Below are 139,964 nucleotides of genomic sequence, written 5' to 3'. Positions count from 1 at the left end.
TGGTCACATCTGGAGTGGTGTGTCCCAGTGTGAGGTTCCCCATTCTGGAGGAACGGGGAGGAGCTGTCGTGTGGCCAGAGAAAGTCTGGGTCATGTGTGGAGATGCTGAGAGACCCAAACTTCTTCAGCCTGGTGAAGAGGAGGCTGAGGAAATGTGCTGTTTTTACTGAAACTGAGTTAATATTATTAATGCATTTTCCTTCACATCCAGTACAGTCTTTTGTTTAGATTTACTATGAGAATAGTGAGATAATGCTGTTTCTTCCCTGGGATAGAGTTCATTTTTCATTTTAGCAGCTTCACAGTGTTTGCCATTTGCTATGAAAGGAATGTCAGAACTCACTGATGTCTTGGCTGTTGTCAGGGAAACCAAGGACTTCTTTGGCCATCCAGCTGCAGATGCAGATTGGCAGGAGGGGACACAGACAGGACAGCACCTGGACTGACATGCAGGCTTAACGATTAAATATTACCTATGATTAGCGTCATGCTCAGTCTAAAGCTGGAGTCGGCTTTTAGGGCTTGTTACATCTATTACTCTGGGTTTTCCAGCTGGTTTGGTTGTTCCATTCTGAAGTTTCATTCTGTCAGGAGTTCGATGTCAGTTCGGCCTTTTGCGGTTCTACCGTTCTGCAGTTGGCCTTTGGGCCTTTCTGTCTGTTGCCCTTTTGCTCTCTCTTGCTGGGATGGGCTGCTCAGGACCAAGGTGCTCCCTTCTGCAGGACTGGCTGTTCTGTGTGACCGAAGTTACACGGGGGATAGCACTGAGTATATTTTCTTAATTTAATTTACCTATTTCGATTTAATTTACCTGGACTATTGTCAGTGAAACCAAGGACTTCTCTGGAGTCCAGCTGCAGGTGCAAATTGGCAGGAGGGGGCACAGACAGGACAGCACCTTGACTGACATCCAGGTCAATAACGAGCTATTCTTTACCATTGGTGTCATGCTCACTATAAAGCTGGAGATGCCTTTTCCAGCCAGTTAGTTTTGGTTTGCCGGCTACTTTGGTTGGCTCTGTTTGGAAGTTCCATTCTATTGGGAGTTCAGTGTTAGTTCCGCTTTATGATGTTTTTCTGCTTTTCAGTTGGCCCTTGGGCCTCTCTGCCTTTTGCACTTGTACTTTCTCTTGCTGGGATCAGCTGTTCAGGACCAGGGTGCTCTCTTCTTTTGGGCTGTCTGTTCAGCACAACTGGAGTTATGTGGGGGATTGCACTGAGAATCATATATTTTACTTTATGTATATTTTAGTATATTATTATTTGTAGTGTATAATTTTCACTGTTTTCTTTCTTTTTTTTTTTTTTTTTTTCCTAAACCCACAAGTTTCTCCCTTCCCTTTCAGTTCTCTCCCTTATCCCACCTGGGGACTGGGAGCAGGATATGAGCAGCTCTCATGGTCTTGGTTGGTGGTTGTGGTAAAACCATGACAAGAAAGGGTAGTAGTAGCTTCAGGAATCTTGAAAATCTCTTTACAAGACGGTAGAGGAAAACAGCATGAGAAAGGAAAACCATCAGAAACTGCAGCTCTGGAGGTCCAGAGTGGAGCTCAGGATAAAGAAATGTCATTCTGAGCACAGTGCTGTGGTCATTCAGAAGAACTCTGGATCAGCCATGACTTTGTGTTTCCAGGAACAGCTGGTGAGGATGGACAGACAGCAGCACAGGTGGGGACACACTGGGGTGAGAACAAGGTGGGGAAGCACATGGGGTGTCTGCAGCCTGTGGGGAAACAGCCACAGGCCTGGGACAGTGTAGGATGGACTGTGGTGGAGATGGCCAAGGGCATTGACAAGGCTGGATGTCCCTGAAAGAGCCAAGGTCTTTGTCCCCTTGGCTGTGGCTGATGTCCCTGCAAGAGCCAAGGTCTTTGTCCCCTTGGCTGTGACTGATGTCCCTGACAGAGAGGCCTAAGAGGAGACACATGGTTGTCATGGCCATGGCACCCATTGCCTCCTTGCACCCCCAGGGAGTGCCACACCATTGTCCTGCACTGGGCATCGCACTCCCCACATCCCCACCAAGAGCCCTGAGCCACACGTGAGGGACAGGATCTCCCTTCCTAGGGGCAGGGGCTCAAGGCTTGGCCATTGTCCTTCATCAAACAAACCAAGGGTTTTCTCAGCATCAGAGCTGCTGCACTGTGCCTTTGCCTGATGCAATCACAGCCTCCAATTATCTGCTCTAACGAGTCCCTGGGGAGGCTTTGTCAGTAACAGCCCTCAGTGGGGCCCATTAATGCTTCAAGGTACTTTGGAGTTTGCTTCTGACTTGGACTTCTTGAGTAGATTCTTCAGTCTGTGCTTGGTATCTGAGGTTCATGGACTCAGCACCAAATACGCCATGGGGCTCATTAAAACACAGAAAGCCCTAACGAGCCGTGTTTCTTTCGGTAATTTCATTCAAATCTTCAAGACTTGTAGAACTAACTGGAGAGGTTTCAATGGGACACTTGCTGATGAAGATTTCAAAGATTTCATAAAGGAGGGTTTTTTTCTTTCCAGGGTATTTTCTGTCATTGTTCATTGTATAGAAGAAATGACAGCAGCATTCTACACTGGACATTGATCCCGAGGGTCTCCTGAAGACATCTGGACAGGCAGGAGAACAGTGCCTTGAGGCTGGACACTGTATGGACAACCTTGCTCCTCACCCCCACCCCCAGTCTGCCGGTTCCCTCATTGGCCACCAGAGACTGCATCACTTTTCCTCACATCAGACTTCTCCACTGAGCTCTGCAGGAGATGCTGCAGCTCCTGTGCACCAGCTCCACCTGCTCTGCTGTGTAAACACTGCACAGTTTAACAAACAGTAAAACACTTTCCTCAGCTGTGTGTGTAAGCTGGATCTGATGAGGTCCACCATCCACAAGGGACATCCACACAAGAACTGGTTTAGACAGAGAGACAGGAGAGGATAGAAATAAACACAATGAACGTGTTGATCGCCATGTTAATTAGAGCTCTGAAGAATGGGGCAAGTTTGTAACTCCCTGAAGCTTGAAGCAGAAACCAGACAGTTGAGAGAAACTGAATGACCAAAGAGCAAGTGGAGGAGAATCTTGAGAGCACTGGGAAGGGAAATGTCCAGACAGTGCTGGAAAGTTGTCCTTTGACATGGACATTTAATCAGGAGAGGTGGAAACTCCCGAATGATGAGGGAGATGAAATAATAGAGTACTGGTAATAGAAGTACAGGGGAAGACCAGTATATCTTCTCCTATCCTTAGTACACTTCCCGGTAATTCACTTTTGTGGCTTTTCTTTTTTCCTTTGTTTGTTTTAAGAAGTAAAAAAAAAAACCAAAAACAAACAAAATAAAACAAGACCAGAAATCACACCAAAAAAACACACACCAAAAAAACCAAAGAACCACAGCAAACACAAAAAACACACACAGAAAAACAAACAAACAAACAAAGCCCCACAAAAAACCCACAAATCCAAAAAACAACAACAAAGAAGTGCACCTTTCCAGGCAGACATCAGTCATCTGTTGTGTCACCATGAACAGCCAGTGCCATTTTAGGGCCCCACTGTACCTGAGGTGCTGGCCTGGGATTGGCATCTAGCACAGAGGACCTGGGGAGACCAGAGCACCTTGCAATGCAGGTGGAGCCTGGGCAGGGGTACCCAGGGCATCTACACTGGCCCCAGGTGTTTGTGTCCCTGGAGCTGAAGACATTTGTGTCCTAAATCCATGCCCAGTTCTGCAAAACTCTTTCCTTTTCAAAGAACAGAACCTCCCCACAAAGAAAAATAAAGAAAAATGTGTTGACACCTTCCTTTGTTTTGGATCTTTGTCTTCAGTTCTTCTTATTTTAATTTTCATTGACATTAACTGACATCGGATGGGCCTGCAGGCATGAAGCCAAGATCATTTTGTGTCTTGCATAGCGCCCCATGCCCTCTAAACCTTCCCTGCCCAGGACTCCTCACACTTTCCCCAGAGCGAGTCACACTGAGGTGTTGGCTGGTTCCCTGGCTGAGATGTTGGTTTAGATGGTCACCTACAGCACAGGTGGATCCTGCCCCATCATCATCTGCTCTGCTCCAGTTAGAAACAGAGCCCAACATCACAATGGGATCATAGGAGAACTGAGGTTGAAGGGACCTCAGGAGTCTGCAGTCCAACCTGTCACCAACTGGGTCACACCAAGATGTTCAAGCCTTGATCCAATTAGAGCTTTAGCAGCACTAGAGGAGTGATCATCCCTTTGTACTCGGCACTGGTGAAACTGCACCTTCAATCCTGGGGTCAGTTTTAGGCCCCTCATGGCAAGGAAGACATTGAGGTGCTGGAGAGAGTTCAGAGGAGGGCGACAAGGGTGGTGAAGGGTCTGGAGCACCAGTGTTATGAGGAGCGGTTGAGGGAGCTGGGGTTGTTCAGCCTTGACAAAAGGAGGCTGAGGGGAGACCTTGTCACTGTCCACAACTGCCTGAAAGGAGGTTTGATCATGGTGGGTGTTGGTCTCTTCTCCCAAGTAGCAAGTGATAGGACAAGAGGAAATGGCCTCAAGTTTCACATGGGGAGATTTAGATTGGATATTAGGAAAAAATTCTTTCGGGAAAGGGTTTAGAAGCAACAGAACAGACTGCCCAGCAAGGTTGTGGAGTCACCATCACTGAAGATGTTTAAAAGACATATAGATGATGCACTTAGGGATATGTTTTAGTGCCAGATTTAGGTTATGGTTGGACTTAATGATCTTAAGGGCCCCTTCCAACCACAATTATTCTCTGATTCTATGATAAGTCATTTTTGGTATTTTCTTCCTCAGAGGACCATGCAACCTCCCTGAGAGCCAGGACTTTTCTGAGGTGTTGGAGAGATGTCTCACGGTCACACCAGCCAGTTCCACCAGCACCTGTCTGTTCCTTCCCAGACCAAACCTTTTCTCCATATCCCAACCTTCCAGGTGAATTTCTGGGACACAGCAAATCCTGTCCAGGTCTTCTGGGCCTGTTCAGAAGAGAGCAGCAGGCCAACATGTTGATGGGCTCTCTGTGCACCTCAAAGCCTTCCTGACCATTTTTGTCAATGCTCCACTTACACCCAACCTTTCTGGTCCTTAAGCTGTGGATGAGGGGATTGAGCAGGGATGTGGGGATGGTGTTGAAAAAAGGCTTTGTCAAACTGTCTCGGGAGGGCTGTTCTGGGCATCCCACAGTCAAGGATGAAGGTGCTGTAGAAAACAGTGGCATTGGTGAGAGGTTCAGGTGGAGAAGACCTTGTGCTTGTCCACACTGGGGTAGAGAGCAGTGATGCATTCATGGGATGCCCATATGAACAGGAAGTGAACAAATGGCTCCAGGGGGACAAAATGCCTTCCAACCAGTTCTTTACCCATCACAGATGCACCATCCAGGCCATGAGCTGCAGCTTCTCCAGGAGATGCTGTGGGATACGGTGTCAAAGGCTTTACTGCAGTCTAAGGACACAACACCCACAGCTTGTGTGGCGGATTCACTCCCCACGACAGACTTTCCCTCATCTGCTCAGCCGGTCACCTTGTCATAGAAGGATATCAGGGTGGTCAAGCAGGACCTGCCTTTCACAAAGCCATGCTGATTGGGCCCGATTGCTGGTCTGGTATGTGTGACCTCACAGTCCTTTCCCAGCCATGTTCCTGCTGCTGGTCTGTCCCCTGCAGAGGCAGAAGTGACCTCACAGTCCCCTCCACAGCCATTGGTTTCCTACTGGACCATGAGTTCCTGAGACACAAGTGACCACATGGCATCGTACCCAGCCATCACCCTCCTTGTGGTCCAGTGTGTGAGCAGATCAAACTGAGCTGCTTTCATCAAATTTATCCAATAGATTTCCTATCAAGGGTTTGAGTGGAGAAACGTTCCTCAGAGGAGCTGCTGTATTTACTCTGGGGCATTTTATATCTCTGCTTCTGCCTCTTCATTGTTTTATTTCTTCTTTCTCTGTTTATTCTGACATGAAAGAGCTCTCCAAGGAAAAAGATTCATTGAATCCTACAATAACGCAGGTTGGAAGAGACCGCTGAACACCATCTTTGTCCCACTGACATTTATGGCACCCCAAGGAATAGCTGACAGCATTTGTGCTCCCTTGGGTTCATCTCACCACATGCACACAGAGGACATGCACATGATGTGTATGGTTACAACCCATCTGTACAATGAAAACCTGGACTTTTGACCTAGTGTTTCATAGAATCATAGAATATCCTAGGTTGGAAGGGACCCACAGGATCATGGAGTCCAACTCCTGTCCCTGCACAGGACACCCCACAGTTCACACCGTGTGTCTGAGGACATTGCCCAGTCTCTCCTTGAACACTGTCAGGCTGGGGCTGTGACACCTCCCTGGGAGCCTGTTCAGTGTCCAGCACCTCTGGGTGAAGAACCTTTTCCTCATGTCCAACTGACCCTCCCCTGGCACATCTTCCTGCCATTCCCTTGAGTTCTGTCATTGGTCACCAGAGAGAAGAGATCAGTACCTTCCCTTCCTTCTCCCATTGTGAGGAAGCTGTAGCCACCATGAGGTCTCCTTTTAGTCTTCTCTTCAGCTCTGATGCTGAGAAACCCCTTGGTTTGCTTTCTGAAGCAGAAAGGAGGAGCCATGATCTGCAGGCAATGGGAAGGGGGATCCTGTCCCTCACACACGGCTCAGGGCTCTTCCTGTGACCATGGGATATGGATGTGCAAGGCCCAGGGAAGGACAACACTGGTACAACAACTTCCCCACGGGGTTGCAAGGAGGCAGAGAGGCCCCAGTGCCATGAGGACAACATGGCTTCTCCTGGGCCTCAGTGGCAGAGACAACTGCCATGGCCAAGGGGACAGAGACCTGGGTTCTGTGGGTCCCTTCCAGCCTTGCCAGCGCCCTTTGCCATCTCCACCACAGGCTGTTCTACATGGTCCTACCCCTGCCCCTCTTTCCCTGCAGGCTGCAGACACCCATCTCGCTTCCCCACCTGCTCTCACCCCAGCATTTCTGCACCTTCACTGCTGTGTCTGCACCCTCACTGGCTGCTCTTTGGAACACAAACCATGGGCTGATCCAGCTCCCTCTGGGTGACCTCTTGCACCATAGCACTGCCCTTCCACTGACATTTCTTCCTCTGATATCCAGTCCTCACTTTTCAAACTGCACTATGTGATATTTGTTTCCCTCTTCTGCTTTTTCCCACTACAAAGGAATACTCAGCCACCTCAGGAACTGCCCTTCATGCAGGGAACCCAACCCATTAGGCTTCTTGTGGTCTTTTACCTGACAGAAGACAAGTAACCTCACCATGATCTTATAAATCCCAGGACTGCTGCTGTTCTTTCAGCTTCTCTGACAGACACGACCATGTTCCTGCTGCTGTCCCATCATGTTCTCAGGTAGAATGGACATGACAACCCATCTCCAAGGCCTCTTCCCGGGTAGGGCCTTTGGGCACTTTGATAGAGGTTCTTTCCCAGCCATGTCCCTGCTGCTGGGCTGTCACCTCCAGAGACAGAACTGACCTCACTGCCCCTTCACAACCACACGCTTCTGACTGGATTTTGAGTGTCTGAGACACAACTGACCTCATAATACCATAACCAGCCATCACCGTTTGGTCCAGGACCCTATCAGATAACAGTATGATTGTTTTATCAAATTTATCAAATATATTCTCTACTGGTGATTTGAGTGGAAAAACACTCTTCTGAGGCACTGCTGTATTTATGTTGACACCTTTAGAACTCCTTTTCTGTCTCTTATTCTTTTTGATTTTCCTCTGCCTATTCTGTCTTCAAAATCCTCTTCAAGGGAAAGATTCATTGAATCGCAGAATAACTTGAGGTTTGAAGAGAGCCCTTGCCTCACTTGTCTCGCTGTCCTGCTCAGGCAGGGTGAACCAGGTGAGGTTGTTCAAGGGTTCAAAGTGCACTCGTCACATCATACAGAGGGAGAATAAAGACATTGAGCAGTGTTGGCCCAAGTGCTGGTCCCTGAGGGATTGCACTGGTAACCGGCTACACTGAGGGCTTTGTACCACTGATGACATTTGGCTTGATTGTCCAACCAACCTCCCACCCAGCTCCCAGTTCTCCAGCCCAGAGATCACTGATCTGGCTACTAGGACACCTTGGAACACCATGTCTGTGACCTTGCAAAATTCCAGGCGTGGAGGCAGGCTGACCAGCCATTAATTCTCCTTCATGCTTTTCTTGCAGATGGGTTTGACATTTGCTTTTCCCGAGGGCCTCGGAACCCTTCTGACTGTTTTGTCACTTTTGAGAGCACAATCCAGAATCACAGGCAAGGGTGACAGAGCAGACTGGAGCACTTGCAATGATCCTGTCCAGGGCAGCTGAGACGAATCTCACTGGGGCAGTGAGGTTTGTTCCTGGAGTCACACACAGAAATGTCAGGTTCTGTCAAGCATCCATGTCTGACCTGGACTCGTGAACTCCTTCTGTACCCAGGGATGCTCAGAGACAGAGTCTGTCCCTTTTACACACAGAGGTTGTAGTCTCAGTTTCTCTCTGGCCTCCTGTGGCCACTCCCAAAGAAGGGGAGGCACCTCAGCCCTGTGGTGTGTCAGCTGCTCTGCACTCATCTGAGATGTCCCGTGTCATGAGGAATGGACACGGGGATCACAGCTGGAGGATACACAACCCAGTGCTGCATTCAGGTGGTTTCCCAAAAGATGTTTATTCCAATATGAAGTGACCTCAAGAGCTTGTTAGTGCCACAGGCCTTCACGGAATCCCCAGGAACAGCTGATGACGTTTGTCCTCACTTGGGTTCATCACACCTCACATACATGATGTGCGTGCTCACATCTCATCTGTACAATGCAAACATGGATTGCTGACCTGCTCATTCAGTGTCCATCCATGGAGGGAAGAGCTGTGAGCTGGGGAGAGAGGCCAGGGCTGGAAATGGTGGTTATGAGGGGCGTGACGATGCCCTGGGACAGCTTCTGAGGGGTGTCCAGTGCACAGGGGCACAGCCCAGCCCCTGCTCTGCTGGTCCTGCAGGTCTCTGGCAGGAGGCCTGGCTGTGAGAGGACACTGCTGTGTGCCAGCCCTGCACACACACACTGTTCAGATGTACACTGGGGTTTGCATCTGTGGCCACTTTTGTGGGTATGTTCTTGAGATAACCTTTAGAAGAAGACCTAAACCTTCTGGCCCTTCCCATAGGAGATCACCTTTCTATCCGGAAAGGCTGTTGTGAGGCCAGCTCTGTCACAGCAGTGCCATTGCCTGTCCCTGCCTGCACTCACAGCACTGACACACAGCAGGATGGTGACCAAGCTGCCAGAGCACTCAGGCCTTGCACCAACACAAGGGATGAGAAGGAGAGTGGGGGAGTGGAACCAGAACAGCTCTGGAAGAACAAGCGCTGGTGCTCCCTGGCAGGGCTGCCAGGCTGGACTCTTTTCCCCTCCTCCGATGCACAGGAACTGTCCCTGCAGCTCCAAACAGGTCTTGGAGAAAGGATCCCATGAAAAAGAGTCACTACAGGGCTCTTTAATTTGTTTAAATACACAAAGGGCACAGTCAGTGGTTATAAAAGAACAGCAGACAGTGAATTTGAAAGGAGATGACAACATTATCACAACAGAAACACCACCACCAACAACAAATAGAGATGACAGGGCAGGCCTGAAATTAGTTACATTAAAACTGCTATGCAGAAGGAGATGGGCAGTTTGCTGCTTCAGGAATTAATCCAGTCATCAGTTTCCACAGGGCATCCTTGAGCTCCTGGTTCCTCATGCTGTAGATGAGGGGGTTCACTGCTGGAGGCACAACCGAGTACAAAACTGCCATCGTCAGGTCCAGGGATAGGGAGGAGAATGAGGGGGGCTTCAGGTAGGCAAACATGGCAGTGCTGACATACAGGGAGACCACAGCCAGGTGAGGGAGGCAGGTGGAAAAGGCTTTGTGCCGTCCCTGCTCAGAGGGGATCCTCAGCACGGCCCTGAAGATCTGCACATAGGACACCACAATGAACACAAAACATCCAAAAACAATTAACAGACTAAACACAAGAAGCCAAACTTCTCTGAGGTAGGAGTGTGAGCAGGAGAGCTTGAGGATCTGGGGGATTTCACAGAAGAACTGGTCCACAACATTGCCCTTGCACAGGGGCAGTGAAAATGCATTGACCGTGTGCAGCAGGGCATTGAGAAACCCAGTGGCCCAGGCAGCTGCTGCCATGTGGACACAAGCTCTGCTGCCCAGGAGGGTCCCGTAGTGCAGGGGTTTGCAGATGGCAACGTAGCGGTCGTAGGACATGATGGTGAGGAGAGAACATTCTCCTGTAGCATAGAAAAAAAAAAAAAAGACCTGTGCAGCACATCCCATATAAGAAATGGCCCTGGTGTCGCAGAGGGAAATGGCCATGGACTTGGGGACAGTGGTGGAGATGAAGCCAAGGTCCAGGAGGGCGAGGTTGAGCAGGAAGAAGTACATGGGGGTGTGGAGGTGCTGGTCACAGGCTATGGTGGTGATGATGAGGCCGTTGCCCAGGAGGGCAGCCAGGTAGATGCCCAGGAAGAGCCAGAAGTGCAAGAGCTGCAGCTCCCGTGTGTCTGCGAATGGCAGGAGGAGGAACTGGGTGATGGAGCTGCTGTTGGACATTTGCTGCCTCTCGACATAGGACACTGACCAAAGAAGAAAAGGCAGTGACAAGTTAGGGGAGATTTCTCTGAGCAAAGTCAAAGCCATTTCTCATACACCCTCCCCTCCTCCACACCCCCTTGTCCTTTTCCAGACCTTCCTCCAGCTCCGTGTCTGAGCCCTGGGTGGTGCTGGCTGGAGGTGCCGTGAGGAGCAGGGCCTGTGCCCGCTGGCTGCCGAGGAGTCAGCCCTGCTCTGCAGCAGGGGGCATGGGAACGGGGGGCAGGGGACAGTCCTGGGGTTCAGCTTTGTTGGATGGAACCGAAACAAGTCTCATCCTTTCCTAAAAAGCATTTTCTTGGTTGCAGCATCTCTGCACTTCTCCATGGAGCTTTCAGAAAACACACAGATGCTATAGGACAGGTTTCCATCCTGGAGGGAAGCTCGCAGCTGGGAAGAAAACCTCAACGAGACACACAAGAGTTCTAATGATGGAATTTGATTCAGGGAGACTCAGATCATTCCACAGCGCCACAGCCTTCATTGCCCACACGCCACAGGTCAGAGCAAAGCTGGACACGTGTTCCCATGGACACACCTGCAGGAAAGGACCCACAAGATCAGGCTGTGACTCTGCAGCTGAAACTGCCGTCCCCAGAGAGCCTGAGAGCAAGAACAAGATCCCAACAGCAGTGACCCAGAGCAGGGGAGCAAGAAGGACAATGCGGTGAGGGTGGGTGTGAGAGAGGCCGGGGCAGAGGCAGCCGGGCACTCAGACAGCGTCACCCTTCCCCAGCTGTGCAGCCACCTCCCAGACACCAACATTGCCGGGCAGCTGCTCTCAGCCCCTGTGCTCTGCAGAGGAACTGGAGCTCTGGCTGCACAGGAGCTGCTCCATGCCTTGGAGCCCCCGGCCCTGAGGGCAGAGGCTTTGCTGGGTGGGAGAGGAGGCCAGGGGGCTGCTCACAGAGGGATCTGCACTGCAGGGGATCACAGGGACTTTTCTCTGTGCTCCCTCCCATAACAATTCCGGGTTTAGTTTCCTCCCATTTCTGATCATTTCCCTGCTGCCTGGAGATTCTCCTCCTAGGAGGTGTTTCCCTGTCCATGTCTCTTCCCTGTCAGTGCTCACAGACCCCATCCCACCCTCTGTGCCCTCCCCCTGGCCCCACAGATCCTGCCTGTTCACAGGGCACTGCCTGGGGGCATCTCCCTGTTTGCAGGTTGAAAACAGGACAGGTCAGACTGAGGCTGATGGGTCCAGCAAAGGTGATGGAGGTGCTGTGCACAGGCAGAGGGGTGGTGAAGGGATGTTATGAGACTTCTGGCAAATATACTGATCACTCGAAGTTGCAGTTCAGGAGTCTCAGTGACTTGTTTAAGCATGAGAGCTCATTTTCACTTTTATCCTTTCCTGCACCCCCCACCCCGTGGGATAGGAAACTGAAAGACAGGCTCAGGAAAGCTCCTTATCTGTCTGCTAATCCTTGCATTGATCTTGTCCTTGAGGCATCCCCATGGAAAAATGCTGGGGGTGATCTGGAGCAGTGAGAAGCTCTGACCCACACAGCACCCTCTCCACAGCAGTAACACCTTTCCTGCCCTTATGAAAGATGCTCCTTTCCCCAGCAGCTTCTCCCCACAGCACCGTGCGGAGCTACCTGGGCAGGCTGAGCGCTGACCCTGGCAGGCGGCAGAGTCCCTGTCCCGGCACAGCCCTGGGGTGCAGGGACCCTGCTCTGCAGGACAGCCCTGGGCACCCCTGGGGGCTCACCCGACTTCACAGCTGTTCAACGTTGCCTGACAAGAGCCCCCTCCTTACAGATCCCACCAGCTGTGCCTGTGCCAGTTTTAGGAGATGCCTCCAGGAGCTACAGCTGCATTGCCCTGCACCCAGAGGCTTACCATGGCAAGGGCTGCAAAGGTTTCTCCTCCAGTGAGCTCTCAGTCATCCTCCCAGTCCTGACCACCTTTAATCTCTCTCTGCCTTGCTCGTCTCCCTGAGATCCCCAGGCAGAGCCCTCAGCCCTGCTGCGTGTGCAGAGGAGCTGCTCCTGGGCAGAGCTGTCTCTCTGCAGCGCTGCCGCTTGCCAGGAGCTCCCTGTGTCCCAGGAGCCCAGCCCAGCTCAGCAGCACAGGAGCAGCCCAAGGCGCATTAATGACCCCTCTGGTGGGTTTGGTGCTGAGTCCGTGAACTTTAGACCCTGAGGAGAAGCTGAAGAAACCTCTCAAGAAGTCAAAGTCAAATTCAAACTCCAAAGTTTCTTGTAAAGCTAATGGATCCCATTGGGGAACACTACTGAGGAACTGTCCCCAGGGTTGGTTAGAGCAGAAAACTGGAGGCAGAGATGACAGGTCAGGTAGAGCAAAGCAAAGGTCTGTTGGAAAGTAAAATGTGGGAAAGCAAGATGTGCGGTTCCAACCACCTGGATGATAAAGGAAGATCAATACTAACATGATCATCCAGATCGTCGAAGACATAATAGTAACATAGTAAAATATAAAGGTCCTTGGACAGATTACTTTGAAGTACGTTTCTCGTAACTGTAAAAAGTTATAGCCCAGACTCGTGAGAATGGTATCTCGGGCCGGATAACCGCCCCCAAGTGCATGGGATGTGTGAATGTCCTTGGGCCTGGTCTGTGAATGAGTGGAAAAACAAGTGAGACAAATATCACTTGAGTTTAGTGTGTTCTTAATAACAATTAGGGGAAAAACACCTTTTTGTAAACATCTTAGTCCATGCCTGTATCTGTAAATCCTATAAATTGTCAATGGTGAATAAAGCAAGCAGCCTAAGCCTAGGCCTAGGTCAGCTCTCTGCTTGGCCAGGCTCTGCGCTCCTTCCTGAACAAGATCTCTGCCTCTGCATGAATTTCTGTCTGCGTCCCGGTATGTGTCGATCCTAATTGCCGCAAAGGTCTCTCTGATGCTGAGTAAACCTGGATGTGTTTCATTAACCAAGGAGCCAAGCCCAGACCTCCAGCCCCTGGGAAGTCAGATCTGTCCCTCACATGTTGCCCAGGGCCCTTCCTGGGACAGTGTGATGTGGGGCTGTGCAGGGCCAAGGGCAGGACTATGGTCCTACACATCCCAGGTTCCTGGCTGGGGACAAGGAGACCATGAGGCCCCTGTGCTGGAAGGACAAGGTGTCTCCTCACAGGCATCAGAGGTGCAGACAACAGCCATAGCCAAGGGGAGAAGGAGCTCATGTCTGGTGGGGCTTTCAGCCTCTTTACATCCCTTGATCACCTCCACCACAGCCTGTCCTGTGCTGTGGCATCCCCTGCACCTCTTTCCCTGCAGGCTGCAGACATCCCCCCTGCTGCCCCACCTTGCTCTTGTCTGAGCATCTTCCTTCCTTTGCTGAGATCTCTGCATCCTCCCCAGCTGTTCCTTGAAGCACAAAGCCTTGGGCTGATGCAGACTCCCTCTGCTGACCTGCTCCACCACAGCACTGCCCTTCCAGTCACATTCCTTTCTGCTCATGTCCAGCCTGGACCTCCCCAGCTGCTCTTTGTGCCATTATTTCTTTCTCAAGCTCTTTCCCACTATGAAGAAAACCCCCACCACCTCTGAAACCACCCTTCAAGCACTCTCAGGCTACTCCTGCACTGCTGCAGCCTCCCCAGCGCTGCTGGGCCAAAGCAGCAGAGTAATGTTACAGTGCTTGGCAGATGGAAAGGTAGGGCTGAAACTGGGCAGCACGAGAGTGAGTAAGCCCTGCTGTCCCCAAGGACAGAGAGAAACAGGCTGGGAATGACAGACCCGTAAGGAAATGTGTGTTTAGTCAGTGGTGTCTCTGCTGCCCCTGAGGTACTTGGGCAGACGTGTCACTGATCTGTGGGAATGACAGAGTGCTGCTGACAGGCCCAGTGTGACAATGGTTTGTCTGCGCCTTGATCGTGTTATCAAGACAGTGAGAACAGGGTTGTGAAAAGAATGAAAGGAAATTTGGAAATGTAGCTATACCCAAGGACACCCCGGTGTGATGCGCTTCCTATTCATGGGCTGCCCTACATCTACTGGACAGAGAAGGGGCAGATCTTGTGATGCTTCAGAGGTGGGAACGAGTTTCTCGCACAAAGGCACTGAATCTGTCTGCAGTGCTGTCTGTGTGTCTGTCCCACACTCACTGTGAATGGGGATGGCTACCCTGGACAGGACCATCGCTGTCCCTGCCTAATGCATGTAGGGGTGTGTGAGAGCCTTGGCAACTCATGTAACACTGCAGGCCTATAACTCACATTAAAGGGAATAACTGTCCTGAATTCCATTTGTCAATAGAATTATAGAATAATTTCAGCTCTAAGAGACTTTCAGGATCACGGAGTCCAACAATAACCCAACTCTAGCACTAACCCATGTCCCTAATAAATCCATCTAAACATCCTTTAAACCCCTCCAGGGATGGTGACTCCACCACTTCCCTGGGCAGCCTGTTCCACTGCTTCACAACCTTTTCCATGAACAAATGTCTCCTAATATCCAATCTGAACCTTCCCTGGCACAACTTGAGGCCATTTCCTCTTGTCCTATCACTTGCTACTTGGGAGAAGAGACCAACTCCCACCATGCTACCACCTCCTTTCATGTAGTTGTACAGACTGATAAGGACTCCCCTCAGTCACCTGGGCACACGTTGCCTCATGTTCAGTTGCTGTCAACCAACATCCCCAGATCGCTCTCTGCCAGGCAGCTTTCCAGCCACTCTTCTTGAGCCTGTAGCGGTTGTTGTGACGCAAGTGAAGGACCTGGCACTTGGCCTTGTTAAACCTCAGACAACTGGCCTCAGCCCAACAATCCAGCTCATCTGGATCCCTCTGCATGACCTTCTCCCCTCCAGTGGATCAACACTCACACCCAACTCAGTGTCATCTGCAAAAGGTAAGTGCACTCAATCACCTCATCCAGATCATTGATAAACAGATTAAACAAAATTGACCCCAATACTGAGCCCTGGGGACACCACTCATGACCGGTCACCAACTGGATTTGGCTCCGTTCACCGCAACTCCTTGGACCCGGCCCTCCAGCCAGTTCTTTATCCATCGCAGATGCAGCATCCAGGCCATGAGCTGCAGCTTCTCCAGGAGATGCTGTGGGATACGGTGTCAAAGGCTTTACTGAAGTCTAAGGACACAACATCCCCGTCCTTTCCCTCATCTGCCAGGGGGTCACCTTGTCATAGAAGGAGATCAGGTTGGTCAATCAGGACCTGCCTTTCATAAACCCACGTTGACTTGGCCTGATGTCTTGGTTGTCTTGTATGCGCTGCCTGATGTCACTTGGGATGATCTGTCAGACTGACAATTCTGTAGTTCCCTGGATTGTCCTTCTGGCCCTTCTCGTAGACGGGTGTCACATTTTCCAACTTCCAGTCAACTGGGGCCTCCCCACTTAGCCAGGGCTGCAGCTGAATAATTTAAAGTGGCTCAGTGATCACCTCCGCCAGCTCCCTCAGCACCCTTGGGTGTATCCCATCTGGCCCCATAGACTTGTGGGTATCCAAGTGGTGTAGCAGGTCGCCAACCATTGTCCCTTGCACTATTGGGGCTTCATTCTGCTCCTTGTCCCTGTCTCCTGTCTCAGGGGGCTGGGTACCTGGAGCACAGCTGCTCTGACTCTTAAAGACTGAGCCAGAGAAGGCATTTAGCATCTCAGCCTTTCCCTCATAGCTGTCACTGTGTTTTTCCCCACACACCAGAGGATGGAGATGCTCTTAAATTATCCTTTTGTTGCTGATGGATTTATAGAAGTATTTTGTGTTGTCTTTTACCGTGGTAGCTGGGCTCAGGTCTGGTTGGGCTTCAGACCTCGTTTTGTTCCTGCATAACTTCACAGCATCCTTGCAGTCCCCTTGAGTTGTCTCCCAAAGGACTCGGCCAACCAGCCCCTTGAACAGGTCCAAGTCTGCCCTTGAAGGCCAAAGTACCAGTTCTGCTGAGCACCCTTCTAACTTCTCCAAGGATAATCAGCTCAATTATTTCATGATCACTACACCCAAGGTGACCTCCAATGAGTTCTTCTCTATTGACAAACAACAGATCCAGTGGGGCTCCTTCCCTGGTAGTCTCACTGACCAGCTGTGTCAGGAATTGTCTTCCGTACACTCCAGGAGCATCCTGGACTGTTTCCTCTCTGCTGGTTTGTACTTCCAGCAGACACCTTGTAGGGTGAAGTCCGCCATAAGAACAAGGGCTGGTGATCGGGAGACTTCTCCCAGCTTTCTGTAGAATATTTCATCTGCCTGTTCATCCTGGTTGGGTGGTCTGTAACAGTCTCCCACCAGGATATCTGCCTTGTTGCCCTTTGCCTTGATTCTTGCCCATAGACACTCAACCCTATCATCACCCTCATAAAGTTTCAATCAAAACCCCCTCTAACATACATGGCTACCCCACCTCCTCTCCTTCCTCGTCCGTCCTTCTGAACAGTTTATCACCATCCATTGCAGCGCTCCAGTTCTGAGAGTCATCCACCATGTTTCTGTGAAGACAATTAAATCACAGCTTTTGTACCTCACAAGGGCTTCCAGCTCCTCCTGTTTGTTGCCCGTGCTGCGTGCATTCGTACAGATGCACTTCAGCTGTACCATTGATTGCACTGGGTTGGCAGACCGAAGGCCCTCAGATGCCAGCATGTCGCCCTTGGCTGTGTCTCTGCCACATCTGGTTTTGTCTCCTCCCCCTTCAAATCTTGTTTAAAGCCCTCTCAATAAGTCCTGCTAACTTAATATAGGGGGTCAATGGGGGTCAACGTGAGTCAACGGGGGTCAATTGGGGGCAAAGGGGATCAATGGGGGTCAATGGGAGTCAATAGGGATCAATGGGGGCTGATGGGGGTAAATGAGGGTCAATGGGGATCAATGGGAGTCAATGGGAGACAAAGGGAGTCAACGGGAATCAATGGGGGTCAATGGGGTCAATTGGGGGCAATGGGAGTCAATAGGGGTTAATGGGGGTCAATGGTAGTCAATGGCGGGCAATGGGGGGCAATGGGGATCAATGGGAGTCAACGGGGATCAACGGGAGTCAACGGGAGTCAATGGGGATCAAGAGAAGTCAATGGGGGTCAATGGGGGGCAATGGGGATCAATGGGAGTCAACGGGGATCAACGGGAGTCAACGGGAGTCAACGGGGATCAAGGGAAGTCAGTGGGGGTCAATGGGGTTCAATGGGAGTCAATGGGAGTCAATGGCGGTCAATGAGTGTCAATGGGAGTCAATGGTGGTCAATGGGAGTCAATGGGGCGGACAATGGTCCATAAAATAAGACTAAGAATCACTTTTTTGTGGTAGTTTTGTAACACCATCTGAATTTTGGTCAACAAGAGGAAGCGTGGTTGACAGAGTCTGTTTTCTGAGAGCAACGTGTTCCTGCACCTTTCCCGTCTTTCTGTGGTGAAGGATTCCTTCCCTTGCAGAGAGGACTGCGAGACCCGCTCCTGTCAGGTGGGACTTTGCCTCCAGACGTGGCGCAGCCTCTTCCATTGTGACATCACCCACTGCCGCTGATGTCACAAAGCAGCGTCAGCGCTGAGGTCGGCACAGCAGGGTATAAGACCAGGGGTCTCCCTGCGCCTTGGTCACTCTCGATCTTGAGGGAATCGAGATCGCAGAGTTTTTGGCTCACTCCTGAGCGAGCGAGATGCTTGTTATCTGCACCTCAGCAGGTACCAAGGGACACCCAGAGAAGGCTGAATTTCTGAACGGGTATGTTTGAAAAATCCTCCTCCCCTTTCCCCAGGTGTGTTTTCCACTTCGTCAGCTGGGGTGGGTGGAGGGTGGACAGGAGAGGAACACGAGGGCAGCCTGAGAGCTGGGTCTGGAGCTGCTGGAAGGCAGCAGCCGCCTTTCAGTCTCTTCATGAACGTAAGGGCTGGGCCCAGAAAGGCTTTGATCTCTGCAGAATGAGGGACAGGTCCATTTTGAATCGCACGGAGAGAGTCCCAGGGGGTGGCCCAAATATAGTCTGCCGTAGTATCACACACCCCCCGCCTGGCAGCTGTTGAAATGTAGGGGCACAGGATGAACCTTCTCTTGAGAGGGTGGAGAACAGGATCAGCACAAGTGCCAATTGGATGGTGGGCAGGAGAAGCAGGCGTTCATTGTGTCCCTTCCATTTCCAAAGGATCCCTCTCCATCCCCACAGATGTGAAGTGTGGCCAAAGCCCTTGTTGCAACTCCTGCCCTTAATCTGGACAGGTACCGCCAGCTTCACCAGCCTTTTCTTTATCTGCTCTGCAGGAAAATGAAGACGCTGAAGGCAATGATCCTGGTGCTTTTTCTCGGTCTATTCTCTTTCGGTGAGTCTCTGCAGAGCTCCCACCTGAGGATGGTGCTTTAGGAGGTACTCGGGGCTCCATCCTGCCCTGTTCCACTTCCCCCGCTGGAGCAGAGGAGCTCAGCTGAGAGCAGAAAGTCCCTGGCAGAGCTGTGCCAGTCCCTGCTCCAGCGGGACGGGTGTGGGTGAGGAAGGGCTGAGTTGCCTTCCCCAGGTTGGCTGAGCCAGGTCTCTTCAGCCCAGGGAGAGGCCGTGGCTGAGCTCTCCTGCCTCAGGGGCTGAGAATCTTCTGCAGGACAAGGAGCACAGTCCAGGGCAGGGAACGTCCATCTATTCTGGAGCCCGTATGCCATGATGGCCCCTGTCAAAGGCAACAAGAGGAGAGACAACTATGGCACTTGGGAGAGACACAGAAAGGGGAGTGGGCAGCCCGAGGCATAACCCAACGTTAGACCAGGTTCTAAGCTCTGGTGTGTGTCTGACAGGTGTTTACCACGTGGGACAACTTGGTGCAAAAAGACTCTGGAGCACCGCAGGAGAGTTAGAAGTGCTGAGAGAAACCCTGCCCCTGCCAGACCAGCTCCGTAAGCTCCAGGAACAGCTTTATCATCTGCGCTGGAGCACAAAGGATGTGGCTGAGCAGGCTCTGCAGGAAGGCGTGAAGCACGCAAAGGTCCCAGGCTTTACCGGATGGGTAAGGGCACAAGGCAGAAGGATCTGCTCAAGGGTTTTATCCTCCCTCCGGCACGTATCCTGCTCCATTCCCTGTCACAGCCAGCAGGCTGGTGCTGCTGGAACAAATGCTGTCATGGCCACACTTCCTTTTGGGGAAGAGAGAGCGTGACGGGAATGACAGCTGTCTGAGTCGAACCTTCCTCTGCGCCCAGATCTCAGGTCCTCCTCAAGGGAGGGTTGGAAAGAAGGAATGGTCTCAGAGGTCCAGAGTTAAGCCAGGCCTATCTCATGCCCAGAAGGCTTGTCTGTCCGTGCTGCCTGGCCTGGGGCCTCTCCACAGGAAAAGCCCCTTCCCACAGCTCCAGCACTCAGAGCAGTGGAGTGAGCAGCCCCCCCTTTCTGATCCCATCAATCACAGCAGAGCAAACCTGGGAGGCTTCCAGGCAATGTGGGCGTTCCTTCCATCTGAGATGGGCCTTGTCCCCTTCACCTTGGCCGGCCTTGCAGGGGAGCTGCTTGCCCCGTTCCTTTCCCTTCTAACAGGTGCTCTTCTTTGTGTTCCTTCCCAGGCTGTTCAGGAGATCATCAATCAAGCCCTGGAGAAGCTGGAGGAAATCCAGGTCCCGATGCCGGATTACGCCCTGAAATCAGCAGGTACAGTGGCACTGTACAAACAAACCAGTTCCAAAGCGCTTCCTGTCCAGATTGACAAGATGGGCATTGGAATGTGCCCAGGGGTAGGAGAGAAGGGGCGAGAAGTCAAGGGTCACCTCATGCCCTAAAAGTGTCCCCACTGACAGAGCCTGTAACGGGCCAGACCCCATGGGAAGAACAGAAAGGCTGGTTCATAGTCTTGCCTATTTCCACGGCCAGATATGACAGCTTGATGACTCACTACTGTGTGTTCCAGAGGGGTCGTGCAAAGGGGAACCCACTGTAGGACATGGATGACAACTGAGAAACCTTTTCCAAGTCAACAGTGCAATATTCCTCCTGACACTGCCTGGTGATCATGCTCATGTTTGAATTTCCAGGGGCAGCCGTCATTTGGTCCAAGACTTCTCCATCCCTCCGGGATGCTAAAGCAAAGGTGTTCTTGTACTCCCTGCCGGTGATGGATTACATGAGGTCCCCTGAGCTGATTCTGGAGGTAGGAGCACCAAGAAGCAGTAAAACAAAGGTCGGGAGAATGAACCACACACGCTGCTCAGAGTTGCCTTTCTCCCTGTCTTTGCTCCTGGAAGCTTCTTCTCCTGTCCCCTTCTCACATGGACCTGCTCTCCTCCTGTGTCTCCCTGCTGAGTATTTCTTGTCCTTTCAGGCAGAAAATCATCCTGGCAACTGCTGGCCCTTCCCAGGGAGTCAGGGACACGTGTTCATCAAGCTGTCCGTGCCAGTCGTTCCCAGAGCCGTCACCATGGACCATGTCTCAGGGACAGCGTTCCATGGAGAAAGTCTCTCCGGAGCTCCCAAGGACTTCGCTGTCTATGTAAGTGATTTCTCTAGAGTCAGGGGCAGGGGGTTGCACAGCATTTCTAAGCAGAGGATGAAGATGGGTCAAAGATTCTGGTGGCCCGAAGCTTCCTCCTGGCTCTCAGAACAAACAGGCTCCTTGGTGTTGCTTCCTTCCCATTGTATTCCTCTTTTATTCAACGTACCACTCGAAGTTTCTGGGGCAAGATGCTACTCCAGGAGCCACAGGGAAAAGGAGCTGGACAGTGCATGGTCCTAAACCACCTTGGCTTCCAACCCCAGTGGCATTTGTGATCCTCAGGTCACCTCCCTCTCACTGGGAGCATCTGCTCCTTTTCTGACTGCCAGCTTGGACTCGTCGAGTGGGCAAGTGTGACATGCTGCCCACCTGCAGCTTCTCATCTTGTCCTTGCCCTCATCATCCTTGGACTACGTAGCTGAAATAACCCTGTACTTCACCGGCTGAAGTTCAGTATTCCATGGTGCACCAGACGCTCTTGTTTTCTCCACCCATCTTTCTGTAGGGCTTCAAGGAAGAACACGAGGAGCAGGGAACGTTCCTGGGACAGTTCACTTTCCTGGCGGCGCTGAATCCCAGTCAGACCTTCCAGCTGAAGGTATGGGGACACAGAGGGAGGGGAACTGTAGGAGAGGAGGAGAAATGCAGCTGGATGGGGAGAGGCTTCCCTGCCAAAGGGAACAGGCAGCCCTGTCCTTGAGCGTGTGCCACGCTGGCCTTTCTTCTGCTCTAACTTCCTGGTGGTGGATGCCTGCGCTGCCACTCTTCTCTTTCATTTTGGGTTTAAACTTCAGTACTTAGGAGCATTACAGTTGAAGCTGGAATCAGAAGGCAACAAGACATGTTGGGGCTGCCCATTGGGATAAAAGCCATTTTTGGAGCTCCGCATTGGGATTAAAAGGCATTTTGGGGCTCCCCATTGGGATTAAAGGCAGTTTTAAGGTTCTCCATTGATCCCCATTGAACCCCATTGACTCCAATTGACTCTCATTGACTCCCATTGATTCCCATTGACTCCCATTGACCCCCATTGACTCCCATTGACTACCACAGAACCCCATTGACCCCCATTGAGAAATTTGTTGGTTTCAAGTCTCCCCAGAGCAAAATTTGTCAAATGCGAGGTGAAATTTGTCAGTTTTGAGTCTCCCCAGAGAAAAAAAAATGTCAGTTTTGAGGTGAAATTGTACACCAGCACTGGGTCTTCTGACTGTGGAAGCCTGTGCCCCAAAGCAGGCGAGAACTTTCCAGCGTATTTGCTGAGGCATCTGGTCGCTGCTTCTTCCTGTGCTGTTCTCATGGCCCAATGGGATAGAGCAGGATAAGAACGTCTGCACCACGACAGGTCAAAAGCCCCCGCGGGGCAGCAGGAAGGAAACTGTTGATGGAGCCCATCGCCGCAGTGCTTCTGTCAGTGCTCACGGGCCAGAGAGGAAAAGGTGACTCATTTCTTCTTGTCATTGCAGAACGAGCTCCCTGGGGTCGTGAATTACATCAGGCTGGAAGTGCTGAGCAACTGGGGCCACCCGGACTACACCTGCCTGTATCGGTTCAGGGTGCACGGGGATCCGCCCAAAGACGGGGGAGACACCGCAGTTTCATCTGTCAATAAATTCCATTAATGTTCACCCAGTCGAGTTCCTGTCTGCTTTGCCTGTGATGCTGCCTGGTCCTCCCTGAGCTCACTGGAGCTCCCCATCCTTCTCTAAATCCACCAGCTTATGGGAGACTTCAGGAGTCCACAGCAAGATTGTCCTTGTTAGGGAAAACAGGAAAACTCAGTCACAAATCTGCAGAAAGCCTGACATCCACACACTTGCTGCGACACAGGAACATCAGCAAGGCCCTGCCTGTACACCAAAGATTAAATTAATGGACAGGTTTCCTGTGCAGGAAGCAACTAAGGATGAGCTGAGTGTCACCATCTTTTGTTACCTGTTTTCACAAGAGGCAGATGCTGCTTCAGCTGCCATCTTCCAGTCTGTTGCCAATAAGAAAATGGAAGTGTGGGTTTTTGTAAGAAGGAATCCTTAATTGGAAAGTTGGTTCATGGATTTATTTGCCTCTCTGGGCATATATAGAGTTAATACCCAGGAGCTGTTACAGAGTGATTAGCAAAGCAATCCCAGGACACTTAAGAGATCCCATACCCACACCAGTCTGTCTTTCCTTTTCACCCGAGTTCCCCAAGCCCCAAGGCCATAGAGACTCATAGGGACCCATAGAGACCCATGGAGACCATAGAGACCCCTAGAGACCCACAGAGATCATAGATGAATGAGACAGGTAAACTGAGGCAGTCTGTAAACCTTCCAGTACCCAACCACACGATCCAACACGTCCTCACCAACCACCGCTCCCCTTCCCGCCCGTTGATGTCACACACAGACAGTTCCCCTCAGTCCATGCGCAGCCCCTGTGAAACGTCCATGAAATGTCACAACAGCCCGTTGAGCTCCCGGTGTCCGTGGCTTTGGGCTCCGTCTGTTCCGTGGCCGCTCTGGACAGCACAGGTGTCGTTCTGTGGGGTCACAGGCACCAAACCCAGCTCGGGTGGGAGCCAAGAGGGTCCCCTCATGTGCAGGGCCCAAAGCGCCATCTGTAGCATCTGCCCGTCCTTTGAGTGCCCAGAGCCTCCTCCTTGGGGCCAAATCCTCATGTTTAGGGTCCCAACGTGTCTTTCACCACCCACGGCCTCTGTTCAGAGCCCACAGATTCATTTTTAGGTGGAGCTCGTTGCCTGGCAACAACCACCCAGAAGTCTATGGGGAGTCAGTGGACCCAGGACAGCCAATCACATTTGAGGAGGCGGGGCAAGTCAAGTGATTGATATGTAACCAGCCAATCAAGCTTTGAGGTCTGCAGGAAAGGTAGGAAGAGGTGAATGAACTGGGCAGCGTTTAGGGGCGGGTTGTGCTAGCTGCGCCAATCACGCGTGGCGGGAGTGAAGCACACGGATGATTGACAAGTGGCCTGACCAATCACTGGATGGGAGGAGCTGGGGGAAATCCTGGACAGCCAATCAGAGGAAACATCACCTCAGGGCAGCGTGGGCCCCAAACCAGGGCAGAGTGACAGCCCAGGCAGCCAATCCCAGGCAGTATCACCTCAGGGCAGGAGACTGACAGCCCTCCCAACCAATGGTGGTGAGGAGTGATGAGAGCAGAAGGTGGCTCCGCGGGCGCCCAGGCCGAGCTCTGACATGGCGCACGTCAGGCTGCCCCGAGCTCCAGCAGCCCCGGCCCAGCCCCGGGGCCCCTTCCTCTCTGCCACCCTCCCCGTCCCTCCCGTCCCCCCAGCCGCCCCCATGTTCCAGACCCCGCGTCTCCGTGGCACCACCCGCTCACACAGTCAGGATCCCGGGCCGTGCCGCTGGAACGCAGCCAGGGGCCATCCGGCTAATTGCCACCGCCGCCAACCACGTCCAACCATCGTGGCCCTGCTGTACCGTGGGCCACAGCCCCCGCCGTGGGGCAGAGGCCCCGCCAGACCCAGCACCTGCCATCCTGACAGGGCCTGAAGAGGGCCCAGCATCTAAGAAGCTCCATCTCTGCTCTCTCACGGATGGTGGGAAATGCCCCGTGGCGCTGGTTCCGGCAGTGGAAGCGGAGCCGCTGGCAGCGCAGAGCCCAACCCATCTGGGCTGCTGAATCATGGAGATATTGCTGCCCGCTGGAGAACCTGCCTGTGAGAGTTTGCCACGGAGAACCCATGTGCCCGAGAGTCCGTCCAGTGAAGAACCCGATCGAACAACCAGCAGGGGGATCGAGCTGCCCAGGTTAAAGTGGCTGAGATAGATTTGCATGGGCAAGATGAAGGTGAATTATTGGTGGCCCATTGGGCCCACGATGCCCCATGTCATCGAGGAAGGGATGCAACATATACATGGGCTCATGGTTGAGGGGTGGACTCGACCACAGATGCTGCTGTTCATGTTATTCACCACTGTGAAACATGCGCTACGATCAAGCAAGACAAGCGGTCAAAGCCTGTGTGGTATGGGGGCGACGACTGGAGTGTCTGTATCACAGCGCCACAAACCCGCCACGGCAAGCGCTCTGTGCTTACAATGGTGGAAGCCACCACTTGATGGCTGGAAACATGCACTGTGCCCCACGGCACCGCCCGCAGCACTGTCCTGGGCCTTGAACAGCAAGTTCTGTGGCGATGCGGTGTCGCTGGGGAGTAATTTAGGGTTCTGCTCAGTGCAGAACAACACTTGGATTTCTTAAAGACAAGTGAAACTTCAAGAATTCAGTGGCAGGTTCACTCTATTATTTACTGCATGGGGGAAATACGCCAAGCCAAATGCTGCTGGCCTTCTCTGCAGGTGCCTGTACCCGGTCACGGAGCAAACTGCCAGGATTCTTGCCTCCCTGAAAACCGTTCGCACTGGGGTCCATGCTTAAAGCTCCAGTGGCAAACTTCTCTGATTCCACGTGGGCTTTGTTGTGTTGAGCTGTAGACATCGTTTATTGTCCATAACCTTGCAGGTGCTGTTTTGCCTGGACGCAAATTCCTTTCTTCTCAGCAAAGTGCAATATAGGCCTTATCTTGAAAGTGTTCAGTGTAGTTTGTAGTTGCTTTTGGTAGATATGAGCAGAAGTTTCCAGCTTAAAATTTTAGCAAATCCAGCCTACCAAGTAACATGAAGCAAAGAGTATATTAAAAATCATACAACCTTATGTCCCTAAATAATTCATTATATTTAGTGTGCATCTACTTAAGGTAAATGATTACTATTAAACTTAAATTGGGCTCATCCATTGACCTCTGAGTAGTAAAACCCTTGCCACACAGCTCACTTATTTAGCTGGGAGAGCTCAAAGCGGGCTCCTCCAGGCTGTCGCATTTATGGAGTGAAGTGGTTGATTCGTAGTCAAATTGCACACAGCAGGAAAAGTCTGCATGAGACTCCCTGTGCTCACAAGTTCCCGGCGTTCAGTTGCCGTTCTGCTTCCTTGTGGGTCTCCTGGCAGGAGTTCTTGGCCTGGTTACAGCTCAGGCCCTTCCCTCCTCTGCAGCCTGGACCAAACTGCTGCGGGTTTGGCTGGGGGTGATTGGGGGGTCGAGTGCATCTGCCACACATGGCAACCCAGAGAGAACTGAGCCAGCCAACGGGATCCTTTCCGCAACATCCTCATAGGCATCTGGAGCAAGGAGCGTGGCATTGAGTGTGTCTGTGACACCCCCATCGTGCACCAGCCGCTGGGAACATGGAGCGGTGCAGCAGACTGTTCAAGACTCTGCTCAGAGTGGGATGGGTGGTGAACTTTTAGAAACCGGGATGGAAATTTAGCAGCCAGGTGCCCAGGGCTGAGCTGGCCTGTGCCTCCCGAGGGACATCCTGACCCTCCCCACCCAGGTACAGGGTCACAGTGGGGCCCTTTGTGACCTCACTTGGTGACACCCACTGCCCCGCATGTGATCAGCGCAGCTGTGGCCCCAGCCCACACTGTCCGACAGGACGGTGACGGGACAGGGTGCGAGCACGGAGCTGGCGAGAGCCCCGAGCATAGCCCACGTCTGTCAGAGAATCAGAGAATTTTTTGGGTTGGAAGAGACACTTGAGATCATCGAGTCCAACCACAACCCAGCTCTAGCTGCCCCGGCAGACTCTCTGCTGCCACTGGCAGACTCGGAGCAAGGAGCTCCTGAGCTCAGCTCACGTCTTTCCCCAACGAGGAGCACACGAGCGCAGCCCACACCTTTCACCGCTGCCTCTGGCAGAGCTGCAGCACCGAGGAGTTTTGAGGAAGCGTCCGCCTTCCCCATCCTTAGTCCTTCCGTTTGTCTGCAAAATGGCGGAGAGGCCCCCCATCCAACCTAGGCTGGCCTGGCAGGAGGAGGTTGGGGCTCCCCAGGAGGTCAGATCTCCACCAGAGCCCAACCAGGTGGATGTGGTCCAGCCACTGCAGATCGGTGAGTGAGGGGCCCTGATTGTCTGGGCGGGGTGGGGCCCAGCGATCGCTCTCTGCTCCACACCAGGATCACGCTTCCCCTCACGCTGGCAGGGGGTTCCATGGCTGGTGGGCATGATGCTGCCTGAAATCCAGGGCTGCTCCGAGCTGGGAGCCGGCCCCAGCACAGCTTCTGCGGGCAGAGGGGACACAGCTCCTGCTGCAGGGCACGGGCAGCGAGAGGCAGCTGGGCAGGCAGGAGGCACCGTGCTGCGGGACAGGGACCTTTCCTGCCCGTCTGAAGCGAGTTCCTCACCCACTGCACTGGGGGCTTTCCCCATCCTGCCTGGCTCCAGCATCTCAGCCCGTCTGCCGGGCACCCTCCAGCCCCACACGCACGGGGAGACTGTGCCGGGGCAGCGGGCACCGGGATGGACGTGGGGCAGAGCTCCTTCCTCTGCTCTCTCCTGCCTGCAAACCCTCTCTGCAGCCCTCCCTGCTCTCCTCCTTTATTAGATGCTGGCTGGTTACCTGTCTACCAATTCGAAAGGAGACGCGTGGACTCCATCGTGTCCTTCGTCAGCAGCCCAGAAAAGGTAACCGTGGCCGTTTGGAGGGCGGCTGAGCCGGTGTCTGCTGACAGGGGCTCTGCTGCGGGGCTGCTGGAGGGAGCTGGCTGGGCAGAGCTGCTGCTCCCAGGTCTCCAGTTGTCACTGGATCCCCGTGCTGTGGTGCCACTGGCTCTGTGTCCCCATCTCACACTCCCTGTTTGTCTCTCTGTCCCCTGGCTGCCAGGAGGAGAGTCAGAAGATTCCATTTCTTCAGAACATTTGTGACCTGTGCTACAAAAGCAAGCGCCACGGCCTCCCACAGGGCCTAGATCTCTTCTGCCAGAGATACGAGCTGGCAGAGAATATCAAGGTGAGGGGACACCTGGCGTCTCTGGGGAAGGGGGCGATGCCCCCGGCACCCTGTGAGGACAGCGTTGGGCAGGGCCGGGGGCTGGTGGCACTGGGTGCTGGTGGCACTGGGCGCTGGTGGCGCTGGGTGCTGGTGGCACTGGGTGCTGGCAGCTGCCAGGTCCCATCCCGGCTGTGTTCTGCAGGTGCTGCTGGAAGAGGAGCCCAGAAACAAAGTGCGCACGGCGGTGCGGTGGAACGCCATGCTTGCCATTGCCGAATTGAGGTACCTGCCCATCCCTCCCGCGGACCCCTGCACAAGATCTCAAGGCACTGCTCCAAATACCAAAGTGTGACTGGCTCCCCTCTCTCTGCAGCGCGGTGGAGAGGGCGCTGGAGGGCAAGGAGGCAAGCCTCCTCCAAGCCTGCTTCTCTAGTGTCTTCTTGCTTCCTCCAGAAGAGAAAATGCAGGATATGGGCCGTTATCTCTTCTTAAAAGTAAGTGCTTGGTGAACTACGGGAGCCCACAGTCCCTCTGGCTGCTCCCTGTTCACCCCGTGCTGATATATAACCAGAGATACAAGGCAGGGTTGGTCTCAGCTCTGCTTTCACACCCTCGTGCCTTCGTCCGCTGCCAGTTGTCCTGGCCACATCCAGTGCCAATTGCTGCTCTGCCTGTAGCACATTATTTGCCCCTGAGTCTCTCCCAGGCACAGCAAATCAGCACAGGAGTTGCCTCTTGGCACTGGGAGTTCAGATCAGTCCCCCGTGTGTGAAACAGATGGCAGGAAACACGGCCAAAACTCGTTGTCTTCTTGCAGGCCATGGAAGCCATGGACAACATGCTGCAGGCATTGGTGCTCGGCTCTTCAGCCTCCAGAGTCAGCGAGCTGCTCCAGAATATCTTCCAGGTCTGGCGTGTGCAAAGAGTGCGCTTCACAAGGGCTGTTCCTCACTCTGGAGGTGACAGTGCCACCCGTGCCGTGCAGAGAGCGCTGCCGGGAGGGTGCCCACCTCCCCGGGGAGCCAGGGGCTGCCCGCCAGGCTCTTCCGCAGCGCAGTGGCCACGGAGGGTGGCATCTGCCTTCCTGCCTGGCCACGGGGCTGGCCCGGGGCGTTTGTCCCAAGCCTGCGAGGGGTTCGAGGGCAGGAACCCCACTACAGGCTTTGCTCGAGAACAGAGTCCAGCCCAGGAGTTGGGCGGTGCTGCTTCTGCTGAGTGCTGGCTGCTCCCAGGGCTCACCAGCAGCTTCTCTCTTCCCAGATGCTCTTGACATACACCAGCTCTGAGAGAGAATGTGTGCAGGAGAGGGCTGTGGGGAGGATAGAGAAGATGAGCTCTGCGCTATTCAGACATCCCACGCTGGCGGTAAGGAGCCAGGCACCCTCCAGCCGGGCCGTCTCCCCATCCCTGCAGCCCAGAGCGGCCTGCAGCTCTCCCCACGCGGGGCTGCTGCCCAGGCAGCTGCTTTGGGAGCTGTGGCCGGCACGGGCCTGCAGAGCCCTGACGGCCCACAGAGCCAGCCCTGGACACGCGCTTGGGTTCAGGGCTTTGGCACCAGTATCCCAGCAGCAGCCCCAGTCCCGCTGGCCGCCAGCAAGCCCTGGTTCACGGCAGGGCCAGCACCCTGTGCCCATGAGTCCAACCCTCCTCCCTCACCCCGGGCCTCTCTTCTCACCCTCCCCGTGCAGCCACTGCCGCCCCTGCTGCCAGTTTTGCTGCGGGCTCTGCCACCAGCACCGTCGGGCATCTCTGCAGGGCTGCTGGCACTGCCTGGCTAAGCAGCAGCACCAGGGCACTCGGTGTGACTTGGCTTCACTTCCTTCCTTCCTTTCCTTTCTCCCATAGTCCTGCGCAAGACACCTCAGAACTTCTGAGAGGACAGACATCGTCCTTGTGTTCATCGAGGCGATGAGAGATGCCAGCATCTTTGACAAGAAGCGGGCAACAGACTTGCTGGACATGGTCATGGAATTCCCTGACTTCTGGCTGGTGGATGTAAGTGGCCTGTGGCTGGATTGCCCTGCCAGGCTGGATTGCCCTGCCCTTCAGCCCTGTCAGGCCTTGTTCCTCCCTCCATCCCTCCCCCGCAAGCCCTGGTGTCTCAGGAATCTGAAGCCACACGAAGGTGGCAGAGAGGGATGGAAGGGGCAGCTGAGGAAGTGGCTGCACTCCAGTGGCAGTGCCATCCTCACCTGTGTCTCCTCCAGCTGCCAAAGATCATGAGATGCATCCACATAAACCTGGACAGCATCAGCACAGCACCAGCCCGGCAGAGCGTGGCGTCCCTGCTTCTCCTCATGGCTGACAGGAGACCCGGGGAGGTGCTCACAACGCTGCTGAGGATCGCTCCACCAGGAGACAGGTACTGGCCCCAGAAGCCATGAGGGCTTGTTCACTGTGGGGACAGGGGCACAGAGCCAAGGAATCCTGCAGGACACCCCCAAGGAGCAGGACCCTCCATCCCACCACGCTTTCCAGCGCTGGGGGTCAACCAGGCCCGCAGCAGCCACAGCTGAGCGAGCCAGCCCTGAGCCCCCCACGCTCTGCCAGCCCCACGGGAGCACCAGCTCAGCCTCTGCTGCTGCCCAGGGCATCCAACCATCCTGCAGCGCTGAGCCCGGACACGCTGCTGTGGCCCAGGCTGCCCTGCTGACAGCGCTCTCCTGCAGGACTGCCCTGGACATGTGGGACATGATGATCTCCACACCCCAGCCTCTGAAGAAGATCTTAAAGAACTTGCGCGAAAGACTCCTGGTCATAGACTCCACGTTTCCCGGAGGCGTCATCAGTGGGTCAGAAAGAGCTGACATGGTGAGCAGGGCAGCATCAAGAGGAGCAATGTTGGCAGCTGGGGCTGGGGCATTGGGGGAGGCGGTGGCTTGGCCTTGGCTGGGGGTCAGGCAGTGGCTGACAGCTCCAAATGCCCTCCCTGCCGTGCTGGGGCCTGATGGCTGCCTGGGGAGCTTTCCAGGCACGGAGTCTCTCCAAGACATCTGCCCACGGGGGCCTGTGGGAAAAGGGGCGGCTGAGCAGGGCACAGGGAGTCACTGCTTTTCTTCCCTCCCTGCCCTGGCCCTGCTCTCCTGTATCTCCGTGGCTGTGCCCATGGCCACCACCTGCCAGGAGGCTGCCACAGAGATTCCTGTGCCACCACCTGCCACGGAGCTGGACAGGAGGCTGGTGCTCAGTGACCGGCTTTTTTTGCCAGGGTGGTCTTTGACCCTTTCACAAAAATGAAACTGTTTTTCATACAGGCAAGAAAAATACAGTCCCTCCTGCCACAAGTTGTGGGGTTGCTCGACTACGGCAACACAGAAATGAAAAGGAAAGTCCTGGCGTTCTTCCGCAGCGTGATGGGACATCTGAAGAGGGAAGAGGCCAGACCCGCTGTCGAGCAGCTGGAGGAAAAGCTCCTGCCCCTCTTCGATGATGTAAGGCTGATGACGGAGCCTGAGCCCTGCGGGTGGGCAGCCTGCAGTGCCAGCTGCCCTTCGGCCCAGCCCCGTGGGCAGCACTGGGAGCAGGCTCTGCTCCCCGGGGCTCTCGTGGGATGGCTTCTGGGCTTTGCAGCCCAGCACAGCTCCCTGCTGCACAACCTGACCATGGAGCATCTCCCCTCATGTCAGCCCCGATACTGCCCCTGCTCACCATGGGCAGAGAGCTGCTGGGATTGAAGTCCGCCTTTCTTCCTTCCTCCCAGGAGTCCAGCCAGCTGCGAGAGCTCTCCATCCGCCTCTTCCGAGAGCGGGTGCAGTCCGTGATGGCGCACGACAAGAAGAGGATGAAGAGCTACGTGCACCGTGCGCTGCTCCCCCTCTTCTTTCGTTTGAGCGACCAGAGCAACAACGTGGCCAAGGTACAGATCTCCACGCTGAGCACTGAGGCACAGAAGGGTGTGCTGGCAGCACACGGGTGGCCTGGGCACCAGGGGACAGGGCTGCTGGCAACTGGCAGCTTCCTCCAGCCCATAGGAAGGGTCCCTACAGACCCAGCACGAGTAGCAGTAGAGAAGCTGCCATGGCCATTTCCACCACCTGCCATACCTGGTCCCACAGGGCTCAGCAGCAGCCCGTGGCCACCGAGGCCTAAACAGGCGCATCCCTACGGGCTCCTCAGCTGTCCCTGCAGGCGCTGGGTCTCGAGCTTTGAGCCTCAGTCCCTGTCCCCCAGGGCTGTGCACAAGAGAGCCCCAGATGTTTGGGCCAGGGCAAGTCGCTGGCCCCAAAGGGCAGGTGTTCCAGGAACAAAGCCAAGAACAGGGGGACACCAGGTCTCCTTCCGCAGATGGTGGGTGCCATGTCCCATCTTCTGCTGTCCCGCAGGCCGCCAGGGAAGCCCTCCTTGGCGCAGCAGAGCTCCTGGAATGGAAACAGCTCCAACACCTGGTGCGGACTCGGCAGACATGGAGGACTGGAGAGAGCTTGGTGAGAACAGCTAAGGCCCAGGCTGGCTGAGGGCTGCCCCACATGTCTGTGCTGTGGGCTCTGCAGATGTGCGTCGCCCGCCCTGCTGCAGCCCCGAGCTGCACCCTTGTTCCCTGTCCTCAAGAACAGAGCCCCCAAGGGCTCTCCCCTCTGCCCCATGCCCGGCGGGAAGGAGGGCGCTCAGCACCCCTGGGACCACTCTGCCTGTGTCTGTCTCTCAGCCTCAGCCCCACAGGGCTCCTGGCTGGGGGGCAGGAGAGGCCTGCGGGGAAAGGGGAACCTGGGTTACTGGGAGGAGGGACTGGTCCAGCCAGCTTGGGGTGGGGTGCAGACAATGACATGCTCACACCTTTGTGCCCTCTCCAGGTGGAGCAGGACAGGAGCAGGGCTCAAGAATTCTTGAGTCAGAGCCTGCCATACTTGAGGGATGCTCAGGCCAGCTTGCGAGAGGCGGCCGTGAGGTTCATCGGTGAGTCACAGCCCCCGGGTCCCTCTTTCAGCAGCCTGACCCCAGTCCCCGCCGCTGCCCTGGCGCAAGGAGCAGCCCTGTGGCTGCCAGAGCCCCGGCCTCCCCGTGCATGGCCTTGGCCTCCCCTCCCAGCCCTGCCCACATGGGTGGCCTTGGTGGCCGCCTTGCTCGGTCCCGCTATGTCAGCTCTGGGCTATCCCCTGGGGCCAGCTCTGGTGAGGGGGAGGCAACAGGGGTCTGACGGAACTCTGTGCCCAGGGCTGGCTGCGCGGCCCCTGAGGGACCGAAGGGAGGAGGAGAAGCTGGCTGAGATCTGCAGTGGTGAGTAGGGAGCTTGCTCAGGAGGGGATGCCTGGGGGTCTCTGCAGATGCGGGAGATCATCTGGGCTCTGCTCCTTTCTGTTGCAGCCCTTCAGCCCTTGGAGAAGGACAGTAAACCCTCCACCCGCTCCCTCGCTACTCAGACCATCCTCATCCTGAGCAGCCCAAGGGAGCAGCCACGATCGCGATGGTCCCTGCAGGCCCTGTGCTGCTGGCGTCGCTGACCCAGGTGGAGGAGCAGCTCTCCTTGGGGAAAAACAGCTGCATTTTAATAAAGAGCCCTTCTTGAAGCTGGGTTGGATGTCTGCCTTTCCCAAGGACCCCAGAACCTCTCTGATTGCTGTGGCACTTTTGAGAGCACAGCCCGGCATCATGGGCAAGGGTGACAGAGCAGACAGGAGCACTTGCAATGAGGGCAGCTGAGACGAATCTCACTGGGCCAGTGGGGTTTATTCCTGGAGTCACACACAGAAATGTCAGGGTCTGCCAGGCACCCACATCTGAGCTGGCATCCTGCACTCCTTCTGCACCCAGAGATGTGCAGAGACAGTCTGTCCCTTTTACACACGGAGGCACGAGTCGCAGTGTCCGTCTGGCCTCCTGTTGCCACTCCCAAGGGACGGGCGGCACCTCAGCCCTGTGGTGCGTCAACCCTGCTCTGCACCCATCTGACATGTCCCACATCATGAGGAGTGGACACGCAGACACTGCTTAAAGGAACCACAACCCAGCGCTGATTTTAGGCAGTTTGCATGGGATGTTACTCCCAGCGCCAAGCGACAGTCACCTTCCTTGTCTGGCTGGCAATGCTGTGCTGGATGCACCCAGGATACGGGTCCCTCTCTGCTGCCAGGACACACTGTTGGTTCATTGTCAAGGTTTAAGGCAAGGTGACAATAAACCATGGCAGACGCTCCCTGTTATCCCCTCGTTTCCCGCGACCCCTTCCTTTAGATCAGAAAGATGATTGGGAAGAGGAAAGGAAGAGAGACTTAGACTTCAAGTTGGAGAGTTTTAAAGGGTTAATACATACAAAATATACAAACCCAATGTCAAGTGCTGGATGTGGAGCTGGGTCACTCAGCAGAGCTGGGTGTGCGGGGCTGGCGGCTCCAGCAGCTGCAGGCCAGGTGCCCGGAAGTCATGGGTGGGACTGCACAGTAACCAGAACCTGGGTGCAGGGTGCCTGTAGATCTCAGGCAGACAGACAGACAGGGTCCTCTCCAGATGCCGGCCATGGCCGAAGAGAGCGTGACCCTCGTGATCACCCTCTGATATAGGGGGTATGACGATTACGGGATGGAATACTTCCATTGGTCAGTTCTAGTAAGCTGTTCATCCACCCCTCCTCAAACACACCCCTCTCACAACAGAACGTGGGAAAACTTATCAGTCTTTTCTAGCTACCACAGTAATAAATCTAAACACGAGCTTCTTCAGCATTCTGTTGCTCTCTTATCAGCACTGAGTGCAGCATCCTAGGAAAAATACGCAGGCTAAAACTCATAAAAGTGCAGCCACCTAGAAGAAGTGAGCTGAAAGAAAAAATCACTGAGAGAGAACCGGTCTGGTTTTTAATGAAACGAGGACACCTCCCTATCTGGTTATAGTCATCAATGTCCCATTGTCATAGCAGCCAAAACCCTTAGGACACCACCAGCCACAAAGCGTGGAGTTTATGTGCATTATACATCTATTTCACGGAATCACAGAATCCCAGAATGTCAGAGGTTGAAGGGACCTGGAAAGCTCATCCAGTGCAATCCCCCCATGGAGCAGGAACACCCAGCTGAGGTTCCACAGGAAGGGGTCCAGGCGGGTTTGAATGGCTGCAGAGAAGGAGACTCCACAACCTCCCTGGGCAGCCTGGGCCAGGCTCTGACACCCTCACTGGGAAGAAGTTTCTTCTCAAATTCAAGTGGAACCTCCTGTGTTCCAGTTTGCACCCACTGCCCCTTGTCCTGTCACTGGGTGTCACCCAGAAGAGCCTGGCTCCATCCTCCTGGCACTGCCCCTTTCCATATTGATCCCCAGGAATGAGTCCCCCCTCAGTCTCCTCTTCTCCACCTCCAGAGCCCCAGCTCCCTCAGCCTTTCCTCACACGGGAGATGTTCCACTCCCTTCAGCATCTTGGTGGCTGCGCTGGACTCTCTCCAGCAGTTCCCTGTCCTTCTGGAGCTGAGGGGCCACAACTGGACACAATATTCCAGGTGTGGTCTCACCAGGGCAGAGCAGAGGGGCAGGAGAACCTCTCTGACCTACTGACCACCCCCTTCTAACCCACCTCAGGTACCATTGGCCTTCCTGGCCACAAGGGCCCAGTGCTGGCTCATGCTCACCCTGCTGTCCCCAGGACCCCCAGCTCCCTTTCCCCTACACTGCTCTCTAATAGCTCATTCCCCACTTACACTGGAACCTGGGGTTGTTCCTACCCAGATTCAAGACTCCACACTTGCCCTTGTTATATTTCAGTAAATATTTCCCGCCCAACTCTCCAGCCTGTCCAGGTCTCTGATGGCAGCACAGCTTCCAGTGTCACCACTGCTCTCAGCTTGGTGTCACCAACAAACTCGCTGACAGTCACTCTGTTCCCTCATCCAAGTCATTGATGAATACATTGAACAATACAGGCCCCAGCACTGACCCCTGGGGCACTGCACTGGATCCAGGTCTCAACTGGACTCTGCCCATTGACCACGACTCTCTGGCTTCTTCCCTTCAGCCAGTTCCCAGTCCACCTCACTGCCCGCTCATCCAGACCGCACTCCTCAGTTCAGCTGTGAGGATGCTGTGCAGACTGTGTCCAATGCCTCACTCAAGTCAAGGGAGATCACGTCCACCGCTCTGCCATCATCCATCCACCTCGTTACGTCTTCATAAAAGTCAGTGAGGTTGGTCAAGCACGATTTCCCCTTGGTGAAGCCATGTTGACTGCCCCTAATGACCCTCTTATCCCTTGTATGACTTGAGATGGCACCAAGGATAAGTTGTTCCATCGTCTTCCCAGGGGTGGAGGTGAGGCTGGCCGGTCTATAGATACCTGGATCCTCCTTCTTGCCCTTTTTGCAGACTGCAGTGACATTTGCTTTCCTCCAGGCCTCAGGCACCTCTCCTGTTTCCCACGACTTAGCAAAGATCATGGACAGTGGCCTAAAGTGACCTCAGCCAGCTCCCTCAGCACCCACAGGTGGATCCTATCTGGACCCATGGATTTATGGATGTCCAAATTGTTTAACTGGTCCATAACCCAGTCCTCATGAACCAGCCTCCTCCAGCCTCATGGGGGAACACTCCACTTTCCCCTAATCTGCCCGAATCTGGGGGCACATGGCAGGTGGGAAGGAGGTGTCGTTTACAGTGACACCCCAGGTGTCTGGGCTCCCTCAGTCACTCTGCTCATGGCCATGGTGTGGCCAGAGAGGACCCAGGTGTCCGAGTGCTGGCACAGCAGTGGGAGCATGGACACGGACACACACATCCACACGCAGGCGTAGCTTTGCTGAAGGGATTTACTGATTAGGAGAGGGAAATGGCCCAGGGCTCCCAGGGGATCAGACGGGGTCATCCAGGGATGCTCATCTCCTCATGTCACTGGAGGGGGACAGGACACGGCTGTCGCCATCAGTTTCAGTTCTGAAATCAGAGCCCAAAATGAGACCTCCAGTGTCAGCTGGGACATGAGGGGAGGCTTCTCCCCACCGTCTCTCTGCAGAGACCCAGGGAAGGAGAGAAGAGTTGGAGCCCTCAATCAGCCCAGGACAAGACTTGGTTCTCCTGAGATCCACGTGGCACCCAGAGCTCCTTGGCCAGTGTGTCATTAGCCCCAGATGCCCCTACATCTCCCAGAACCCTGCCCAGCCCTCAGGGTGATCCTTGGGGTCTGTAAGGTCCCAGAGCCCCAGCCTGGCCTGCACGGTGACCCTCTGGGTCCGTAGAGCCCCACTGGGTGCAACAAAAGTCATGGGGGCAGCTCTGTCCAGCGTGGCCTGGGACACAGGGCATGGACAGTCTCCTCTGTTTGCTTCTAGATCCACGTTCTGCCCACCCAGGACCCTTTGTGGGGCTGGAGATGCCCTGATGCTGCTCACCAGCAATGGAGGAGATGGGTGCACTAGCACTTCAGCATCTGGAAGATCTGGAACCTGGTGTTTCTGCTGCAAAACATCATCCACCCTGAGAGACAGAGGGAGCTGGGGAGAAAGGTTGGGTGAGGGACACACTTGGGTGCACTGGGAGGCAGGGGAAAGCGATGGGGTCCTTGGGGAAGGTGACTCCAGGGAAAATGGGGTGCGTGAGCTTGTGTGGTGGGGCACAGAAAGCAGTGGAGGTCCTGGGGAAGGGGCTGTGTCCTGGGGTATCGTGGGGTGCACTGGGCTGTAGTGGGTTGTGATGGGATGGAAGGGAATGCAATGGGAGCCCTGGGCAATGGGGCATCCCTGGGAAAACACTGGGGAGCAGGGATGTTCTGTGGGGCTGCAGGGGGTGCATGGGAGTGTACTGGGGCACACTGGCATGTTCTGGGGAACACTGGGATGCCCTGGAGTTTCGTGGCCGTAGGAGGGAGGGTGTGGGGCAGCAGAACTTGTGACACCTACCGCAGCCCTCTTCACTCGCCCCAGTTTGAGTCCCTGCTGTAGAGAGACCATGAGACCTCACTGGTCACTGGGATGTCCCAGCCTGAGCAAGGGAGGGGAGGACCAAGGTGCCCTCCAGTTCCCAGACTGGATGTCCTCCAAGTCCGCCCCACTACTCACATGCAGGAGAGACCCTCCACTTGCTTCCAGCAATGTTCCTGGAAATGCCTATGAAAGAAGAGAAAGGGGTTGGAGACAAATGGGGCTGTGGGTGGGGCACAGGTGTCCCCAGCCCCACCCAGGCCCATGGATTCTCCCTCATCTGAGCGTGAAAATCCCTTCTGCTCCCCCCAACCTCATTCCTCCAAGTTTCACCTGGGATACCTGTTCATGGCGGACCAGGGCTTGGGTTGGAGAAAAGGATAACATGGGAATTTGGGGCCTCCAAGGAGGACGGTGGCTGGGGGGGACCCAGAGGCAGGGCACTGTTGTGAACTCGCAGAACCCAAGGGACCGGGCTGGGGGTGCTGGAGGGACAGGACTGCATGGGATGCAAGTGAGGGGTAAAGAATTCAAGGGGAGGGGACATGGGGAATTCAGGTGAGGTTGTTGGTGGGGGCAGGAGGAAGAGGACAGCAGAGGAACAAAACACGGGGATCGGGAAAGTGTTTGGGAGGGGGTGTTCAAGGAGGGGGATCTGGGGGCACTACCGCAGTGGACAGGGTGAAAGGCAAAGGGCGGAGTGGAAAGATGGAAAGAAAGGCATTGGCATCCATCAAAGGGAGAGCATTTGGGGACCCTCTATAGGACACAGAGGAGATCCTGAGGAGGAGATACCTGAGGGGTCTTAAAGGATGGAATGGGGAGGCCCAAAGAAGAGGGGTGTGGGGGCACCAAGACAAGAAACCGGGAGGGGCCCTCACTGGAGCCTCACCTGCGCATCCTCTGGGGTGCACAGCAGGATGGTGAAGAGCAGGGCCACACTGAGCACTGCGACCTTCATCTTCCTCTGCGGTGCAGCGAGTCCTGGGTGATGCCAGAAAAGGTGAGGGCACCTTTATCCCTCCCAGGACGACTCCTTGCCCCTCCCCACGCCTCCAGCCCCCAGGGCAAAGCTTGGCAGAGACACCCGCCCTGGCAACCCAGCCTTGGCACAGAGTCACTCCCGCCTTGAGCACTGATCCAGCTGCCTTCCCTGGCATCAGTGCCGCTTCCTGCATGGGGCAGCTGCACGGGGAAGGGCCCAGGCATCCACAGTGGTGAGGGGGGACAGCAGTGTGTCCCTGACAGCCAGACACCCTATGGTGATGACCCACTGCTCCAACTCGAAACCATCCTGCAACAACCCCAAAAGCCTGATCCCCCCACCTGCCAGTGCCCCTCACCTCCCAGCACCACCATCTCCCAGTGCCCCTCAACTCCCAGGCCAGTCTTTCCCTATGGAACCCCCCCTAGAGATGACACCAGCCTCAAATCTGGGGTCTCTAAGCACAATTATCTCTGAGCCCTTTCCAGCCCCTTAAATAAATGAGGGGCTGGGAGTCACTCCTCTTCTTGGGGCACCAGGGACCCCAGGATTAGGGAACTCTGGGAGGTGGGAGGACAGCTGGGGCAATGTGGACAGCTGGTGACTGGGATCCTCAGTCACTGGTGGCGCTGCCAATGGGGAGCACTGGTGAATCCTGGGCTCTGGGAGAGGAGGGCTGGGCTTGGGGGAAGTGCTGGGGTGGTGTCAGTGCCCAGCTCCAGCCCACCCCATTTCCCTTGCACCGCCAGCCCCCAACTGGTCCAGTCTGCAGCCACAGCTGAGAACAGAGCAGAGGGAACATCCCCTGCCCTGGCTCTCACCTGTCCCTGTCCGGGGTCACTGTGCCCTCCCAGACAACCCGGGTCCTGCCCTGTAGAGCTGATCCCACATGGTGGGTCCCAGTGTCCCTGTCCCCAACAAGGCTCTGGCTCCAGCCCTGTCCCTTCCTGGGACTTGGCCACAGCTCACCTGTAGTGGCAGAGCCCCCCCCGCCCCAGGGGGATGGGGTTGTCCCCAGCCTGGCTGAGAGGTGAAGCCAGAGACAAAAGAGACTAAAGGAGCACCATTAGAATGTAATAATGAGTGAGCAATCGCCGGACACACGCGTGCAGAGCGCTGGACAGTACATGCAGCCTATCATGTTATTGTATAACACGAGTTACAACCAATCACGTTGTTGTAAGGCGCGTGGACAGGGCAGCTTTGCTATAAAGCCAGCCCGGTCCGACAATAAAGCGAACTCTGTGAACATCACATTGGTGTGTCAGGTTCCGTGGCTCGCACGGATAAAGCAACACTTTGGTGACCCCGACGTGATCCTTCGTATCGAAGCAAGATCGCCGGAAGTGAAGACGCGAGGACGCCACCTGGGGGCGACACCAGCCCAGCGCTCAATCATAGCGGAAAGTAGGCCTACGAAGAAGCAGGTGGCATGGGAAACACGGCATCCGTGGAAGAAAAAATAATAGTGAAAAGTATTCTGCAGCTGGCTGCAAGAACAGGAAGAATTTTGGAAAAAGACGCGGTGGAGCGCCTTTTACTATTCGCCCAGCGTAAGGGCTGTGTTCGTTCGACGGACGAATTTTTTTCTCCCGGTACATGGGAGGACATAGGGACCGAACTATGGGAAGCGGTTACAAGGGGGAGCCGCGAGGCTTGCGATCTCGCCGGACCCTGGCGGGAGGTCAGGCAGCTGGTGCAGGAAGTCTCAGAGGAGCCGAGCTGTGTGCCGTCCCCTCGGAGCCGCCCGCCGCGAGCTGCCCACCCTCCAAGAACTCCGAAGAATCAACACCGCTGGTGTGTCCCGTATCAGATCTGGAGTTCTGGGGCGGAGAGCAAATTACACCCTCTGCACCCGTTGAGCCATTGCCTGGCTCCGACGACGAATGGCAGCAACCGGCAAGTTTCAACAAGCCAGGACAAGTTAATCCAGCCGACGTGCCCTTGCCGGAGGACCCGATGGAACACCAGGACGGAGCACCGCAGAATCGCCCTGACTGCCAGGAGGAGAGCCACGTGCAGAGCCTGAAGGACTTACTGAGACGGCAGGAGAGCCAGATGCAAGGAGTTCTAGAAGCTATGAAACGACTAGATGGCGGTAACAGTAAAACTTCGCGGTTAATAGCATATAAAAAGGCGTCAGATGCAATTAAGGACGGGCTGGAGGCAATTGGCAGGGAATGTGAAAAACGGGGAAAACAGGAAAGGGAGGGGGTGGAATTAGACCTCACTCCGGAGGAGCTCCGTATCAAAAGGGAGCGAATACAAAAATGGGCTAGACAATGTGTTGAAGATGGGATGTGGTCTGTAAGAGAAGCAGATGAATATTTGAGAGCGCGATATGGAAAAGGGCTGGAGACTGGGTTAGCAGATCGGTTTGCAAATATGCGTCGACTTACTGATCCACAGGGAAACACAAGGGAATTGTATAGCAGTGATAATAATGATAATTTGGGTGCTGCCCCTGTGCATCAGGGTAGAGATATTCCTCGAGATCATTCTTATAATGCAGGGCAACGTTGGCAAGGGGTAATCAGAGATGCAACTATTGAAGGGATCATGTTACCTGGTAGTATTACAGCAATGCCAGTGCACATAGATAATAGAGGACAAAGGCAGTGGTCGCCTTTTGATTGGAAAACGGTTAAGCAATTGCAAAGTGCAGTTATGCAATATGGTATGGATAATAAGCATGTGATGCAGCTAATCAATTCATTTTTCAAGGGGCAAGTACTAACTCAAACAGATATTAGGGCATTGATGGAGTTATTGCTTCCTCCAACGGGGTATTTGCTGTTCTTGGACACGTGGCAGGGGAAAGTGGAATTGGCAGTATTAGAAAATGTTCGTTTACCAGCTGATGATCCGTTGCGGTTAGCTAGCATGGACCAGTTACTGGGTCGTGGGCAATATGCGGATGGTGCTACTCAGGCAGCGCTTCATCCAAGGATTTTGCAGCAAACGCAAGGGCTTGCCTTGGCGGCAGTGAAAGAATTGCCAAATAGAGGTAACCCTGTGCCACCCTATTCTACAATAAAGCAGGATCCTGGGGAACCATATATGAAGTTTGTAGATCGTTTGAAAGAAGCTATAGATGCCTGTCCTAACTTGACTCCAGAGGCAAAAGCTGCTGTGGGGAAAGATTTGGCTATGATGAATGCAAACACCCAATGCCAACAGATACTAGCCGGTTTGGGAAAAAGTGCTTCTTTAGCAGAGATGGTGGAAGCTTGCACACGGGTACCAATTATGCAACAGGAGGTAGAAAAAGCAAAAATACATGCTCAAGCCCACGCTGCGGCCTTGGCTGCAGCACTTAAGCCTGCAATGAAAGGTCGAAGCCCTTCTTCTCGCGGCCTAGCATGTTTTACTTGTGGACAAACAGGACATATTAGAAGAAATTGCCCTCAGTATACTCGGAGAGGGGGACCTAGTAATGGCACTAGTCAGTCACCAGCCCCTCTCAATAATTTGCGCTTTGATGGCACGTGCAGTCGGTGTGATAAGTATGGACACCGAGTAGTGGAGTGTCGATCAAGATTTAAAAAAGATGGGACACCGCTGCCGGGAAACGGGAGGACCAGCGCCAGGGGCTGGGGCGCGATGACACCACAATACCAGCCGAGAGGGGGAACAGCCATGGTTGCTTGTCCGAGCTCAGGGCAGCAACCTCAGGAAGCGCAGGCGTCGATCTGGCCGTGGGAACAGATGTCACAATAACAGACCGGTCTGTACATGTAGTTCCATCTACAGTAACAGGGCCCCTAGGGTATGGATTGAGTGCACTTTTAATAGGTCGTTCTTCTGCTTCAAGACAGGGGTTGTTTGTTTTGCCAGGATTAATAGACTCTGATTATGTTGGACCCATAGGTATTATGTTGCAAGTCTTAACACCCCCTGTGACTATTAAACAGGGGACCCGTATAGCACAATTGGTACCTTTTAAAGCATGTGTTCCAAAGGCTTTAAATACAGAAAGAGGTCAGAAAGGTTTTGGTTCTACTGGAGCCCCTGTGGTTGCTTTCACGGAAAAACTGACTTTGGACAAACCATCTAGGGTAGTTTCCATTATTGGGCCTGGCAGTGAGATTAAGAGGAAAAGAATGCTTTTAGATTCAGGCGCAGATGTGACGATTATCCCTCGCACTGACTGGCCTTTGTGTTGGCCTTTAGAAGCAGTAAATACCATGGTAGTGGGGATAGGGGGGGCCACTCCCACCCACATCAGCACACATATGGTTAAGATAAGGGAGGAGGGCGAGGGCTTAGAGGCATGGGTACGACCTTATGTTCTAAACACAACAATTGCATTATTGGGAAGGGATGTGCTGTCTCAGTGGGGAATAGTTATGCAGTCACCTTTTTAATAATGGCCATTGCAGCGAGCGACACCCGGCCATGTATGAAGCTGAGTTGGGAAACAAATGATCCTGTCTGGGTGGATCAATGGCCATTACCAAAAGAAAAGCTCGCACATTTAGAGGAGCTGGTTGAAGAGCAACTCAGTCTCGGACATTTGGTCCCTTCCACCAGCCCGTGGAATACACCTGTTTTTACTATCCAGAAGAAATCAGGGAAGTGGCGTTTGTTACAGGACCTCAGGGCAATTAATGCAGTAATGAAAGATATGGGGGCACTACAACCAGGTCTTCCTACCCCAACCATGCTTCCAAAAGATTGGGATATAACTGTCATTGATCTGAAGGATTGTTTTTTCACGATTCCTTTACACCCAGCGGATTGTGAAAAATTTGCCTTTACTGTTCCAGTGCTTAATCATCAAGCTCCCACAAAAAGATATCATTGGGTAGTGCTACCTCAGGGAATGAAAAATTCTCCTACTATTTGCCAATGGTATGTAGATTTGGCTTTAAAATCATTCAGGCAACAACACCCTCAGATGATCATCTATCATTATATGGATGATATCCTTTTGTGCAATAAAGAGAAAATTAGTAAGGACATAATAACTCAGTTGACAAAGCAATTAGGTCAATGGGGTCTGGTTGTGGCACCAGAAAAGGTACAGCAAACCGCACCATGGAAATATTTAGGATATGAACTAACTCAGGCCATGATTAGACCTCAGAAGCTTACTGTGAAAGCAAAGATAGCAACCCTTCACGATGCAATGAAGTTAGTAGGGGACTTACAGTGGATAAGAAATGTTGTGGGTATTACAAATACAGATTTGCAACCGCTGTTTAGTCTCCTCCGTGGGGGACGAGACCCCCAAGAACCACGGTGCCTCACACCAGAAGCACAGAAAGCGCTTGAGCAGATTGCAAGAAAAGTTTCACAGAATACTGCTCAGCGGGTAAGATCAGAATTGCCTGTTACTCTCTATGTCTATAATACCAATAAGGAAGTGGCAGGACTTTTGGCCCAGTGGAGCACGGAAGAAAAGGATCCATTGGTAATATTAGAATGGATATTTTTAAACAGCCAAAAACAAAAAACCATCATTCAGAGGTGGGAAGCCATTGCCCAAGTGATAGTGAAAGGACTAAGCAGATTTCTGACATTGTCTGGACTATATGTTGCTAAAATTGTGATCCCTATTTCCCTCAATTTGTTTGAACAGATCCTTCTCAAACATGACGATCTTGCCTCAGCTCTTGCCCGGATTCCGGTGCAGGTGGACAATCATTATCCACCACATCCTATATTTAAGACCAACCTCCCCTTAGAGCCTATGTCAATTGTCAGTGAGCATCCACTAGATGCTATAACCATTTTCACAGATGCGAGTAGTCGCTCATGCAAAGGAGGCTTTGTATGGTTTGAGAATGGTCAGTGGCATTCACAGATTGTCATAGCTGAAGGATCGGTTCAAATTTTAGAATTGCGAGCGGTGACAGCAGCATTGCAAAAATGGCATAACTCTCCAGTTAATCTGGTAACAGATTCTCTTTATGTTGTGGGAATTGTACAAAGAATACATAGAGCACTTTTGCAGCGAGTTTCCAATTCCTTATTGTTTGAAGCATTGTTAGATTTGTGGAACGTATTAGATTATAGGACAGCACCAGTATTTATCATGCATATAAAAAGCCATACTAACATACCAGGTGGTCTAGTAGAGGGAAACAGCACCATAGACAAACTTGTGGCAGTAGCAGATATATCCCCTTTTGAACAAGCCAGACAAGCTCACGAATTCTTTCATCAATCCTCAGCAGCACTCCGAAAGCAGTTTACAATTACAAAGGAACAAGCTCGAGCCATTATCGCAGCTTGTCCTGATTGTGCCCGCATAGTCCCTCTCCAACAAAAGGGAGTAAATCCTCGGGGCTTGCAGCCAGGTCAGTTATGGCAAACTGATATTACTGAATTTGCACCATTTGGCAGACAAAAGTACATTCATGTCTCCATAGATACCTGTTCAGGACTGCTGTGGGCTACAGCCTTGACCTCAGCAAATGCAAAGGCAGTAAAACGTCATTTACTACAAGCTTTTGCTGTCATGGGTGTCCCTACACAAATCAAAACAGATAATGGTCCTGCATACCGCTCTGACAGACTTGCAGCCTTCCTCGCCCAGTGGAAGGTACAACACCTGTTTGGAGTCCCTTATAATTCTACTGGCCAAGCAATTATTGAGCGTGCACACCGTGCATTAAAAATCTCTTGTCTGTTTTGAAAAAACAAGGGGGAATTGGTGTGAGCCCAGAAGAGGTATTGATGAAGGCATTGTATGTGCTGAACTGGCTTAATCCTGAAAGTGAAACTGAAATGGAACCGGTTGTTATGCACCAAATCAAAAATGTCAAAGATTTTTCCGAAAATGTGCCTAAGGTTAGTGTGTTTAATCCGACAACACAACAATGGGAAGGTCCTATGTCACTAATAACCTGGGGAAGGGGATATGCTTGTGTTTCTACAGGTAACCACAAAAATTCATGGATCCCAGCAAAGTGGGTGAGACCTTGGCCAGCTAACAGAGAAGAAACCGGTTGCAGTGATGACAACCCTTAACCTCAGACATGTTATCGCTTTAAGCAATGAATGTAGCCAATGTTGAGAATACCACTTTGTAAAACAGAGCAGCAATTAATTTTTTGTTATTGGACATGTTCACAGTTATGAAGAGTTTGATTGTATGTGTTGTTTGAACTTAAAAGTTAAAAAGATAGAAGATTTGCAGAACAAGAAAATAACAGAAGATACTGGGTTTTTTGGGGTGAATGCCTTGTTTGGTTAAAAGGAATATTGAAAACAGGTTTGTTCTTGTTAATTGTAATTGTATTAGCCTTAATGTTCTTACCCTGTATTTCACACTGTATTTAAAGCATGATATGGCGTATTGTTAATATTAAATAAAAGAGGGGGAGATGTAGTGGCAGAGCCCCCCCCGCCCCAGGGGGATGGGGTTGTCCCCAGCCTGGCTGAGAGGTGAAGCCAGAGACAAAAGAGACTAAAGGAGCACCATTAGAATGTAATAATGAGTGAGCAATCGCCGGACACATGCGTGCAGAGCGCGTGGACAGTACATGCAGCCTATCATGTTATTGTATAGCACGAGTTACAACCAATCACGTTGTTGTAAGGCGCGTGGACAGGGCAGCTTTGCTATAAAGCCAGCCCGGTCCGACAATAAAGCGAACTCTGTGAACATCATATTGGTGTGTCAGGTTCCGTGGCTCGCATGGATAAAGCAACACCTGGGCAGTGCCAGGCGGTGTGAGCAGGACAGAGCTGAGCACACAGCGGGTGGGACGGGGTCTGTGACACGGACAGGGAGCAGACCCAGGGACAGAGACACAGCTGCAGGAGCACAGACATGGGCAGGAAGAGTTAACTGCTACCAGAAATGCTGGGGATGGGATTTAGGAACCTCTCTCACATCCCCTGCAGTGCAGACACATTTCCCAGTGCAACCCCTGGTCTCCTCTCCTCTCCATCAGAGCCTCTGCCCCGAAGCCATGGGGTCCAGGTCCTGAGTCTCCACCTCAGCAGCTGGACCTCCAGGGGAAGGGTTCCTGGAACGTGAAACACAAAAAAGGTGCTAAAAGTACTTGCTCTACAGTGTCATTTCATGTGTGGCAGCAGCACAGTCGGGTAAGGAGAAGGTTCCACAGCATGCCCGTCTGCCTTTCTGTCCTTGCTTTATTTCTCAGAAGCACTGCAGTGTCCTTCCCTGTTTCTCCACCTGTTCCTGGAGCTCTTGCTCTCTGGGGTTGGGGTGGGACATGCAGCTGAAATATTCCCATGGTATGCATGGTCTTAGGAGCAAAGCACCGTGACTCAGCCTAAGTAGATCTGCCGCTTATTCTTTTGTACTGCCAGCAGATTGTGGAAGTAGAGTATAAAACCCATCCTTATGGAGAGATCTGTGCATTTTAGGCTTACTCTAAGTAAGCGGGACCGGCGGGCAAGGACTGAACCGGACCGGACCGCACCGGACCAGCAGGCAAGGACTGAACTGAACCGGACTGCACCGGACTGGCGGGAAAGGCCTGAACTGAACCGAACCGAACCGAACCGGACCGGACCGCTGCGGGACAGTGTACGCGACTCTACGAGTCGAGCTTTTCGACCCTCGCGATCCGTGCACACGCTCGGCGAGTCCGTGTCTGGAGTTTCGGGGCTCGCGCGTGGCGTAGGGATGCGGGTTTCGTGGCGGTGTTTTTTTTTTTTTTTGGTGGGGGTTTATTTCGGCAGGGGCGGCGGGGTCGTGGTGGTGTCGTCGTGCCCCCCACCCGCATCTGCCGCCGCCGTATAATTTCACTTCGTGTTCCGGCTCAGACTGCACGGCGAGCACAAACACCCCCCCTCCCCGCCCGCACCCCAAAGCGCGGTCTCTCCCGCCCTCGCCTTGCCCCCCGCCCCCTCCGGCCCACCCGCGGGAAGGGCCGGAGGGGGTCGGCAACTGCGCGCGCCGCGCATGCGCGCTCTCCCCGCCGCCCGGCAGCCGGCCCCCTGCCCCCCGCCAGGTGCCCAACGGTCAGTCGCTCGGAGTCAAGCCCGTCGGGCGGGCGGTCGCGGGGAGGCCAGCGCGGGAGCGTCTTGCCGATCGGCCGAGGAACCCCGCGCGCGGGTAGGCAGGGAGGCAGGCGGGCCGGGACGGGGAGACGGGGACGGGGACGCGGTGTCTCTATGCCTCCCCGGGGGGAGGCAAAGCCGCTGGCGGGGTCGGTTTCTTCTTCAGCCCGCGGCCGGGGCGGGCAGCGGGCCGAGGGACCGAGCGAGCGAGCCACCGAGGAAGAAGCGCGGGAGGCGGCAGCACGGGCAGGTGAGGGGGTTAGGCCTCCGACAGCGGGGCTGAGAAACCGCGGGACGCCCGCGTGCCCCCCGTCCACCCCCCCGTCCACCCCCCCCCGCCGTCCACCCCCGTCCACCCCGGGCACGGAGCCGGCAGGGACGCCCCGGCTTCCCGGGGGGGAGGCGAACTCGCTGGCGGGGGGTGGGGAGGACTTGGACTACTGAATGTATTAACTGAACAAAGCGCGGGGTCGTACGTGGCACAAACAGTAAACCCAGAAATGCACATACTATCATGAAGCCTATTTTCTTCCACCAGGCTCCCCCAAATAAGTTACCCCACCAATGGCTAGTAAGTATAGAATTCCACTTCTGTACTGGTACATGTGCAACGCGTTTTATCTCCTCTGCTATTTTCATTATGGCTTCCCCATCGTTATCTCTTTCCAAACAACACTCCGAAGTATTCAGTTTCCCACAGACGCCCCCCTCTCTTCAGCTAAAAGACAATCTCACGCTCCCTGATTTTGGTACACTGCAGCTCTGGTCTGAGACAATTGTCTCGCTATGAGATTCGGTGCCTCAGCCGTCTGGTTGCTTATTATTTCAACCACTGCTTGCAACCGAATAATTTGGTTTAGCATATATATAGGGGTACGGGATCCCCAGTTTCCACCCCCCGCAGTGAATCACTCCCTGACAGCCGGGCAGGATGGGGGTCTCGGGCCCGGTCCCACTGCCCTGGGCGCTGAGCAGGCAGCAGCTGCAATAAATGGTGATGGGCAACCAAGCACTGGTGTGGTCTGAGTGGGGTTCCATGGGGCAGGATGGGAGAAAGCCCCACTGTGTTTGCTTTTTCAGGAGAAAAAGAAGTGCTAAAAAGCCACTTTGGGGGTGCCCAGGTGGATCCAGTGGTATCCAGACCCCCCCCAGAGGGAGCATCCCCCAGCACCCCCAAGTCCTTCGCAGGGCTGCTCTCAGGCCCTCCATCCCCAGCTTGTGTTGATACCCGTGGTTGCCCGGGGCAGCTGCGTCTCCCAGGCGAGCTGGGTCCCGCCCCGGCCCGCCCCCGGCTCCTCGCAGTGTCCCTTCCCCCGGGCAACGCGGCTCTTCCCCGCAAACACCCGCCGGTGCCGGCCGGATGGAGCAGGCGGTGGAGCCGGTGCCCGGCGCCGAGCGGCTGTGCCGGTGCGCGGCGCGGGGGCTGGGGGTGCCGGCGGAGCGCTGGGAGCGCTGGGCAGGCGGGGAGGCGGCGGGGCCGCTGCTGCGGAGCTTCCTGGCGGGGCCGGCGGGGCCGGCGCTGCTGCTCTGGCGGGGCCCGGCCGGGGAGCTGGAGCTGGGGCCGCCCCCGCCGCCCCCCGCCGCCCGCCGCAAGGGGCTGTTCTTCCTGCGGGCCCCCGGCGCCGGCCCCGGGGAGCTGCTCTGCGGGGACCTGCCCGCCGATGCCCTGCGGCACTTTGCCGCCCTCGTGGAGGAGGTGAGGATGAGGGGCCACGGGGGCAGGCTCAACATGAGGAGAAATTTGTTTGCTGGGAGATGGCAGAGCCTGGCCCAGGCTGCCCAGGGCGGGTGTGGAGTCTCCTTCTCTGAGACATTGAAACCGGCCTGGACCCACCTGTGTGATCTGCTCTGTGACCCTGCGTGAGCAGGGCTTGGACTGGGGGATCTGCAGAGATCCCTTCAACCTAACCAGGCTGGGATCCTGTGAGGCCTGGGCAGCCCCGGAGGTGCAGAGGGAGCCCTGGCACCCATGAGTACCGGGTGCCCCTCGCACATGGCAGCGGGGAAGGTGTCCCCTCCTACAGACAGGCTCCTTGGCCTCCCTCCCTTCTCTGCTGATGCACTTGTACCCTTAACTCTGCCCTTTGCAGTACCATGGACGGCTTTAGAACTCATATAAACCACCTGAATGCTGATCCACATCAGCTCTGTCTATCAGTGGGGTCCTTGTGGGACTGATGTACCCACAGGTGCTGGAGGGGACATCTGCAGGTCACCTACTCCAAACCCCTGCTCAAGCAGGGCCATCCAGAGCCAGTTGCCCAGGGCCATGTCCAGGTAGCTCTTCATTATCTCTAAGGATGGAGACTTCACAACCTCTTTGAGCAACCTGGGCCAGTGCTCGATTACTCTCCTAGTGAAAAAGTGTTTTGTGATGTTCAGGAGCCTCCTGTAGCTCAGTGTCGGGTTATCTCAGGTGGGCTGATGTTTTCTTAAAGAGATCGTCAAGAGGTTCGAGTGCTTTTGCTTTGCTGTGTTATTAGCCTGAACTAGACAATGTTGTTTCGGTTTATTCCTGATGGCTCCTCACCTGGAGAAGTCTCAGGAATGAGGCTGTAATGGGAAAGCAGAGGAGCTGCTGGATTTGAGAAGCTCTGATCATGATGTTTGGTATATTAAGATGGTGACTGATAGATTGGATTCCCAAGAGCAGGCTGCCAGACTGGTTATCCTGGTTTTGTGAGAAAACACATTATTTATACGGGGAGCTTTTGTTTTGATGAGCCCCGTGGTCTTGCGAAGTCTGCACAAACAGTGGTTTTGCATCACGGCTGGCCAATAGCATTGCAAGCACCGTCTGCTATGGGTAGATGGTGGGGTAGGAACACTTTGGCAGATCCTGTTAAATCCTGTTTTCTGAATGCCTTTGGGAGCCGGGATTGTGCGTCCCAGCTGCGTGTTTGCAGGCTTTGCTCTCCCCTGTGCAGACATGCAGTATTTCTGCAGGGAGCAGATTGTGCCTGGTTTTCATCCTATTTTCCTCTCAAGCTTCACTTGAAGGCAAAAGCAGCGGTGGTGCTGGGTCAGGCAGATGGGGTGGGTCTGCGTGAAGGTGAAAAAGGTCTTGAATTTCCTGGGGTTGGGGTCGTGTGTTCCTCTGCCCACACTTTGTCTTTATTCAGTGAGGGGTCACAGCTGGTGACCTTGTCCACTTGTTGCTTCACTCCTGCGGTGCCGAAGGGAACACACCTGCTCTGTGGGCTGGGGCTTCATCCTGAGTCCAGTTATCATTTTAACAGTCAGAAAGAAAATGAACGGCTATCATTTGCCTGGTTACAACATCACTGGCATTAGCAGTCCACATGCTTTAAGTAATAGAGACACATCTTGCTAATAATGCAGCTAAAACTGCTGAAGGTGAACTCGTCAGCACCTGCCCGTGTGTTCCCTGGGGTTGTGCTCCCCCTTCCCACGGCTCCCTGGGCACGAAGGTGGCTGGTCGGGTCTTCTTCGGGTCTACAGAGCCAGCCACAGTTCCAAAGAGTCTTCAGCATCCTGGGACAGCACCATGGAGGTGCTGAGCTGCTTTATTCCGTTTCAATTTTATGTCCATTTGCAGCTATTTTTATGCCTTTAGTCACCTCCCCCCCCTCCCCTACCCCCACCCTGAGTCCAGTAACACAAAGGGCTGTTGTTTGTCACTAGGGACAACCTGGCTTTGTTAGCCTGTTGCCACAGGCTGGTCCCAGTGCAGAGCCAGCCAGGATAGGTGACAGACACGGTGTTGCTGTCACAGCTCAAACAAGCCAAAAGCAGCTCAAATCTGGGCAAACCCCGACCAGCCCCACAACCCCATGCTGCCGGGTCAGTAAAAGTGCTGATAAAGGCAAAGCTCCTGTTTGCTGGGCTGCAGCTGGGACCTGGGGGACCCTCACCACCAGTGTATCCCAGGGGGTACCAGCAGACCTTCCCTTGCAGCACACTGAGCTCAGCCCAGCCCTGGCAGGCTCAAAGGGCAGCCTGACGGCTGTGCCCATGGGCAGGGACATGGGGACCAAGCGCCGGGGACAGTTGTGAGGGCAAGGGACAGCAGCCCATGGGGCCATCTCCAGTTGCGGGCTTGAAAGGCTGGGAGAGCCTGGGGATGGGGCTGCTCACTTTGCCTACTGGCTTCCACCCTCCTTGGCTGCTTGGATTTGGGGAAAAGGGTGTTCTGCTGTATAAAGTGGGCCTGTAGAGATGCCCATTCATCATCAGCTGCCTCTATTTCACATGGGAACTGCTTGAGACAGCAATGAATATGGGTCTCCAGGCTTGGCCAAGCACAGACCTCAGAGCCTGGTGGCCTGTCCGTCTCCTGCTGCACTTTTTTCTCCATTGGTCTTCCGTGACTCCCGCTGTAGGTGATCGTGCCCATCCTAACGAACAAGAAGAACCATCAGGGCTGGCCACAAGTGGTGTCACAAGACATCGTGCGTCATGTCCACAACCTCAAAAGTACCATTTTCACAGTTGTTGGCCAAGTAGACGGCAAGACCTTGCTGCCTCTCCCAGCTGGCTCAGAGGGAATTGAGGACATTGATCTGGAAAATGAGAAATCGTGAGTACCACCCCAAAATAACAGGTTCTGGAAGGTCCAGAGAAGCAGATGCGTTTGTACATCAAGTTGTCATCGTGTCTGGGCTGCGTGCGTGCCCCTGTGGAACCCCAGGAGATGTGTGGGTGCAGTGGAATGAATCACTCCTCAGACAGGACGTGGTGCGGGTGGGATTTTGTGAGAAGTTACTGCTTCCAAGGCAGTGGGGTGACCTGTCCTCAGCTTCCCAGCCCACTTGGTGGTGTTTCTTGCTGAATTAAGTGAGTTAATGACTGCAGGGATGTAGAATATTTTGAGGGAGAATGGTATGGGGAGAGAGAATCTCGCTGGATGTGTGAGTCTCCAGGTCAGATCCTGAACCTGAATGGATCTGATGTGACAATGACTGGCTGTGCAGAGAGGTGGCGACTGGCTCTTCATTTCCACCATTCACTTTATGAACAGTGTTGTTGCCCACACTGCTGCAGACATTCAGCCATTTTCTCCAGAGTGTAATTCCTATATTAAACCAGTGACAAAATCTTATGGGGTTTGATTGTTTTGTGGTTTTGAAATGTGAAACCCTGTATAATCCAGCTGCCCACACGGCCATTGGAAGTAGATCCAACTGAGCAATGCACATCAACAAAGTTAATCACGTACTCTGTTTACTACAGCATGGAACGGATAGATAAATCTCTGGTGTATGCCATGGAGTCGGCCATCATAGACTGGAGCCACCAGATCCAGGAGGCACTGAAGAAAGAGTCTTCAGAGCCTCTCCTGCAAGGCAGCAATCCGAACCCGAAGGTGGAGCTGGAGTTCTGGAAGAACAGGTACCCAGAGCAGCCTGGCCAGTGCATGGTGCCCTGTGGTGCTGGTTTTGTGTAGAGGGAGAGTGCTGGTGGTGGAGCTGCTAATTCCATGAGTTGAGAAGAACAGGCCACTTGGGGTTCATGTAGGCTTCAACTAAGGAAAATTGCTCCCGCACAGAAAATCATCATGATCTGCAAAGTGCCTGGGAGGTCACTGGGCAGCTGGCTGTGTTTTAACTTAGCCCCACCACAGGGGCTACACCTCAAGGGACTTTTTTCAGAAATGCCCTTTACAGAATCCCAGGCTGGTTGGGCTGAAGGGCCCTCTGCAGATCCCCCAGTCCAAGCCCTGCTCACGCAGGGTCACAGAGCAGATCACACAGGTGGGTCCAGGCGGGTTCGAATGTCTCAGAGAAGGAGACTCCACACCCGCTCTGGGCACTCTTTCGTCGCTGTTCACTAGGAGCCATCCACAGGAGTAATTGCTGATGGACACCTGCTGGGGGCTGTCTGGAAATGGTGCATCTCAGCTGGCCGCTGTTCATCTGTCAGGGCCAGAGGGGCTTTAGATGCTCAGGAGCCTGGGAGTGGTATTTCCTCCTGCCCTTTGAAAACCTTTGTGCTGTACTGGTTCAGGCTGACTCGGGGCAAAGCCCTGCTGGCTGGAGAGCTGTTGCTAATGCCTGCAGAAACACGATGGCTTTTTTTCAGCGATGTTCTGTCAGTAGCAGAGCTGCTGTCATGCTGAACTCAGCACTTTCTGTCCTGTAGGGTTTGTCTGTGCCTCATGCAGCTTTCTCCCATTTCCACAGTCCATGTGTAGCTGGAGGAAGCCCTGAATCAGGCCCAGGGGAAACAGATGATGTTGGGGGACAGCTGATGGCCCAGTGTAGGTGGGTAACATGGCCACCAGCATCCTGGTGTGCATCAAGAACAGTGTGGCCAGCAGGCCCAGGGCAATGACTGTCCCACTGTACTCAGCGCTGGGGAAGCCAAACCTCAAATCAGTTTTGGGCCCCTCAGGCCAAGAAAGACCTTGAGGTAGTGGAGTGAGTTGAGAGAAGGGAATAGAGCTGGTGAGGGGCTGGAGCACAAGTGTGATGGGAGTGGCTGAGGGACCTGGGGGGTTCAGCTGGAGAACAGGAGCTGAGGGGAGACCTTCTGATCTCTGAACTGCCTGAAAGGAGCTTGGAGCCAGGGGGGGTCGGGCTCTGCTCCCCAGGAACAAGCGCCAGGAGCAGAGGAAACGGCCTCAAGTTGCGCCAGGGGAGGCTGAGGTTGGATATTAGGAAACATTTCTTCCCAGAAGGGGTTGTGAAGCATTGGAACAGGCTGCCCAGGGCAGTGGTGGAGTCACCATTCCTGGAGGGGTTGAACAGTCACAGAGATGACATTCTCAGGGACATGGGGCAGTGCCAGGGGTTAGGTTATGGTTGGACTCGATGATCTTGAGGGTCTCTTCCAACCAACTGATTCTGTGATTCTGTGTCTCGGTTGCTGTAGGTGTGATGACCTGGAATGCATTTACAACCAGCTGACAACGAGGAAGGTCAGGAACATGATGGAGCTGCTGGAGAGAGTTGAGAGCAGCTACATCCCAGCCTTCAAAACCATGCTAATGGATGTTGAGGCAGGTGAGATGCTGGGGCAACTTTACCACAGTGCTGGCTTCTGGCCTTTCTTCGTGGCCTGGTGTGACTGATTTCAAGCCAAATCTTTCTAGTTTGTGAATTGAGACTGGGCTGCTTGTGCTTGAGTCTAGGCTTTTGTTTCCAGGCTGGGACAAGCTCCATCGCTGGTCTGTTGAGCCAGACTCTTGCCAAAGTTCAGGGTGAATGGGTTTGGGAATTTATTCTGCTGTAATAAAGTGTTTGCATTACTCTAACAGGACTCACCTCAACTTCCACCAGCTCCTCTGGTGTTATTATGCAGGAATGGGAGTTCAGACTAAGAGGACAGATCTTGTACCTAAGACTGCTTTGTTAGAGCGCTGCTTCTCAGGCTTTGGCCACTGCAGCCCGAATTTCCTTGCTTTGCTTTGCTTAGGGGAGTTGAGCGCAGCCCAAGGAAATATTGCAAATCCCTGTCTGTAGTGAAAAACAGTGTAGTCCTGCTGGTCTGTCCCTGCAGACCAACACAGCTGGACATCCATGTCCAACCCAGCTGCTCTCTGGCACAATGAAACCATCTAGACTGTGTTAGCTGTGCACGTGCTGGCAGAAAACACTGTTCTTCACCACTTCACGTGCAAACATTGAATCTCTTAAGGATCTGTGTCACACTCTGCATTGTGCAGTTTAAATGGGCTGGAGAAACACCCCTTATATAAGGAGCCAAGGGTTCATTGTTAAACTAATTAATACTTTAAGGGTTTAATCAAAATACAACAAATATTTGGTTTTAATCCGGCTACAGCGATACTAACCCTAATTGGATAATTTGGACTATAATTGTTAATTTCCATTACAGCGCAGTTCGGATTTGTGTGCACCTGCTTTTAAGTCTCTGCCCCTTTCCCTGGCATTGTACTGGTGTGGCTGCTGTTGGTGGATTTGCTGGGAGGGTGATGCTGATAGTGGGAGTCTCTTCTTCCTTGGTCTTGGGCCTTAGGGGTTATTTTTGCATGCATTCAAGCACTTCTGTCACTTCTTGTTGGTCCACAGGTTTAATTGCACAACGATCTGGTTTTATTAATGCTTGCGCTCTGGGGTAATTCTTCAGGGTAAAACCACACAGCTGTACAGAGCTAAGCTAAAGCTTTCGACGAGTCAGACATCAGTTGCTTTACTGTTGACAGGTTTTCTATTACAGTCAGGACTAGTGGGGCCGTCGTCATCTGCCCACTGGACAAGGAGTTGCTTGAGCCAAAACTGAGCTAAAAAGGGCTCAGGCCAAGGCTGTACAGCCTGTCGTGCTGTACAGCAAGGCCATGGCTCACAGCCATGGCAGCACTGTATTTTTGGTGCTGTTGGGCAAATTCCGTGTGACTTTTTAGCAGTTGTGGACTCAGGCTCTCCACGAAGCCCTGTCCCAGCTCCCTGTCCCCTGCCATCACATCAGCTTATTTCTGTTCTGGTTACTGCCGCAGGTGAGTGATGTTCACGAGTGAGTGACCTGCAGCACACAGGTGGCTGAGGGTGCTCAGTGCTTGTCAGGACAGTTTCTTTTCCCAGGCACTTTTCCATGTGGTGAGGCCAGCACCTAGCTGGGAACCCAGCACACCGCAGCTGGGTGGTTCTTACCGCTTCTCACGTCTCTCAACACAGCTTTGACTGAAGCTCAGGACGTTCACCTGCACCTGACACCCCTCAAGCGCCGCTTGGAAGACGTAGAGAGGGTTGAGTTCAGCGAGGTGAAGCCTTTCCTGCTCCCCCTGCTCCACGTGGTGTGTTTGATCTGGGTCACCTCCAAGCACTACAACATGCCCGTGCGGATAGTGGTGCTGCTCCAGGAGATCTGCAACCTTCTCATTGAGCAGGTCTGTGGCTGTGATGCCTGTGTTTGCAGTCCCCTGTGTCCCCTCTCCCCTTCTTCCTATTGTCCTTCCCTGGAAAAGTGATTCTTTAGGCAACATTTAACTTAATAAACAGGTTCAAATGTGTTCAACACAAGAAGTCCTTGTTTTCCATGATGGCAGAAGTGACCTCTCAGGTGTGATTTTGCTCTTCCAGGCCCTGGTGTACCTGTCTCCAGAAGACCTTCTGAAAGGGGACATGGAGGAGAGCCTGGGCAAGGTGCGAATGGTGCTCGGTATCCTGAACATGTTCAAAGAGGCATTTGAGGAGAGAAGGGAAAAACTGCACATGTATTATGAACCAGGCCAAGAAGTGAGGGAGTGGGACTTCAGCTCCACGATGGTGTTTGCGAGGCTGGACACCTTCCTGAAGAGACTGGAGATGGTGGAGGTGAGACTCTGGTCTTGAAAAACATTGCAAACCGTCAGGAGAACTCTGTAGCCAGGAGATCACTTGCTGGCATCTTTCCTTTCTATAGCTTCACCTGATACCAGGGAATGGGGCCACTCTTTTGCTGTTAGGTCTCCTGTTACAGCGAGTCTAAGACTGTGTTTTACTATGTCCTGCTCAGTGCATATGTAAGCTGGTCAGGTTGATAGGTGTGTTTTTTGCTCTCAGGAGTCCCGTTGGACTCCTTGCTCCTATTGGGGCAAGAAAAGGAGGATTACTGGAGGTGTGGTTTGCACAGCTGTAAATAAAGCAATGTAATCTCCCAGGTCTCCTGGTGCCATCAGAGACAGATTTAGGTTATGGTTGGACTCAGTGATCTTAAGGGTCTCTTCCAACTGAAATGGTTCTATGATTCTATGACACCCTAGAGCTGGGTCCTGCCTGTCTTGGAGAGGCCAGATGGCAGGATCCCCTTGGCTGTGCCACGTGGGCCTGGGGAGGAGCAGGGACACGTTCCTCACCAGGTTGTCCCTTCGCATCCTCATAGTCCATCAAACTGGGGTGCTGTGGCTCAGGGGTGTCCCTGTTTGCCAGATCTGTCACCTGAGGCAGGGACATTGGGCTGTCATCCCTGAGCTCCCAGTGTGGCCAAGGGCTCCTTGAGCCACAGGAGATGTTCTGCAGAGAGCAGGTCTGAGTGTGAATGTGGGAGCTCCCTATGCTCTCCTTACCACATGGCTGTGTCTGGAGACCACAGACATACAGACACCATATGTACCTGTTATACAGACACTGTATATACCTCTTATACAGATACTGTATGTACCTCTTGTACAGACCTTGCATGTACCTGTTATCTCTCACGTGGCTAACCACACACATTCATCTGCTCTCCACACACATCCCAAATGAATTTCTTTGTTGATTGTTGCTGCGTTCTCAGTGTGTAGGGTTGGATGGCCAGTGTACAGGTTGCTGGTGTTGGCAGTTTTACTGCTTTAAATGTGCCATATACTTTTATGTGTTCCTTAATTAACTATGTTGAAAACTGTCATGACTGGTGCCTATTTTAAAAGTATTCATAATGATGGTTTCCAGTAGGGTTTGATGTGAAATAAACCAAATTATGCTGGTCAGTGTAGAGAGGAATATAAATAGACACAGGAATAACTGCAGGTTATCATGAGGACAGTGTTGGTGACAGGTTTACTGGGACCCTGTAAAGGCTCTGGGGCACTGACTGCTGGGATTCCATGGATGCCATGGGCACACTGTGGATATGGGCTGCAGACAAAAGCCAGTGGGGAGGTTTTGAGCTGGGGCACTGTGCGTTTTGACCAGTGTCTGTTTCCTCCTTCCGTGGCTGTCCCACACTCCAGGGACAGTAGAAGCTGCAGTATCTGGAGTCAGAGGGAGAGCCTGCGGAGTGAGCTGTAAAACAATAATTAAAAGCATAGTGCACACCAGCCTGTTAATGAGGAAAACTGCTGCATCTCTCTCCGTCTCAATTTCCCCTCATCACTTCATTTCAAGCAACCTTGCAAGACAAAGCAAGGGACAACTGGTATTTCCACATTATTTTTTTGCCTTACTAGGTATTTGTTCAAGCGGATGTGCTGGTGTGTCGAAGTGAATATGAATGCATCTGTGCATTTGTTTTCGAATTTTCATAAAAGCTGCAGTTACACTGGTGCATGGGTAGCCCATGAGCACGTGAAGAGGGAAGGATCCCTTTCCTTTGGTTCGTTGCACTGTTTCATATTACGTGTCTGTGGTAAAACCTGCTGCCCTGCTCGGGTGGCCCCAGGACAAGTGCAGGCAGAGAGTGGCCACCAGTACATTCCTGTGCACATTTCTCCTGGTCCTCTGAGACAATGGATGTTCAACCAGCCCTTGCTTGGCCCTACCTAGGGAGACAGATGAGGTGGGATGGCAGCAGAGCTGCCCAGTGCTGCCACCACCACTGGGGGAGCGGGACATTTTCCCAAGAGGTGACACTGCCAGGCTGCAGAGGATGGGAAGGGAAGGGAAGGACCCGTGTGCCACCTCAGCAGAGAGGGCCAGCGGGGCAGGTGCTGCAACACCCACTTGGACACGTGGAGGTTTGACTGCGCAGGAGCTTTGGACAGTTTGGGTACCTGTAAATATTAGAAATCTGTCCTTGGTTAATACCTATAAAATTGGGATTCTTAGCTATGCTGGATGACATATAAGAGTCTCATATCCTGCTTTGGATCTGTCCTTTAAATACACTTAAAAGCGATTTTACAGTTGTCATGGTATTTCTAGTGGCTGCAGCAGGTCTCACTGGGCAGGGACGTGTTATGAGCAGCCACTGATGCTCAGGACAGGCAGATCAGGCTCCCCCCTTCCCATCCCTGCCACCCAGCCTGAGCACCAGCGCTGTGCTTGGGAAGGTCCCTCAGCAAGTGCAACTCTGTCGTGACAACTGTTGTCATCTTCTTTTGTCAACATCATGACCTGTGTCTCCCTCCGTTGACTTTGAAGGATCTCCTGGCAACTTCCTTGGACTTGATGAAGCTGGAGAAAATTGAATTCAGTGGGATTAAAGGGAAGACCCTGGGCCAGCAGGTCCTGGACATGTATGAGGAATTCCAGGAGGCATACAAGGTGTTTTCAGAGCGAACCTATGACTGTCTTGACCTGACCAACACGGTAGGTGGGACCAGTTTGCGGGAACATCAGGAACATGTGCATGTTTCCAAAGCAGCAGTTTCCTGCTATCTTCTTCCCAGCTCTTTCCTCCTTTCATTATGATCTGATCTGGTACTGGAGGGAACAGGGAGCCGCTGGCCTTTCCTGCAGAGATTTGGGACTTCTTGCACGTCTATATCTAACATATCTTGCTAGATCAGCACCTTAGATCAGTGCAGCTGGGAAACTGGGATTTCCATGAGTTATGCACAAGCTTTTGCTGTACATGGTGCTTGCTGAGGTATAAGAGCTATACCAACACCCACATCTCTTTGCTTTCCTGCTCTTGGTATTTACCATGTTTCCCCAAAAATAAGACCTACCCCAAAAACAAGCTATAGCATGGTTTTTCAGGATGCTTGAAATATGAACCCTATTCAAAAAATTAGCCCTAGTTACAGTTCATAAAAAAGTCAATTTAAATAGGGTCCAGGCAGCTATACATGTAAAAAAGTAAGCATCTTTTGCAGCAAAAATTAATATAAGACTCTGTCTTAGTTTTGGAAAAACAAGGTAGTTTGCCTGATGAGGGCCAACTCAGATCATCTCTGGGATGTGTTCGCTCCTGCCTAGATGAACACATGGCATCTGGGGCTCTCAGAATTCAAGGATGCTCTATTTTATTATCAGTAGTGGTTTAATTAAAGGAATATTCCCAGCCCTCTGGGACCTGCCTGGTGTGGGGATGGGTGGCTCGTGCTTTGCTTCCTGCAGCTCCCAGTACATCTCTGCAGGGGGTGGCACGTCCCCAGTGTTTCTTGCTGGAAAGCTGCTTGCTCCATAGCACCCCTCCTTCAGCAGGGCAGGCACAGAGGAGAGGTGACAGTGGCTCTGCAGGAGGTGGCTTGGGTTTGGTGACCCCATGGCCATTTGTGTGACTCTGAGTCATGTTTGTTCTTTCAGTGCTCTAGTTTTGCACCCTCTGCCACTGCTGGAGCCGTTTTTTTTAGCTAAAACATGGCATCTGGACCTGCTGGAGCTCAGCAGTAGCAATAGTAAAAGCTATTTCCTTGCACTTTGTCCTTTGGAAAAGAGACACATGACCTCATTTTTAGTGGTTTTGTCCAAGCTAGAACAGAAGGACTGTCACAGACTGTCAAGTTCAGTCTTTGATTTGGACTCTTTTACGTGTAGGAAAACAAATATAGATGTTACTCTTGAAGTTCAAAGGATTTATTACAATTGAAGCAAGAAAAGCAGTGCAAGAAGATGATGGAAATTACAGAAACCCAGTACTGTTGAGTTTGAAAAGGACCTCTGGAGATCACCCAGTCCACCTTCCCTGCTCAAAGCAGGCTCAGCTAGAGCAGGACTGTGACTGGTCAGGTGAAATATCTCCAAGATTACCTATGTCCAAGTGTGGAGACTCCACAGCCTCTCTGGGCAACCTGTGCGAGTGTTTTGAAACTGCCTCACTCACAACCAGCTCACCATGGAACCACAGGCTTGTTTTGACTTGAAAGTAGGTTGGATTTGGGACTCAGCAGGTGCATCCGTGGGTTTTCTGGATGATGGTGTGGTCTTCAGGCCAAGTGGTGGGGGAGAGGGTGTGGAAATAGTCCATCTTGCCTGTAGGCTGAAGATAGTGCCATGTGGGCTGTGGAAAGCCCTCAGGACCAAAGGGTCCCTCCCAGAGAAAGGGCCAGCATCTCAGCCATGGGACAGCACAGAAATGTTCTCAAGCTTCGTGAGGACTTTGCCACGTTGCGATGGCTGAAGATTGGCCAGAGGAGTGGCTTAGTTCACGGTGAATAAGAGAGGGCATCTCTGGATCGAGGAGTTACAGGTACCTTCCTAGTGCCATCTTGCAGCCTCACAGCTTGTGTTTTGCCTTTGTGCAGGACTTTGAGCAGGATGCCTTTGGTTTCCAGCAGAAAGTAGAAGACATGGACCGTCGGCTGGGCACCATTTTCATCCAGGCTTTTGATGACGCCTCCAACTTGGACCACGCCTTCAAGGTTTGTTTATCGCTCCCTTGCTCTTCCCTAAAAGGGAAATCAGGGCACCCGGCTCGGTGAGAATCACGCTGAGGAGACCAGGCAGTGCTGGAGCCACAGGCACATGGGGCTGGTGTTTGCTGGTGGGACAGTGGGACTTGTAGCTTTTGGGCTGCTCTTGGTTTGGGATGCTCAGGCTGGTGGGTCCCTCACAAAGCTTTTGGATGCCAGGAGATATATTTGTGTCTCTCTCTGCAAGTTGGGGGAAATCATGCTTTTTCTAGGATTTCCTGGTGAGAATTGATATTGTTAGTATCAATTTGTTAATATTATTAATACATGGATCTGTTTCAGTTTTGGAAACAGGTTTTCTAGAAACAAAGCTGGTTTATTTATCAATTAATCTATCTTGCAGAAATAATAAATGGTATTTTTTTAAAAAAATCAATATAAGCATTTGTAGAAAAGACTTTAGCAAGTGACAGTGTTTATCTTTGTAAGTTTTTTGAAAAAAATAGAAAATCTTGAAGCATTTGAAGAACAACAGTTGGAATGTGGTCCAACCCCAGAGAAAGTCTGAGAGGCCCCGTAACAAAGGGAGCAAATTTCCTTTTTCCAAAGTGCCCATTGGTGCGGACAGTATTGAAGCATCTGGGCTGGGGAGGAAGGTCCCAGCTGATCTCTCTGCAGGAGTCGGGGTTGTAAATTTTTCCCCTCTTCTTTTCCTGCGTGTTCACCCCAACAGCTGCTGGACATGTTCGGGAGCCTTTTGGAGCGACCGGTAGTCGCTGCAGATGCTGCTGGCAAATACTCCGTCCTCATCAGCATGTTCAGCAGGGCCCTGGACCACGCCAGGCTGATCTACTCCCGGCACATCCAGGCAGAGCTGAAGCTCGGTAGGTAGAACGTGCTGAGTAAAATGGGTTTTACAGGGAGTTTGACTGAGATTAATTTGGGGGGGAAATGATTTATTTTTCTAAGGAACCCAAAACTTTACAAATTGCAGATGTTTTCAGCCTCTGTAGCTCCTAGTGGCAATGGAAATGCCTGGGAAAGCTCTGTTCTTAGTATTAAAGCAAATAATTGGTTAGGAGTAAAAATACCCTTTTTCAAATGTGTATGCATGATATGTGACTGGGAATGGAGACACATGCTGAGCTTTTCTCCCAGCGAGGCTGTGACAGGAGGTTTCTCTCCACATTTGTGTGCTGCCTCCAACACCCCATGGGACCTGCAAACCCACTCATGTGCTCCTCAGAATGAATTTATTTTGTTTCCCTTACAATGCTTAAAATGCAAAGTATGCGAGTGGGACTTTGTAACCAAGGGTTTAATCAGCCTTTTCCAAGTTTATTATTCCCCGTGACTGTTGGCGCAGGGGGGAATGGGTGGATTTCTATCAGATTATGAGGATTCAAGTGTGTCATTTTGAACAATAACCTATTTACTTGCCTCAGAAAGATCATACTGGAACGAGACAAGTCCTGGACTGGAGAGAATCATGGAGAGAATCATTTGCTGTGAATTTGTGGTTATTGTTCTGTGGCTGTTAGATAAGACGGACAGAAGTAACTCCTGGTCAGAAATCCCTATGTCAGTGTTTGTGAGGGGCGGGGAATGTGTCCCAGGCAAGGGACACCTCACATCAGCTCAGGTTTGGACATAGTCTGGGCTTCTCGTTCGATCTCAGCTCCTTATTCAAGATCCAGAGGCACTTGCCTTGGTCACAGACCTACATCAGTGTGGCAGATGTTGGATTTAAGGAAGGAAGCTGGGAAATCAGAGCAGTTTTCTGCAAATGAGGTTCTGTTGTTGCATCTTTGGGGTTACAAGTGCAGCGTTCAGTCAAACGCTGTTCCAATGTGCCCTCCCCAGGATCCCCCCTGTGCACAAGAACATGCCGCCGGTGGCTGGAGCGCTGCGCTGGGCGCAGGAGCTGCGAGCGCGAATCCAGGTGCCGTTTGATCACTTCAGGCACATCCCACATCTGTGCGTGTCTGTTCCAGCTAAGTTGCTTTATGACCACCTTGCTATCTTCTCTGTAATCAATCTGATTTTCTTTCTGTGGTGAACGTTATCCCATGGTTATAGCTGAAATAATTCTTAGTCAAAGAGGTGTGAAGTGGTTGCACTGGTGCTTTTCAGCTTCCTTGTGATCATTATTTTTTTTAAGAAACTCATTAACTGGATTTGTTTTGAAGCGATTAAGAGGCACAGTGGGCTATTCAGCTTTCAGACATAGTTCCCGGGTTGCAATTGAAAGAGGTATCAGAACCTTTCCTGCTGCAATCCCACTCAGCATGTTCTCCAGGACCTCCTCAGCTGCAAGTCCTGGTTCTGGCATCATCCAAACTGTGAATAGCGGAGAAGTGCTGGGCTGGACTCAGCTGAGATGGGTCGATGGAGCTGGGTTTGCATGTTGGGGAGCAGACGAGCATTTTGTTGGGCAGAAGAAAACTTTCTCAGCGTTAAACAAAGGAGCCATCTCCCAAGATCAAGGCAAGAAACCAATGCTGGTATATTTATCACCCAAATGCTTGTTATAACGGATGGTGTCAGGGAAGTATGGCCTCATACTCACAGCTGGCACCACATGAGACAACATTTAAGAGCTCTGTAAGCAAGGCAGTGTTGGACTTATGACAACTGCGGATGTTCTAGGGACTGCACCTGGTAGCTCACAGGAATGGCTTCACGTGTGCTGGTCAGGATTCTGTGTAAATGGATCCACTTTTTTAATGTACTTGACCAAAATAACTTGACCGTCACTGTACCATGTTTGTAACCTTCTCTCACTGTATCTTGCCATTAAGTGTCTTTAAGTGCACAGTTATTCTGCAGCAGCAAAGACATTGGTGCAATGAAACAAACTCTTGGGCTGTTCCCAGCACAGAGCCCAAGTTATCATGTCTGATTTGAACCTAAATGGCAAATTTTTGTCCACCATGAAGGACCCAGATCTGCATTTCACACTGATTTTCTGTCCTCTGTTTAGAGTAGTTAATAACATGCTCTGCAACGGTGGTGACATGATGCTGTTGAAAGGGAAAAAGGATTAAAAAGGAGAAACAAAAGTGGTTTTGCTGGGATTTACTTGGATTTGCTCAGAGGACTTGTTTACTTCCAGCAGGTTTCTCAGCACTTGCCCAGCGGTGACTGCTCAGGCGCTCCTTTTTTCCAGCTTTTGGTTAAGTTAATTCAGGTTTTGTCAATATGTCCTCCAAAATCAACAACCATCTTGAGGAAAACTTGGATATTGTAGATGAAACAGTGGGGAAAAGACAGCATGATAAGAATTCCTCTGGCCTGCTGTTCCCTGGGCTGTACAGCCCTGGCAGCGTGGCCAGGGCTCTGCCTCCCGCACTCTGGGACACCTTTGCTCTTCGGTTTGAGGGGCATGAATTGGGCACCGCCAAGAGCTTCATCTGCCGGGAGCCACACTCTGCTTCTTTCTGTGCCTCTTTGACCTCAGAAAGTGGTGGCTGGTGAGCAGAGGTTGCCCTGCTCTGTGCAAACACCGGAGCATTGAGTATGTTACGGAGACCAGTGTTCCTCCAGCAGCTCTGGGCCCTTGTTCTTCCCCCAGGACGTGGTTCTCATTTGCCAGTTGCCATGCAAACACCCGCAAAAGGGCGCACTGGGGCTTGGAGAGCTTTTGTGCAGTGAAATGGTTTTGGGCGATACGGTGGGGTTGGAATGTAAGATCCCCAGCCAGGCTCTGCCTGCAAGGTGGTGGGTGGTTTTGGGAAGGGGTAAATAGAGACTGCAGCCTCACAGGGCTAAATGTAACGCTGAGCTTGTCTGTTGTGCCACCAGCTGCTTGGACTCTGCTGAAGGAAAAAGGGTGATAGAGAAGTATGAAGAAATGATCCAGCTGCTCGACAGGTAAGTGGTGGCTCAGGCATGACTGTAACTATATGAAAAAAAGCCAAACCTTATAGAATCATAGAATTGTTTTGGTTGGAAGAGACCCTCATGTCCATCCATTAACACAACCCTGGCACTGCCCCGTGTCCCTGAGAACCTCGTCTCCACGTCTGTCCACCCCTCCAGGGATGATGACTCCAGCACTGCCCTCGCAGCCTGTTCCAATGCCCGACAGCCCTTTGGGGAAGAAATGTTTCCTAATATCCAGTTTGAACCTCCCCTGGTGCAACTTGAGGCCATTTCCTTCTCCTTCTCTAAACCACCTTTCAGCACATTTGCAAGCCCAGGGCCTGAGAATGTCTCTTTCTAAGCCAGAAGGAATTTTGTGATGAGAGAGGAGGAGGAATCCTTTGCTACACACCACAGTCTTTCTGTGATATCTTGAAATGAGAAGTTTGCATGGGAGGGACAGGGGCTGTGCAGCCCAGCAGAAATGTTGGAACGAGATTCTTTTGGATGTAGGAGATGCTGTGGTAGAAAACCTGAGCTGACCAGAAGTCTCAATCCACTTGTGCCCATTCACAGTGTACTTACCGTGGCTGTAATGTGTGTATTCCACAAGTGGGAGTGGGATTCGTTGCACCTCACTTAATATCTTAATGTTTGATGCTAAAACTGAACTGATTGCTCTGAGCTTTTGAATGTTTGTCCCCAAATTTGAATCCTCTGCTAAGAATGGTACTTGGGGGATCTTTGTTTTCCTGACTTGATGCTGTCACTGGTTTTCAGGTGTTTGTCTTTGAAGCCAAGATCTTTATGGAGGTGGTGTGGGTGGGTTTTAAATATTCCTTGATGTTCTTCAGCCCTCAGAAGTGGACTTGGCTTTTATTTGGTTCTATGTCTTGGTGTGCGGGCTTGGCAGCTACGTGGTGGATGTTTTAATTTGTTTGTTTGTTTTTCGGCAGGTATCAGGAGAAGCTCTATGCAGACTGGTCCCAGACAGTCTCTGAAAAATCACAGTACAACCTTACTCAACCGCTTATCCGGCGAGATCCAGAAACCAAACTGATCACAGTTAATTTTGATCCCCAGGTAAGAACTAGCTTTCCTGTCTGCTGGAGGGCACGTCTCCAAGCTGTGCCCCACCGTGCATGGCAAGTCTGGTGGGATCGCTACTAGATCTGTTCTGCTGAGGTCCCTGGAGCATCTGTTATGGGTGACATGAATTAACCATCCCCTTTGTGGGCTCTGTCTCCTGGTAAAATATCAGGATTACAGTTTAAGCAGCGCAGATTGTAATTAAAGCCAGAAAGTCTGTGAGTAGCCAGATGTTAAATGGTGTCAACATCTCCAGAGCAGGTTGGTTTGACGCTGGTGTGGGGAGCGTAGGAGCATCATCCTACAGACGTGGGTTCGTGTTATGTTTACCTGAAATCTGAGCTTCCTGAAAGGGTATAAAAATCCCAGGAAAGGTTTGTTTTGTTACTTCAGTGTTGTGGCTGTTGGATTTCCTTAATTGTGGTGCAGGAGGCTTCCAGTAGGTCTCTGTTCCCTAGGGCTGCCCTCTCCAGCACAGGGAGGCCTGACCATCCCCCTGCCCAAAGCAGAGGCAGGGTCCAAGCCAGCAGAGTGCAGAGGTGGATTCAAAGGTTCTGGGGCCTGATGAGAGCTGGGGCCTCTCAAATGTGAAATGCCATTTGCTGCGGAGGTGCTGAATCTCAGGGGCCTGGGAAAACATCAAACACTTCCCCCTTTCCCTGGGACTTGCTGCTGTTAGAGAAAAGTGTTGAGGTTCCAGAGCTCATTCCAGCTTGGCTCTCAGACAAAGGATTTGTCCAGCTCCTTGGAATCTCCTTGCTAAGGTGGGAAGCAAATGGCCCCAGGGGATGTTTTCCACCCTTCACCCTGGTGCCAGGGTTTGGAGCCTGTGACGTGCTGAGCATGTTCTCAGCTCCAGTCTCTGAGTGCTTCTGCGCTGCTCTCAGCTTTCCGTACTGAGGACTGCCTCATGTCCTCAGGTGCCTGCTTAGCAGCCCCTTCATGCCCTTCAGAGCAGATAGGAGCACCTCATTTTGCCTAAAGGGAGGATGTATTTGCAACCCTTCAACATTAAAGAATCTTCCAGAGCTCACCTTCCATGGAGGAGAGGGAAAGAGGGTAAGACATCCTTGACACCATGGTGGGGATGTCTCAGACATTCCAGTGCATAAAAGGGAGGGGAGTTTGGTTCTATCTCACTTGGCCTCCTGCTCCCTCAATCCCCTGCTTTTCCCTTCCTCCCATCCCATCCTCTTCCATCCACCTCCTCAAACTGCTCCCTTCACCCTTCTGCGCTCCGTCTTTCTTTCCTCTTCTTGTCATTGTGGACATAGTCACTTTAGTATTGTAGATACTCCTCACCCCTGCCATTGCCCATACAATATACTGAATTTCTGTCACCCAGCCAAAATGTGCCGTTTCAGGAGCATTTTCCCTCTCACAAGCCACTAAACTGAGCAAAGATTTTTTTTTTTTGTCTTAGAAGTGATATATTGCGTTGGAAGACCTTGCTGCTCCGTTTGTTGCAGGGACTCACTTCTACTTGGGTTTATAGTTTAATAACCCACTCAATCCCGTTCCATCACAACTCAAAGATGCTTTTGGTTGTGCCTCCTCCTGCAGGCACAGTATTGCTGAAAGACTGTATTGATGAGGATCGCTGAGAAGACCAGAGATCATCATGGCTTTTAGAGGCTGCACAGGGTTTGCTGGCTGGGTAGTTAACAGAGCTATATGTCTTTGATTGGGAAGCAAATCAGAGGCAAAGATCAATGGGAGGGAGATGGTCTGGACTAGGAGGTGTCCAGGCCCTTCTCAGAGCGTACTGCTTTGTGAATAAAACAGCAGGAACCCCCTAAGATCCCCAGAATTGACGGGAGGGTGTCTACCAGGTGAATGGGGAGGATTGTCTCACATTCAGCTCTCTGCCTTGTTTCTGCAGCTGGTGTCGGTGCTGAGGGAGCTGAGCTACCTGTCTGGCAGCCGCCTGGGAGCCATCCCACCCACGGCAGCAGAAATCTATTCCTCCAAGGAGTCATACCGGCAGCTGGCGGCCAACTTGGAGCTGATGGTGAACAGATACAACAAGGTCCTGAAGACAGTCCTGGAGGTCGAATACCCTCTCATACAGGAGCAGCTGTGGGATATTAACTTGAAGCTGAAGAAGGCAGAAGAAACACTCAACTGGAAGATGGAGGGTGAGCTAGCTCTGTGTTAGGGCGAAAGAGGCCGTACAGGATTTCACAGAATCCCAGACTGGTGAGGGCTGAAGAGACCTCTGGAGATCTCCCAGTCCAACCCCCCTGCTCACGCAGGGTCACAGAGCAGATCACACAGGTGGGTCCAGGCGGGTTTCAATGTCTCAGAGAAGGAGACTCCACACCCGCTCTGGGCAGCCTGGGCCAGGCTCTGGCACCTCCCAGCAAACAAGTTTCTGCTCATGTTCAGATGGAGCCTCCTGTGTTTCAGTCTGTGCCCGTTGCCCCTCACCCTGGTGCTGGGCACCACTGAACAGAGTCTGGTCCATCCTCTGACAGCCACCCTGAGATATTGATCCCATTGATCAGATCCCTCTCAGCTTCTCTTCTCCAGCTCAACAGCCCCAGCTCTCTCAGCCTTTCCTCAGAAGAAAAATGCTCTAGACCCCTCAGCATCTTGGTAGCCACCGCTGGGCTCTCCCCAGTAATTCCTTGTCCTTCTTAAACTGGGGTGCCCAGAACTGGACACACCACTCAGATGGGGCCTCACGAGTGCAGAGCAGAGGGGGAGGATTCACCTCCCTCGACCTGCTGGCCACACTCCTACTCACGCAGCCCAGGTACCATCAACCTTCTTGGCCACAGGGCACATTGCTCATGGTTAACCTGCTCACTTGGGTCTCATCAGATTCCTCCCATGTCCCCAGCCTCCATCACCTGGTTCCCAGTGACAGTTCACAGCAGGGCAGGGGACTCTCCAGCAGAGCCAGCACTGGGGAGACAAAGGGCAGCCCCCAGCCTGCCTGCTCCTTCCCATCTTACCTTGATCTGCTTGGGCTGGGGACAGGATCCTGATCCCTTCAGCTTCCCTCTGGGCTTTTGGGGAAGAGAGGCTGCCCTGTAAGCAGTGATGCTGAGGAAACGGCAAGATTGGGGTTTGTGAGAGCTGGCAAGGCTGGGGTTGAAGAGTCTGCTCCCTGCCCGTGCCAGCCCAAGTGACCCACTGTGTGGTCATGTCCCTGTGTCCCCAAGGCACTGCTTTCTCCCTGAGTTGTGCAGGGACTGGGACCCCTTGGCCCAGCCATCTGGCTTGGGACAGACTTCTCCCGGTGGGGGCCAGGGCCACCTCGTTATCCTTTCCAGCCAGATGAAATACTGTGGTTAGTGGTGAGGTTTGTGCACCGTGACTTTGGGATGATTTAACCAGTGTTCTTGCTTGATCAGTTTTAACTGCAAAGCAGAATGGAGGAAGACAATTTGTTTCCTCTTGGTGAAAGCAAACTGCTCGCTGTTGGAATATATATTTCTGTCATCAGGCTTGTGGTATGAACAGGAACAAGTGTCCTCCCTTGGGAACTTGCAAAGCAGAATTCCTCATGCTGAAAAACTCTTTCTCCATTGCACAACAAAGATGAAGGGACTTTCCTGCAGATGAAGTTCCCTGAATCTAAATGCAGCCCTCGCTGGTACCTTGGGCTGTCACAGCCTGTGTTTGTGGGGCTGTGGGTCCCTGCTCTAGTGACAGTGGCAGGAACACTCAGCCTGTTGTCCTTGTTCTCTCTCTGGTAGCAGATTAAATCTGGGTACGGGAAAGGGGGAAGTGTCAGACGTCCCCACGGTGCTGGTGCTCCTGGCAGAAAACAGAGGCTGCAGCTGTACCATGGATTGTTGGGGTAGGAGGGAGCTAGAAGTGACTCTTTTGGTTGAGGTGGTAAGTCTCTTGTGTTAATGATGGGTGAGAAATACATGAAACCGTGGGGGAAAAGTCTTATGGAGAGTGCACAAGAGCTTGGCCATGCAGCTCTGAAAAAAAGTAGTCAATCATCTCATTTTTTACCAGGTGTCTGGGATGACATCTCCATGGTGATGGATGATGTCCATGACCTCGAGCAGAGGATACAGAAAGCCAAAAACAATGTTGAGGAGATCCAGACCATCGTGGGATCGTGGGCGTCGCCCATATTTGTGAGAAGAGATTGTAGAAGAGAATCGCTGCTGAGCCTGGAGGACTGTCAGGACCGCCTGGAACGGCGTTACAGCCTTGTCCGAGAGTCAGGGCAGAGGATTCATCTGCTGGTGAAGGTGAGGGGGGACCTTCTCCAGGGGTTTGTTGACTCTTCATAGGCTCTGGGTGTCTCTCCGCTCTGGTGAAAATGTCCAGAGCTGCTTCACCTTAAAATTAACTCCCTTAACTCATTTGAAAAACTTACCTGTTGTTGATTAAGGAATACTTTGATGGGTGAGCTGGTACAGCTGAGTGTGCGGGGCTGCTGACCAGGCACCGAGTTTGGAGCAGGAGTGGGAGCCGATGCAGCCCAGTCTGGCTCCCGGTCCTGGTTCTTGTGAAGCCACTAGAGGGGAGTCGTGCATCAGGCTTTGGGATCCTGCTCAGAGGAAAAACTCCTCCGAAATATTCACCTTAAAATGGAGAGGCAGCTGGCTGTGGCTGACCTTTCTGCTTTAGGCTTGTTGTTCCTCTGTGGGAGCAGGAGGTGACGCTGTCAGTCCAGGGAGAAGCTGAGTAACAAGAAAAAAGCTGCTGTCTGAACCCTGGGTTTTTTCCAGTGGCTTTGCCAGAGCTGAGAGTCCTCTTTGCAGAGCAGGAGAAAGCCCAAATCTCTGCGCCTCACCTGCCCAGAGGTTTTAGCGTGTCAGGGACAGCACTTTGGCTGGAAGGCAGATGGATTTTAGGTCCAGCCCACTCCTGAGGGTCACCATCTGGCCTTGGACTCTGGAGAGACTGGGCTGACCCTCTCTGGGACACTGAGCCCTTGTTGCTCACCTTACTTCACTGTCTGCACTCAGCCTTGGGCTTCTGACCCACTTCTGTACCCTCTGAACCCACGGCGAGGATTTTACTATGCCCACGTTGTCCTGCTGCTACAGCTGTGACAGGCTCAACCACCTCCAGCTACACCCAAAAGATGGGAACACTTCCTAAATTGACCGGAGAGAACATGGGGCTGTGGCCAAGGCAGAAGGGCTGGCACCGCTGCTCTGGTGGCTCACAGGGCAGGACCAACTGCAAAGCAGCATGAAGGTCCTGGGGAGGGAAAGGCACCGTGGCCCAAAATAGGATGTCCCCATGCCTCTGTCCTGCTGTGCTGGTCAAACCTGGAGGAACAGCAGCAAAGGGGCCAAGAGCTGGTCTGCTGTGTTTCCCTTGGGTGTTCAGGTCTTCTTTTGAGCAGGTGAGTCTTGAGGCTGCTGAGAGAAGAGCACAGAGAGTTTGGGTACGTGCACCCACAAGCACAGGCAGGACAGTGAGATGCTGGCTTGCATTGCCCTTTTGCACCAGGATGAGGCCTCTGGAGTAAAGGTTCAGTAGAACACCAGTGACAAGGGGGCATTGTCAAATACAAGGGCATGGGACGGTGAAGAGGGGGTGGTGCTTTCAAATGGGCATTCCCATAGTGTTCAGTCCTGTGAAGTTCCCCTTTCTCTTGTGTCAGCAAAATGTGGAGGTGAGTCTGCAAGGCACCAGAGCCCTGGCTTGCTCTGTTAACAGTTTAATCACTCAGCGTTGATGTGTAAAGTTGGGGAGCAGCAACTCTGGGTTGACTCAAGCCCAATTGGCAATGCCACTCTATCTTGAGGAGGCTGAGGCCAGACCTTCTTGCTCTCTGCAACTGTCTGAAAGGAGGTTGGAGCATGGAGGGGGTTGGTCTCTTCTCCCAAGTAGTAAGAGATAGGATGAGAGGAAGTGGCCTCAAGTTGCACCAAGGAAAGTTCAGATTGGATATTAGGAAAAAATAATTCACAGAGAGGATTGTGAAGCTTTGGAATAGGCTGCCCAGAGCAGTGGTGGAGTCACATCCCTGGAGGTGTTAACAAATGTACAGATGGGGTTCTTAGGGACATGGGTTAGTGGTGGAGTTAGGTTATGGTTGGATTCGATGATCTTGAGGGTCTCTTCCAACCAGAATGATTCTATGATCTCACGTGTGCCAAGCTGCCATGCCACTGGGAATGGCACCCTCTCCTGTGTCCCCAGAGATGAAATACAGCCGGCTTTGAACCCCTGGCAGCAGACTGCAAGCTGGACCTTACGTTTTTTTTGAGCCCGTGCCTGTGTTGAGAGCCCCTGGCAGGCTTAGGAGAAAGAGCCCTCAGAGGGCATAGCAAGGCCGGAACAGGATCACGGCAGAGCCTGGGAGGTGCAGGGGATGGATACCCAGGCTGGTCTTGTGGGTGTGGAAGAGGAGACGCAAGAAGGATGGGGCCATTCTGTGGCCTAGAAAACCGTGAATTTCCTGACTGTGAACTTGCCTGGAGGTAAGGAACGCAATAAGCTGAGAAGGGAGGCTGTAAGCCAACCCTTTGTCTTCTGATCCCAATCTTTAACTGTTTTCACTTGGTTTATTTAAAAACCCTTTTCTGAATTTTAAAGTTCTCTTGTTTTGAGATGACCATTTGTAGGGCAGAGGTGTAAGCAGTCCACTTGGAAGGACTCATCCACCCAAGGTAACATTATACAGGCCACAAGGACTGAGGCTTCATGCATTGGGATGAGCCTTTGGCCCAGGTCTGCAAAGCACCCTTGAGCCCTTTGGCCTCAGAGAAGAGGGAGGAGAAGGTTGCAGGGCTGCTAAGTCTCTCACGCACTCCATTTTTACCTTGTGATTATTTTGAGTTGCTTCAGATGACAAAGCAGCCCTTGACAGAAGGAGAAAATTGTGGCCATGCTACCAGCAGCAACATCCGTCTGTCTGGTTTCTCACCCCCCGCAGGGCTGGTACCTGTGTGCTCATTGCCATGAGTCCTCAGCTGTGGGCAGCTCTTGTAGGACAGACTCAGCCCCGCTGTATTTCAAAGTGTCGTCTTTTTCTTCCAGGAAAACCAGAGCCTCTTACTTGCAGACCCAGCATCTGACATCTGGAAGGCCTATGTGGATTACGTGGATGAGATAGTTCTGGATGGATTCTTCACTGCCATTGAGTGCTCACTCAAGTACCTCCTCGAAAACACAGGTAACTGCTGGTTCCTCAGCTCTGGCCGTGATACCATCTTCAGTCTCACCAAAAGGAAGTTTCTGTTTTGTGCTTTGACTTGTGGTGGTCTTTCTACTCTGCCTCTTGCATTGTCTACAGCAAGTGCTGGAGGAGCCTCCAGACTCAGAGGGTAACTCTGTCCCCTGGTCACTGGAGCAAAGCCTTGCTCAAGGGAAGGGACAGAGATGACTGTGCACCATTTGCTGGGATTTGTGAACAGACAAAATTGAGGCATCATTCCAAGTCTGTTCTTGGGCATCAGCCATCTCCTGACCTCCCATGCACAAAGCATCAAGGTGACACAACCTTTCGTTTGTGGAGAGTCTCAAGAGTTGGTTCTGTGGATGAAAGACATGAAAGAAAAACCTCCATCACTGAGGAGTGAGGAGAGGGGTCACCAAAGCAGAGCTCCTGCCTAAGGCTGCCACGGAGGGTCACTCTGCTGAGAGCAGCTGTGTCCAGCTAAAGCACATCTTCAGAACGCTTCCCTCCTGGATGTGGAGGCACACTGAGCTGGAGAATTGCATCCAGTTCCTCACCATCTTGTTAAAAACAAGCACAGAATTTCACATTTGTGAAACCAGTTGGTGTTTTATTTTTTCATGCCTTTCTCCACTAAATTAAAGAGCCTCTTGGTTCCTGTTGTTTTTCTCCTCTTTAAGTACTTATGCGCTGTAATTGTTCAGCTCTCAGACTCCCTTTTGATTAGCTGAAGAGCCTGGTCTCTTTAAGGCTTCCCTCCACAGCATTTTTCCGGTCCTTAAATCACTTGTGTCTCATCTGTTCTCCAGTATCTCCTGTGGGTACCAGAACACCAGCTGGTTTGGCAGCCTCCCCTCTGCGTTGTATGCAGACACAATGTCACTGGACCCAGCGAGTGGGTGTCCCACCTGCCTGGTGTCCCTGTGGGGCATGTGTGTGTCTTGTGGTGGGATGTTAGTGGTGGCTCTAGATCACTTTTCTCCCCTTCAAAAATAACCTGGCACCTCTGTTCTTCCCTACCAGATCCCAAGGCAGGGCTTCCTCCCCTGTTTGAGGTGCAGCTGGATTTGGTGATCCCAGGTTTGATATTTCAACCCTCCTTGGACCCTGGCACAAACGACGGCTTCTACGACGTGGTGGAAGGTCTTCTCAACGACATCTACCGGATCTCATCGCTGGTGCCCAGGCTGGCTGAGCACAGCGGCTTCCTCCACTACCAGGTCCGTGGCTGTGGAGCTCCCTCACGCTGTGTGGCAGTGAGGAGGTGCCACGCTGCCCCCGCATCACTGCGAGCTCCTCTCCTCTTCTCTCCAGGCTGACATGGAGGACATGGCTGACCTGGCCGACATGCGCCATGAGCTGATGGGGCGTGTGCAGGCCGTGATGGCGGCCTGCTGTGATTACCGCAGTGCCTTCGACCACTACTCCTACCTGTACGGGGAGGACAGAAAGGAGTTCTTCCGCCAGTTCCTCCTCTACGGGCACATTCTCACTGCGGCAGAAATCGAGGCCCATGCAGAGAACGGGGTCCCTGAGTCACCTCCCACGCTGCAGCAGTTCCGAGAGCAGATTGACTCCTACGAGAAGATCTATGAGGAGGTGAATCGCATCGAGCCCATCAGCATTTTCCAGAGTTGGATGAAAGTTGATGCTCGGCCTTTCAAAGCGTCTCTGCTGAATGTGATTAAACGGTGGAGCTTGGTGTTCAAGCAGCATCTCATGGACCACGTCATGCACAGGTAGGAACCGTTCTACCTCTTCTTCCCAGAACCAAAGTGGGTTTCTCTTGTGTTGGCTGGGCTTTATCATTTCACACTGATAAGCAAAAGGCTAATACAGGAGCAAGAGGAGGGGGCACACACCCCCTGCCAGCTCCATCGCATCTCTGCTAACTTTCATCCCCTCGTCTCTGCTGGGAGCAGCTGGTCCAGCTGAGTGTGTAAAGTGCAAACAGTTCCACGAACTCGGTACCATCGACATCCTGCGAGCTGATGCTCCTACGACCTACTGTGTGGTGTTGGACAGGATGTCTGTTTGTCTGTTCATCCTGGTCCAACTAATCTAATCTCTTCTAGGGCTCTATGCTTATTTTGTTGAATTTGCCATCAGTAAAGCTGCATTAATGCCATGAGATACTTGCTCCGTTTCTAAATGCAGTGCTCTTTTGAGTGCACTCTTTGTAAAAAAAGTAATTTGGGTTGCCTGGCATGAGCAGTCATGGGGAGGCAGTTTCAAGGTTACAAAAAGGAGGAGCTTTGGATGTAAGTTTTGAATTAACATGTGTTCCCTGCTCTGAATAGCTGCTGAGCCGCCTGGTCTCTGCAGGATGATGTGTTAGGTGATTTATTTGAGTAGTAGCAGCTGAAGGATGCCACAGGGCTTGGATGCTTACGAAGAAATATTTACAGACATATGTACTAGTGAAGGCTGCTGCGTGTGGTGGCTGCTGTGATCTCTTGTGTTCTTTTCAGCACGATAATTCCTGTGCAAAGAGGTTTTTGCATAGGTTAGAACAGGCATTTAGGAGTTCTTATTAAGAGCTCCTGACTCAGCAGTTTAGTCTTTAATAGGTGAAGTGTTTAGGGCTCTGTTTTGGTCCAGCAGCATCCACAGAATTGAAGCGGGCACTTCAAAAGTAAGCGTTTTGAGAAGGGAAGAATGGAAAGGACCAAAGATCCAGGAGCCCATCAAGCTCTGCTAACAGTGTCCAGCAGCTGGTGAGATCAAGAAGCAGGTAGGGAAACTTCCCCCAAATAGTCTCCTTGTCTCTAACCATTCATACCTGAGGACTTTGAGAGTCATGGGTTGTACCTTTGTATCTAAAGACCTGGATGGATTTTTTTTTCTCCCACAAATGTTCGGTTGCTTTTCTGAACCGCTGTGAATTTTTAACATCTGCATCCTTCTGCAGCAGAGACTTACCCTCTGAAATAAGGCAGCGTGCGAAGAAGAATCCCTGTTTGTTGTAGCTTTACAACCTACCAGGTTCATTTGTTGAATTCTTGTATTGGAAGAGATGACATGAAAACTGTCCTTTCAAATTCACTCTCTTCAGACCACAGACCCGAGCTCACAGGTCTCCCTTATAGAATCATAGGATAGAGTCATAGAATCTGTTTGGTTGGAAGAGACCATCAAGATCACAGAGTCCAACCATAACCTAACTCTGGCACTACCCCATGTCCCTGAGAACCTCATCTATATGTCTATCCAACCCCTCCAGGGATGGTGACTCCACCACTGCCCAGGGCAGCCTGTTCCAAGGCCCGACAGCCATTTCTGTGAATAATTTTTTTCCTAATACCCAATCTGAACCTCCCCTGGAGAAATTTGAGGCCATTTTATCTTATCACTTGCTACCTGAGAGAAGAGACCAACCCCCTCCATGCTCCAACCTCCTTTCAGACAGTTGCAGAGATCAGGTCTCCCCTCATCTCCTGTTCTCCAGGCTGAACAGCCCCAGCTCCCTCAGCTGCTCCTCGTAAGACTTGTGCTCCTCAAATGCCTTTTCTCCAACCTGTGAAGTCCCAACCCATTTATCCGTTCCTCACAGGAAGCTGTACCACATCTATGGATCCCTGTGAGCATGAACTGTGGTTCTGATGCCCTCAGCATGTTGCCATGTGATGGGCAGAGTTAGCCAGGCCTTTCCCTCTCCGTGCCAGTCCAGCTGCCTGGATGATTCCGGTAGGAACTGCTCTCATTTGGTGCTTTCCTGTTTTGTGTTCTACAGCTTGTCTGACCTGGACGAGTTCATAAAAACTGCTGACAAAGGTTTGAGCAAAAAGGTTGAAAAAGGCGATTATGATGGTTTGGTGGAGATCATGGGGCATCTCCTGGCCGTTAAGGAAAGGCACAGTGTCACCGATGCCATGTTCGAGCCCCTGAAGCAAACCGTCGAACTGCTGAAGACGTATGAGCAAGAGCTGCCGGAGGAAGTCTATAAGCAACTGGAGGTGGGTGAAAAGCTGCGGTGGACACGGCGGTTTGCCAAGGAGCCAGCGTCAAAGAGTATGAGCTTAAGAGCATTGCAGGAATATTTAAAGCCCCACTCCCTGTCATTAGAGGGCCTCAGTGGATAGTATTTTACTATTGTGGGATGTGCCTTAATAGCTCTAAATTTTGGAGTTATATGGAGATTTTTCTTTTAAAGCAGAGATTAAGCCTTTTGTTATGTATGAAAAACATAGAATTGCCTGCTCCAACTCTCAGCGATTACTCTTGAAAAAAATTAATGCATTTTCAAATACATCTGTTAATTAGTTTGAATTATAATTATTTTTAAATAAGCCAGTTCTTGGCAACTGTGGAGATGGGAAGGATAATGTTGGCAGAGGAGTCGCCTTCTCATAGGACTTCAGTCCTCCACTAGGTCTATAACACCCAATCTGCTTGACCCAAAGGACATCACTGGGAGCACGTTATGAAAGTATTTCAGCACCTTTCCACATCTGGCCCTGATGAATCAATTTTTCTTTGGGGAATTCTTCTCATTTCTGGACAGGGGACCATGAGGTGAAGGTTGGAAAAGCCTGTGGGATGCCCAGCCAGCCTTGGGGAACTGGCAGCAGTCACCATGTTACGGTGGAGGAGCGTGTGGCTGCGTACTGATGGATACCCCTTAGTCACGGGGCGTTGTGTGCAGAGGGCTCTGTGTAGGACACCAGGTTTAAGGCAGAGCTTTTTGGGGAGAAGTTCCTCCCTCTGCTGCAGGCTTGGATGGGACCTGAGCGGGGTTTAGCAATCCCCCAGTTTTCTGCTGGTGCAGCCGTGATCCACGGGTGGTTGTATCACCAAATCTGACACGGGTAAGGGTCCTAAAGATAACTGGATTCCTACAGACACCCTGAAAAACAGAAGAGCTGCATTAAATGAATGTTTTGGCTGCTACAGCAGCTTCAGTTCAGCATAAAAAATGGTGCTATGGGGAACCCAGCTCTGCTGATTCCTCTGCCCAAGAGCTGCTTGCTTGGTGCCTGTTTGTGCGTGTAGATTTGAACAACTGATTTATTTTTCTGACAGAAGAAATGAGGTATGCAGGGCAGCCATTCAGATGGAGGAGATAACAAAACAGTTTCGTTCTTTCTGGCAAGTGACAGCAACACATAGTTGAATAATTCATTCACTGCTGTACACAGTAGGAAAACCACAGTAAGTTCCTCCAGGTACCGCTCCCTCCATGGCCATGAAGATGGATGGGCTGGAGCTGATAGTTTGTATGAGAAGGACAAGGAAGCAGCTCCATGTGTGCCCTGCTATGGTCATGGATAGTGATTTCTACAGAGACTGGAACATGAAGTGCCAGAAAGAGACCCCTCAGGAGGGACTGGCCCTGCTCTGGCCGCCTCTGCTGCCTCCAGGTTATTTCGCTTCTTTGCATAGTGTTGGTGCATCTCCATTAGTCTTCTCAACTATGTGCACTGGGATGAAAAGAAGCCCAAAGTCTTTCCTGTAGGCTGGCACAGTACCTGGGGAAGTGGGAGAGCAAAGCTGTGGGACTTGAGGACAGCAGAGCCCTGGCTGGTGTCACTGTCTGGGGTGAGGATTTGGCTCGAGAAGTCTAGTGAGAAGAGAAGAAATCAAATCTCTTTCTAAATAAAATCCCAGGTGCAAAGGGTGGATTGTTAGCAGTGCTGTGCACCAGCAGCTTGGATGCAGTCCTGAGAAAGAAACTGTCTTATTTAGTACTAATATTATACAGGCAGGCTGGAGGGATTTGCCCCAGAAAGCTCTGTAGAAGTCCTTCTGGCATAATATCTTCTGCTCTAAGAGCTGGCTGGAAATTTCCCAGGCTCTGTTTCTTAATTAGCTCTGGGAAGCCGGACGATCTGATGAACTTGCATCCTCAGCCCACCCTCCTGCCTCCAGCCAGCTCTGGGTCCCGCTGGGCTCGGTGTCAGGAGAACTGTGCTCTCTCAACCACCGAGCCATCCTGGGAGCCCAGGATCTGGTCTGGGACCCTTCTTCTGAAGTTATTTAACATGTTTTTGCAATCAGAGCAGTCAGTTTTAAAGTCTCAGTCTTCATTCGTCTTCAAAATTGTGGATAACTGATAAGTTTTATCCCAAATTGTGTTTAGCTTTTGCATCACAACAAAACTTCCTTGCAGTTTTAGGCATGGAATCTGTTGCTTTTCCTGTTCTGTGATTGTCCATAAACAGATCAGTCACATCTTATATCAAATAGCAAATACTGCCTACCGTCATTTAAATTTTGCTTGCAGGAGCTGCCAGAAAAATGGAACAATATAAAGAAGCTGGCGATAGCTGTGAAGCAGCATGTGGCTCCTCTGCAGGCGGACGAAATGACAGTTGTGCGCAAGAGCTGTGCGGCGTTTGATGTTGAGCAACATAGATTCAGAGAGCGATTTCGGAAAGAAGCACCATTCAGGTACAGTGAAATTATAACATCAGAGAAGCCCTGAGGAAGAAAAGCTTCATGGGATCATCTCGGAGTGTCCTGAGGATGTGTTCTTGAACCCTTGCATACATTTCCTACCTGCTCACGGTGTTGTATCTGTTATGCCCTGGGTGTTTTGTCCCTGCAAACACTGTAAGGTGTTAGCAAGAGATTCAATCTGGATGCTGAGTGCACAATATTGCTTAAAGGGGTTGTCAGCAGTGCCATGTGGCTGCACCATCAGTGGGTACTATAGATGTATCATGTCTGCTTTGTGTCTCAGAGGCACCATTCGTTTTATGTTTTCTTTAGAAGTTGTTACAATATCACTTATGAAGAATAAACATTTCTTTCTAGGTTTGACACCAAAAAGCCTTATCAACTGCTGGATACAAAGCACATTGAGATTAAACAAATGGAGTCAGCCATGACCTCGATTTATGAATCAGCTGGTCTGTTTGAAGTCGTAGTGCCAGACTATAAACAACTGAAGCAGTGCCGAAAGGAGCTGTGTCTTCTCAAAGAGCTCTGGGATATGATCTCCCTTGTGGGCACTTGCCTTGATGACTGGCAGACCACCAAATGGGCGGATATTAACGTGGAAAACATGGATCTGGAGTGTCAAAAGTTTGCAAGAGAGATTCGGAATTTGGATAAGGAGGTGAGGGCGTGGGATGCTTTCACTGGGCTGGACAGCAAGGTGAAGAACATGCTGACGGCCCTGAAAGCTGTGGCAGAACTTCAAAATCCCGCCATTAGGGAAAGGCACTGGAATCAGCTGATGCAGGTGACGGGTGTGAGGTTTGTGATGGACTCGGACACCACGCTGGCTGACCTCCTGAAGCTCAACCTCCATAACTTTGAGGATGAGGTTCGTGGCATTGTGGACAAAGCGGTACGAGAAATGAGTATGGAGAAAGTCCTGAAGGAGCTAAAAATGAGTTGGAGCACCATGGAGTTTCAGTATGAGCCTCACCCCCGGACGAACATCCCGTTGCTGAAGTCAGACGAGGAACTCATAGAAACTTTAGAAGACAACCAGGTGCAGCTGCAGAATTTAATGACATCCAAATGTATTGCTTTCTTCTTGGAGGAAGTGTCCATATGGCAGAGGAAGCTGTCCACAACAGATTCCGTCATTTCTCTCTGGTTCGAAGTGCAGCGTACGTGGTCTCACTTGGAGAGCATATTCATAGGCTCAGAAGATATACGGGCACAGCTTCCTAAGGTATGAAATCCCAAATCCTATTTTTCCTGTGTGGAAAGCGTTGAAGAAGAGCCTCCATTACACAGAAGAAGGTTGTCTATATTGCCGTGTTCCCCCAAGCAGGACTGTTCTCTTGCTGCATTGCTTTCTTGGAGGCTCCCTTAATGCTACAGCAGTTTCCCCAGTGTTGCCCCAGGATGTTTTTGTACTGTTGGTTGTGCCTGAACCCTGCTGAGAAACTGTTTTTCCTCCCCTCCACCATTGCACAGCAGATGCAGAGTTCCTGGAGGCTGAGCAGGAGGCTGCTGGCTTCCTTCAGTGATACAGGCATGTTCCCTCTTTCCTTGGAGGGGAGAAGACGGAGATAATTACTCAGATGGTGCAAATTGTCAAATCAGAGCTGGACCAGGCAGCTTTGCAGTATCCGCTTCCCTGCCTCCAGTGCTGGTGCAGCAGGAGAGCAGCTCTTCTCCCACTTCAGCTTCAGAAAATTGAGCAGAGTTGTCATTGATGCCCTCCTCAGGGTTGTGACCTCCTCAGGGCTGTCTTTGAGTCCAGCTTCCAGTCTTATTCCCTATTCTCTTGATTATTTAGAAAATCTTCCAAGCTTGTTCCTGGCCCCGCTGGACCACTCGCAGCCCTGTGGAGGAACCTGCCTTTCACTCACGAGTGACCCACAGTTGGCTGTGTGACCCCCGTCCCTGTTCACGAGCAGCATCGCTGACAGCACCACTGTGGGACGAACACCCACGAGGGGATGTGCGCAGCCCATTGACCCCTGGACAACACACTGTTCTGTCTCCAACCCTGCACTCTGCTCTGCTTGGACTGTTCCTCCATCTGCTTCGGAGAGCACGCTGTGCTGAGTGTCCTGGGGGCAGTTTTTGGCCCCTCACACCAAGAAAGCCCTTGTGGTGCTGGAGCAAGTTGAGAGAAGGGAATGGAGCTGGTGAGGGGCTGGAGCACAAGTGTGATGGGAGCGGCTGAGGGACCTGGGGGATTCAGCTGGAGAACAGGAGGCGAGGGGAGACCTTCTGATCTCTGAACTGCCTGAAAGGAGCTTGGAGCCAGGGGGGGTCGGGCTCTGCTCCCCAGGAACAAGCGCCAGGAGCAGAGGAAACGGCCTCAAGTTGTGCCAGGGGAGGCTGAGGTTGGATCTGGGGAACAATTTCTTCCCCAAAGGGCTGTGGGGCATTGGAACAGGCTGCCCAGGGCAGTGCTGGAGTCACCATCCCTGGAAGATGTATAGATGAGGAACATGGTTTAGTACTAGATTTAGGTTATGGTTGGACTCAGTGATCTCAATGGTCTCCTCCAGCTAAATGATTCTATGATTCTGGGCACACCTCGCTCACTGGGCAATATATACAGGTGCTGATAACCAGTGCCCTGAGGCTGTACCATGTGCCAGCAAGCTCTTAATATCCAGGAGCTATCTAATGTCATGTATGAAATTGCATCATGATTTACATTTGCATCCTGCTGGGCAGCTGTCTGCATCTCAGTAGCTGTCTGGCAGTGGTATGAACCATAGAACCATAGGATGTCCTGACTTGGAAGGACCCATCAGGATTGTCAAGTCCAACTCCTGTCCCTGCACAGGACACCCCACAATTCACCCCATGTGTCTGAGGACGTTGTCCAGTCTCTCCTTGAACACTGTCAGGTTGGGGCTGTGACCCCTCCCTGGGAGCCTGTTCAGTGTCCAGCACCTCTGGGTGAAGAACCTTTTCCTCATGTCCCACTGCCCTCCCTGGCACATCTTCTGCCATTCCCTGGGTTCTGTCACTGTCACAGAGCAGAGCTCAGCCCTGCCCCTCCTGCTCCTGCTGAGGAACCTGCAGCCCCATGAGCTCTGCCCTCAGTCTCCTCTGCTCCAGCTGAGCAAACCCAGGGACTTCAGCCGCTCCTCATCCGGTTTCCCCTCCGAACCCTTCACCAAGTTCATGTCCCTCCTCTGGACACCCTCCAGTAGCTTTATCTCCTTTTCTCCTGTGTCCCCAGCCCTGCACACAGTGAATGCTCCAGGTGAGGCCGCCCCAGCACAGAGCAGAGCGGGACGATCCCCTCCCTGCCCGGCTGGCCGTGCTGTGCTGGATGCACCAGGACACGGGGCCCTCTTGGCTCCAGGGACACAGGTGGCTCAGTCAGCAGCTTCTCTTCCGTAAAAGAAAGACTGAAGCTCAAAGTCTCTGTAGCTGAGCACCCTCAGGATGCATCCAGGGCTGGGGGGATGTGCTGACAGGCTGTGGGATGCTCACCTGGAGCTGGATCTGTGGCGTGAGTGTAGGGAGGGCTCAACCTTCCAGATGGAGCCTTGCTCCTGGGGCTGAACACAGGGTAGCGTGGAAGTGTTACCTGGACTGCTTGGAACACTTGTTCAGTGTCCCGCCTCACTTAGGAGGCCTGACCTGGGAAGAAGGGAGGAGCAGAGATGTTTTGAACATAGCTTGCTTTATTCTTCAGTGTTTAGCTCCAGAAATTCAGAGTCCCTGTTAGATATGGAGCATAATTGTTGATGTGGGCCTCCGGTGCTGACGTGGGGTTTCCATACCCTCATTGAAGGCAAGGAAGGGCTCTCCTCTACAAGAGTCATCATACCCGTTTTGTGGATGGGTGTTGGGATTCCTGTGCTGTAGCAGGAGGGGAGGAGTGCACTCACATGAGGCTGGTAGCCTTTCCACGGTGTGGGAGCATCTCCTGCTGCTGCAGCCAGGGAAACTTGGTACTTCACCTGGACATGGGAGAGAGAGATTTATGAGGTTTTCCAAGGGGAATTAAATCCCATGAAAATGGTTGGTCCTAGACATTGCCTCCTGCATGGAGCACTTTATCCACAACCCCTTTGGGATACAGTGACAAGAAGGCAAGTGCCTGTTTGAAGACTAGTTTCAGGCAAGTCAGTGGAAGAGCCATTCTGGAATGGTGGAGGGGTCCCTGTCTGCACTGGACAGAAGGTTTTCCCCTCAACCCAAAGACAGCACCCAGAGGATGGAGACCTTTAGCACAAAATCCATGTTTTACCATGAACATGTTTGTGTTGCTTTTTAGGACTCCAAACGCTTTGAAGGGATTGATGTGGACTTTAAAGAACTGGCCTATGAAACTCAGAAAACCCCAAATGTGGTTGAGGCCACCAATAAACCAGGTCTGTCCCAACAACTGGAGGACATTCAGAGTAGGTAGGTACAACTTCAGTCCCAGGATTTTGTCAGAGACTGGGATCAGCTCTAATAAGTTGGTTTAACCTGTGCTCCAAGGCTTTCCTTCTGGACTGTGCGTTCTTTGCATTCACACATTGAGTCTTTTTATTCATGATCCATCACCCTGAAGCCCCCAAGGTGGATTCTGGCTTTGCGTATGTGCAAACTCTTATCTTGAATATTGATTTGCACACATACAAAGCTAGGCACTCAGTTGGTTTTAATAACATGTGGCCTCACTGCCACCCCAAATTTGGTGTCTTAAATATCTATTTAGCAGTCCAAGCAGGGATATCTGCAGCAGAGCTGATCCCATGTGCTTTAATTAACAAAATTATCTTTGTGTGTGTACCCTTCACAGATGGTATAACTAAACTCCCTGAGAAAGACCTTAATGTCCAGAGATGGATACAGTTCTCACCTAACATATGAGCTACTCTACCTGGAACACACCTAACAAGTTAACGTGATAGCTGTTGTGTCAGTAATAACTATCCATTTAAAATAGAGATCTAATTTTACTTCCTAAACAGATAAGGCCCGTGTTCCCCACAGAGGACTAACTGCATGTTATTTATGAACTTTGAAAGCTCAGCAGCAGTTTAACATGTAAACACTGAGAGATTCATTTTAGAACGGAGCAAACAAGTTTCTTTTCAGGCTTCACAAGCACAAAAAGCTGAGTAGGTTTGAATCAGACTTTAAAATGTGCTCATTAGAATAAAAGCAGTTTTGGAAACTTTCATCCTAGTGTGAAATCACCTGTGGCAGTTGAGAGCTTGTCTAAAACAGTAAGTCAGACTGCAAAGCCTTTCTAGCCTCTTCTTCCACCTGTGTTTCTGCTTTTTGGTGAGGATTCTCTGACTCTTTGTCTGTTTGACCCTTGGGAGTGGAGAGAGATCTATGAGTTACTATGTGCTTTGTTATCTATTTGGAAAATGCTGTAAAGGACCAGCCTGCAGGCTCAGCTCATGTCTGGCATTTCCCCATGGGAGGGGAGAATCTGCTCGATAACCCAAACTGTAGCACGACACATTAAAGGATATTCACCCGCCTGTCCTGGGCTCTGTTTTTCTGCTCTTCTCCCCAGGTTGTCCCTGTGTGAGAAGGCTTTGGCTGAATATTTGGACATGAAAAGATTGGCCTTTCCCAGATTTTACTTTGTTTCTTCAGCAGATGTATTGGATATTCTTTCCAATGGCACCAACCCACAGCTGGTAAGCCTTGCACTATGTCACCTTCACATTTTCCAGCTGTCAGTAATGTCAGGGTGGAAGATGCTGTCTAGGGACTCAGCTGTAGCTTATCCTTTCTTGAGTGCCTTTTCTCCCACCCTCACTTGGATTAACAATAACTCTTTCACTGCTGGCCTTCATCTGTCGTCTCTGAAAGGCAGTGCGCACACTGTATGTTGTCCCATCTGTCCCTGGTGATGCTTGCAGATGGTTCTGAAAGCACTGCACAGAGCAGAGCTATGTTCTTGATACCATAAAAACAGTGGGTTTGTTTCTGCTGGGATACAGTGAGGTTGGGGGAAACCATTTCTTGAGGATCTCAGCCAAAACTTGTTGCTGAGCTTGGTTCCCCAAGCTGGGATGCCAGCAAACAGCATCTGTTGTTGAAAGAGCCACAGACCGATCATCCAAATGTGACAGTGTTGACAACCGAGGGCTTGGAAACGTCTCTGTTTTTAGGCAGAGGAGACATCTGCTAGTCAGCCACTTCTTCCTTCCCCCATGCAAAGGTCTTTGGGATGGCCTGTTTACAGGGGAAGAGCAGAACACAGCCTGGAAGAGGTAAGACAGCTGGTGGTCAGACAGTGGCTGTGGCCAAGGCAGGACTTCCTTGGGTTGCCACCCACCCCTGCACAGCTCTGCTTGGCCTTGTTTGGGACGCATCTTTTATTCAGAGGTTGGTGCATAAAACCAGTCAAAACGTTCACAGCAAAAGGCGAGTGTTGGATGATGAACAAAGTCCTAATTCTGTCTTTTGGTAGCGAGTATTTTCACTTTCTTCAGGCTTTCCACCATTTTCAGTATTGATGTGAGCACAGGAATGGAGCAGGTTTGCATGTGTATTTGGAAATGCTGTTGTTTCCCTCTAACCTTTAACGCTGCTTCTATCTGTGTCTGCTGCTGGGTGATTTCAGCCCACAGAGTATCATAAATACATAGTTGATTGATATTGAAAATGAAGAGGAAAAAAAAACCACAGGAAGCAAAGATACTGTGTTGAAATGCTCTGTTGAGTAAGAAGAAATTCCTGGTGTTTCCTGTTATTCAAAAGTATTTGCAGTAAAATCAAAGTAAATGTCAAGCAGTATCATACATAGATACACTCTCAGCCTTCCCAATGTAGTTTCAAAGTCTGATGATTCCTAAAGGAGGATTAAATACACAATGACATTATCCTCGTGAACTGGGTGCTGAACTTGTGCAGATTCAGGTGCGTTCGGGCTCTGGCAGCAGGATCGCAGCAAGTGCTGGGGTTGTGTCCGAACCCTCCAGACTGGACAGGGTCTGGGAAGGGGCAGCTGGGGATTTGTGACCAGAAGCTTCTACATGTAAGAAAAAGTTTCTACGGTTTACTTACGGTTTGAAAAGAGATAAGCTTATGGCCTCAAGATACGCTTAATGGCCTCAAGTTGTGCCAGGGGAGGTTCAGATTGGATATTGTAAAAAAATTCTTCCCAGAAAGGGCTGTGGGGCATGGGAACAGGCTGCCCAGGGCAGTGCTGGAGTCACCATCCCTGGAGGGGTTTAAAAGACATTTAGACGAGGTTCTTAGGGACATGGATTAGTGCCAGAGCTAGGGTATGGCTGGACTTGATCCTGAGGGTTTCTTCCACCCAAAATGATTCTGTGATCTGGGGGGATGCTGAGTGCCCTGTGCTTCTCAGAGTCACTTAGCACCTCCCAGGGTTTGGCCCTGCTTGTATGTGTGTGAGAAGCTGCGTCCACTTGCAGCACAGCTCATGAGAGGGAGGGTTGTAGTTCTTTGTGAGTCAGTGAGTCAGAATTAGATGGACAAATCCACCTCCACCCTTCCTTCTCTGAAAGCATCAGAGCATTGGGCATCTCACGCAGAATCCCAGAATGTCAGGGTTGGAAGGGACCTGGAAAGCTCATCCAGTCCAATCCCCCCATGGAGCAGGAACACCCAGCTGAGGTTCCACAGGAAGGGGTCCAGGGGGTTTGAATGTCTGCAGAGAAGGAGACTCCACAACCTCCCTGGGCAGCCTGGGCCAGGCTCTGACACCCTCACTGAGAAGAAGTTTCTTCTCCAATTTAAGTGAAACCTCCTGTGTTCCAGTTTGAACCCATTCCCCCTTGTCCTATCACTGGTTGTCACTGAGGAGAGCCTGGCTCCATTCTCCTGACACTCCCCCTTTATATATCTGTAAACATGAATGAGTCCCCCCTCAGTCTCCTCTTCTCCAGCTCCAGAGCCCCAGCTCCCTCAGCCTTTCCTCACACGGGAGATGCTCCACTCCCTCCAGCATCTTGGTGGCTGCGCTGGACTCTCTGCAGCAGTTCCCTGTCCTTCTGGAGCTGAGGGGCCACAACTGCACACAATATTCCAGATGTGGTCTCCCCAGGGCAGAGCAGAGGGGCAGGAGAGCCTCTCTGACCTACTGACCACCCCCTTCTAACCCACCCCGGGTATCATTGGCTTCCTGGCCACAAGGGCCCAGTGCTGGCTCATGGTCACCCTGCTGTCCCCAGGACCCCCAGGTCCCTTTCCCTCATTTCTCATCTCCCCTATGGGAGTTTTTCTACCTCTCTGCTGTAATTGAGAGAGGCAGCTCCTGTCTGGGACTGCTTTGGGAGCTTCCCCTTTCTGTGGGGACGTCAATCCTAGGAGAATCTCACCTTCATTGGCGTGGGGCGCGCAGTGATGCAGTTGTGTGTTACGCAGTGGTCTGGAAGAAGTGCTGGTGACCTGCTCAGCTCCCAGCAGGCAGATGCTGATGTTGAGAGCCCACAGCATCTCCCTGTTGGCTTTGCAGACTCAGATGGAGGTGAACAGGAAAGAACTGAATTATTCTTTTCCTTCTGGAAGAGTGCTTTTGGTGAACATGGTTGTTCTATAGGAGGTCTGAGCTGTTTATCATAGGTCTTAGGCAGAAATAAAGATCTTTCTTCTCCATGAAAGAGAATTTAGGATATTTCACTAGCACAAAATCAGTTTCTAGTAGTGGAAAAACAGGAAAGTTCATAGTGAAGAAAACTCCACGTTGTGCTGAGAATAGGATGAGGTGGAGAAATGGCTACAGACTTCTCATCACTACATGTAGGGAAATTTGGGGTAGGAGTCATGAGGTGTTTCAATGTTTTCTATGCTTTTGCTCTGTATGGAAGATTTCCCAATGGAGAAACATGATTTATTAAGGCATGTCTGTTTTCTAAATTACGTAGAAATAGGTGGAAGTATTACAAGAGACAGCAAGAGGCTTTTGTTGGCAGTATGTTGGCCACATTTGAGAAGATGTGGTGCTACCTAAATATCCAAGATATTTTGTTAACATGATTTTGCTTGTGACATGTATAGTGATCTTCATTCCGCTCGTCCTATCTCGGTTGCTTTATTTATACAACCCGTTTTGCAGGTGCAACGTCATCTTTCCAAACTCTTTGACAGCTTGGCCAGGATGAAATTCCAGCTGGACTCTGAGCAAAAGCCAACCAAGGTTGGCCTGGGAATGTACAGTAGAGAGGAGGAGTACGTCAGCTTCAGCGAGCCCTGTGACTGCAGTGGGCAGGTGAGAGGGAAGTCCTTGTCTATCAAAACTGTCCGGTGGAGTCTGCTCCCCTGCCCCTCGTGTGAGATCCCTTGCCAAGACGTCATAGAGCTTCACTGCTCTCCCTTGGTGCATGAGAAAAGCTGGAAGAGGTGGTGATTTAGTACCTCCTTACACCACAACCTTTCGTGTCACTCTGGATAGGTCCTCACTAAGGGGGGACGTGGATGTCGCAGTCCACTGTGAGAGAAAGAGCTGTGCCATTTTTCTGACTAGGTTTTTAATTTGATTTTTTCTAAGACCTTTTGAAGGTTAGTCTTAAAGCTTGCTACAAATATCCTCGGTGAGGGAGGGGATGCAGACTGAAAAGAGACTAAGCTATTCCATAGTACCTCTGCACGGGTGTGTTTGGCAGGAGAAGGCCTTTTACCTGTTTCTCAAGTCTTCATTATTTCATACCACGAGTGAAAGTATGAAATGTAAGAATCAAGCTACTGCTCAGCTTATCTATCCTGGTAGTTTCACCTTTCTGCACGGTCTATTACAGGAAGCTAAAGTACGTAATACCGGCTACTGAGCTCCCCAGCAATGGAGCTTGCTGCGTTCAGTCTGTCTTCTTGTTGAGGGCTTTGCCTGTGAAATATGAAATTCAGCAGGAATTGTGTTCCCAAGTTTGGCAGCATCTTTCTTCTGCTGCTGGCAGACTGCCCACATCCCACCAGGGATTCTGTCATGGCCTGGAGGTGGAACACACCTGACCAAATTATTCATTGACGGAGTTCATTTTGGTTCCTCCTGTAGCTAGAGTTCAAGAAAAAGATCTGTCTTCTGTTCTTGGTGTCTGGAAGTAGATGCTAATCCTACAGTACCAGAATTAGCCAAATCTACCCAGTCTGAAGGAGGCTGTGAGGTTTGGTTAACTCATAGAATGTCCTGAGCTGGAAGGGACCCACCAGGATCATGGAGTCCAAGTCCTGTCCCTGCAGTGACAACCCCACAGGTCACCCCGTGTGTCTGAGGACGTTGTCCAGTCTCTCCTTGAACACTGTCAGGTTGGGGCTGTGACACCTCCCTGGGAGCCTGTTCAGTGTCCAGCACCTCTGGGTGAAGAACCTTTCCCTCATGTCCAGTCTAAAGAGAACTGAGATGCTTGCCTCATTTCCTATCTTCACTAATTACCAAAGGCACTTAAGAAGAGCAAATGTGTTACTGGGATTTAATCTCTTTTCCAGGTTGAAGTCTGGCTCAGTCATGTACTAGACAGCATGAGGGCTACTGTGAGAGATGAGATGACAGAAGCCGTCATGGCTTATGAGGAAAAACCAAGGGAACAATGGCTCTTTGACTATCCTGCCCAGGTATCTGCCACTGCTTCTTATCACCACTCAGGCTGGCTCGTGGAAAGGTAGCTCTTGGGTTCCCCATCAGTCCTGCCCTTCCCTTCTTTCAGCAGCTGTGGACAGGCATGTTTCTGGCCTCCACCTTGCTATCCAGGAGAGAGGGAGGATGAGTTGTCCTTTATCCTGGCGGTCTCCTGATGGAGTTTTCAGGCTGAGCTCCATGCTCTGGTTGGGGCTCTTGGTTGGGTGACAGAGCCCAGGGGCTTGGGCAGTGCAGTCTGTACAGCCAGAGCAGTGAGAGGTGCAGCAGGAAGGCAAAGTGGTGAGGCCTGATAAGAGTGAAGAGCCCCTCAGATGCACCTCTGACAACCTCGTGGTCTCCAACTCTTCCTCCTCTGCTGTGTCAGGCATGTGAAAGGTGCTGATTTACTTATAACTAGCTGCTAAATGTGTCTATCACTGATATGGTGTTTTAAATGAATGTCATGGAGCAGATCCTTGTTGTACTGTCTGCTGTGACTACTGTATGAAAAAATACTTAATTTCATGTCACGGATGTTTCATCCTTGATCTCCCTGTGGATCCGACAGTCTTGAACATAAGGAAGCTTTGGTATTTTCCCTGATACTGAACCAGCCTGTTTCCCTAGGTGGCGCTTTGCTGCACCCAGATCTGGTGGACAACCGAGGTTGGGATTGCCTTTGCCAGGGTGGAGGAAGGCTACGAGAATGCGATGAAGGAATATCACAAGAAGCAAGTGACCCAGCTGAACACCCTCGTTACCATGCTGATCGGGCAGCTCTCCAAGGGCGACAGACAGAAAATCATGACCATTTGCACCATCGACGTGCATGCTCGGGATGTGGTGGCAAAGATGATAGCACAGAAGGTTGGTGTTGGCAGTTCAGCACAGTTCTGTGGGTGCTGGAGAGGGGGCTTCAGGGGGCCAAACCACTGGCCATTCAGATCACTGCCGGTCTCAGTGGGAGACGTATGACTAAATTTATTTCTACAATGTTTGTAGTAAGTGTGCAGAAAGCCCCTGTAAGCCTGCAGAGCTGTGCTGTGTCATGGCCCTGCAACACCAACTTGTAGTTGCTGCAGATTCACACCAGGAGTGAGAGCGCGGCACTGCGTCCTGGTGCCAAGACATGTGCTGGTGGATGATGGTGGTGTGTTGGGAGGCTGCTGGACTCAGTCTCAGTTTTGACTTTAGAAAGTAAGAAAAAGCATTCAAGCTTTGTTCTTTGTAGCGTCCTTTGTCTGGTGTGGGGCCACAGGGACTTATGTGGGACTCCCTTCTCCTGCAACACCTCTCCCACACTACTCCCCTGTCCCTGACACCATGCCAAGTGTTTAGCCTTGCAGGTGGGTGGGAAGATGCCCTGAATGTATTGGGTTGTGGCTCTTCCCTCATCTGTGTCATCTCAGAGGCAGCCAGGCTGCTCACAGGGTTTCTGTCTTCAAGGCTCAGCTGGGCTCAGTGGTGCCTTGGTCCAGCCTGGGGTGAAGTGATGCATCTGGACCTGCCTGCTGGTTGTGCAGAGAGCGCTGGCCATGCCTGTCTTTGTCCACCTGTCCCCAGTCTGTTTCCTTGGTGCTGTCTGCAACCTCTTCCTTGTCTAGATGGCCTCTGCTCCTTCTCTCACTCTGGTTGCGTTATGAGACCTTCTTCATGACTTGCTGCTTCTTAAATCTATTCAGGAGTCTTTTTGTAAGGCTCTTTCTCTTGGCCATTAATTTTTTCCTCTCCCACCAATGTGGTCACTAATTTGGTTCCTCCCCTTTACTGATGGGAGATGGGGAGGTGACATTTCTCACCGCATTGCAAGGAGGCGGCCTTCCTCACCACACCTGCCTTGCAGTGAGGACCAGTCATCCCCCATGAAAATTTTATAGCAGTCGCTATTTTGGCCCCCGAGCTGCATGTGTCTGGCATCCCCGGCCTTCCTGTGATGGTGTTTGTGGGTGTGTTGCAGGTGGACAATGCCCAGGCCTTCATTTGGCTGTCACAGCTCCGGCACAGATGGTCAGATGAGGAACGGCACTGCTTTGCCAACATCTGTGACGCCCAGTTCCTGTACTCCTATGAATACCTTGGCAATACCCCTCGGCTTGTGATCACTCCGCTGACCGACAGGTAAGTCCCTGGGACACAATGTCATAGCTGGGCTTTGCCACACAGGTAGAGAGAGAGATGCCAACCAAAGATGGATTTAGTTCAGACACCTGTATCCCTCTTGTTCTGTCTTCATGTCCCAGCACTCCAGTGGTCGAGCTCTAACTCTTATCTGGTTTTTGGTGGTACCCTCTGGGGAATTTGTACATCAGATCCCTGGGTGGGATTCAGCTCGCACATTAAAACACTTGTGGGTGTCTTCCTGTGCACAAGATGTCCGCAGTCCATAAAGCTGGTGAGTCTAGAGAGCTTTCATCCCATCTTGAAGCAGACATCTACCTGGTTGCCTCAGTGGGGACACCTAGGGTTACTTGAGATACTCTGTGTTGTCCCACCTGGCTTCCAGCTGCCAATCCAGAAGTGTAAAAGTCTCCTATGGACCCCTTGTCATATCTCTCCACCCTATGTGACATTTCAGCAACCAAGAGCATCTCAGGTGGCTCTAGTCACCTGTGTTAGTCAGCTGCGTCAAGCCCCCAGGTATCATCAGGTTTTGTTGGCTATATTGACTACACCTCTGTGGCTTATACAGGTAGTATAGATACTCACATGTGGACACCACCCCAGTGTCCATCATCAACATGATGGAGAAACTTTGGGACTTGCTGCAGCTTTGAGTTGGGTTCACTCATAGGCCACCTGAGCAGGTTTCTGTCAGTGACAGGTCTTCCAGAAAAGCTGTCCTTTTCTCATACTGCCTGAGATGTGCCCAATATCCATGAGTTGTATGAGGATCCAGAGAGAACACAAGCTGGACATGAAGAGGTTTGGGCAGACCTTGGTGGAAGATGAGTATCTCTTGGAGAAAACAGAGCTGAGCAGAGGTGGTAATTAATGCCAAGAAGGCTTTCAGCTCAGACATGACCCCTGCTCACGTACAGCTTTTCAGAGGAGAGGCTCTGCTGAGTGCAATGCTCTAGTGCTATTGCCCTGCAGCCCACAGTTGACCTATTGGACATATTTCCTTTTTTCATTCATCATTCACTGTGACAGATGTTACATCACCCTGACCCAGTCACTGCACCTGACCATGAGCGGAGCACCTGCAGGCCCTGCGGGCACTGGCAAGACGGAGACTACGAAAGATTTGGGGCGAGCCCTGGGCATCATGGTGTACGTGTTTAACTGCTCCGAGCAGATGGACTACAAGGTATGGCTCCCACCTCGGCTGCAGTGCGGTCACATGGGGCTGGGGATGCTCAGGGCCCGAGCAAACCTGAAGGATGAGAGTAATCCAATGGTACCTGGGGTGCATTAGGAGAGGTATGACCAGCAGGTCAAGGGAGGTTGTTCCTTCCGCTCTGCTCTGCCCTGGTGATGCCACATCTGGAGTTGTGTCCAGTTCTGGGCTCCCCAGTTTAAGAAGGAATAACTGCACAGAGTCCAGCAGTGGGCTACAAAGATGCTGAGGGGTCTGGAGCTTCTTTCTTGTGAGGAGAGACTGAGAGAGCTGGAGCTGTTGAGCTGGAGAAGAGAAGCTGAGAGGGATCTGATCAATGGGATCAATATCTCAGGGTGGGTGTCAGAGGATGGACCAGAGTCTGTTCAGTGGTGCCCAACGCCAGGGTGAGGGACAACAGGCACAGACTGAAACACAGGAGGCTCCATCTGAACATGAGCAGAAACTTGTTTGCTGGGAGGTGCCAGAGCCTGGCCCAGGCTGCCCAGAGCGGGTGTGGAGTCTCCTTCTCTGAGACATTGAAACCCGCCTGGACCCACCTGTGTGATCTGCTCTGTGACCCTGCGTGAGCAGGGCTTGGACTGGGGGATCTGCAGAGGTCCCTTCAGCCCCACCAGGCTGGGATTCTGTGATCACCTCTCTCCAAATCCCTGCTACACTCCTTTAAGCTGAATGCCTTTTCCTTCTCCTCCCGTTCCTTCTCTAAGATTTGCACAAGGTTCTTCAGGAGGCAGAGACCCGAACTATCTTCTCTGCCTCATTATGCATTTCCCTTCCTTTCTGGAGTTAGATTTCATGTGTAATTCTTCAAAAATGTTGGTCTGTTCAGTTGAGACCAAGGCTGTGCTGATAGTTGGACCCTGGTCGTTTCTTCTCGGCGTGCTCGCGACCTGGCAGCCCCTGGCACGGGGAGGGACCTGTCCTGGTTTTCTCAGGATCCTCTCCCAGAATAAACCCAAAACATAGTGAACCTTCAGCCGCTACAGAGCACTGAATCATTAGGCTGAGTCTTGCTCTCTGCCAGTCTGGCACGGTACAGTGATTTTGGTAGCCTCGGATCATATTTCATTTAGCTTATGGGCTCTCCCAGGAAATGGGACCATCAGTAATTCAGCACAAGTGACCTTTAAATGAAACTGGTGCACAGATATATCGAGAAAGTGCAATTAGCAGATAAAGTGGCAAGCTGCGCAGAGCTATAAATATTATAATTGAGTTGTGCCTGCTGTTTCCATGCACTTTTCTAAATACCCACAATAGACTGTAAATTGCTATAAATAAACAGGCTGGGAAATAAAATCAATTTTTTGCTGGAGTTGATTCCATTTATGATTTCACTCTTGTAATCTTTGTTTTTGTTTTGTTTTTCCAGTCTTGTGGGAATATTTACAAAGGCCTTTCCCAGACGGGAGCCTGGGGCTGTTTTGATGAATTTAACAGGATCTCAGTTGAGGTCCTTTCTGTGGTTGCTGTACAGGTGAGTGGAGAAACACTCATAAATAAATACAAACAGAGCAGAGCCATTCTGCAGTCTTTGGAGCAAGGGTAAAAATGGCAATTGCATATTGCCGGTTTCAGTTCTGTGTATAGGCAGGTGTGGGATTAGATCTCAAGATTAATCACATGAATATCACAGCACTGCCAAGATGTCGCAGTTACGTGCTGCAAAGATATTTGTCACTTTTCTTGCCCCAGTTACAGCATTTGTGCCGAGACAATTCTTTGTAGCATCTTTTCCCAGACCACTACGCACCATGGCTCTGTACCTGTTCCTCCTCAGGAAAGCACTCGTGTCATTAATCTGCTGTGAGATAATTGCAGCACATCGTTTCAAGACAGAGAAGCTGCCTTGACTTGCGGCTGCTCAGTCTGCAATGTAGGGAATAATTTTCACAGAGGGGAAGAGGGGTGTTTGGGGCAGATCCGCTGGACTTCTGGGGGTTCCTTATCACCCCTGGTCAGGCACAGGTTGTGTGTCATACTCAGGAAATGGGAATACATTCAGGATGAATTTTCTTAACCTGTCTCCAAAACTATATGGCTGTGGATTTAGTTCTGGTGTCTGTAACGACAGCTCTGCCAAGTGGCTTTGGAAGGTATTCCTGGCCAACTGGCACCATTCCTTGGAGGAATGTGTGCAGCCCCGTGGTGCTCCCAAAAGCCAGTGTCAGCTGGTGACACTCGGGAGCTGGAATCTGGGGCAGATCTGCGGCCCTTGCTGACGCGCTTGCCCAGGGTACCCTGACACCGTGGGATTAAACCTGGGACAGAGCTATTGGAGCGGTGCCCAGCTGGGCATGGGTGTTTCCCCTGGCGAATGGTTTCTCATCTCCTCTGTAGTTCAGCTGCTCAGTGCATTGTGTTGGTGAGTCTCGTGTGAAGCGCAGCAGCATCCCTGGAGAAGGGCTGGAAGGGAGACTGGCCTCCCCATCGTGCCAGAAAGTCCTGTGCTCTCGTGCTTATATATATAATCTGTCACTTCGCGTCCTCCTTCCCCTCCTCTTACCAGCCCATGAGGAAACCTGGCATTATTTTATACAGGGGAAGCCTTGGGGGGCTTCAGTGCAGAAAACTGAGGTGCCAAAGTGCCCAAGTTCTTCAGGATCCAACTGTCAGCTGAGTGCGTGTTTTAGGATCCTAATATCTGATTGAGGTGCTGAATTGTTCCTGGACTCCCTTTTGGGCTCAGTGTTATAGAAAGATATAAAGCTCAGAAGTTTCTACACTTCTGTAAATGTTTCGGTCAAAGACATTGTTCTTAACCCCTCCATGAACTCCTCATTCTTCTCATCTGTTTCACTCATAATTGGTACCTTATGTGGCATCCCAGAGAAGCCCCAGGCAGGTACAAGAGTTTATGTATCATTCCCTCTCAATTTCTCTTCCGTCAGGTCCTAGTTTAAAGTTGTCATTGAAAAAAAGTCTTTGAGGATCTTGAAATAAAAAGGGAAGCTGAACAAAAGAAGCCCAGGAATGACTCAACTGCTAATGGTTCCCTCGCTCCTGGCTGGAGCGTGGCAGCTGAAGAAAGCGGCACGGCCGTCGTTCCATCATGGTGTCTCCTGGCTGCTATTAGGAGTGTTACCATGGCCATGTTTAATTGGCTGTCTTACTCATGCAGCTGATGTCGATATGGTTCCTTACAGGGAAAAATTCGATTAATTGCTTTACTTTGAGATGGCAAACAGTAGTGAGGTTAGAGCGGTGAATAGAGAGAGATTTGCCCCTCGCTGAGGTGCTGTTTGCAGAGAGGTGAACTCTTCGGAAGGAGAGGAATGAGCAGAACAAAGCTGCAATCAGGCAAATATAAAAAACAATATAATATTAGTGAGTGAAGGTGTTAGGAGAGGTTTTACAGCTTCTGCCTTCTGGTTTTGGTTTTAAATCAAACATCTGATGTCCCAAAATCTTTAAAAGTGATATCAAGTGGTCAGTTTACAACTGAGCTGAGGCCAAGCTTATTGGGAGGTGCTACCCCTTCTCTGGGCCTGGTCAGGGAACGGAGCAGGCACAGGAGGGTTTTGGGATGTCCTGAAGAGCAACGCTGTGTGGGGAGAGGTGAGATGGGTAAAGGGAATAATGGGCCCATATTGTGATAGACTTTGGGGAGTGCGTTTGGGTGTTGGCTATGTTGTGGATACCTGTACTGCCCTGTGTCTCTCTCACACATCAGACCTCTGCTGGGCTGGCTGGTTCAGAGATGGTGGAGCCTCTGGTGGTGTTTTTGCTGTGAGATGTGCTGAGCAGTGTCCCACAGGTGATGTCAAAAGCCAAGGTGAATGCAGGCAGTGCTGGGGACATTTCCCGCTCCTGAGTTGCTCTTCCTGACCCACGTTCATCATTGTCTCATGGAGCAAAGGTGTGAAGTCTTGCAACTCCTTTGCATTTTGACTTTCCACTCTCTTCAGCTCTTTTTTCTGCTTTGCCAGAGTTTGACTGAGATGGGAAATTGATATTGCCATGCTGATGTACTCCAAACAGTGTATAAAGCTTTATGCTGCCGGTAAAAAATAAAACAGTGATTAGCCCCATTTGTCACGAGGCCAAGAGTAACGAAGGAAGCACCGTTGTCTGATGTGTTTTTCATAAGTGAACGCTGATACTATAGTACTGTCTTGATTTCTAGGTGAAGAGCGTGCAGGATGCAATACGGGAGAAGAAGAAATCCTTCAATTTTCTTGGAGAAGACATCAACTTAGTACCATCAGTAGGCATTTTCATCACCATGAACCCTGGTTACGCAGGGCGAACAGAGCTACCTGAGAATTTAAAAGCTCTCTTCAGGTGAGTCCAGGTCAGGGTTTGTGACCTGGCAGAAACTGTCTTTTGGAACATCCAGGCTCGACCTCACGTCCTTGGGGAATTCACTTGCATAGGGCATTCGCAGGTAGTTTAAGCCTTGCACAACAGGCCTGGGTCTGGGCACGCACAGGCAGGGCAAAGGAGCTCTGTCCCTTGTCGTGGGGAAGGCAGAGGGTGACCTGGCTCATAAAAGAAGGCCTAGAAGATGAAGCTGCAAATGCGCTGCCTGTAAGACCTGTAGTCAAGAAATACTTGTTCTGCAATGCCTCCTCACCTGTCATTTTAGGCCGTGTGCGATGGTTGTGCCAGACTTTGAGCTGATCTGTGAAATTATGTTGGTGGCTGAGGGATTCATCGAGGCCCGGGTGTTAGCCAGGAAGTTCATTACTCTCTACCAACTCTGCAAAGAGCTCCTGTCCAAGCAGGTGAGCCTGATTCTGTGGCTGAGTGGTATGATGAATCTCCAAAATCAGCAGAAACATGGCACTGTGCTGCTCAGCTCCATGGCTAACGTTTCACAGCTTTTATTTAATGGCTGCATTTGCACTGGCTGCTGGGGGAGGAGAGGGTTGGTGATCATCGGAGCAATAAAATTTTCAGACTGCTTTACTGGAGCATCTGCAGGGACAAAAGCATTTGACCAGCTGCATTAATGGGAGACCTTTCAGTGAGTTTAAATGACACCATGTTTGGGGTAGTATTCAGTGACCTTTTGCTTTCCAGTCTCTTCCTATTGATTCTCCTGCCTGCAAAGGGTTTATGGTGTCCCTCTCTGAGTTCAGCCTTAGGCTGGTTCCAGGTCTTGTTAGAGTTACTGTCAGTGCAAAGCAAATCAGATTTTTCCTTGTCATTATTTGTGTAGATCGAAGCTGGGTCCAGAGGAGACCTGAATCAGGATTCCTGATGATACAAACCTGATCTTGGCTGTGCCAGCATGAGGCTGGGTGGGATATGCTCTGTCGCAGAAACTTGGTGCTGTGCCTTGAGGGGCCTGGTGGAAGCCATGGCCTCCCACACAGAGCAGTCAGCTGTCGAGCTGTGCTCTGGAGGGTGTTAACAGGACAGAAATATGAACAGTTGTTTGTTGGCTTGAGAGTTCTTCTCATGCCGTTTTGTGGTACTTTTTCAGCAATGTCTTTACTGACCCCTTATTCCTGGACCTCCTCTGAGACCAAACAGGCTTGTCATCTTGTGATGGGCAGGGTGGAGAAACTTGGGTCTTTGGGGCCTCATAATGGACTAACAAGCCTTTCACCTTGGTGGCTCCTGCAGATGCAGGGGGCTGGCTGGCCTTGCTATAGGTGCTTTATGATTTAGGTGAAACAAATTGCTTTGGTCTCTGGAGTGCAAATCCTGCTGCTGTCTTACTGCCAACTGTGAGCCCATGTGATGGTCTGAACAGCTGAATTATTTGACTCTTTAATACTGTCCCTGACGGGAATCTCACCTACTGAGATGGAAACCAGGTCACTCAGGCTGGAGAAGGTCTCTGGCCACAATGCAAATAACAGATTTAGATGTATTTTCATTGCTTACTAGTCTGGCAGTTTGGGAATGGTGGTTCTTCACCCTACATGGTACTGTCTAAGCATAAACTCATGCCTCTTTTTTTTTCTTCCTCTGGTGTAGGATCACTACGACTGGGGCTTGCGTGCCATTAAGTCAGTGCTGGTTGTTGCTGGCTCCCTCAAGCGAGATGACCCAGAGCGACCCGAAGACCAGGTTCTGATGCGCTCTCTTCGTGACTTCAACATCCCCAAGATTGTGACGGATGATGTGCCGGTGTTTATGGGGCTGATTGGGGATCTATTCCCTGCACTGGATGTGCCTCGGAAGCGTGACCTGAATTTTGAGTCGTTTGTGAGGCAGGCTGTGCTGGACCTCCGGCTGCAGGCTGAGGACAACTTTGTGCTCAAAGTAAGACCAAGAGATCTTCTGCTACACCCACATCGCCATCAAATCGTTTGGGTTTTCTCAAACAGCTTTGCTTCTACAAAGAGAGCTCTGCACAGCATTGTCCTTGCAGGCAGATCTCGCTGGAGGGCAGTCAGCTGTGCTGGGTCTGAGGCAGTTGCACCTGCTCCTGAAGTCAGCACTGGATCAGTCTCTGGGCTTCCAAAGGGGCCAACTTTTGTAGGCTCATGAAAGTGTAGCCCCTGGAGAGCAGGGCCTCATCAGGTGGTGGTTGTCAAGTATAAACAGCGCTGAAAGTTTATCTGCAGGCTGAGGATTTCACCCATTGTGATTAGAGTGGCTGGACCAAACTCAATTGTCAAATCTGCTTGTGTCTCAGGGTCACGTCTTTCTAAAGAGGTGGCCCAGTGGGACCTATTTTATAGACCTGAACTTCAGTTTGGCATCTTTGTCTAAAATTTGGGAGTGTTTTTCTCAGGTGGTGCAGCTGGAGGAGTTGCTGACGGTCCGGCACTCTGTCTGCGTGGTGGGTAACGCGGGCACGGGCAAGTCTCAGGTGATGAGATCCCTGAACAGGACTTACCAGATAATGAAGCGACGTCCTGTCTGGACAGACCTCAACCCCAAGGCAGTCACCAATGATGAGCTCTTTGGCATCATTAACCCAGCAACAAGAGAATGGAAAGACGGTAAATGTCATTTCATGTCTGAAATATGTAGATAAAGACGGGTATTTTTAATGACTTTCCCGAGCAGCAGCAGGGTGACTGGTTCTTCATGTGCAGGTCTGAGAGCCCAGGTGCTTGTCTGCTGCCTACAGCCACATGACAGTTTGTTGTTGAAAGGATACACAGGATGTTTTAGCTCTTTGATCTTCAAATGGGAAATATAGCATAAGCCTACTTGATCCTATTGCCCTAAGAATAATTTTAATGCCCATTAATACCAACACTTACCAGTTCCTAAGTGGGGCAGGCAGTTTTTGGGAGTTGGCTGGACCAGTGATGGAAGAGATGTCCCTCCTGCACTGTGGTGTGCACTGGGACCCCAAAAAATGTCCCATCCCCAGGTTTTCATTGCTGATAGCACGCACAGCAGCCTTAACGTCAGTTTTTCCACTCAGTATGGCTGCCCGATCTCTGTAGCACACCAGCGTTTGCCAAGCTGTTGATCCTGCTTACTCCTGAGGAACATTTCAAACTTGCTGGAAGATTACAGAAAATCTGGAGTGGAAATGTTGGGTTGTGACTGATACATAAAGGCAGCTTCGATTTACGTGTGCGGCGGGTTGGGGAGGTGTGGGGGAGGTGAGGGAAGACATTACCGTGAATCATCCACAGCAGCAGATGAGCTGCCACCCACCTCCCCTGGCCCTGCCATGGACCCTTCCCGACCCCCTGCTTTGCTCCAATGCCAGGTTAATTTCTTTCTAATTGTAATTAGGGAGCCTAAATCAAAGTGGCAGAGGGACGTGCAGGGTACAGCCTGAACTGTGCAGACTGGCTGCAGCAGTGGCTGCAGATCGAGGGCAGCGGTGACACCGAACAGCAGGAGGGACATTTTACAGGTGACTGTCCAGTGGTTTCTGGCCTGCGATGGTTTAAATGAAATAGTGGCACTCCTCCCTGAGCTTTCAAGGCAGATATTTTCTGCAGTAACCATTCCTGAAAATGTTGTTTCATGTTGTCAAAGACCAGCAAGGCAATCTTCACCACAGCCTAGCAAGAGGTGACCTGTTCCCTTACAGATCAGCCCCTGCTTTTCCGCTCCCCAGTTTTATCCTGTCACGTTATCAGAAGTTGAAAAGGTCCTACATGTTAGGTGGTAAAAGGTCCCATATGGGAATCCCAAAAGTGTTCTTTGCAGAACAAAACTCTTCTTTTAAACCCCAAGAGAGCCGTGTGCTGTGGATGCACAAGGTCGGGACAGAGGCGCTTTCCTCTCCCCGCTGCCGCGGTGTATCCGAGGGAAGCCCTGATGCCCTGAGACAGCAACTGTTTCTGATGCTAATAATGTCGGAGTGGTTCCCAAGGCGTGTGTCCAACACGTAAGGAACTGGCTGGAGGCAGAGGCGCTGAAGCGTTATTTTTGTTGACCCAGTCTCGGGATCACACACCTGTTCCAGGTGAGCCGTTCTGCGTTTGCTGAGCACAAGCTTTGTCTTCAGTCAGATGGTGCCACTAGCTGTTCCTGATCTGGATCACAAAGAAATAGCTTGTCCTGGAGAAAAAAAGAGAAAAAAAAAGAGTTCTTGTCACAATTCACTGGAAGAGAGGCTTTTTTTTAATGTTTGCCTGATGTTTTTTCATGAAGACCAGCATCTCCCGAGGTATTTTCACATGTAGAGGAGAGCAATAGTTTTGTGGAGTTTTCATTTGCTCTGCAGTGCTGCTGCTCTATTCCCAGCCTTCGTGGTCTTCTTAACATTCATTATTTACTCCCCTTGAGACTCTGTATCCTCTCTCTCCTTGATTTTACCAACATTTTGTTCTGTCATTCAATGTCATTCTGTGCTTGTTCTCCCCTCAGTCTCACTAAAGCCATGACCCAGCGTTTAATGCATCTTGATTGCCCTGATATACTTTGAGCCACAAAAAAATATTTACAAGGATTTCCTAGGCATATTCAGGTGGTTTTCTCTGCATTGTATAATTCATGCCGCCTTTTGCCTTTGAGTAGCTACTCTACATTTTTCTTATCCCTTATGATTCTCGGTGGGAATGAAGCTCGTGCGTAGGTCTGCAATCATTTTCAGTAGTGATAACTGAGAACCCTTTTTTCACTTTAAAGCAAACTAGAACCGTATTGTGATATAGTAATATTTACGTATAGGCACATAGAGTTTTGCATGTTTGAGAGGAAAGCATTAATTAGAGTAATTTTTACTGTGTTGCTGGAGAAAACCGTTAGAGCAGGTGTCAAGTTCAGTGTTCATCACCATCTTCCTGTCACCCTCCCAGGCCTGTTTTCATCAATCATGCGAGAGCTGGCCAACATCACGCATGACGGTCCCAAGTGGATGGTACTAGATGGAGATATTGATCCAATGTGGATTGAGTCTCTTAATACTGTGATGGATGATAATAAGGTAATGAATATAAGTTAAAGAAGGAGATATTCTTTGACTGCATGGCATGGTTCAGCCTAAAAATGCAGATGCTGAAATAACACCTCCTAGAATAATGCGGTTGTGTTTCTTCAGATACACCAAACAATATCACATATAGAAAATGGTGCATGAGGGGAAATAGCTCAAATCATGGTTTCATTGTAATTTCCCTTCCTGGAACTGGGCTCGTGGATAATCACAGATGTCCTGATTGTAACTCCAGGCCCTTCAAAAATAGGGTGGGGTCATAATTCCACACCTTTTTCCGCCGCTCGAAGGGAGTGCTGTTCCTTTGAGTCATGGAAGACAGTTCTACTACCTGCTGGAAATCAGCTGCATTCCCTCAAGGAACTGTGCTGGCAGCAACCAAGCTTTTTAGTGCAAAGTGCTGAATGCTTTTCGTTCCTGTTCCTGGGGAAGATGTCATTCTGTCTGTCTGTCTGCCCAATGCAGGTGCTGACCCTGGCGAGCAATGAGAGAATCCCTCTGAACCCAACGATGCGGTTGGTGTTTGAGATCAGCCACCTGCGCACAGCCACCCCAGCAACCGTGTCCCGAGCGGGTGAGTCCTGGCCTGAGCTCCGCACTGGGATTTGCCGTGAACCCAGGAGGATCTAGTGCCATTAACCAGTCTTCTGTTGGCCAACTTGACTCCTGTTGCAAGTACCCAACCTGAGATCACAGCGGCCGTGGGTGGACAGGGCAGGTTTCTGACAGACAAACTGAGGATCCTGACCCCAAATGCACATGTGGAGCTGTCATCATCCTGGAGATTTACCCAGAGCACTCTGACTGTTGGTGGGTGATCATGGCTTCAGCGTTGCTGAGTGCTTCTGTTGTGCAAAGCCCTTTGGATGGACTTTATGAGGAGAAGGACAGTATCTGTCTCAAAGAGTTCTTGATCTTCTGAAGAAGTGCATGAAGTATGGGAGAAGGGAATGGAGGTGTCCCCTAGTTTTACACATGGGGAAATGGGGCCCAGAGCAATGAAACTGCTCAGACAAGACAATGTTCTGAATTTAGGGCAAGGTCATGAAAAGCGCCGTAGTTTCAAGGGTGAAGTTTCTTCACTGTTCATGTTTCTACTCTGCAGTGGGGCAGGAAAAGGGGGCAGGTAATGGGACGTCCCGTCATATTTGATAGGGTTTTAGTTGTGTGAAAGTACCTGGTAAACTCTGCTGGAAGAAAGGAACAGTTTCTGCTATGTCTTTACTATATGTTCTCTCTTACCCTGGGCCTAAAGGGATCCTGTACATCAACCCGTCGGATCTGGGCTGGAATCCTCCAGTGAGCAGCTGGATCGACAGGCGAGAGATCCAGTCCGAAAGAGCCAACCTGACCATTTTGTTTGATAAGTACCTGCCCATTTGCCTGGACACCCTCAGAACAAGGTACCATCTGATGAGTGATTGTGTCACCCGTGGTGAGGGCATGGGGACACCTGCCACTGTCCAGCCCAGCTGTGCTGCGCTGGGTTGTGCTGCACATGATCCTCCTTGCCCCTGGAAGCCCTGAGCATCATTGGCTTAAGCTCAGAGAACCAGCAGGGCGAGGTGGGCAAAGTGACGCTCCTGCCTGTATCGTGTTGGTCAGATCTGGTTTTCATCTGATTTTGATTTGATTTTTATTGTATTTCCTGTATCAACTCTCTATCTCTTGGAAAATAATTCCGGCAGATCCCAAAGAGAAAGCTTTTCAGCCTCCTGATGTGTCAGGCTAGACCTGAGCCCACTCCACAAGTTATTTTTCATTAAGAACTTGGGTATTTGGAAGGGTCCTAGTGCTTCTTGGCTTGATTTGGCTTTAAAGCAGTGTCCACAGGGAAGTCATGTGGTTCTTGCTTATCATCATGTGAAACCATTCTCTTTCTCATACTGTGGTGAGGACTGGCCAAAGTAGAGTCCCAGAAAACTTAAGGGAGCATCTCCCATCCTCTACTTGCTTCCTATAGTTGCACTTTCCTTTAAAAACAAAAGAAAAATCAGTGAGCATGGGAGATGTCAGCCAAAAGGGGGATGTGTCAGAAGGGTCTGGAATCAGGACTTAAACATTGTGCTAGGGAACTTCTCTCTGTGGGACCAAGTTGGTTTTGACTGTTGGTAGCAAAGTCAATCGGACGTTTCCCATTCTGTTTGCTGAACATTGTCTCAGAGCGTGAAATCCACGGGATTAGCTGCAGGCAACCCTGAGCTGAGTGTTTTGGTAGCTTGCTTAATTCAGAAATCGTAGAACCAACCTTTCAAATAGCTATAATTACTTTATGGAGGACTTCAGTGCAGCTACAATATTAGTTTGGAATTCTGTAAGTGTAGCTTAAATGAATGTAAAATGGCAAGATGAAAGGGTTTATTTTATTACTCCTCTATTTGACCGCTTTTGAACTCATCGTGCTCGCAGGAAATCATTGCCTTTAGCAAGTCTTCCATTCTGCTTCTTTCAAGAAGATCAAAGTTTTAAAATGCTTGAAACTTCTGATTATTGTTATTACTTGTATATGTGCCGGTGCCAGCGGGTCTGAGTGTGAGAATGGGTGTTCTCTTTATTGTACCTGGGAATAGGACACGTACCGCTGACAAGCAGAATGCCAGTGTTCTGAAAGAGCATTTCTAGTCTTCCTGGGTTGTGATGGACGTATTGCTTTCTAATTTCCATCCCTTAGATTTAAGAAGATTATTCCCATTCCTGAGCAGAGTGTGGTTCAGATGTTGTGCTACCTCCTTGAATGTCTCCTGGCAGAGGAGAACACACCTCCTGACTGTCCCAAGGAGCTTTATGAACTTTACTTTGTCTTTGCTGCCGTCTGGGCCTTTGGTGGATCAATGTTTCGAGATCAGGTAAGACGGAAGATGCCTCTTCAGCATCTTTCACACAGTTTGTTTGTGTGGTTTTGTGTTGTTTTGATTTCTTCATACTTTCTGAAACATAGTGCTATGCCAGTAATGCTGTTTTCCTGGGGCTCTCATATAGGTGATAATAAACTAGAAACACAACAATTCCTTTTACGAAAGGCCTCGTTATCCAGGGTGTAACACCACCGGAGAACAGCTGAGGGGTCAGTGGTAAAGGTGGAGGGATGTTTGCTTATGCAGATGCATTTCACTGGGGAGAAACATAAGGTTAACTTATAGAAGCCTGTGGATGTGCATAATGTGATCAAATTAAGACTGATTTATCAGATGGATGTATCAGTGGAGCAGTCTTTCAGCCTTCTGACTGCACAGGTAGACGTGCTACATAACACAAACCAGCCGGTGTTTTGTCACCAGGGCAGAGCAGAGCCGGAGGAACAACCTCCCTTGACCTGCTGGTCATACTTTTCCTAACGCACCCCAGGTGCCATTGACTTTCGTGGCCACAGGGGCACACCTACTCTTGGGTGGTTGCATCCCCTAGTCAGAGGACGCCTTATCCTCAGATCTAAAGTGTGTAGTCCTGATGTCTGGGTCTGCCCACACTGCACTGCTGTCAAGGGCTTGGAGATCCACGTCTGATCTCCGCTGGGCTTGTGTCAAACTCTGTGTTGTCTGGACTATGCGGGAGGTCTCTCCACGAATGTAACACCAGACACCCCTCCCCAGCTCGGGTGGAGGCACTGCCGTTCTTGATGGCTGCTCAAGTGCTCCCAGGGGTCTCTTTGTGTGTTTTCATGTACCTTAACGCCAGACCTAGAGTGTCTGCTGGTCTCTTCAGATTTGCTCCATGCCAAGGATCAGATGCTTCAGGAAGTGCTGAACAACACAGCTCAAGCTCAGCTGGGTGCTCACTTGGTGCCATCACACCTTGTGACCATTGAATGACCTGTGCGAGACCAGCTTCCTTGGTCCTTGTGGAGCCTCCATTTCCCATGTGCCAGCTGGGAAATACTCAGCCTTAGTGTTGCCAGTCTAGGATGACTTAAAGAAACAAAACAAAACACAATAAAGCCTGGGAAGCACTACTTGTCTTTGCTTCAGCAGTACAAGCGCAAGTATGCTGGTGTGCGGTGCTGTGGCAGCTGGCCGCTGTGTTCCCCATGCCGCACAGTCAGTCTCGGGTGCATCAGGCCGGGCTCCTGCCTGCGGTAGTGGCTCTGGGTGGGCTGCAGGAGCAGCTGCAGGCACAGCGACCCTCCGGGAGGCTCCGCCGGGAGCCTGGCTGTGCGTTACTGCCCGCGATGCTCTGTAAATGTCAGAGCTGAGAGTGCGAGGATACAGCAGTCCGAGCAATGGGGAGCCTGATGAAAAATGATCCAATATAAAATCTGTTTATTGCTTTCCACCGAAGGTGCCCTTCGCGCTGACCTTTCGCGGCCGAAATGTCAGGAGAAACAGTCTGGGAGGCTTCCCACTACTCGGTGCTTGTTGGTGGGTAGCGGGGCCCCTGTATAAAAACAGATGATAGATTTGCCATTTCCTGGCTCTGAAATTAGCGGTAATCCATATGGGGTTTTTATTAAGGAAGTGGTTTGAATTCCACACCGTTCTGGCAATAGAGCTGGGGCTGGAGTGGCTCCATTTAACCGCGGGGTCAGGGAGGGCGGGCAGCGCGGCACAGCGCGCTTGCAGGCGGTCTGGCTGTGCGGGGTAAGGGCACCCTTGTGGGAAAGCTTTTAGCAGCCACGCACGTCCCGCTCCACTGCGGGCGACTCTGCTGCCGCTGCTGAGGAGTTATAACAACAGGAGAATGGAGAATTACAGGGATTCTGCCTCTCTGAATAGCATGAGTCTGCAAAATCGTGGATACTATTAATGTGTTTTTCAAATCCACTGGTCTTTTGAGGGACTGTGGCTCAGGAGGCTTTATGGAGGACACTTGGTTCAGTTCAGCAACAAACCCAGGTTTCCTTATGGAGGCCGAGCAGCCTATGGACAATGTGTTGGTGACCCCACATTGTATGGCTATGGGGAGGAGAGACCCGCAGACACCCCAGGAACAAACTGTGCTGTTAAAACGGGCTAAATGATGCGTCCGGTATTTCACAAACATCTTTCTCACAGCAATTTTCCTCTCCTCCTCCCCTCCACCTCTCTCCAGTTCCCATTGTCCACATGGGAAGGTGTTTGGGCAGAATGGCTGGCCCAATGTCATACAGGAGACCTAGGGCAGAGGAGGGGACTAAGCACATTTTGTGAGTCCTGACCCAGCATCTAAAGCAAAACTGTCACCCCAGTTGAAAAAATTCAGATGCTCCAAAATCTCCATGTGTAGAAAGATACAATGGGGAAAAGCAAGGAAACGGGTGCTTTGAGGGGAATGTGGCAGCGCAGAATCACGGCGGGGTCAGAGGGGCAGACCCTCGCTGCTGCTTTGGTACGCTGGTGTCTGCAGTCCTGCTTGTCTGAAACGTTGTGGCTTGAAAAGAAGCCAGAAGACAACAACTCACTCTGAATAGAGTGGTGTGATTGATGAGGAAAGGCTTTGGTATGCATGCTGTGACTGACCATGAGCACAGATGTAGACGGATGTTGTGTCCTTGTCTGTTGGAAGAAGTAGGCACCAAGAATCAATCAAGTGGTCTGTTTAGTCATAGGCACGTATTTCTCTTTTTCAAATTGATCCATCTATCTAGTCTCAGACATACCAAGAGTGATCAACACAGAGGATGAATTATTTAGATGAATAAATAGGACTGATGAGCAGAAATGAAGAAAATGAAAAATTAGGCTTAATAGCAGGAAAAATGATAAGAACTTTATGCTGTGGAATATATTTTAAGGACTAATCCCGCTCTGGTGGACTGGGATAGATAACATTCTCCATTACTAATTAATTGATCCAGATTAGTGTATTTTCTCCACTTTTTGTCTTATAGCTTGTGGACTACAGAGTGGAGTTCAGCAAGTGGTGGGTGGCAGAATTCAAGACTATCAAGTTTCCCTCTCAGGGCACAGTCTTTGACTTCTACATTGATCCAGAAACGAAGAAGTTTGAACCTTGGTCTAAACTTATTCCTCAGTTTGAATTTGATCCAGAAATGCCCTTACAGGTATGTGAACCTTGCACGTGTTTTGTCTGGGAAGAGCACATGCATTTTAGTGACTGTATGCAGGCATTTCAATTGAAGTCTCATTCGAGGTCAAGCACTTCATAATAAGAATGGCATTCCGTCCTGGTTTTGTTAAAAACAAGTTTCTCTTTTAGTGAATTTGCCTGTCAGGTAAAACCTTCATATCAGCTGCGTTTTCCTGGAGAACCAGATCCATGTTTTGGTAAACATAGCAATGGAATGTGAGGTTATTGATAAGGACAGATTCGCATCTCGCGAGAGGGGCGATGAGAAACAGGTGACCAAGAAGCTGACAAACAGAGTATAACATCCCATTCACGTGAATACTTCATATAAAAGTGGGAGATCACGAGGATCTCGTCCATTTTGCTTATGGCCGAGATTAGGAGAGGACCTTGCTGGTCGTCCCTGTGAACTGAGGCCTCATGACAGACTGAATCCAGCTCCGGTTGGCTGCACAGTCCAGTCCAGGACTTCAGGTGCCAGCTCTGCAGTTGCTGGGGCTTTCAAGATTGGTTTTGTATATTTTGTATTATTTTCTCTATTCTTATTAGTAGCATTAGTAAAACATTTTTAATTTTTCCAATTCTCTTCTATCTATCCTTCTTTCCCTCCCAATCACCTGTCCTGAGTGGGAATGGGGGAGAGAGAGGGGCTGAAGGTGGGGGAGAGGGGGCTAACAACACATCTGCCATGGTTGTATTGTCACCCCACAATCAAAACCCTTGACACATTCTTTATGAAGTACAACTCAATTACCCATCTTTCTTTACTGTACTTTGACTGTGAAGACTCATCCTCCATCCATCTTCCAGAGCTGAGTGATGTACATGAGGCGCAGGCTCAGAGACACCTATGAGCCAGGGCTGGTGTGCCCAGGGTGCGGGATGGAGGTGCGTTTGGCCTGCAGAGAGAAGCAGGATGTGGGACAACGTAGTGACAAAGTCCCTGAGACACCATCTCGTCATTCTGCGTGGCTGAAAATAGGGTTGTTTATATGATTTGGACGAAAAATGAGAGTTGCTGCAGGTAGTGAATTGCGTTTGCCAGCTATGCCTTTCTTTCCTTTTAGAGGTGCCACAGTGAGCAGATGACTTGTAAAAATTGTTACCATTTTAGCAAAATGTGTGTTTGCGGGGAGATCCAGATGTTGCTCTCAGCATCCCGCTGTCATTGTTTCGTCTGTGCAGATAGTTTGACTTGAATGGTTGGTAGCAGTGTATTGTTCCCTTCCTAGCGCCATCTAGAAACTCAGGTCACCGCACTCATTCCTGGCTCTCCCAGTTTGATGTCTCCTCAGAACATGGCAGTGGGGTGGTGCCACAGATGGGTACACTTACCTGCTCGTTTTGCCCCTCTCAGGCTTGCCTGGTGCCCACCACCGAGACGGTCCGTGTGCGGTACTTCATGGACAGGCTCCTGGAGCGCCGGCGCCCCGTGGTGCTGGTGGGCAACGCCGGCACGGGGAAGTCTGTGCTGGTGGGGGACAAGCTCTGCTCACTGGATACAGACGCCTATGTGGTGAAGAAGGTCCCGTTTAACTACTACACCACCTCTGCCATGCTGCAAGGTAAGACAATGGCTGAGATGTGGGACTTCTGCCTGGCAGGTCACCAAATTCCTGGGGTGTCCGTCGGGGTTTGGAGCTGGGTGTGCACTGTGGGCACTGCACTGGCACCCACTGACTCTTAAATCCCACTGTGAAACTCACTGGTCCGCAGACTCCTGGTTTTATGGAAAATGGCATTTCCCAACATGAGGGATTGAATTCTGAACACCACGACTCTGGTTCAGGGCTGTGCAAAGCACACACTTCAATCTGCTGCTGTTCTCTACAGCACACAGCTCGTACTTGACTTGAGGTGTGTCTTTAATACGCTTGAATTTAAGCCCGTGCTGAATAGAATGGGTTGCTTGGCTGGGATCTAAGCTGTCCTCAGAGTGCAATGATGGGAATTGCATCCCAGTTGTCAGTGAGGACAGTGCTAATGGGGATGTGCAGGTGCTGCTGGTTCCTGGGCTGTCCCCCGCATCCTGATGCAGCCCCGTGTGCTCCCACGGAGCGGGTGCCACATCCCACCGCCCCAGGGGACACGGCTGCTGACCCTGGGAGGCTCTGACCTGGGGAAGCCCATGAGAATATCTTTGATGAGGATTTTGGCACATCAGTGAAAGATGAAGTTTGAGACCAGGATAAGGTCAGTTCTGCTGTGTAGTCTTTTCACAGATGAAGAGAAAGAGGGAATTGTTGAAAAGTGACTCATTTTGGAATGGTATTTTCACTTTCAGTTGACCTAAAGAGAGAGGATAATTTTCTACATGTATTTATTAATCAGGAATGAAACAACCTTGCTTGTTTTGAGTTGAACAACAGCTGTGGGTCACTGTAAACCAAAATAACTTCCTTTATGGAGTTTGGTCTGACCCAAGTGTCCTGAAATCCCTTTACTCCCTCTACAGGACCAGCACCAGTGAGACCAAGGTTTTAACCTTCACCATGTGGGTTTTTCCTGGCCAGGTGGCCCTGGGGCGAACACGCTCACGGCCATGAGCATCACAGCCCCTGTCTGTGCTCTGCTGGGCTCCCGACACTGCAGATGTTTTAAGGAAGGTGTCAGAGTTTAAAGTTGCCCTGTGGGACTGATCCACTCGCAGAGGTGACAGCACAGGCTCAGCCCACGCTGTGTCACCTGGGGCTGTGTCGTGGAGTCACGGCAGCTTTCTGGGGCAGGTCTGAAGGGTTTTGGGTCTTGCTAGTGTGTGATGGCTGCAGTCTCCCTCCTCCCTCCCAGGTGCCCCTTTGCTTTTTTCCCTGTGTTGGGGTCTCTGCAAAATGCCCTTGAGCTGCTAAATGGGCTGAGCTGTCTGTCTGTCTGTCTGTCTGTCTGGCTGTCTGTCTGTCTGTCTCTCTGTCCAGCTGCCTGGGTGGGGGACAAAGATGCTGAGGGACCTAGAGATTCTTTCTTATGGGGAGAGACTGAGAGCTCTGGGGCTGTTGAGCTGGAGAAGAGAAGCTGAGAGGGATCTGATCAATGGGATCAATATGTCAGGGTGGCTGTCAGAGGATGGACCAGAGTCTGTTCAGTGGTGCCCAACGCCAGGGTGAGGGGCAGCGGGCACAGACTGAAACACAGGAGGCTCCATCTGAACATGAGCAGAAACTTGTTTGCTGGGAGGTGCCAGAGCCTGGCCCAGGCTGCCCAGAGCGGGTGTGGAGTCTCCTTCTGTGAGACATTGAAACCCGCCTGGACCCACCTGTGTGATCTGCTCTGTGACCCTGCGTGAGCAGGGCTTGGACTGGGGGATCTGCAGAGGGCCCTTCAGCCCAACCAGCCTGGGATCCTGTGATTCTGTGAATGTGCAGCCGTTTGTCTCCAGCTGGATGGGCGAGTGTGTGCAGGTGTTATTTGTACAGGCAGACCTGGCACCGTGTCCCTGGTCATGAGCTGTGGGCTGAGTCAGTGATTTTCTTCCCCTGCACAGAGGAGCAAGTTGTCTTGTGTGTGGATGAAGATGTGGTGGTGAGATTTGCATTGAGAAGCATGATTTATACTGCTTGGCCTGGATCCCTGCTGCTCATTTTTTAGAGTTAATTTGTCCCTTTTTGTGTAGTTTGTCACTTGGCTGCTTTATTCTTTTCCCCAGCAGGCACATCTTTAAATTTGTAAAACATGGGCACAAAGTAATTTTGGATTTTTTCTTACTTAAAAAAGATCCTAACCTGAGTTCCAGTAGTTCCTTAGACAAGGTGCCTGTTGCTGCAGAGATGTATAAGATGCAGCCCTTAGGGGAAGCAGAGTTGTTGTTCAACCCATCCCTGCATCCTGTGGCTTCCAGAAGCGCCATGTGCACAGGGGTTAAAAGGAGCCCAACACTCTCTCTGCCTGAACCTGGGGCCGGTTTGGGGATTTTCTGTAGTTTATTGTGACTAAATACCACATTCTGTGGCATTTGCCCTGGGCCTCGCTCTGCTTCGTGCCCTCTTGGGCCTCTGCCCCTCCATCAGATGTAGCCCTGACTTCTGTCATTCAGAGAAATTGCAATAAATCTTGTGGTTTTTTTTGTTTGGGTTCTTTTTTTCCCTCTCCCTTGCTCACCAACCAGAAGGTACGAGGTGTCCAGACTGTTTCTTTGAGGTGCTAGTTTGAGTATGTGTCAGGATCTCACACAGACACACCGCCCCTTATTATTATTGTGAGATACGGCTTTGAATTAAAATACCACTTCCACGAACATGTCACTTGATCCCCAGTAATTGCATTTCAGTGTGATGAATCTCTTGCATACTTGTTTAACCTCAAAAAGGGCTGATTTTATATGTTAATTAGGGACTAATTAAATTTAAATTAAATGCTTATTTGAAACACTTAATTTAACTTGCTACCAGAAATTTCAAATATTGTGGTTTTATTGAACGGGGAGAGAGGCTCCGCTGAGGAAAGATTCATCATTTTTCGTAGCACAATCCATTCCTTTGTGCAGCAACTGCCTGTGACAAGAAATCAGCTGCGTTTTGAGTGGTGAGCAAGGCGAGCTGTCTGCAGTGCACCCAAGCAGGAAAAACCCAGCGTTTTGAAAGGTCTGTGATCTGAAACAAACCAACGGAATATAAATCTTCCTTAACAACTTTTGCACGTGATAATAAATGGCTTAAAAAAACTCCCAGTCCCGTTTACATTTGCCAGTCTTCCCTAATTACAAAGAATTGCTACTTACCGTGTGCTGCTTTATAGCACCTTATAGGTCTGTTGCCAACCCAAAACTGCTAATGAAACAAATTCTTCGAGTAAGCACAGGGCAGAAAACCCACCCGCGGTCTGGGCAGAGGAGCGTTGCTTCCGTTTGCTTTTCCACTTACTGAGACAGTAAAGGTTGCCTGGGCTGCAATCAGAGGAATCAATAACCTATAGAACATGATGTGCAGCGACGTGGGGTGATTTTTATTAAATATCAGCCCAGGATTATAAATATTCCCCACGTTTTATGAGCTAGAGCAACATATGACCCCAGCCTTCTGCTAAAACAAATTAAAGTCTTCCAAGGCTTTGAAATGCGAAACTGTTCTCTCCGTGCTTTCCTTTGCGTGTGCGTGACCCTACTTGAAACTAGGTGGTAATTTGACAGCTCGTGTTGGAATTAAGTCTTGTCACATTATCTGGAGGGTTGGGTAACGCTGGTGAGAAGATCAGGGAACTTATGATTATTTGATGCATTTAAATAAAAGTGTCATGTTGGTTGTTCTGAAGATGTCCAGGAATTTGGCCCTGAGATCGCCTATTTTTGTCTAACAGGGTAAAAGATGCATATATTCACAAAACCAGCAGCTTTGCTCGTGGGCTTCTGTGCCCACAGCATCCATCTCCCTTTCTCCATCGCAGCGCCCAGTGCCTGCTGCCCTGGCCACGCTGCAGTTGCCGCATCGCCGGGGCAGGCAGCAGGGGACGCTCACTGCTCTGGCACAGCCACCTCTGCAAGCAAGATTTCGTTTAAAAAATTATGCAGAAGAGATTCAAAAGGCTTTATCTTGCATGAAAAGCTCTTGTTTGCTCTGAGGTAGACATGTTTTGTAGCAGACGAAGTTTGTTGTATTTTTGTTTGGAAGGAAGAGTTGAGAGCTTTCTGATTTAAGTCAAACCAAAGTGCTGACCAAGGGTCCCTGCAGGGCTCCCAGCTGCACTGTAGAATCATAGAATCAGTTTGGTTGGAAGAGACCTTCAGGATCATCGAGTCCAACCGTAACCCAGCTCTAGCACTCTAGTCCCTGAGAACCTCATCTCCACGTCTGTCCAACCCTCCAGGGCTGGTGACTCCAGCACTGCCCTGGGCAGCCTGTTCCAATGCCCCACAGCCCTTTGGGGAAGAAATTGTTCCCCAGATCCAGCCTCAGCCTCCCCTGGTGCAACTTGAGACCATTTCCTCTGCTCCTGGCGCTTGTTCCTGGGGAGCAGAGCCCGACCCCCCTGGCTCCGAGCTCCTTCCAGGCAGTTCAGAGATCAGAAGGTCTCCCCTCAGCTCCTGTTCTCCAGCTGAACCCCCAGGCCCCTCAGCTGCTCCTCATACAGCTGCAGCTGGGGGACATCTCAGCTCCTTGAGGGGCCGCTGTAGCTACACACAGCACAGCATTGAGCTGGGCTGAGAAATCATTTTTATTTTGCAGCAGTTGCTCTCCCAGTAGATGAGCTTTGCACCTCTGCCTCCCTACAGGTATGCTTGAGAAACCTCTGGAGAAAAAGGCTGGTAGGAATTATGGCCCTCCAGGTACCAAGAAGCTCGTGTACTTCATTGATGATCTCAACATGCCCGAGGTGGACGCTTACGGGACAGTGCAGCCCCATACGCTGATCCGGCAGCACCTGGACTACGGCCACTGGTAGGAGCCTGCTTGGGCTTGGTTGTCGGAGACCTTTTTGTTCAGCTCCAGTGCTGGGGAGTGGGTTTGAGAGAATCTCAAAGCGTGGGTCCCTCTTCCCATTGCATACTGCTGGGCTAGAGCTGGTTGGGAGGCTCTGGGTGAACTGAGAGTTGAGCACCCTCAGGGCTTCCCCTGTCCCCAGCAAACAAATTCACTTAGAATCACAAAACGTCCTGAGCTGGAAGGGACCCGCAAGGATCATCGAGTCCAGCTCCTGTCCCTGCACAGGACAACCCCACAGTTCACACCGTGTGTCCGAGGACGTTGTCCATCGCTTCTTTAATACCGCTTGATTGCTTACTCATAGCTGGGTTGAGAGGAGCTTTGCTCTGCTCTTGCTGTGGCTTGTGACTGTGGTCCCAGTGCAAAGCCTGCGAGGGGAGCGCGATGCTCGGCCTTGCTGCCCCGCGACGCTGAGAGCAGAGGCGGCTGTGGATTTGGCCTCAGCTGGGGTGAACCCCCCTGCTGTGAGCACCTAACATTGTCTTCTGTCAGGCAGCAGCAAACAACCATTATCTAGGCAGAGGTGATTTGAAGGAAAAGCAGTGACTGTTTTGGAAGGAGATTGGTGTGTTTTACACTTTAGCCAGCAGCTCTGTGTGGGACATGAATATTTGCATCTCTCCACAGGGAATACAGGGCAGGGACGCATTGCAATTTCCACTCTCCTCAGCTGTGTGCATGCCTGAGCTCTGCCAAAAGCTTCCGAGGAACAGAGACAGTGGAGCGGAGGCAGAAATCTTGGGCTGTGGGTGTCAGGGAAGTCAGGCAGATAGAGGGTGAGGGAGCTGCGAGGGAGCGTTGGAGGCACAAGGGGCTGCAGCGAGGAGTAGGGGGATGCAGTGAGGCGCAGAGGGATGCAACGAGGTGTGGGGGATGGAGTGAGGCATAGGGGGATGCAGCGAGGTGCGGTGGGATGCAGCAACGTACAGGGGATGCAGCGAGGTGCGGTGGGATGCAGCAACGTACAGGGGATGCAGCGAGGTGCGGGGGGATGCAGCAACGTACAGGGGATGCAGCGAGGTGCGGGCGGATGCAGCAACGTACAGGGGATGCAGCGAGGTGCGGGGGGATGCAGCAACGTACAGGGGATGCAGCGAGGTGCGGGCGGATGCAGCAACGTACAGGGGATGCAGCGAGGTGCGGGGGGATGCAGCAACGTACAGGGGATGCAGCGAGGTGCGGGCAGATGCAGCAACGTACAGGGGATGCAGCGAGGTGCGGGGGGGATGCAGCAACGTACAGGGGATGCAGCGAGGTGCGGGGGGGATGCAGCAACGTACAGGGGATGCAGCGAGGTGCGGGCGGATGCAGCAACGTACAGGGGATGCAGCGAGGTGCGGGCGGATGCAGCAACGTACAGGGGATGCAGCGAGGTGCGGGCGGATGCAGCAACGTACAGGGGATGCAGCGAGGTGCGGGGGGATGCAGCAACGTACAGGGGATGCAGCGAGGTGCGGGGGGATGCAGCAACGTACAGGGGATGCAGCGAGGTGCGGGCGGATGCAGCAACGTACAGGGGATGCAGCGAGGTGCGGGCGGATGCAGCAACGTACAGGGGATGCAGCGAGGTGCGGTGGGATGCAGCAACGTACAGGGGATGCAGCGAGGTGCGGGGGGATGCAGCAACGTACAGGGGATGCAGCGAGGTGCGGGGGGATGCAGCAACGTACAGGGGATGCAGCGAGGTGCGGGCGGATGCAGCAACGTACAGGGGATGCAGCGAGGTGCGGGGGGATGCAGCAACGTACAGGGGATGCAGCGAGGTGCGGGCGGATGCAGCATGCCATGGGTCCCCTCCCAGACACATCGAGGCCTTCTGCCCATGTGCTCGGCAGTGCCCACTGGGCACTGTATTGCATGCAGGAAGTTATCATCTCACCAATATAATAGGCTCAGGTAGGATCTCTCAGCAAAGCATATTTTATTAACGATTGTGCAAGGTCGGGTGTTCCACCTAAAGGTAGGCACACAAAACAGGGCAAAAAGCCACTGCTTATATCCACCCCTAATCCCAACTGCAAATTCCCTCCCCAGTTCCCCGTTGGTTGGGTACGGCAGGGTTTACAGACTACCTGACACTTCCTAGCTGCCAAGGCTCAGTTTACCTGTCTCACGACTCCATTCTAATAACCCTTCCCATTATTTCTTTATTTTCATTGAAGGTGTGTTTTCTTGACTGTCTGAATTTTAACCACTGGAATGGTTTTCAATTCCTCCACACCCGCTCTGGGCAGCCTGGGCCAGGCTCTGGCACCTCCCAGCAAACAAGTTTCTGCTCATGTTCAGATGGAGCCTCCTGTGTTTCAGTCTGTGCCCGCTGCCCCTCACCCTGGCGTTGGGCACCACTGAACAGAGTCTGGTCCATCCTCTGACAGCCACCCTGAGATATTGATCCCATTGATCAGATCCCTCTCAGCTTCTCTTCTCCAGCTCAACAGCCCCAGCTCTCTCAGTTTCTTGTCACAAGAAAGGTGCTCCAGATCCCTTAGCATCTTTGTAGCCACCGCTGGACTCTCTCCAGTAATTCCTTGTCCTTCTTAAACCAGGGAGCCCAGGACTCCCGGTCCTCCCCCGGCAGCAGCAGCCTGCTGACCCTTGTCATGTCCCACCTGGCGCTATGGTTGGGGGAAGTGTGACTGAGATTTGTCAGTCCCCTGGGTTGGAAAAAAGTACATACAATCCTGAAGGTCCACAAACAAAAGACCTTTATTTTTTGTAGCTTGGTCCAATTGGCAAATGACTCAGTGGCAGAAGGATTTATGTTACTTAAGCTCAATCGATAAACAGTTTAGCAGCGAAAAGATTCACATGAAAGAGTTTTGTGGCACAAGTGGGGCTCTAAACCTTATGTTACTGTATTACTCACAAAAAGGAAGGCAAAGAAATAGGAATATAGGAAGGAAAGAGAGAGGAAGAAAAGAAGGGGAAAGGAAGGGGGAAGGAAATGGGAAGGGAAGGAAAAGGAAAGGGAAAGGAAAGGTCTCACCACCCTTAGGGCTCCGTGGTGTGTTTGAGGGGTTTGTAGTCTCAGGTCCAGTTCCTATGCAGGAATGCTTGGGTCTGTAGTCAGGGTTCAGCACCCTGTGGTGTGTGGTTCGGTTCCCGTGGTCAGCCCGGTGGGTGGAAGGGTCCCCAGGGTGGCACCCTGCCTGTGCTGGCACAGGTTTTATAGGGTTTATAGCCCTCGGGATCACCTGGGCTTTTGTGCAGGCGTCACTGGGGGTGATTGTGGAAGATGGGGGAGGCCCGGAGGGTCTCTCAGCCTGGGCCTTGACACCGTGTCGGGCCTGTCAGCGCACAGGCTGCGTGTCCTTCAACACAGCACTGCCTGTGTCACCCAGCCTTTGCCTGTGGCTGTCACCTCGGCCTTGACATGTAAATCACCATTCACCTGCTCACGATGGCCCGTCTCCCATGACTGGGTGTTGCAGGGCTGGGTTTGCCACAGTGTTTGAGAGTCACCCTTGTAGTCTCTCACACCCTGTCCCGGGTTGGGATCAAACCAGAGACACTCCTGCTGTTTTCTGCCATTTCCATGCAAGTGAAGAGTATGGCCCAGGGGCTTTGCTCAGTGCTTATTACTGATAGAAATATTAGCTACAGGTTGTTGAAGCTGAAGGATTTCCACCAGGAGCAGGACTCGCGTGTGCCAGGCCGTGTACAGATAGGCCGGCAACCTGGGCCTGGGCCTCATCTTGGCAGGACGCAGAATTTGACCCCCTGAAGACAAGCGGCCTCTGGCAGCCCAGGGACACGTACTGAGAGAGGCAGTGGCCGTGGTCACTGTGCTGCTGCTTGTGTTTTGCCCGAAGGTACGACCGGACCAAGCTGTCGCTGAAGGAGATCACGAACGTGCAGTATGTGTCGTGCGTGAACCCGACGGTGGGGAGCTTCACCATCAACCCTCGGCTGCAGGTAAAGCCCTGCACAACGGCAGGTGCATCGCTGGGTTTATTTTGGGGTGGATCATTTAAACGTGAGGTTAGAGGACAACCACTGGCAGATCCTGCTGTTGTTTTATCAGTACAAATGGCACGAATCTGTCGAGTGACTGTGATTCCTAATAGTGAAGCACCGAACTGGGTCCCTTATTCCCTTGTTTGTTTTTCCTCGCATTCTGCAGCTCCGTCAGAGGAGGAAGTCAAAAGTTGCCAGCCAGCTTAACACCTACTTTCAGGACAACCTTCTGGTCCATACAGGCAGATTTTACCTTCATTTAGCTCGTATTTAGCTCTGAAGCATGGTGCATTAACGCCGCCTGCTTTCCAGAATTGTCTGATGCAGCTGTCAGTAAAAAGAGGTGTGGGGGAGAAACCCAAACGAAGAAAACAGACAAAACTAAAAAAAAACCCAAGCCACACCAAAACACAACAACAACAAAAACCCCAACAAACCCCAAACCAAGCAACCAAACAAAACCAACAAAACAAAGAACACCAAAACCAACCAACCAACCAAATCCCCCCAAAAACCTAACCGAACAAAAAAACCCCAAGCCAAACAAAAAGCAGTTCAAGCGCTGCTGATAACAGAAGATTTGGGAAGAGATCTTAAACATTAGACTTTGACTTTTGGGAGCTGCCAACCGATGGAGGGACTGGGTAGCAGTGAGCAAAATTCATTTCATCATGGAGAAACCTAATGACCAGAGTCAGCTTGGACCCTGGCTCCTCTTCAGCAAGGTGTGGAGTTAAAATGAAGTGTCCCATGGGCAACTTTGCAAGTTCCAAATTAGTAAAGAGGTCCTCTGGGAGATGGCACCTTCCAGGGGCTGCTCTTAATAGAGACAGTGACTGGGCTTTGTCAGAGGTCGGTGGGACCTTCAGAGCCCTTTGGCTCTTCAATGGACTGCACTTCCAGTGTAGCATTGGTGAGATGCAGTTGAAAATCCCTGGTTTAGTGAGCAGAGTGATGTCACTTCCCACCTGAGCTCTGCTGGCAAACTGGGAGAGGGAAATAACCTTGTTCAGGTGGACTGCAAATCAGAGAATCATAGAACAACCCAGGTTGGAAGGGACCTCAAAAGATCATCTGGTCCAGCATTTCATGGGAAAGGGAGCCTAGATGAGATTATCACAGCAAATCCCCAAGGGCATTTTGCTTGAAAGGTGTTTTTCTACCTCTCTGACCTTTCCATGCCTTCCTTTCTCTCCCTCAGCGTCACTTCTGTGTCTTCGCGCTGTCCATCCCTGGGCAGGATGCCTTGTCCAGGATCTATAGCACCATTTTAACGCAGCACCTGACAAGTGGAAATTTCTCGGGGGCTGTGCAAAAATCAGCTCAGCAGCTGATTGCCCTTGCCCTGGGACTGCACCAGAAAGTAGCCGCTACATTCCTTCCAACAGCCATCAAGTTCCACTACATTTTCAACTTGAGAGACTTCTCCAATATCTTCCAAGTAAGTGCAGTTGCTGTCCTGTGGGACTTGAAGCTTGTCCCGATGCTACAAGAGGCTGCGGAGCTGTGTTCCTCTAGCTCTGGTGGGCAGAATGCAGTCTCCTACCTAAAAATGACACAGCACATGTGTGCCCTGAGTAAAGTGGGTGACCTTAGGCCATTCCTTAATTCCTTGTTAGTTTTGGATGGATTCCAGAACCATTGCCCATGGCTTTGAGAAGCTTAGTTACTTTCCAGCCTCTTGTGGTCAGCGGGGAGGGATGAGTAGTTCCAGATGGATGTGCAGGTTTGGGGTGGGTTGAAACGCCCTCTGGCTGTAGAAGGGACCAGCTGAAGGGAGCTTTGGGCTTCCGACTTCAGCACTTAAATGACTGATGGTGAGTGCGATGGAGCTGCGCTCATCTTTGGGAGCCTCAGTTCCACACGTGTAAATGTGGGGATTAATGGCACTGTTCCACCACACAGGCAAAGTATTTTATTGTACTGAAGCAGGTGGTGGATAGTTAGTGGGTTACTGGCCCTGAAGTTAGATCCAGCTTAGCTTGTTGGCCTGTACTGGCATGTCCTCTTAGCTTCTTGATGGTCAGATGCTCAGTATGTGCATGAAGGGTGGCATTTAAAAAGGTGATAATTGAATCAAACCCAGCTTTGACTTAATTGCTAAACCTGAATTTCCACCAGAGCCAGTTCTGTACCAAGGGGAAGTTGTTCAGATTTAGAAATATTTTCTTCCAACAACGGAGAGACTTTTTTTTCCCCTGAAATCTCATACTTTGAAGCAGTAGATATTACTGCTCAAAGAGCCTTTCAGAGTTTAAGGCTGATTAGTAAAATTTGAGAAGGTTCTCAGCAGCCAAATCGAGAGGTTTGGAACACCATAAACTCTTGTAGAACCCCGGTTTGTAACTTGTTGCTGTCCTTCTTAACACCTGTTCTCCTAAGTACGTACTGAAAGTTTGGTGCCTTGTGGTCTGGTCCATCACACAAGAACTGAAGTAATGACGTAGTGGGAAAAGCAAAAACAGGGCCTTGAAAAAGTTAATAACTCTTTTGTGCCAAGAAAGAATCAGACCTGTCACTTATGCTCAGCTAAACATCAGCAGCTTTTGATGTTAGATGTGGGTCGTGTTAACTCCTGACTTCTAGTTAATCTGTGCTTTGAAAGGCAGAGAGAGAAAAGCAGCATTTCCATGGGAAGCTTTAATTTTAACTGTAACCTGCTTGAAAGGTGCTCAGGTTGTGGGATATTAGGAAATGTCCTGCCAGGTCTGGATGCTGGGGCAGGAGCAGCGACTGAGCTCAGGTGTTGTTTGGTTTATCGCGTGGCTTCAGGAGTGGGGGAGTCTGGCTCCTGGGCTTCATAATGTTTATTGAAATAGTGGTCCAATTTTTCTTGAAATCCTTCCTTACCTTTTGGATTCATTCTTGATTATTCCTTCACATTAAATATTCTTGAGTTTTTGAGATCTCCTGATATCCTGTTTGTCCCTACGGGAACACAATTTTCTTCCTGAAATTGAGTGTGAAAGAAGCTCTGGACTCCGGGATTGCATTTCCATGTGTTACTTTCATTCAATCTTCATAAACTCATAATTTAGCTCACACTCTCTTGTCCAAACCCTTCTTGTGCAGTGCTGGCTTCAAAGTCAGGTCAGGCTGATCAGCCAAGTTTTGAATGTTTCCATGACTGGAGTTCCCATAACCTCTCCGACCCTTGTCACACCACTAAACCCACTCCACGGTGAAGCTGATATATTTTTATTTCAGTTGGAATTTACCTTCCTGCAGTTTGTTACCTCTTGTCCTTTTGCTATACACCTCCAAAAAAAATTGGCTCAGTCTTCTCTATAACTCCCTATTAGGTAGTTGTAGACAGAGTGTCGAGGGTTAGGATTGCGGGGTGACAATCAAACCCTGGCAGATGTATTGTTAACCTCTTCTCCCCCCCACTTCCCCCTTTTGCCCCTCCCTCTCCCCCCTTCCCACTCAGGACAGGCGATCGGGAGGGAAAGAAGGACAGAGAGAAGAGAGTTGGAAAAGTTCAAGATGTTTTACTAATGCTACTAATAAGAATAGAGAAAATAATACAAAATATACAAAACCAATCTTCTAAGTCTCAGCAACTGCAGAGCCAGCACCCAAAGTCCTGGATTAGGCTCTGTAGCCAACCGGAGCTGGATTCAGTCTCTCACTGGCCTCAGTTCGCAGGGACGACCAGCAAGGTCCTCTCCTAATGTCGGCCATGAGGAAAAAAGGGGAAAAGGGGCGAGATCCTCGTGATCTCCCACTTTTCTATGAAGTATTCACGTGAACGGAATGTTATTCACCGTTGGTCAGTCTCTCGATCACCAGTTTCTCGTTGCCCCTCTCGCGAGATGTCCATCCGTGCTTGTCAATAAGTTTGCATTCCCTTGCTGGGTTTAACCAAAACATGTGTCTGGTTCTCCAGGAAAATGCAGCTAATATGAAGGCTTTGGCTGACAGGCAAATTCACTAAAAGAGAAACTTGTTTTTACCAAAACCAGGACATTCCACCCCTTATCATATGACATTCACTGAATACTTAAACCTTATCAATACAATCTATCAATACAATCTAATTAATCACTACTACTATATATATATATATATATATATATATATATATATATATGTACATATATACACAGGAGTAATTAATCAGTGGACCATCCTTTGAAAAGTTCATTAAGTTCATTTTGTCACCACAGTCTCCCAGGGCAGGGAAAATGGTCCAAGTGCATCTCATGACCCCTGTTGGTGGGTTAAGGACACCAACTTCGAAGAAGGTGTTGGGCGCCACTCGAAGAAGCCAGCGCTGGTTTCATCACCATTGTCTTGATCTGAAAGACACATCCAAAAGAATAGGAATTATTCTCTCACCTTTTTTGAAGACTTCTTTCGCTGTGTCGCCCCATACGATGATGTCATCAATATATTGCAAGTGTTCTGGAGCTTCACCTTGCTCCAGCGTGGTCTGGATCAGTCCATGGCAGATGGTAGGACTGTGTTTCCACCCCTGGGGCAAGCGATTCCATGTATACTGGATGCCCCTCCAGGTGAAAGCAAACTGTGGCCTGCACTCTGCTGCTACAGGAATAGAGAAAAATGCATTAGCAATGTAAATTGTAGCATACCACTTGGCTGCCTTTGACTCCAGTTCAAATTGCAGTTCTAGCATGTCAGGCACAGCAGCACTCAGTGGTGGTGTAACTTCATTCAGGCCACGATAGTCTACAGTTAGTCTCCACTCATCACTAGACTAACGCACTGGCCAGATTGGGCTGTTAAAAGGTGAGCGAGTCTTACTGATCACACCCTGGCTTTCCAATTGACGGATCAGCTTCTGGATAGGAATCAGAGTCTCGACTGGTGCGATATTGCCGGCGATGCACCGTCGTGGTACCAATTGGCACCTGCTGATCGTCAACCATCAGCAGTCCTACAACAGAAGGGTCATCTGAAAGACCAGGCAAATCAGACAGCTGTTCAATTTTCTCAGTGTCCACAGCTGCTGTACCAAATGCCCACCTATACCCTTTTGGGTCCTTAAAATACCCTCTCCTGAGGTAGTCTATACCAAGGATGCACGGAGCATCTGGACCAGTCACAATGGGATGCTTTTGCCAGTTCTTTCCAGTTAGGCTCATTTCAGCCTCTACAACAGTCAGCTCCTGGGATCCCCCAGTCACTCCAACAATATTGATGGATTGCGTTCCTTTATAATCAGAAGGAATTATTGTGCACTGAGCACCAGTGTCCACTAAAGCTTTGTACTCCTGGGGTTGTGTTGTACCAGGCCATTGTATTTGTACAGTCCAATAGACTCTGTTATCCCTTTCCTCCACCTGGTTGGAGGCAGGGCGCCTCTAATTCCTGTTTTGCACAGTCTCTGGGTGTGAATTAGAGGTTCCTTCAAGAGCATCAGAATCTCTTCTGCTCCTTTTGTAAACTGGAGCAGCCACCTTCCTAGGAGTTTTTCCTTTTATCTCACGTACTCGTTCCTGAAGTTCTGAGGTCGGCCTTCCATGCCACTTATTCATGTTTTCTCCCTGCTCATGTAGGAAGAACCACAGTGAACCTCTTTTTGTGGGCTGTCTCTGCCCTCTCTCGAGATTGGAAACGCCTTCTCCTAACAGCTGAAACATAGGTTTGTGCAGGTCGTGAACGGTACGAGTCTGCTCTGAGCTCTTGGATTTCTTGCAACAGCTTTTCAAACCGGTCATCAGATTTTTCACACAGTTTCTCCACAGCGGAGACACAAGCCCGTAGAGAACCAGCAAGGCTGTCCTCAAAGTACCGGAGCTGCTCAATCACTTCATTAATTTCTTGTGCACCTCTAGCTGACCAGACCATTCCTGCCAATGACTTAGCATATGCAGGTGGTGCACTTTGTACAAATCTGCGCCACATAGATTTTGTACAATTGATTCTATCTGGGTCTGTCCCCTCTTGGCTGTTTGGTCCTAGATAGATGATCTCTCGCACAGCTAATTCTCTCAGGAACTGGATACCTCTCTCCATTGTATTCCATTTCCCTAACTTAGATATACAATCTTCCTTGTAGGGAAATCTGATTTTCATAGCTGCAGGAGTCGGGTCCAGAGAGTAGCGGCATTAGACTCTCTTGAAATTGCCCTATCAATGGTGGAATCTTTTGACAGAGATCCCGGCTGCCTGGCTTCACCACCTTCTAATTCAATTGTTTCTGCCCCATTGTCCCAGCATCGCAGCAGCCAGGTTAAAATATTCTCGCCTTCACGACGACTGAAGTCTTTTCGCAGGTCTCTCAGCTCACCTGGAGAAAAGGACCGAGTGGTGGTCACTTCATCTCCACCCTGTCCTGGTGATGATGCCTCTTGGGTTGATGTTGGCCCTGTGCCATCACCTGCTGCACGGGTGGTCTTTCTAGTGACTTTCTTACAACCAGCAACTGATGCTGATATGGGTTCACCATCATCTGATTCATTTCCAGAGTCTGAATGACTGTCACAGTGATTGCTGTGGTTACAGCAGCAACAGTGCCCAGTGTGTGAAGGCGGGGGGGCTGCCTTGTCAGCCTTTGAGGCTGGAGAAGTAACGTTATCTGCAGCGCCCTTGGCAGAGGAGCAATGCGGAGGAGCTGGAGCTTCAGCCTGTGAAGCCGCGGTTGGGGGGCAGTGGCTGCAGCAGCAGCTTTGGCTGTTTTGCCTTTTCTCGAGCGGCCAGGAGTGCTTTTTGCTAAAGCTTCCGAAGGCGCACCGCAAATCTCAGGACTAAAAAGAGACGCAAACCTCCTATTGAACCTCATTTCTCTTAACAGTAACACAAACTGACACACATTCAGCAAACCAGATAACACCATCACAGTTCTATCAAAGCTCCAAGGGTATTCAAAGTTCTCTAACACATTTGCAAACTGTCCCAGCGAAATCACAAAAGTATTGTTAGTCAGCCTTTCTAAAGATTCGCTTGACCAATTAGCAAATATAGAGCCATTCTGCTCTTTAATCTCTTCTGGAGGTTTTTCAAGGTAAAGCAAAAACGAGTAAAAATACATTAGCGGCTGCAGTATAATGAAATAAACCAGTGCCAAACCACACAGGATCATCATCACGACTAAATAATATCCGAATCAAACAGATGCGCGAGTATCACAACTCTATGAGCTAGCACCGTGCCAAGAAAATTGAAAGGTACGTCAGAGCAGTAGAAAAGCCAAAAATCTCCAAATTTACCCCATTCTCTGGCCCCACGTTGGGCGCCAATTATCTGTCGAGGGTTAGGATTGCGGGGTGACAATCAAACCCTGGCAGATGTGTTGTCAACCTCCTCTCCCCCCCACTTCCCCCTTTTGCCCCTCCCTCTCCCCCCTTCCCACTCAGCACAGGCGATCGGGAGGGAAAGAAGGACAGAGGGGAGAAAGCTGGAAAAGTTAAAGATGTTTTACTGATGCTACTGATGAGAATCGAGAAAATAATACAAAATATACAAAACCCATCTTGTAAGTCTGAGCAACTGCAGAGCCAGCACCCAAAGTCGTGGATCAGACTCTGTAGCCAACCGGAGCTGGATTCAGTCTCTCACTGGCCTCAGTTCGCAGGGACGACCAGCAAGGTCCTCTCCTGATGTCGGCCATGAGGAGAAAAGGGAAAAGGCAAAGGGGACGAGATCCTCGTGATCTCCCACTTTTATATGAAGTATTCACGTGAACGGAATGTTATTCACCGTTGGTCAGTCTCTCAGTCATCAGTTTTCTCGTTGCCCCTCTCGCGAGATGTCCATCTGTGCTTATCAATAAGTTTGCATTCCCTTGCTGGGTTTAACCAAAACATGTGTCGGGTTCTCCAGGAAAATGCAGCTGATATGAAGGCTTTAGCTGACAGGCAAAAATTCACTAAAAGAGAAACTTGTTTTTAACAAAACCAGGACATTCCACCCCTTATCATATGACATTCACTGAATACTTAAACCTTATCAATACAATCTATCAATACAATCTAATTAATCACTACTAATATATATATATATATATATATATATATATATATATATACATATGTACATATATACACAGGAGTAATTAATCAGTGGACCATCCTTTGAAAAGTTCATTAAGTTCATTTTGTCACCACAGTCTCCCAGGGCAGGGAAAATGGTCCAAGTGCATCTCATGACCCCTGTTGGTGGGTTAAGGACACCAACTTCGAAGAAGGTGTCGGGCGCCACTCGAAGAAGCCAGCGCTGGTTTCATCACCATTGTCTTGATCTGAAAGACACTTATTAAACATTGTTAGTGCGGCAATTCACATCGTACAGTTCAGCATTGCACATTTTCACCTAAAATCAAATCCCCTTGAGGTGCACACCGAACTTCTCCATCCTTAAGCATCACCCACCAGGTGCTGCCAGGTCCCTGGGCAAAAACAATCCCACGAATAGGTTTGCCTGTGCCTGAGGCAGGAGGAACCCAGACTGCCTTTCCTAACATATTTTCCATGTGTACTACAGGGACTTTATCTCCTTCTACAGTCCATAGAATTTCTGATTGGGCAGGCCCGGCTCGATTGGTTGATCCCCTGGTGTTGACCAACCAAGTGGCTTTTGCTAAATGTGAATCCCAGTTTTTAAAGGCTCCACCACCAAGTGCCTTTAGTGTAGTTTTTAACAAACCATTGCACCTTTCAGTTTTCCCAGAGGCTGGTGCATGATATGGAATATGATATACCCACTCAATACCATGTTCTTTGGCCCAATTGTCTATAATACTGGTTTTGAAATGAGTACCATAGTCTGATTCAATTCTTTCTGGCGTACCCGGCCACCAAAGGACTTGCTTCTCAAGGCCCAAGATGGTATTTCGGGCTGTAGCATGAGGTACGGCAGATGTTTCCAACCATCCCGTGGTTGCTTCCACCATTGTAAGTACGTAACGCTTACCTTGACGTGTTTGTGGAAGTGTAATATAATCAATCTGCCAAGCTTCTCCATACTTACACTTTAACCATCACCCCCCACATAAGGACCCCCCATCTAAGGACCCCCCAGTTGTGCCCAGGGCTCATTGTAACATATCAGGACGCCCCATTGTCCCCAGGGCCCATTGTGACGTCCCAGGACCCCCCGTCATCCCCAGGGCCCATTGTGACATCCTGGGGACCTCCCTTTGTCCCCAGGGCCCATTTTGACACCGTGGGTATCCCCCTTGTCCCCAGGGCCCATTGTGACATCCTGGGGACCCCCAGTTGTCCCCAGGACCCATTGTGACAACCTGGGGACCAACCTTTGTCCCTAGGGCCCATTGTGACATTCCAGGACCCCCCATTGTCCCCAGAGCCCATTGTGACATCCTGGGCACCATCCTTGATCCCCAGGGCCCATTGTGACATCCCAGGACCCCACTTTATACTGAAGACCCATTGTGACATCCTGGGGACCCCCATTGTCCCCAGGGCCCATTGTGACATTCAGGGGACAGCCTTTTTCCCAAGGGCCCATTGTGACATCCCAGGACCCCCCTTTTTCCCCAGGGCCCATTGTGGCATCCTGGGGACCCCCTTTATCCCCAGGGCCCATTGTGACATCCTGGGGACTCCCCTTGTCACTGGGGACCCATTGTGGCACCGTGGGGACCCCCCATTGTCCCCAGGGCCCATTGCGACATCTCAGGACCCCCCAGTTGTCCCGAGGGCCCATTGTGGCATCCGAGGACCCCCCTTTGTCCCCATGGCCCATTGTGACACCATGGGGACCCCCTTTGTCACTGGGGCCCATTGTGACATCCCAGGACCCCCTTTGTCCCCAGCTCCCATTGTGACAGTCAGGGGACCCCACTTTGTCCCCAGGGCCCACTGTGACATCCTAGGACCTCCCTTTGTCCCCAGGGCCCATTGTGACATCCGGTGGACCCCGTTGTCCGCAGGGCCCATCGTGGAACCATGGGGACCCTCCTTGTCACTTGGGCCCATTGTGACACCATGGGGACCACCCCTTTCTCCCCAGAGCCCATTGTGACATCCTGGGGACCCCCATTGTCCCCAGGGCCCATTGTGACATTCAGGGGACAGCCTTTTTCCCAAGGGCCCATTGTGACACCGTCGGAACCCTCGTTGTCCCCAGGGCCCATTGTGATATCCTGGGGACCCTCTTGTCCCCAGGGCCCATAGTGGCACCCTGGGGACCCCCTCTTTCTTCCCAGTGCCCATTGTGACATCCCAGGACCCCCATTGTCCTCAGGGCCCATTGTGACACCATGGGGACACCCCTTTGACTCCAGGGCCCATTGTCACATTCCAGGAGCCCCCTTTGCCCCCAGGGCCCATTGTGACCTCCTGGGGACCCGCCCTTGTACGCAGGGCCCATTGTGACATCCTGGGGACCCTCTTTGTCACTGGGGACCCATTGTATACACCATGGGGACCCCCAGTGTCCCCAGGGCCCATTGTGACATCCTGGGGACCTTCCTTTGTCCCAAGGACCCATTGTGACATCTCAGGACCCCACTTGTCAGTGGGGACCCATTGTGACACCATAGGGACCCCCGTTTGTCCCCAGGGCCCATCGTGACACCATGTGGACCCCCCTTGTCACTGGTAACGCATTGTGACAGCATGGGGACCCCCCCTTGTCCTCAGGGCCCATTGTGACATCCTGGGCACACCTCATTGTCCCCAGGGCCCATTGTGACATCATGGGGACCGCCTCGTCCCTCTGGCCCATTGTGGCACCATGGGGCCCCCTTTTGTCACTGTGGCCCAGTGTGACACCCCAGGACCCCAGTTTGTACCCAAGGCCCATTATGACACCGTGGGGACCCCCTTTGTCACTGGGGCCCACTGTGGCACCATGGGGACCTCCTTTGTCCCCAGGGCCCATTGGGGCACCATGGGGACCCCTTTTGTCACTGTGGCCCAATGTGACATCCCAGGACCCCACTTTGTACCCAAGACCCATTGTGACACCGTGGGGACCCCCCTTGTCCCCAGAGCCCATTGTGACATCCTGGGGACGCCCTTTTTCCCCAGGACCCATTGTGGCACCATTGGGACCCCCTTTGTAACTGGGGCCCATTGTGACGTCCCAGGACCCCCCTTTGTCCCCAGGGCCCATTGTGACGTTCCCGGACCCCCCATGGTCCCCAGAGCCCATTGTGACATCCTGGGGACCCCCATTGTCCCCAGGGCCCATTTTGACATTCAGGGGACAGCCTTTGGCCCAAGGGCCCATTGTGACACCGTCGGGACCCCCGTTGTCCCCAGGGCCCATTGTGAAATCCTGGGAACCCCCATTGTCCCCAGGGCCCATTGTGACATCCTGGGGAACCCTTTGTCCCCAGGGCCCATTGTGACGTCCCAGGACCCCCCATTGTCCCCAGGGTCCATTGTGACATCCTGGGGACCCCTCTTTGTCCCCACGGCCCATTGTGAGATCCTGGGGGCCCCCTTGTCCCCAGGGCCCATTGTGACATCCTGGGGACCCCCTTTGTCCCCAGGGCCCATTGCAACATCTCCCGTTGTGACACCGGGATGGCGGGAGAAGGGGGGTGGCGGGGGCGGCAGCGGCGGCGATTGGGGGGGGGCAGTCGGGGCTGGGCGGACAAGCGGCAGGTGCTGGGCTGCTACAGCGGGACCTGTGGGGCAGCCATAGGGCTGCTATGGGCTTGGTTATGGGTCACAGATGGGAGGGGGCAGCTGGGTGTGGCCCCGCCTACATGGGGTGGGGTCAGTGCCGAGGGGCGGGTACTGAGAGGGCACGCCCACGGGGAGCCCCTCGGGGGGGCGGAGCCTCTGTGTCACGCCCCATGGGAGGTGGTCTGGGGGCGGGCATTCTCTGGGGCACGCCCCCATGGGAGGAGCCTCTTGGGGTAGGGAGAGGGTGCGGTCAACATGGCACGGCCCCAAGGGGGCGTGGCTTAGCTCGGGAAGAGGTGGAGCCGAGAAGGGGCTGCCCGACCCGGCTCTCCAGGCGGCTCTGAGACGGAGCGGAGCGGGCCGGGCGGGGCCGGGCCGGGCACTCCCCGGGGCCTCGCAGAAACAGCGGCGCAGCGAGTCCGCTCCGGGCTCCAACGGTGCGCGCACGTGGCCGCCGAGAGCGCCCCGTGCACCTCGCAGCGCCCATTTCTGCGCATGCGCATTGGGAAGCCCTCGAGACAACCCTGCCCCCGCGGCCCGCCCCTTCTCTTCCCTCTCCGCAATCTGATTGGCCAGCTAAGCACGTCAATTTCCATTCTCTCCGCCTATCATCACCCGTCCCCGTTTGTCCCGCGCTGCGCTCTGATCCGGTGTCTATTTACACTTAAATACATTTAAACTTCCATTTTAACACTCAGGTATCTTTTCAAATTTACAGATTTTGACATATTTACAATTATATATATTTAGACTGGGATATCGATTTACATTTATTAATAAATTAAAGGTATGTATACGGGTGTGAGTGGATATATATAGATGATATTTATTACCTATTTATACTATGTAACACGTAGTAATTATACATAGCTCTGCCTACTCACACTTTTTTCTATTTTAAGTTCCTATCTAGATATTTTTTTCTTTTTCAAGTCCTTCACTTTTTAATCTACAAATAGATAAGATGTTTGTATTCTTAAAACCATCAACAGAAATTCTTTACATTCTAAAATCCTTTATATAACAGAGTAGAAAAGGGGTTTTATTTTAAAATCATTTTATATCTACATGAATACCATTCTGCAATATATAAATACAAACGACAGACTTCTCTCTGTTTGAAATTCTCACGCTCATATTTACAGGGTTTAATAAGTTTTATCCTCCCCCAGGAATTTTCAGGCATTTTTGGACTGTGACCCCCTCTTTTCAGGGGGACTCCCTTTTGAGCCCCACATTGTGGGGGATTTGAGGGATTTTCTTGCAGTCAGTGAACATTGTATGGAACTGAACTGAACTGAACAGGGCTCTGAGGCCTCTGTGTCCTGCAAGAGAGCAGGAGCGGAGCAGCCCCCGTGTCTACGTGACTGTACAGCCTTCTTCAGTGTCGGAACCGAGCTGCTTCGCCTTCTGTTTGTCCACATGCACACACACCATTCCTCACTGGAAAACAGGCAGAAACCTTTCCACACGCACCCAGGTCTGTGCACCCAGGCCTTGTCTATTCCTGTCGGGTTTGCTGGGCTCTGTCAGGCTCCTCTGGCTCTGTCGTGCTGTGACAGCCTCTGTCAGGCCCTGCCAGACTCCACTGTTCGCTGTCAGGCGCTGTCGGGATTTGTCGGCCCCTGTTGAGTTCTATCAGGCTCTGTCAAGCCCTGTTGGGCTCTGTCGCACTTTGTCAGGCTCTGCCTGGCTTTATCATGTTCCATAAGTGCTCCAAAAACTGGATGCTCTTGCGATGCTTGTATTCACACAATTATCGCATATTCATTACAATTTGGGGGAATTTTTAGCATCAAACGCATCTATAGTAAGAAAAAATGTCATAAACCTAGGGTTAGACTGAGGTTAATAATTTCATGGTCTTTGCTGCCATCTAGCGTCCCTTAAGAGAATGCACAGAACACACATTCGGAGGGTGCCTGCAGGTATGTGCCTGTTCTTGGACGAACCTGTGCGCGAAAGCCTTGGTGCCTATAAACGTTGGTCTGTCCACATGTGAGTGCCTTGATGTCAGCTCCATTTATGCTAAAGCTGGAGCATTATCGTTCAGACGTGTGCGTGTGTGCAGTGTGCCAAACATCCACGCACGTGTTTACCCTCAAGCACGTCAGTACATTTCACGTACGCCTTTCTGTCAATAGATGGGACTGGGCACGCTTGTGGAAGTGTGCGTGTGTGTGGCCACGTGTTTGCTTACACATCAGTGTGTAGCTGCGTGTGCGTGCACGCGGTGCTGGGTGCACATACCTGGGTGCCCCACAGGTCCCGCTGTAGCAGCCCAGCACCTGCCCCATAGTCGCCCCATAAGTGCTCCAGACATGCCTCTTAAGACCCCTACAGCAGCCCCATGAGTGCCCCACAGGTAATTCCACAGCCGCCCCATCCCGCCCCACAGCAGCCGCTGCGGGACCCCCGGAGCCCCCCGGCCCCACAGCCGCCCCATCCCGCCCCACAGCGGCCTCTGCGGGACCCCCGGAGCCCCCCGGCCCCACAGCCGCCCCGCAGCCCCACAGCGCGCGGTCTCGGGCCCCGGTGCCGGCGAAGCCACGTCCTGGCCGCGGCCGGAGGAGCCGCCGCTTGTCCGCCCCCCACGTCCCCCCGATCGCTGCTGCTGTCGCTGCCTGAGGAGCCGCAGCAGCCGCCGCTTGTCCGCCCCCCACGTCCCCCCGATCGCTGCTGCTGTCGCTGCCTGAGGAGCCGCAGCAGCCGCCGCTTGTCCGCCCAGCCCCGACTGCCCCCCCCCAATCGCCGCCGCTGCCGCCCCCGCCACCCCCCTTCTCCCGCCATCCCGGTGTCACAACGGGGACTTCGAGCGCGGCTGTGGAGGCAGCAGCTGTTCTGATAGCGAAGCCAAACCGGACCGGGAAACAGGACCGGGAACCAGGAACCGTGGCAGGGAAGTTTTCCCTTGGAGCAAACAAACCCCAGGTGTTCTTCAATGTTTATTGAGAAAGCAGAGTCAGGATGTACCAGTAGTCCGATTAGTGACCTTCTAAGACAAAGTGGGGTCCTGGGATGTCACAATGGGCCCCAGTGACAAAGAGGGTCCCCATGGTGCCACAATGGGCCCTGGGGACAAAGGGAGTCACCAGGATGTCACAATGGGCCCTGGGGACAAGGGGGGTCCCACCCTGTAACAATGGGCCCTGGGGACAAAGTGGGGCCCTGGGATGTCACAATGGGCCCTGGGGACAAATGGGGTCCTGGGACGTCACAATGGGTCCTGGGGATAAAGGGGGTCCCCAGGATGTCACAATGGGCACTTGAGACAAAGGTGGGGTCCCCATTGTGTCACAATGCGTCCCCAGTGACAAGAGGGTTCCCCATGGTGTCACAATGGGCCCTGGGGACAATTGGGGGTCCTGGGATGTCACAATGGGCCGTGAGGACAACAGGGGGTCCCCACGGTGTCAAAATGGGCCCTGGTGACATACGGGGCAGCCCAGGATGTCACAATGGGCCCTGGGGACAAAGAGGGGTCCCCAGGATGTTCACAATGGGCCCTGGAGACAGTGGGGGGTCCAGAAATGTCACAATGGGCCCTGAGGACAAAGGGGGCTCCCCAGGATGTCACAATGGGCTCTGGGGACAAAGGGGGTCCCCACGGTGTCACAATGCACCCTGGGGACAATGGGGGGTCCTGGGACGTCACAATGGGCCCTGGGGACACAGGGGTCCCAAGGATGTGATAATGGGCTCTGGGGACAAGTGGGGTCCCCAGGATGTCACAATGGGCACTGGGGAGAAAGGGGTGGTCCCCATGGTGTCACAATGGGCCCTAGTGACAAGGAGGGTCCCCACGGTTCCACGATGGGCCCTGGGGACAAGGGGGTCCACCAGATGTCACAATGGGCCCTGGGGAAAACAGGGGGTCCCCACGGTGTCACAATGGGCCCTGGGGACAAAGGGAGGTCCTAGGACGTCACAGTGGGCCCTGGGGACAAAGTGGGGTCCCCTGAATGTCACATTGGGGCCTGCAGACAAAGGGGGGTCCTGGGATGTCACAATGGGCCCCAGTGACAAAGGGGGTCCCCAGGATGTCACAACAGGCCCTGGGGACAAAGAGGGCTCTCCTGAATGTCAAAATGGGCCCTGGGGACAAGGGGGGACCCCAGGATGCAACAACGGGCCCTGGGGACAAAGAGGGGTCCCCTGAATGTCACAAAGGGCCCTGGAGACAAGGGGTGTCCTGGGATGTCACAATGGGCCCCAGTGACAAAGGGCGTCCCTGTGGTGCCAAAATGGGCCCTGGGGACAAAGGGGGTCCCCAGGATGTCACAATGGGTCCTGGGGACAAAGGGCATCCCCATGGTGCCACAATGGACCCTAGTGACAAACGAGGTCCCCAGGATGTCACAACGGGCCCTGGGGACAAAGGGGGGTCCTGGGATGTCACAGTGGGCCCTGGGGACAAAGATGAGTCCCCTAAATGTCACAATGGGCCCTGGAGACAGAGGGGCTCCCCATGGTGCCACAATGGGCCCTGAGGAAAAAGCGGGGTCGCCAGGATGTCACAATGGGCTCTTGGAAAAATGGAGGGTCCAGGGACGTCACAATGGGCCCTGGGGACAAAGGAGGTCCCCAGTATGTCACAATGACCCCTTGGGACAACGGGGCCATTGTGGACATCACAATGGGTCCTGGGAACAAAGTGGGGTCCCCAGGATGTCACAATGGGCCCTGGGGACAAAGGGGGTCCCCAGAATTTCACAATGGACCCTGGGGACAAAGGGAGTCCCCACACTGTCACAATAGGCCCTGGGGACAAAGGGTGTGCCCAGGATGTCACAATGGGTCCTGGGGACAAAGGGGGTCCCCAGGATTTCACAATGGGCCCTAAGGACAAAGGGGGTCCCCATGGTGCCACAATGGACCCTGGGGACAAACGAGGTCCCCAGGATGTCACAATGGGCCCTAGGGACAAAGGGAGTCCCCACCCTGTCACAATAGGCCCTGGGGACAAAGGGGGTGCCCAGGATGTCACAATGGGTCCTGGGGACAAAGGGCATCCCCATGGTGCCACAATGGACCCTAGTGACAAACGAGGTCCCCAGGATGTCACAACGGGCCCTAGGGACAAAGGGGGGTCCCCAGGATGTCAAAATAGGCCCTGGGGACAAAGGGGGGGCCTAGGACATCACAATGGGCCCTGGGGACAATGGGGGGTCCTGGGATGTCACAATGAGCCCTGGGCACAATTGGGGGGTCCTTAGATGTCACAACGGGCTCTGGGGACAAAGGGCGTCTCCAGGATGTCACAATGGGCCCTGGGGACAAAGTGGGGTCCTGAAATGTCACAATGGGCCCTGGGCACAAAGGGGGTTCCCAGGATGTCACAATGGGCTCTGAGGACAACGGGGATTCCAACGGTGTCACAATGGGCCCTTGGGACAAAGGCTGTCCCCTGAATGTCACAATGGGCCCTGGGGACAAAGCGGGTCCCCAAGATGTCACAATGGGTCTGGGGACAATGGGGGGTCCGGGGACGTCACAATGGGCCCTGGTGACAAAGGGGGTCCCCCGGAAGTCACAATGGGCCCTGGGGACAAAGTGAGGTCCTGGGAAGTCACAATGGGCCCCAGTGACAAAGGGGGTCCCAATGGTGCCACAATGGGTCCTGGGGAAAAAGGGCGTCCCCAGGATGTCACAATGGGCTCTGGGGACAAGGGGGGGGTCCTGGGACATCACAGTGGGCCATGGGGAACAAGGGGGTCCCCAGGATGTCACAATGGGCTCTGGGGACAAGGGGGGATCCCCATAGTTTTACAATGGGTCCCAGTGACAAGGGTGGTCCCCACGGTGCCACGGTGGGTCCTGGAGACAAGGGGGGTCCCCACGGTGTCACAATGGGCCTTGGGTACGAAGTGGGGTCCTGGGATGTCACATTGGACCACAGTGACAAAAGGGGTCCCCATGGTGTCACAATGGGCCCTGGGGACAAAGGAGGTCCCCACGGTGCCACAACGGGCCAGAGGGACAAGGCGGTCCCCATGATGTCACAATGGGCCCTGGGGACAATGGGAGGTCCTGGGATGTCACAATGAGCCCTGGGGACAAACGGGGGTCCCCATGGTGTCACAATGGGTCACCAGTGACAAGGGGGGTCCCCAGGATGTCACAATGGGCCCTGGGGACAATGGGGGTCCCCATGGTGTATACAATGGGTCCCCAGTGACAAGGGGGGTCCCCAGGATGTCACAATGGGCCCTGGGGACAAAGGGGGTCCTGGGACTTCACAATGGGCCCTGCGGACAAGGGCGGGTCCCCAGGATGTCACAATGGGCCCTGGGGACAATTGGGAGGTCCTGGGATGTGACAATGGGCCCTGGAGTCAAAGGGGTGTCCCCATGGTGTCACAATGGGCCTTGGGGACATAGGGGGGTCCTGGGATGTCACAATGGGCACTGGGAATAAAGAGGGGGTCCCCAGGGTGCAACTATGGGCCCTGGGGACAAGAGGGTCCCCAGGATGTCACAACGGGCCCTGAGGACGAGGGCAGGTCCCCATGGTGTCACAATGGGTCCGCAGTGACGAGGAGGGTCCCCATGGTGTCACAATTGGCCCTGGGGACAACGGGGGTCCCGATGGTGTCACAATGGGCCCTTGGGAAAAAGGCTGTCCCCTGAATGTCACAATGGGCCCTGGGGACAATGGGGGTCCCAAGGATGTCACAATGGGCTCTGGGGACAATGGGGGGTCCGGGGATGTCACAATGGGCCCTGGGGACAAAGAGGGGTCCTGGGACGTCACAATGGGCCCTGGGGAGAAAGGGGTGGTCCCCATGGTGTCACAATGGGTCCCCAGTGACAAGGGGAGTCCCCAGGATGTCACAATGGGCCCCGGGGATAAAAGGGGTACCCAGGATGCCACAATGGGCCCTGGAGACAACTGGGCGGTCCCCAGGATGTCACAATGGGCCCTGGAAACAATTGGGGTGTCCTGAGATGTCACAATGGGCCCTGGGGACAAAGGGGGATCCTGAGATGTCACAATGGGCCCTGGGGACAAAGGGAGTCCCCACCCTGTCACAATGGGCCCTGGGGACAAAGAGGGTCCCCAGGATGTCACAATGGACCCTGGGGACAAAGGGGGGTCCTGGGACGTCACAATGGGCCCTGGTGACAAAGGAGGTCCCCAGGATTTCACAATGGGCCATGGGGACAAGGGGTGTCCTGGAATGTCACAATGGGCCCTGGGGATAAAGGGGGTGCCCAGGATTTCACAATAGGCACTGGGGACAAGGGGGTCCCCAGGATGTCACAATGGGCCCTGGGGACAAAGAGCATACCCAGCATGTCACAATGGGCCCTGGGGACAAAGAGGGGTCCCCTGAATGTCACAATGGGCCCTGGGGACAAGGGGGTGCAGTGGATGTCACAATGGGCCCTGGGGACAATGGGGGGTGTCCAGGATGTGAGAATGAGTCCTGAGGACAAGGGGGGGTCCCCATGGTGTCACAATGGGTCCCCAGTGACAAGGAGGTGTCCCCATGGTGTCACAATAGGCCCTGGGGACAAAGTGGGGTCCAAGAATGTCACAATGGGCCCTGGGGACAAAAGGGCTTGCCATGGTGCCACAATGGGCCCTGGGGTCAAAGGGGGTGTCCCCATGGTGCCACAACGGGCCCTGGGAGCAAGGGGGTGGCCAGGATGTCACAATGGGTCCTGGGGAAAATGGGGGGTGCCCAGGATGTCACAATGGACCCTGAGGACAATGAGGGTCCCCAGGATGTCACAATGGGCCCTGGGGACAATGGCGTGTGCCCAGGATGTGAGAATGAGTCCTGAGGACAAGGAGGGGTCCCCATGGTGTCACAATAGGCGCTGGGGACAAAGTGGGGTCCTAGAATGTCACAATGGGCCCTGGGGACAAAAGTGGTCCCCATGGTGCTACAATGGCTCCTGGGGACAAAGGGGGGTCCTGGGATGTCACAATGGGCACCGGGGACAAGGGGGTGTCCCCATGGTGCCACAATGGGCCCTGGGAGCAAGGGGGTGGCCAGGATGTCACAATAGGTCCTGGGGACAATGGGGGGTCCTGGGATGTCACAATGGGCCTTGGGGTCAAGGAGGGATCCCCAGGATGTCACAATGGGCCCTGGGGACAAAGAGGGGTCCCCTGAATGTCACAATGGGCCCTGGGGACAAGGGGGTGCCGAGGATGTCACAATGGGCCCTGGGGACAATGGGGGTCCTGGGATGTCACAATGGGCCCTGGGGACAAGGGTGGGTCCCCAGGATGTCACAATGAAGTCCTGGGACAAAGGGGGTCCCCAGGATGTCACAATGGGGCCTCGGGACCAGGGGGGGTCCTGGGATGTCACAATGGGCCCCAGTGACAAAGGGGGTCCCTATGGTGCCACAATGGGCCCTGGGGACAAAGGGGGTCCCCAGGATGTCACAATGGGCCCTGGGGACAAAGAGCGTCCCCAGCATGTCACAATGGGCTCTGGGGACAAAGGGGGTCCCCTGAATGTCACAATGGGCCCTGGGGACAATGGGGGGTCCTGGGATGTCACAATGAGCCCTGCAGACAAGGGTGGTACCCACGGTGTCACAATGGGCCCTGGGCACAAGGGGGGGTCCCATAGTGTCACAATGGACCCTGGGGACAAGTGGGGTCCCCACGATGTCACAATGGGCCCTGGGGACAATGGGGGGTACCCAGGATGTGAGAATGAGTCCTGAGGACAAGGAGGGGTCCCCATGGTGTCACAATAGGCCCTGGGGACAAAGTGGGGTCCTAGAATGTCACAATGGGCCCTGGGGACAAGGGGGTATCCCCATGGTGCCACAATGGGCCCTGGGAGCAAGGGGGTACCCAGGATGTCACAATGGACCCTGAGGACAAGCAGGGGT

General features: G+C 51.8%; 5 protein-coding genes across 9 annotated transcripts; 4 read left to right on the top strand and 1 right to left on the bottom strand.

Annotated features, from left to right (window-relative positions):
- Nucleotides 1-29,704: 29,704 nt before the first annotated feature.
- LOC139825769 (uncharacterized) lies at nt 29,705-32,323 on the bottom strand. The gene is made up of 2 exons (XM_071799936.1): nt 31,489-32,323; nt 29,705-30,847 (listed from the first exon to the last, which is right to left on the bottom strand). Exons 1-2 carry the CDS (start codon nt 32,306-32,308, stop codon nt 29,895-29,897), a joined length of 1,773 nt encoding a protein of 590 aa, XP_071656037.1. The 5' UTR covers nt 32,309-32,323; the 3' UTR covers nt 29,705-29,894.
- Nucleotides 32,324-47,529: 15,206 nt separating this feature from the next.
- Nucleotides 47,530-66,487, top strand: LOC139825784 (dynein axonemal heavy chain 9-like). 2 transcript variants are annotated; one of them, XM_071800012.1, is made up of 12 exons: nt 47,530-47,695; nt 51,984-52,180; nt 52,834-52,992; nt 54,475-54,605; nt 56,238-56,449; nt 56,643-56,876; nt 59,385-59,552; nt 61,433-61,549; nt 62,274-62,424; nt 63,404-63,517; nt 65,345-65,413; nt 66,361-66,487. In XM_071800012.1, exons 1-11 carry the CDS (start codon nt 47,543-47,545, stop codon nt 65,374-65,376), a joined length of 1,668 nt encoding a protein of 555 aa, XP_071656113.1. In that variant the 5' UTR covers nt 47,530-47,542; the 3' UTR covers nt 65,377-65,413; nt 66,361-66,487. The 2 variants fall into 2 exon arrangements, with proteins under 2 accessions (XP_071656113.1, XP_071656114.1); XM_071800013.1 differs by lacking the exon at nt 63,404-63,517.
- Nucleotides 66,488-68,342: 1,855 nt separating this feature from the next.
- On the top strand, nt 68,343-90,563 carry LOC139825734 (dynein axonemal heavy chain 9-like). The gene is made up of 12 exons (XM_071799833.1): nt 68,343-68,631; nt 70,472-70,713; nt 73,466-73,601; nt 74,628-74,824; nt 74,919-75,343; nt 77,338-77,560; nt 79,828-79,994; nt 80,361-81,231; nt 84,262-84,392; nt 85,504-85,630; nt 89,023-89,175; nt 90,387-90,563. The coding sequence occupies exons 1-12, from the start codon at nt 68,502-68,504 to the stop codon at nt 90,561-90,563; spliced, it is 2,979 nt and encodes a 992-aa protein (XP_071655934.1). The 5' UTR covers nt 68,343-68,501.
- A 578-nt stretch (nt 90,564-91,141) lies between these two features.
- Nucleotides 91,142-104,805, top strand: LOC139825787 (dynein axonemal heavy chain 9-like). Its single transcript, XM_071800014.1, has 11 exons — nt 91,142-91,383; nt 92,474-92,634; nt 93,667-93,823; nt 95,226-95,330; nt 97,980-98,137; nt 98,442-98,580; nt 99,785-100,072; nt 100,548-100,758; nt 103,030-103,157; nt 103,632-103,740; nt 104,422-104,805. The coding sequence occupies exons 1-11, from the start codon at nt 91,228-91,230 to the stop codon at nt 104,691-104,693; spliced, it is 1,884 nt and encodes a 627-aa protein (XP_071656115.1). The 5' UTR covers nt 91,142-91,227; the 3' UTR covers nt 104,694-104,805.
- A 643-nt stretch (nt 104,806-105,448) lies between these two features.
- On the top strand, nt 105,449-127,964 carry LOC139825772 (dynein axonemal heavy chain 9-like). Of its 4 annotated transcripts, none has more exons than XM_071799948.1 (7): nt 105,450-106,012; nt 108,970-109,143; nt 110,527-110,734; nt 115,369-115,534; nt 119,392-119,494; nt 120,738-120,977; nt 122,967-123,463. In XM_071799948.1, exons 1-7 carry the CDS (start codon nt 105,881-105,883, stop codon nt 123,087-123,089), a joined length of 1,146 nt encoding a protein of 381 aa, XP_071656049.1. In that variant the 5' UTR covers nt 105,450-105,880; the 3' UTR covers nt 123,090-123,463. The 4 variants fall into 4 exon arrangements, with proteins under 4 accessions (XP_071656048.1, XP_071656049.1, XP_071656050.1 ...); XM_071799949.1 differs by lacking the exon at nt 122,967-123,463 and adding an exon at nt 125,970-127,964 and having other exon boundaries at nt 105,451-106,012; XM_071799950.1 differs by having other exon boundaries at nt 105,454-106,012; nt 122,972-123,463.
- Nucleotides 127,965-139,964: the final 12,000 nt, after the last annotated feature.

This window comes from Patagioenas fasciata, chromosome 28, assembly GCF_037038585.1.
Source record: "Patagioenas fasciata isolate bPatFas1 chromosome 28, bPatFas1.hap1, whole genome shotgun sequence".
Lineage (NCBI taxonomy): Eukaryota > Metazoa > Chordata > Aves > Columbiformes > Columbidae > Patagioenas > Patagioenas fasciata.
This window is presented reverse-complemented; position numbering and strand designations above follow the sequence as displayed.

Bases quoted from the DNA above. Each gene is read 5' to 3' on its own strand.
- LOC139825772 (XM_071799947.1), top strand. From the start codon at position 105,881: ATGTTGTGCTACCTCCTTGAATGTCTCCTGGCAGAGGAGAACACACCT. The intron at 109,144-110,526 runs GTATGTGAACCT...TGCCCCTCTCAG, and splicing joins ATCCAGAAATGCCCTTACAG to GCTTGCCTGGTGCCCACCAC. The intron at 110,735-115,368 runs GTAAGACAATGG...GCCTCCCTACAG, and splicing joins CACCTCTGCCATGCTGCAAG to GTATGCTTGAGAAACCTCTG.
- LOC139825787 (XM_071800014.1), top strand. From the start codon at position 91,228: ATGAAGGAATATCACAAGAAGCAAGTGACCCAGCTGAACACCCTCGTT. The intron at 100,759-103,029 runs GTAAATGTCATT...TCACCCTCCCAG, and splicing joins AACAAGAGAATGGAAAGACG to GCCTGTTTTCATCAATCATG. The intron at 103,741-104,421 runs GTGAGTCCTGGC...CTGGGCCTAAAG, and splicing joins AGCAACCGTGTCCCGAGCGG to GGATCCTGTACATCAACCCG.
- LOC139825734 (XM_071799833.1), top strand. From the start codon at position 68,502: ATGGTGAACAGATACAACAAGGTCCTGAAGACAGTCCTGGAGGTCGAA. The intron at 70,714-73,465 runs GTGAGGGGGGAC...TTTTTCTTCCAG, and splicing joins GGATTCATCTGCTGGTGAAG to GAAAACCAGAGCCTCTTACT. The intron at 74,825-74,918 runs GTCCGTGGCTGT...TCTTCTCTCCAG, and splicing joins GCGGCTTCCTCCACTACCAG to GCTGACATGGAGGACATGGC.
- LOC139825769 (XM_071799936.1), bottom strand. From the start codon at position 32,308: ATGTGGGGCAGCCCTCAGCCAGCCTGGGCCTTAGCTGTTCTCACCAAG. The intron at 30,848-31,488 runs GTGAGCAGGGGC...CTTTTCCCACAG, and splicing joins CCAGCAGCTCTCTGCCCATG to GCCCCCGTGGGCAGATGTCT.
- LOC139825784 (XM_071800012.1), top strand. From the start codon at position 47,543: ATGCGCGCTCTCCCCGCCGCCCGGCAGCCGGCCCCCTGCCCCCCGCCA. The intron at 52,993-54,474 runs GTACCCAGAGCA...CGGTTGCTGTAG, and splicing joins CTGGAGTTCTGGAAGAACAG to GTGTGATGACCTGGAATGCA. The intron at 54,606-56,237 runs GTGAGATGCTGG...CTCTCAACACAG, and splicing joins GCTAATGGATGTTGAGGCAG to CTTTGACTGAAGCTCAGGAC.